Source organism: Juglans microcarpa x Juglans regia, chromosome 1D, assembly GCF_004785595.1.
Source record: "Juglans microcarpa x Juglans regia isolate MS1-56 chromosome 1D, Jm3101_v1.0, whole genome shotgun sequence".
Taxonomy (NCBI): Eukaryota; Viridiplantae; Streptophyta; class Magnoliopsida; order Fagales; family Juglandaceae; genus Juglans; species Juglans microcarpa x Juglans regia.
In genome coordinates this window covers 35,247,079-35,391,257 of record NC_054594.1, presented here as the reverse complement: position 1 = coordinate 35,391,257, position 144,179 = coordinate 35,247,079, and the positions used below count along the sequence as shown (strand labels likewise).

At 36.8% G+C, this 144,179-nt stretch overlaps 5 protein-coding genes and 2 pseudogenes across 13 annotated transcripts in view; 4 read left to right on the top strand and 3 right to left on the bottom strand.

Annotated features, from left to right (window-relative positions):
* Positions 1–9,329: 9,329 nt before the first annotated feature.
* On the top strand, positions 9,330–11,665 carry LOC121251396 (2-oxoglutarate-dependent dioxygenase AOP2-like). Its single transcript, XM_041150685.1, is given in 4 exon segments — positions 9,330–9,624; positions 9,627–9,837; positions 9,953–10,304; positions 11,201–11,665. Coding segments are annotated over 4 exon segments (951 nt in total). The 5' UTR covers positions 9,330–9,470; the 3' UTR covers positions 11,435–11,665.
* Positions 11,666–33,588: 21,923 nt separating this feature from the next.
* Positions 33,589–74,536, bottom strand: LOC121266519 (probable phosphoinositide phosphatase SAC9). Of its 3 annotated transcripts, XM_041170401.1 has the most exons (13): positions 74,253–74,535; positions 71,635–72,233; positions 69,966–70,098; positions 64,022–65,238; positions 57,062–57,169; positions 56,742–56,912; positions 44,823–45,065; positions 42,870–43,304; positions 39,952–40,788; positions 38,188–38,385; positions 35,309–35,758; positions 34,977–35,207; positions 33,589–34,117 (listed from the first exon to the last, which is right to left on the bottom strand). In XM_041170401.1, exons 1-13 carry the CDS (start codon positions 74,263–74,265, stop codon positions 33,836–33,838), a joined length of 4,917 nt encoding a protein of 1,638 aa, XP_041026335.1. In that variant the 5' UTR covers positions 74,266–74,535; the 3' UTR covers positions 33,589–33,835. The 3 variants fall into 3 exon arrangements, with proteins under 3 accessions (XP_041026335.1, XP_041026443.1, XP_041026408.1); XM_041170509.1 differs by lacking the exon at positions 39,952–40,788 and having other exon boundaries at positions 74,253–74,536; XM_041170474.1 differs by lacking the exon at positions 74,253–74,535 and having other exon boundaries at positions 71,618–71,837.
* Positions 74,537–78,369: 3,833 nt separating this feature from the next.
* Positions 78,370–80,841, bottom strand: LOC121247048 (annotated as a pseudogene).
* On the top strand, positions 80,603–94,632 carry LOC121252433 (calcium sensing receptor, chloroplastic). Of its 6 annotated transcripts, none has more exons than XM_041152063.1 (15): positions 80,604–80,759; positions 81,074–81,172; positions 82,156–83,097; positions 83,582–83,682; positions 83,790–83,904; positions 84,279–84,356; positions 84,559–84,651; positions 85,602–85,685; positions 87,214–87,312; positions 88,433–88,495; positions 91,426–91,456; positions 92,254–92,300; positions 93,144–93,202; positions 93,562–93,663; positions 94,189–94,632. In XM_041152063.1, the coding sequence occupies exons 2-15, from the start codon at positions 81,092–81,094 to the stop codon at positions 94,421–94,423; spliced, it is 2,130 nt and encodes a 709-aa protein (XP_041007997.1). In that variant the 5' UTR covers positions 80,604–80,759; positions 81,074–81,091; the 3' UTR covers positions 94,424–94,632. The 6 variants fall into 6 exon arrangements, with proteins under 6 accessions (XP_041008018.1, XP_041008041.1, XP_041007997.1 ...); XM_041152074.1 differs by lacking the exon at positions 80,604–80,759 and adding an exon at positions 80,760–80,902; XM_041152084.1 differs by lacking the exon at positions 88,433–88,495 and having other exon boundaries at positions 80,603–80,759.
* A 14,145-nt stretch (positions 94,633–108,777) lies between these two features.
* Positions 108,778–109,827, top strand: LOC121247036 (annotated as a pseudogene).
* An 18,367-nt stretch (positions 109,828–128,194) lies between these two features.
* Positions 128,195–136,093, bottom strand: LOC121251095 (ion channel CASTOR-like). 2 transcript variants are annotated; one of them, XM_041150425.1, is made up of 12 exons: positions 135,507–136,093; positions 135,339–135,410; positions 134,203–134,784; positions 133,855–134,037; positions 133,290–133,349; positions 132,997–133,200; positions 132,564–132,812; positions 131,169–131,267; positions 130,572–130,766; positions 130,149–130,241; positions 128,674–128,940; positions 128,195–128,495 (listed from the first exon to the last, which is right to left on the bottom strand). In XM_041150425.1, exons 1-12 carry the CDS (start codon positions 135,966–135,968, stop codon positions 128,277–128,279), a joined length of 2,685 nt encoding a protein of 894 aa, XP_041006359.1. In that variant the 5' UTR covers positions 135,969–136,093; the 3' UTR covers positions 128,195–128,276. The 2 variants fall into 2 exon arrangements, with proteins under 2 accessions (XP_041006359.1, XP_041006352.1); XM_041150418.1 differs by lacking the exon at positions 131,169–131,267 and adding an exon at positions 131,016–131,114.
* An 8,085-nt stretch (positions 136,094–144,178) lies between these two features.
* Position 144,179, top strand: part of LOC121247026 (U5 small nuclear ribonucleoprotein 40 kDa protein-like) — a 687-nt gene continuing 686 nt past the window's right edge. The window contains exon 1 of the mRNA XM_041145362.1: position 144,179. This exon is cut by the window's right edge and continues 686 nt beyond it. Within this exon, the coding sequence (XP_041001296.1) occupies position 144,179 (1 nt within the window).

The following is a 144,179-nucleotide window of genomic DNA, read 5'->3' as shown; positions in this document are numbered from 1 at the left end:
GGATATACGAGAGCTTAATCACAGTGACCCATATATAAGGGAACTAGCTGCAGTGGTGGAAAGCCAAGCCTTCATCACTGGAATATCGTGCTACAAATCTATCATAATTCCTGTTTTTTCACTTGCTGTTGAGTGGCTTATCACATGGGAAAATCTGGAAGTAATTTGGTACACACTGAACAATAGCATAACTGATCATAATTTCATAAAGCACTTGAACAGGGAACAGAAGGCAAATAAGAGCAACTTTCAAGATTCTATCAGCTTGGTAGGATTAGAGGAATAAAAAGGGCAACGATGAATATCTTGTGTTAAACTCAACAGCACCTTGAGGACAAGGTGCTTTGAAGAGGGAGGGTTTGTCACATTCCCGTACATGAACAGTGGTGGAGTGAAGTTATTGTGGGCTTTAGTTGTTCCTGTTCGTTGTATTGGCCTATGGCCATTTCTTTTATTTTCAAGATAGTCGGGAGTTGGGCCATGGCCCATTTAATGTTGTTAGCCTTGATTGAGTTGTCTTTATTTTTAGAGTCTTGTTAAGTTGGCCTAGGGCCCACAAGTTAGTAGAGGGGAGTATTTGAAGTGGTTTAGGACGTAATTGTAAGCATGGAGAATCTGAATACAATTGTTTCTATTTTGCTCTCAACTTCTCTTCTATTAGAGGCTAGGTCAACCTCGAATCTGACCATTTTCTTTACATTTTCTCTCTTATTTTCTAGTTAACCAAACACTACTAATCAGGTGTGTTACATTTTCCCCCACCCCCTAACTCATCGTCGCAGCAGGCCACTACCAATTTCTGTTCTTCCGCCCAACATTGTTTTTTTTTTCCACAGGCAAGGGTAAGAAATGAAAGGAAGCATTTTTATTTTTCTTTTCTCATTCTGTCTCTCAATTTCTAGCATATTGTGTGTTTTGTGTTTAATGGATCTGTGAGTTTGTATTTTTTTTAACTGTGTTTTGTGTGGTAGTGTGTTTTGTGGGGTTTTCGGTTGTTGTAGATTTTTCCCAATTTTTGTGGGGTTTTGGTTGATTTGTGATTTGTGATTTGTGTTAATTATATATTTGTGGGGTTTTGTGGGATTTTGTGGGATGTTGTGTTTTGCTTTGTGGGGTTTTTTATTCTGTTTTGTGGGAACACTTGTAATATCTTAATATTGTAAGAACGTGAAGCGTTTAGCTTCTGGCAAATTGAACCCTCCTACTTGTCCTAATAATTAATTAATTAACCTCCTTTTAGAATATGCTTAATGAAATTCAAAATCTCAAATTTGCATGCATATATGACATGCATGGAATAAGTACTAGTTGATTCATGGGTTTAGAAAACAATACTTAGATGTTGCACACCCGTCGTCATGCAACTTGCATGCATGATGAGCTAAGTGGTGAACCAATATAATTCATGTAAGCTATACTAGCCATATATATATAAAAGGTATTCCAATACCTTATATATCCAATAAAAAGAAAAGACATTTTATATCCGATAAAAAAAGGAAAGACAAAATACCTTATATGGAGAAAGTATGTAGATGTTTTAAGGTTTCAATGGGGTAAAGGTTCGACTTGGAGTTGCCAAAGGGCAAATGAAGCTGAAAATGAATATAAAATGACAGAAAGTATAGATGCTAACAAATGCTTGTCAAACATTTTGACAATTGCAAAAAAAAAATCGTCTTCATAAAGCAAAGATTGTTTAAATATAATCAAACTTTTGCATTGCAGTTACGGCATTACCCCAAAAAGGAACACATTTGGCATTCCACTTGTAGCAAGGTTGTCTGATATTATTGCATTCCACTTATTAACTGTGAGATCCATAATTTTCATGGGTTTTAATTCCTTATTATTTATTTAAATATGTTATTTTATTGTGTTATTTTATTTATGTTATTTTATTTTAATTTGGTGTATTTTCGGTTTAGGCTTGTGAATTTTAGTATTTTTATTTTTATGGGCTGTGTGAGTGTATTGTGTGTGTTTTTAATTGGGGTGTGTGTTTTAAAATGGACCCAACCCTTGTGAATGACCCAGCTCGTGTTTTGATCCAGCCTGTTTGAATTTTTGATCCAACCCATGTGCAAACAAAGCCCAGCCCGTGCGTTTAAGTGAACCTAGCCCTTAGCATGTTAAACAACACCGTTTTGTTGAAGGCTAGGGCTCCATCACTTTCTCCTTTGCGCCGTGCACTGTTTTTCTTCCTTTTCCTTCTTTTCTTCCACTTTTCTGGTTTCTTCTTCTTCCTTCTACATTCTACTTCTTCCCTCGAATTCTTTCTTCTTCACAGCTGCTGCCAGCGCCTTGCAGACCTTAGTCACGCATCTCAGCTGCAAGCCACCACCTCCATCTCCCACTTTCTTCTCGGTGTCGTTCGGCTAGGGATTCCGAATGCTCGCTGTCAAGCCGTTGCTCCACACGACCACCACCTCCTTCTTCTGTGAACATCTCTGTGGCGTTGGGCATGGGCTCCGAATGTGCTGTCTATGCCGCCGCGCCACACGTCCGCACCACATCCCTTCATTTCTCCATGACTTGTGTTGCCGTTTTTCTCTTCTTCTACCGTGCGACACGCAGCCTCGCAAACCGTCGTGCTTGGCCTATAAATAGGCCATGGCTTTTGCAAATAAATTCTTACGAGTTCCTCTTCCTTCCTCTCTTGTCTAAATTATTTTCATTTCTAGGTATTTAGTGTTTTGTTCTGTGAATTTATGGGTGAATCCGAGAGGTTGTGAAGTGTTGTCATGCTCTATTTTTGTTCAAAGGTTGTGAACTTCAATCGGTTTTGGTAGTTGTTGTCCCAAAATCTTTAAGCTTTTGCCATGTGCACCGCCACAAACCACCACACACAGTGTCTTACCTTGGTTGTTTGACCATCCCCATGAGCCACTGTGAGTATCATCTTGTAAGAGTTAGCCAACCCGTGAGATAAAAGCCATTTTTGGCACTGTTCCGCCACCTTGAGCAACGCCCATTTCGCACTATCTTCCAGAATTATTCCCATTTTCTTGTATGTAATTTTCCAACGCAACCCATGAGTTTTAAATAGCGTTGTTATAATTGTCATTTATTTGTAATCTGTTGGTTAGTTGGAATTGGGTCTTGGGCTGTTGAAGTGTTGGAATTTTAATTAGAGTTGTTAGAATTGGGCCTTGGGCCGGATTTGGAGGATAAGATTACGCGTGTAGTTGTGAAACTGTATTTTTGTAAATGGTTGAGATTTTATGTAAATGAGATATTTAATATGTCATCTAATAAATTGTTGTCATGCACATTTATCGTCTTAAATAAATTGTGCTATGAAGTCACGTTGTCTGTTTTGAAAATTGAGACTGATTATGTGGGTGCGTGTGTATCACGACCCCAAGTCGAGATGTGGCATTATCTCGGTGGAGCTCCACTGATCACTCGGGAGTGTAACAGATTGACGTGACGTCTCCTGAGTTGTCACAGGGCGACGACGGGAACAGACTAGATGGTAACGCTCTCGTATTGATTCCGTGACCTTTTGGCTGGCGAGGTTAGAGGATGCTTAGCCATGTACACGCTGGGTGCAGAACTGGACATCGCTCGTTGCGAAGTCACATGCACGGATGTTACCCGTGGTGTAACGATGAGAGCCAAAGAGTGCGAACGGTCCATAGGGGAGACCATGGTGCATGCATAATAAAATAATGATTATAATTGGGTCAAAATGAGATTTTTGGTGTGAGTTATTAAAAGTGTATTTTTGAGAAAAAGAATGTGGTCTGTTTTTCTACATATTTGTTCGTATAGGGACGTGTGATTATAATAATGTGTTTTAAATCTCTTGGATGTTGTTTTGATTAATTACTTGCTGAGATGTCATAATCTCATTGTGGTGTTTTATTCTACGGTTTCGTCTTATGGTACCGTAGAGTCTGACGCAGAGCCCAAGTATGAACCCGATGGATCAGCTCTGCCGGAGATTTGAGTTGCTGATATGTTGATCAGCGTTATGGGATTTGTTTCCCTTATGTTATTTCTTATCTTTAAATTACCTGTCAGATGACTGTATAAATCTTGTAATAATATTTTACTGTTTTTGAACAACTCTGGTACTTAATAAAGAAAGATTTTTTTTATTTTTCAGCTGCGAATATTATTTTGTACACGTATTGTATGTTGTACACACTCTGAGCATTGGTCGTTGGGGTGCGTGATCTGTGTGGTCATCATCCCGATGTCACGAACTCCACAAAAATAACACGTGGAGGTTGAATGCGCCACATTAACTGCATTCGTGCATATTACTTTTTCATGCCACAAGATATTATTTCTCCATCATTCCACTTCTAAATATGCACCATCATTTGCTTAGAAGAAACTAGATTAGATTAGATTACTCAAAATGTTTCATGCAAACTTTAGCACTACAAAGTTAATTAATTGACAAGGATCAATTTAAAACTTGAAATGAACTAAAGGTGTCGTATAAACACCCCTCCCCTCTGGCAAACAAGTTACATCTTAGCTAACAGAAATAGGACCATAAGAAAATCCTGCTCTTTTGGAAATTCTCTTCCGTGACAAAGTCAAAATCATATACAGCATAAATGCTTGAGGTAGAAAACTAGAAACAGATGATGATGATAATACTTCCAAACCATCACTAAAGGACTCTAAAATCGTATGAAAAATCATATCAACTCTTAACATGCACTGCAAATCCTTTGTCCAAGTATAACATCCATAAAAGACGTACTACATATAGAAGAATATCAGAACAAAATGCATTCAAAACTCAGCACGATCCGTTTGGTTAAGGAGAGTAGATCGTATCATTTCCAGTCATCAAAATAAAAATGAATCATTGATCAGAAAATTTCATTCCAAAAAGAATTATAATCCACTATCGATCACGATTCAAAGAGTAAAAACATTAAAAAAAAAAATCAGATCTGCAAGCTGAAGAAGCACAACTAAACTGATTAATAACTATATATACCTGCACATACAGATTTGATGATGGAAATCATGTGGATGCAAGTGTCCTGCTATCATCTTGTTGAGTCAAAATCCACTATCTATATTGAGTGAAAGGAATCTGATAATGTTATACTTAATACACAAATAAATATCACCGAGTAATTTAAAACAAGTGATTGAAAGTAATATCTAATGCAAGAAGAATCCCTGAATTTTACATATCCAGAGCACTAAGCCTAGACAATTAACTGGAAAAACTGAAGTAAGCAGCAGGTAGTTGGTGCAGTCTTCTTTTAGGGGGTGACAGTCATGTACATTGGGAATGCTCGAGGCTCCAACTTCACTTGGAGTTCAGTTTTGTTCCACTTTTAATTCCAAAAAAAAGGGGAAAAAAAAACTCAGGTAAGATGTTTTTCTTTTAGTTCCAATAGTAAAATGGTCTTTGATGGAAAAGCAAAAACAGTGGTTCAAATGGCTATATCCCCTCTGGTTTCTTTGCCAAATTGGTTTGCTTCATTCTAAACTAGAGAGACTATAACATACTAGTGTTCTCTTAAGTGTAAAGCAAATAAACAATTTAAGAGAGGTTTAGAGAAAACCCCATCATGACAAAGCTTAAATCATGAAACCACCCACAATTCCTCAAAGCCAAAAAAACAGTAAACGGAAAAAAAAAAAAGGAAGAAGAAAGTCTACCAATCCAATAGACTATCTTGAAGAATTGAAACACAAGTTGAGATGGATAAAACTAACAAAATCCATAGAAAGGGAGAGAGATTGAGACGGAGAGGGGCTCACCTTGGGTTATTGACGTCTACGATGGAGAGATTGGCGGATCTGGGTTTGTCTGCGATGTTTGGAGTTTGCAAGATAACCTCAACCCACTGTTCGGAGTTTGAGAGCGAGAGAGATGGCAGGGGTTTTCACGGGATCCTTACAAAGAGGGTTAAGTGAGATAGACAGATCGAGACTGAAGGGGGTGAGGGAGATGGGGTTTGAGGACGAAAAATAACATCTCTAGGGTTTCAGGGGTGAGGGGCGTTGGGGTGATGGGTGAGGGAAGAGTAAGATCGGGTTGAGGGAGAAGAGATGGGCACTGGGGTGAGGCAAGAAGAAGGCTCGAGTCTGAGGGAGAAGAGGATGGTTGAGGGAAGCTTGGGGGAGTGATGGGTGAGAGGGAAGAACGGTGGCGTGGGGCTATAGACTGAGTTCGTCACATGGGTGTGTGGTGTGCGATAATAGACTGGTGAGTATATTTTTTCTTATACTGAGAGTAGCCACATGGAACACACAAATCAGCAAAGCAGCCTGTGGCTTTATTAGACATTTCACTTCGAATATAATCCTAATTAAAGTGATGTGCCCCTTACATCTTAACCTTTTTACGACCACCATTAATAAACCCATCCACTATCCTATCCTTCTTCATTCTCTCACTTCAATCCAACTTATTCTCTAAGCAAATCGTCTCTCTCTCTCTCTCTCATCCTTTAGCTGCAGCGACACCCATATAATTATTAGAAACAATGTTTTTTTACAGGGCTTGAAGTTGCAATGGATGGGCTGTAAAGGGTACAAATGGAAATGGGTTCAAGCTCTCTGGCTGAGTTGGGAGGCTCATAGTCTGCTTCTCCACCCATCTCGGACTCCATATACGAAGTGAGGTATTTGATTTCATTTTTATTTATTTTTCTTTTATGATCCTTAGTGGATTTCGCTTCCTCTTGCTCGGGCTCTGGAATTTGTTTGGTTGTTAATTATTTGGTGTAATGTTGTGTGCCTGCATATATAGATGGCTATTTGGAGCCATGCTTTGATTTTAAATAACATTTGCTCAGTTTTGCGCAATTTTCCTTTATACTTGGAGATTCTTGTTTGTTCTACATGTTTTCAGTGAGATGAAATTTTGGATTTTTTTGGATTAATCGACTATCCGGTTTTAGCGTCAAGAGTGATGCAGATCAATCAATACTTCGCTTCCAGTATAGTCTGGGTGAGGAATTTGCATGGTCGAGTAGCGAGGAGTCCGTGACAAAAGGATCTACCCCATAAGCGAGGACTCAAGTGTCGTGGTGCACGGTCGTGGGCGAGGGCTCAAGGGCATGGCCGTAGGCGAAGGCTCAAGGGCATGGCCGTAGGCGAGGGGACCACTGGCCGTGGTGCATGGTCGGAGTGAGGTAACCTCTAGCCGTGGTGCCTGGGTGGTCTTCTAGTGGGCGAGGGGAGACCTTGGCCGTGATTTGGCCGAGGAGTCCAATGCACATTTTGTGCACTAGATGCGTGGCCCGTTGCTTGTTGCGTGTCGGGGTGCAATGGTGGCTTTCAGGAGGAACAAACCACGCCGGCGGTCCACATGGTGGCCGCCGCCACCCTTACTGTGCCACGGTGGGACTGAGTCTCGGAGTCTCGGCCATATGTAGACCCGTGTCCATGGCTGGCCCAGAGAGGATCTTCGCCAGAGGGAGCTGGTCGGGGACCACTCCAGGAACATCAGACGACGCCGAAGATCAGATTGGTTGCTGCCGACGAGCCTATGCAGCTCGTGACGTACCGTGCTCCTGCGAGTACTCGGCGTGCCTCTGCGCCACTTTTCAGGATTGTGAGGGACAAAATCGAAATAAAAGTAAAGCAAAAGGAGGGATAGAAAGGTAAACATGCAACAAAACAAAAGGACAACGAAGGAAAAACAAAATTGTCGAGAAGCCACTTTTCAAGATTGTGAGGGATAAAAAAGTAAAAACGGAATAAAAGTAAGAGTGGGCTACAATGCCGCCCTACTCTTACTGCTAGGCGTGCCGTTCAGTAGTTTTGGTTTTTTTTTTATATTTTTTTTAATATATTTAAATATTTTTAAAAAATAAAAAAATACACCAATACATTTAAAATCACTTCGTTAACTATTAAGTAAAAAAAAAAAAAATTTGACCAACGGTCAAATTGAGTGGTCATAATAGGGCGGCATAGTAGATTTTCTCTAAAAGTAAAGCAAAAAGGGAAATCAAACTAAATAGGAGGCCAAAAAAGTAAAACAACGAGCAAATAAAAGAAAATAGAGGGATAAAAAAGGGATATGTGAAAAATGCAGGGACAAAACGGAAAAAAAATGTGAGACAAAAACATACTGTTCCTTTTGAAATAGACGCTTTTATATTTAAGAAGATATAGATATCGATATCTATGCAGGCTAATCTTTTTTGGCATACCTTTATTTAGTTAGAGAAAATTTTCTTGTCAGCCGGTTCCTATTTCTTACGCAACACACCCACGCGGCAAGTCGGGCTCACTCATTAAAAGTAAAATAAAAACACTAACCGGCTGTCCTCTCCTGGTCCCTAAGCTCCCTCTCTCCGTGCCCGAAGGTCCCCTCTTCTCTGTCTTCATCCTCCCCCCTCTTCTTTGTCGTCATCCATTATTGCTGATGTGATTCTATGTTGTATAGGATTGTTTATAATTTGGCCTGGCTTTTATCCAACTTAATTAGTAAAATTTCCTTTCTTTCATTCTCAAAGTGTATATTTGTAGGCCCAGTTTGATAGCTATGTTTTGGAGCTTTTCTATAAAATAATAAATACTTGGGAGAACAAAAGCAACAGTGACGTTATCTCTATTTTGAAATATCTTGCCGATTGCCGAATATCTTGACCCTACAGTACTTGCTAATAATTTATTCACGAAATTGTATGTCTTCCTTGGTAGAAGGTTTATTAAGTTCTTTATCTGAACTTAAAATTTCAAGCAAGAGATGGAGGATTAAGTGTATTTAGAGTATTTCAAAGAAAAAGAAGTGTACAGAAATAATATTTTCAGTTTTAAGACATGTAATTTTATTTAAAAAAAGTAAATAAATTTAAAATTTATATAAAAGAATTATTTTTTTAATGATAGATTCATGTACTTTTTAAAAAAAAATATGTGAAATTTATATACTCTAATACTGTAGCTTACGATATTATGCAAATATTTATTTATTTATTTAGAATCACTGAAATTCGGCACTTTTTCAAAAAGACTGGACACAACACTGTAATGACTAAGATAAGATGAGATGAGATGATATGCTTTTAGATGAAAGTTAAATAAAATATTATTAGAATATTATTTTTTAATGTTATTATTATTTTGAGATTTAAAAAAATTAAATTATTTATTATATTTTGTGTGAAAATTTAAAAAAAAATCTTGCTAGATATAAGTGATTTGACACACAAAAATACATATTAACGATTTTTTTTATTAAAAACAAAATTTGAGAAAAAAATAATTTATTATCATATAAAAATAATTTTCGTCATCAATTCGTAGGATTGACGTGGAATTTGATAAACCACTCCTTTGCTAAGAGATTTTTTTTTTGAAGATTGAGCCTTACATGTCAGCATCTGTATCCAATCGGAGCCTGAATTCTATAAACAACGCATTACTTCCATATCACAACTGCGTTTCACGGTTTTGCCTTGCAGAGAGCCCTCAAATTCCGAGCTTAATCAACGGAAAAGAAAACCCCCCCCCCCCCCCCCCCCATGGCTATCCAGACACAGGCCAAGATTCCGGTTCTCGATTTCTCCAACGAGAACCTCAAGCCTGGTACAGCCTTATGGTCCTCGCTGCGCGAGCAAGTTTGCAGCGCACTCGAAGAGCACGGTTACTTTGTAGCAGAACTCGGCAATAAGTTCCCTTGGAGCTTCACGACACAATGTTTGATGCAGTACGAGAGCTGTTTGATTTCCCCACAGAAACCAAGCAGAAAGCAATATATGAAAAGCCCTATCATGGCTATTCTTCTATTGCTGATCTTCACGAACGCATGATGATTGACAACGCAATCTCTCCGGAAGAAACTCAGAGGGTGACCAGTATCTTCTGGCCCGACGGAAACGATCGTTTCCGGTAATCAGAATCATAATCTAATCTCATCTGTCCATTTCTTTTTCTTTTCATGATTTATGATGCACTCTTGTTGCTTGAGGAAATAACTAAATCCCAGAACTTTTGTTTTGGCTAGTGAGAGTGCTGATTCATACGTGAGGCTGATGGAGGAATTGGATCAAATGGTGACGAGAATGCTGTTCGAAAACTATGGCGTGGAGAAATACTATGACTCTCACATGGATTTAACCACACACAGTCTCGGATTTCTAAAATACAAAGAACGTGATATTGATCATGATCATGATGATCAGAAGACAGGGTGGTCGAGGACCGAAGGCCTTCCAAGCCATGCGGACAAGCACTTCACCTCCATACTTCATCAAAATCGTGTAAAGGGTCTGGAGATAAAAACAAATGATGGCGAATGGATTTGTTTCGATCCATCGCCTACATCCTTTATATTCTTGGCAGCCGAGTCACTCCAGGTGGGTTTACGGCAGATACTAATGGTTTTTATCGAGAATAATATTGCTTACAGTCGTAAAATGCGTAAGTACCGTATAGTCACTTTGCTAGAAAATAGTTATTTTTTTTTTTCATGTAAATCCCGTATCTATTTACTTTTTTCAAAATAATTACATGACGCTTGCACACTTAAGATTGCAACTATCATTTTTCTTTTCTTAATTAACTATGTAACTCTTATGCATATTTCTCTCTCTCTGATAATAATACATGAGTACTCCCAGGAAATATCAAAAGAATTAGGACTTGTTTAGCTACAAATTTTTTCATTATTTTTTTTTAAAACCAAATAAAAAAAATACTATTTTAACTTTTGATTCAATCATTATTTAATTATTAGTATGAAAATTATAACAACTTTTACAAATTCCGAATGTAAAGTTAATGATCTTAATACTTATATTGAAACAACTTTTCAATTTTACTTGTCCACTTTCACAAACGCCATCACAAAAATTATGTTGAAAAATTTATTCAAATTTAATGAAGTATTTGGGCCCTAAAGTGTTTGAAAAAGAAGGTAACTAGCTACTACACACGAAATATATATATATATAGGTGGTGTGATCAATTTAAGGCCTTGTTTATTTTTATAACTTCTCTCAATTCATATCATCTAATGATCATTACGATTTTTTATAATTTTTACACAAAATAAAATAAACAATTTAATTTTTTCAAATCTTAAAATAAAAATAATATTAAAAAAATATTATTCAATTTGCATTTTTACTCATCTGCAAAAACAAACGAGGCATAAGTCTTTTGGACATGGTAATTGCTCTGAAATCGTAATCGATCATTTAAATAAGTGGAATCAATAGTAATTACTTGACCATCAATGCAAGGTACGTAGGTATGGAGCAATGACAGGATTCAAGCTTGCTTCCATCGAGTTATGATGACTGAAAACGAAACGAGGCACTCACTTGGGTTGTTTGCATTTAATGATGGGGTTATCAGTGTGCCGGAAGAATTGGTTGATGAAGAACACCCTTTGCGATACAAACCCTTAAATTTGATTGACTTTTTAAAAGCACAGGCCGTTCATGCTACAGCACTTCCAGTGAAAGCCTTTTGTGGTGTTTGAAGCACTGATCTTTCTGTTCAAAGAAACTCAGCTCAAGTACGTACGTACTGGAGGGTACCTCAATGCTTATGTGCGTGTGTTTTGCACTATGAGATAGATCATGGTTTAAGTCGATTGGTGGTTTTTCCTTTCTGATCATGTATTTACAAGTGTCTCTCTGTGTGTCTTTATTATATATTTCACAGATCTTATGTCTTTTTCAATCGAATGTTATCAATAACTTGATGATCACTCGTATTTATTTACTCATCCAATTGCTAATTTATTTATGATGAATGATATTTATAGTCTTAGGGTGTGCAAGTATTATGCACTTAATTTTAAAAAAAGTTAATAAGAAAAAGAGTAAATTAGCGCATACTATCCAAAGATCTAAAAGTTTCACCTCAGGGACTCCGCACATTGGGAAAACTCTCTAGCGACGGCCACTAGTTACAAAGCTCCATAAAGGTATCGAGAGATCACAGTAAGGTGTGAAGCAATTACCATCTAGAATTTGACATCTACATGAAAAAATTATTTTTTAACGGTGAATTCTATTTTTTTAAATGAGTGTCCATGATTTACAAACCCTAAGGCTGTACATATACAATTATTCTTTATTTATTTTTAGCAACTTTTCTGAACATCCAAATTTTCTTTTAATTTTAGCTTCCAAACCAATATTCTCAAAGTTGGATGCGCGCATGAGAAAAATATGTCCAGACACAAAACATCCTAAAATCAATAAAGAGTCAGCACTCTTTGTGAGATTATATACATCGAAGAGTTAGCACACTCATATCCGGGACATGAGTGTGACGCCAAACTACTGTATTCCCCACACATCGATCGAACTTGTTGGGCAAGTGAATGGGAAGGCTCGTTTCGTTTGCTTTCAACGCGAATCATCTCATCATGTCATGATGTGTTTTAAAGGATCGATATTGGCGATACTGATCTAACATTGATCTACTTTTCAAATTATAAACATATTCGATCTGCCCGTATATATACATCTGATTCATGTTCAAGAAGCCACTTTTGTATTGTCAAAATCAAAATATTATTCCAAATGTTTAGTCTGAATAATAATGTCATTTAATTTAATAGAGGTCCCCCACCTTGGCAGCAATTACGTACCAGCTTCCCAAAAGAAAAAGTAAGCCGAATTTGATAAATTAATGATCAGTTATTGTTGATCTAGAAGGCCAGAGTTCATGATTAATAAATCAGAAAAAGGAGAGAAATTACAAACTAAGACCTAAAACGTACTCATTCAGTTGCAATCTACGCTGGCTTTGGTCTCCAAAACCTTAAAATCGCATTGAATAATCGGCGGCCTCCTCGATTCACCTCCACAAGGCCGGAGCTGAGCACCTACCCCTCTGCATGCCACACTCTTCCCCCTTACATTTGTTTTTCATTATTTTTGTTGTTGTTTTTTAATTACTTATTGTTTTATATTTTTTTTATTTTTCCGTAATAATTTTCCTTTAAGGCAAAGTTTTAGATACAGAATTAAATTAATAATACATAGCACTTGGTTCTTCTACAACTTTCTTTTAAATGAAGGATGGTTATGAATAGTATTATCACATTAGTATTTAATGTGTTAAGGTTGTGTTTCGCACACATTCGGGCCAAATCCCGACAACTCAGGTCTTTGAAAACAGACATTGCACAAGGTAGAAAAGACTATGGCCTAGGAGTTAGGTAATATCCGATGCCAAAGTTAATAAATATTCTTAGAGGGTAGCAAACAAGTAAAAGAGTCTAGAATCAATGAGTCATTCTCGTACCTAGGATTTGCAATTTATACTACAGGCCTGAGGAGCAGATGGTGCCTGCTACCATGAAGTTCGTATCCCTCGTACTATTCCTTGTGTTAGAGTCTTTAAATGCGGTGTGGCTCTTCGATGACGTCATTAATGTGGCGTGTTGTCCAGGTGGTGGAGCTATAATGTGACGTGGTTATCTGACCTCCTTCTCTCAGTCTGTCTCCCTTTTGGTCTGTTCATCCCCTTTTTGTCAGTAGATAAAGGGCTCCCTGTATATCATGTCTGTTGTGCGAAAAGACACTTGAGGACTGGACACTACTCGAGAGGGCCTCGGATTGACGAGTCACATCCTTCGCAGCACCATCCCTCCTGCAAGTTGTGTACATAGGAGCTTTCCCGTGGGTTGGGTTAGAGGCTCGTTTCTCCAAGTCGGTTTTTTTTTTCCTTTTACGTGCCTCTTGGGCTTAGTGGGGAAAACCTCCTTACAGTTATCCAGCTAATTTTCACCGAAGGAATATGGTGGAATTTTCTTCATGATCTGATCCCGCCTTACTACCATGGTCGGGGTCCTTATTATGTTATTCTGAGGTCTGGGAGGCTTCTGCTGATTGGCTTTTCTGGTAGTGTTTCTATCTTCCTTGATGGGTTCACATTTTCATAACATCTTTTCAAGTTCATTAATGAAAGGGTGTCAGGTGGCTTTTCATGCTTGCGTCGCTTCGTAAACCACATTCCTAGAATCCGAAATGGTGAGTACCCTTGTTGCCACGGTGCATGAGAGTCTAACTGTCACCCTCTACTTATAAAACATGGGAAAGGGACTTAGTTTCCGTCCACTACGTTGTGATTGTCCCGCTATTTTAGTTTTCTCGATTTTTCTTATCTCTGACCAATCTTCTTTGCTACCTCGTGCACTGGCAGTGATGGCCTCTGAAAATTTTGTTCAACCCAACGTTTTTGGCGGGGGCTTCGTTGATACTGGGCCATTGTTTTTGGGTAGCAGATGTCGCTCGACTACCACCAAACCAACGCTGGCCTTCTCAGCCCTCACCTACCAAGTATCAGAATCTACTTCCTTCGAAATTCTTGGCCCTGATGAGGGCGCCGTCGACGTAAAGGTTCATTCCACTAGGGTGGCCCTATACCCTTCCATGTTTGCATGTGGCTTGAGATTGTCATTCCCTCTCCCTATTCGTGACCTTCTAGACCGCCTTGGCTTGGCCCCTTCCCAACTGCACCCGAATGCCCAGAGATTGTTGATGTGCTGCAGCATTATCTGGCGGCAGGTTTTGCTGGAATCCTTCCTGGATGACACGGACCTTACCGGTCATGAGTTCCTTCTTACCCATAGGGTGCTATGGCAAAAGTGGAATATATGCAGTTTCAAAGCAGCCCACGCTCTAGTCACCCTGGAGCCGCAGTACCGCAAAGTGGAAGACTGGTCTCCCAAATTCTTCTTCGTGTCTGGCCACGGATGAGAGTTTCTGGTAGGCCAGGTGAACCACCGAGAGTTTTCAATACGGACAGACTAGGGAAAAGTCCTAGAAGATAAGGTTGTGCGTCTAACAACCACCTTTTATGAAGTGCGACGTATTGCAATTTTACGAGAATGGGTGCAGAACAATCTTGTCAACGTTTTATCCAAAATCTCCCTTTCTGATGAGAGTTTGAGGAGCTCTCTGCCTCCCCTGGGACACCTTCACATTGATGATAGGCCGGTTGTCGCACGACCCTAAGTTGCTCCACTTCGAAAGCGTTCTTTGGACCTTCCTCAGTCATACAAGGGGAAGAAAATCTACCGGGAAAGTGTTCAGGCCGAGGATATTGGCCTCTTCCCGGGATCCGAGACCCCTTATCGTGGGGATTAGCTACCTTAGAGGCCAGCCATCCCATTACTGTGGCGATTCCATGCGCCGGTTACAGCGGGCGAACTAGCGAGCATTCTTCCTACGGCGCCTTTATTGGTGGCCGCTATGGAGACGCCTGAGGGCGAGGTCGAGATGGACGTTCTCCTCCAGAGTATTTTCACGTCCAATACTCCTGACAAGGGACAACATTCTTCTTCATGGATCTCTCCTCCTTCCTTGTCTCTTTCAGCCGTCAGGAGTCATTTTCTTGAGACCGCTAATGAGGGGGTGGTGGCTACTTCTAGTAACCGTATGGAGGTAGAGGGTCATGCAATCCTCGGGGGTTCGAAGAGTCTTGCTGATGTTTCTCCTATCCAAGTCGCACCTCCATAGAGGGCTAGTTCCTTTCTGCATATCTCCGCCGATGATAGTCGGAGGAGTCCAGTCTTTGTCCAGGTTGAGTTTCCCGAGGGTCGTGGTTCCAATGGTGATACAGTCAGTGAGGGTCCACACGATGACCCACTCACCCAGGCTGAGTATTCAGCAGGGGGCTCCCTTCCAGATGCCGCAACTGGCCCTCATCCAGGGGGTTTGAGTGGGGATCCGCCTACTCCCCTTGAAGTCTCTACGGGATTGCCTAAATTCGGAGGCCTTGCAGAATCTCTTCCTTATTTGTCCCAGTTGGCCATGGAGGGGGGTCAAGAGAAGGCCATCGGTCGGGTCATTGAGTACTTGTCTGGTTTTTTCCAGGAGGTTTGACCATTTCTTTCTTTCCCACCTTTTCCTCTTCCCTATTTTTTTTAGTTTTTCTTTTTCTCGTCATGGTACTTCCCAGCTTGCAGCTTTTATCATCGATGATCAGGAGGCAGCCGTTCAGAAGAACTTGGATCGTGCTCGCAGTGAAAGAGAGGAAAGGGAACTGCTGAAGTGCTATCTGGAGAGGACGCGACTTGACCTGTCGGACGAGCAGAAAAGAATGAGGAAGCTAGAGCGTCACCGGCGAAAACACAAGCAGAAGTGGAAAGAGGAGAAAACCCAATTGGAGCGGCTCAACCAAAGTCTTCAAGACGACTTATCCAGAGAGCGGGAGGAGAAAAAGCAGTTGGAGCAGTTGAAGCAAAGTCTTCAGGACGTCACCCTTTCCCTAGGCGTGGTGATGTGGGGTCGTTGAAGGGCGTAGATCAATGTGGGCATTCCTTTTAGAGAGTCCAGAGATGTGTTCAAGATCTTTTACCAAGTAGCTTCAGAGGCTTGTGCTTGCCAATATTCCCACCAACAAGACAGCCTTTCTAATCGTGACCTAGGAAGGAAAGAGATGCATGATGCTTTTCCTGGTCCGATTGTTCCTGTGCCAATAGTTGTGGAGCTGGTCAATCCTACTTCTACTGCCGCTAAGATTGGTGTCCCCGACGCCGAAATTTAAAGCTTTCATTGTTTCGTTATACTTTTTTTTCTTTGGCGCACATATGTATCTGCACTTTGTTGCCCAATGACTTGTATAAATATATACTGACTAGTGCACATATCTTGTTCTTTATGTCTTGTCTTTGCCTCTTCTTCTTCTTTTAGGGTGGCCGGCCTGGAGAATCATGGTGAAGAGGTCCGTAGGGCTCCCACCCACCCCACTGGCCGGTCACATTGCACTTGCTTATTCTTTTTGGACTGTCGCTCTCGGAGCTAGGCTATCGCTTTTAATTGTACTGTACTTTGTTATTTGGATGGTCATGCCCGATTGAGTTTTCAAAGATTATTGGCCCACCCCACTGGCATCCGGTTTAGCTTTTTTGACCCCGCTAGCCGCTTAGCCTTTTGTTCGTATCTTTAATACTGGTTTCCTCCTTCCGCATTTCTTACTGCGCTTTGTGTGAGTTTCTAGATTCTGAGAGTGATCGCAGACTGCTAGGCTGATCTGCCCTGTCAACTATTTGGCGCCCCTCCCCGACAGATGTTTCATCCCTTAGGCAGTCATGGGGGCCATCGGGTCAAGTATTGGTTGAGGCCCAGTGGGCTTTAAGCAATGGGCACAAATTCGTTGCAGTTACCCCGCCAATTCTTCCCAGTCAGGTTCGAGAGGAATTCTTCTCATTTCTTTTGACCCCATGTCCTGCCAAGTTCCCAGCAACGCTGAGTGATCGCTCGCATTTCGCATACGTGGCAACACAACGTTAGTTACGCTTCCGCATTGAATGGTACCCCTTCGACTTCTGCATCATGGCTCCTTTTTTCACAGCCATTAATTCTGCACATCGTATAAGTAGATATGCTCTACAACAGTTGCTATAATCAAGGAATTCTAGTCCTTTGGGGGGACATGTGGTGATGCGTGGAATTATGGTGCCTCGGGAGGCCAAACGTCAATCACGTCAATATAAGGATCCTCCTCCACGTTAAGAAACCCATTATACTCACTCTGTCTTTTCTATTTTATTATGTGACTCTTGCTCTGCTGCTTTGAGTTCTCAGTTCCTTTGTTTTCCTTCATTTTTCTTCTAAAGTTCCTTTGCATTTTCTTCTATCTTTCATGGCTCCGACAAAATCTTCACACCATAATGGGCAACGGGTTTTCTAGCGGCACTCAGGCTGCTATTGGCTATGGCAGCCTGGGCACCACAGGGTGGAACCGCCAATCCCCCATTGTTAGGGTCCCAGATCTTTTGTTCTCGTTCTTGCCTTTTTGCTTATTGTGCCTCACTCGTTCTCACCCTTTTACTTATGGGGCTCGACTTCGAAGCCATTCTCCACAGCTTGTTGCTCGCATGTAGCATAATTTGATCGGGCTTGGTTGTAGTGGTGAATGACCTTCGTCCAGTAAGCGATTTTTAGATTATCCCTAGCCGTTCTACGGTTTAGGTCTACGGTTAAGCACTCAAACCTGTTTTGTTGAATATAAGCTTCATGGTGTAACTTGTTCTTTGTAGTCTTACGGCTTTATGCGACTTTATGATGTAACTTGCTCTTTGTAGTCCTGCGGCTTTATGATGTAACTTGCTCTTTGTAGTCTTGCGGTTTTATGATGTAACTTGCTCCTTGTAGTCCTTAATAATCAATAAAATAATTTTTTTCGTTGATTGTACCCAGTTGTATGGTTTCCGCACTCTTATTGCGATATCTCTTTCTTCTTCCTTCTTTTTTTTTTTTAAATTTTATCCGACTGTATGATTTTCGCATTCTTCTTGCTATATTTCTTTTTTCTACATTCTTTTGTTCATATCATCGCACGCTTATTGCCCTCCATGTGTGCCATTGTTGCTCTTGCTTGTATTTTTTGTCCCAATATTTGGGGAGTTTACAACCTCGATCGATTTCTTACTTGCTGATGCTTGTGCGACCTTCTTGCTGGACCTTGCTTCCCTTCTAGAGATTATCCTTACTTAGGGCAGTCGTAAGACTAAAACCCGCACTCCATCGGGGAAAGGTCAGGCTACCTCAAATTAGCCCGCCCCTTTTGGTTCCCTATGGAGGTAACTTATTCGGGAGGCCACTAGGGCAGTCCTCTCTTTCGCTATGATGGGAGTTGAGGTAAATTCTTCAGGCCGCCTCAAAGGTAGGACCTGCTCTCCTCTGCGGGAGGGATAAGGCCGCCTTTAGGCCAGCCTTTCCCTGTTGGGTCCCGCAGGGAGGTATGTAGTTCGGACAGTCTGTTACTGGACCCACCCACTCGTTGACATCATAGGGAAAGATAATATTTTAGGTCAGGCTGGCGTTGGACATACTTTTCGCTTATAGTGGAGGTCAAGGTAAGTATTCGAGTCGCCGCAAGGGTCAAACCTGCTCTCTTACACGGGGGACAAGGTAACCTTTTAGGCCTACCTTTCCCCTTGTATCCTGCGGGGAGGTAAGTTATTCAGAAAGTTTGTTATTGTGTCCACTCCCGCCTGTTGACATTGACGAGGAAGGTATAGTTTCTGATTTCAGGTAACTGAAGACTAACCTGCACTCCGTCGTGGGAGGGACAAGGCAACCTTAAGACCTACATTTCCTTGTGGTATCCCGCGGGGAGGTAAGTTCAGATGGTGAGTTGGTTGATCACTCTTCACTGTGATAAGAGTCGAGGTAAGTTGTTCGGGTTGTCGGGGGAGGGGGGGATGACTTGCTCTTCATCGTGGGAGGGGTGGAACAACTTTTGGCCTGATTCCCCCCTTTGGTCCCATAGGAGGTATGTTGTTCGGACAATTTGAAACTAGATCCACTCCCGCTCGTTGATATCACATGAAAGGTAAGTGTTGAGTCAAGTTGGTGCTGCTTCCACTCTTCGTTGTGGCAGAGGTGGGGGTAATTTATTCAGAGGGGCCGTGAGGCCAATCCCGTTCTCATATACGGGAGGGATAAGGTCACCTTGGGGCCGACCTTTCCCTATAATGTCCCATGGGGAGGTGATTTTGGGCAGTTTGTGACTGGACCTGCACCCTCCTATTGACGGTCTCAAGGAAGGTAAGTTTTCATCTTCGGGCTGCCAAAGGTTAATCCGCACTCCACCACGGGAAGGATAAAGCAACACTTAGGCCTGTCTTTCCATATGGTGCCTCGCGGGGAGGTAATCTGTTGATGACCGATGGGCCTCCTTTAGATCATGGGATCTCAGACTCTTGGTCTGGGCATTTTTACCCTTTCCATTATCCCGCTAATTCTCATTGAACCGGTTCGATGGTAATTTAATATTCCCTCTTCTTTTCTCTTCCCCTTCCCTCTTTTATGCTTTTACCCTACTCAGCCTAATGACTACACTCCTCAAACTTGTCTTGATGCGCCGTTTGCTTTTCCATGTCGCTTCGTATCGTGTGTTTCACTGGATTCGAGCCCTTACACATCCCCCATCTGACACATGGGCGTGGAAGGCCAACCGTCACTTCCCCTTTATATAAGCATGGTTCTGCCCTCTTTTCCCCATTTTACCACATTTTCGTCTCTTCTCTCAATCTCTTTGCTAGATTCCCTTCCTTCTCCATCACTTATCTCAACCTTAATCTCAATGGCTCCTAAGAAGGCCGTTCAACCCAAGATTCACGTAGACCTAGACTAGCCTAACGGAACAATTCTACATCAGTTATAACTAGTGTTCAGACGTCACCCCCAAGTTCTTTTCATTGCTAACTTCCACCTTTCATGTCCCAGAGACGGTGGTTTTTTAGGTTCATGGACCACGCAAAGGGGTTATCAACGATGAGGGTTATGCCTCGAAGGTTGCCCCCTTCCCCAGCATGTTCTCCTACGAGCTGAGGCTACCCTTCCCTCACCCTGTCCGTGACCTTATAAATCATTTCAGATTGGCCCCTTCTCAACTCCACTCAAATGCTTGGAGGATCTTGATGTGTTGTTGTGTCCTCTGGCGATGAGCTTTGTTAGAATCAGAGCTGGAGCATGCTAATCTTACTGGCTGCGAGTTTCTTCTAACCCATAACCTCATAAAATGTGAGGGAAGCATTTGCAGTTTCAGAATGCACACCCTCGTCTCCTTGGAGCAGCGTTACTGCAAGGTCAAAGACTAGACTTCCGAATTTTTCTTCGTGTCCGATCGAGGGTGAGAATTTTCGGTTGGAAAGGTAAATCGCTGTGAGTTCCCTATTCAAGCCGTATGGGGGTAGTTCCCAATGATAAAGCAATACAACCGAAGGCTTTTTTCAAGGAGTTACGTCGTATTGCTCTTGTCAAACAATGGGTAAAGAATCAACTGTTCAATGTCCTCTCGAAGGCTCTTCTTGGGAAGGAAAATATAAGGACATTTTTACCTCCCATCGGTCACACCATTTTTTACCACCATGCCATACCTATGCAGTCCAACGCCCTACTCCCGCAGCTGAAACCTCGCGTGAAGGTTGCTAGGGCCAACAGCAGCCTAATGTTCCCTCCTCGATATCCTTTGGGGCAGTCCTTAGCGCTGATTGAGGTATGAAGCCCACCTCTCTCACTAGGGCCACACGGACTTTCTCCCCTGGCCCTTAACTCCATGGTTGTCACAATTTCAGCAGCAGTTGACCTTGCAACAAGTAATGGAGAGAGGGGAGCAATCGTCTTCTCGACAACGAGGTCATGAACCGCGGCCAACCCTGGCACCATTTCTTCACCTCTAGAAGGTCTCCCGACAATATGTAAACTAAAAGATAAAGCGTGATTAAGTTCTTTACTCATTTTAGCTAAATAGAAAAAATTTAGGAAAATAGTATGTGTTTAATTTTATCGTATTTTCATAAAAAATTAGAAGAAATAACTCATTCTTCAAACACAATTAAAAAAAATAGTTTTGAGTTGGAATCGATCAAATATTCAAATCAGTGAGAATCAATTTAAAATAGCCAATTGAACCATTTTGTGAACGATTAGAAAAATGCATCAAAATTGATTTGATTTTCCGATCGAATCGACTGTATAATCAATAAGAATTAAACATTTTTTTCGAGTAATGTTGCAACTCAAACTCTAGAATGGACAAAGCTGATTTTTCTTTTTAAGGTAGAACAAACTCCATTAATTCATAATGAGATATTACAACTTTGACCTGAGACATACATAATACAAGCCAACTACGGCCTTTTTAGGCTCCCCAATACACAAATTTCTTTGTGACTAACATGGTCTAGTCCATTGTTATAACTTTCTACTGACAAACCATCTAAGAGATAGCATTATATCCTAAGACAGTTTTAACAAACCCCACATTCTGTCCTAAGACAGAATTAAACAACCCACACTCTGTCTAAGACGGAATAGAAGACACACTCTATGGATAAAAATCTAAGACATTATGTGTCTTTTTTAAACCTAAAATAAAGAAAATAATAGAAAACGTAAAATATACATGAAGAAAATAGCGAATTACAACTTGGAAAGCTGTAGATCTGCATTTGGTGGCGCGTGGATGTCATGCGTGCACTTTGGGCCGTGTGTGGCTCACGGGTCTTCTTCGTCCGTCTAAAGGATTGGTGCCTTGGGAATCTTGCGCGTGGTGGTCGCCTAGCTCCGGAGAACAATAGATCTGCATTTCGCCCTACTGTGAATGAAAAAAATAAACAAAACCAGAAGAATAAAAGAAAAACTAGAGAGAAGAGGGAGGAGGGAGGAGGGAGGGAGGAGCCAAAACTCCAACCTCCCTCCTCTGGTCTGAGTTTTTTAGGAGGCGGCTGTATAGAGAGAAAATGAAGAGAGCGAGAATAGGGTTTTTTCTGAGTCACGGACAAAGCTACTTTGCCACGGATATATCATCATATGAGACTTTTGGTTGCCGCAGATCGAGGTTACAACATATCCTATAAATTAGATATGCTCATACAGCAGATAGTGCAAGACAACGTACAAGTTCCAGGACAATGTACGTACATTTAATTTTGTTGACTAAGTTTTACCGGCTGCACCCACTTCTTTGAAGTGCTTACCCATTAATTCATGATCATCAGGTGGCTAATTTGCATCGCTTGAATGCAACCTACTTAAACAGGAAGAGCTTGATCAATCTTCAACATTTACAACCACTGTAAGAAAAAAAACCCACAATTAAGATTGTTCAATTGACAACATGTGACTGTGAGTACTAAAAATCAAATAGTCAAGTGATGACTTGGAATAAGAGGGTAGCTGTTGAGGCAATGGTAGCTGCTGTAGGAAATCAACACAGCAAGGATCAAAACATGAAGGAAGGGCTCACATCTGAGCACAGTCCATTGCACCTAGAAGATTCTGCATTGGCAGTTGCAGCAAAACAGAATTGTGAAATTATCTCTTGTGGTCCCTAAGTCTAGAAAGTCTATATTATATTCTCTTTAGTTCTTCTTAAGACAGTTTTGTATAAGATAAAAGATATTTGTAACCGTGAATTATATAACTACGGTGTAATCGTTTTAAAAAAAGCGAATAAAATATGGGATCTATATAAAAAAAAAATTAATTTTTTAATAATAGACTCTACTCTTTTTAAAGCGACTACGCTGCATTTACGCACTTTATTGTATGTAGAATTACTCTTATAATAAGAACTTTTGTCATACACCTGGTCTTCACTATGTAACTCTAGCAGTGGCTAAAACTTTCATGGAAAAAGTATTGTCCAGTCAAATCACTCATGAGAAAACGAAATGTGTGGCTTTTGATTCATTATCTCATGCAACTAAGGGGGACATTAAAAGCCTCCTTGCCCACTTGCAATTACCAACTTGCAAGTTGTGACCCTTCCAAGTTCCAACACAATTAGTCAATTACACAAAATATACGATACATGGAGAGAGAGAGAGAGAGAGAGAGAGCTCAGGTGGAAATAACAAGTTACCTTTTTTTTTTTCTACAAGGAGTTCAAGTTATTAAAGCTAAGTTGCAGTGCAGCTATTGATTCTTTCAATGCAAAGATCAATATTTTAACGTGGAATTCAAACTCTCCGTGCATGAGCTGAAGCGGAAAATTCCCAAGCCTCTAAAAAAGGGAAAAAAAAAAAGGAGGATGTTGAAGTGTTCTTCTTTATCTTTTCTTCGTATAGACTAGAAGCTTCAAGGAAACTTACAAAACCATCGGCCATGCTGTCTGTCATGCACTAATTACCAATGATTAAGTACATGCGCAATAGGATTAAATATTGACGCAATGAAAGGACAATGAAATGAAGATTTATCATAATCGCCATCGAAAACTGCTTTTGCTAGCATGAGGTCAATATAGCAGTATATGATCAGCGGCATGGAATGACGTTTAAGATTATTATATCTTGAGGATATGGTGAAGTATCGATGGATCGACACCGATTCCCTATATCGAATTCTGACGAATGATAGATTAATTAAACGCATCCCACAGACGTAACCACATCCCACAAACGACGTACATCACTATTTTGGTTTCGTACATACCGGGAGGACTCCTCGGTCAGTTGGGAGGTGGACCAAGGGATGCAAACATACAAATAAAAAAGTGAGCTCGAGGATGGTCAGGGAACCCTCCGATACTTAAGTTAGTTTTTCCTTTTTAGGAAGTGTTTTCTTTGCCATTAAATTCCATGAGTTTGATCATATCTTGAGTGAGCTTTTATACTAGGTAGTTTGTAGACTGTTGCTTCCATTCCCAAGGAGATGTCACATCGTGCCTCATGCTTCGGGCATGTGAATCAGTTAAGGGGCATGATACCCTAAAGAAAATAATTAATGCGGCGTTGAGCTCTGGCTTACATCTCGGCACTCCTTCAGTTAGTTTCGATGAGTCCCCCCCTCTCTCTCTCTTCGCAGTTGACAAGTCGATGTATGTCACCTGTAAGTGATATCCCATTAATCAAGCCACAATTGTGCTGGAGAAGATCACGGCTCATGCATGGTTCCAACGTGATTACAACCCCGCATCTATAGCTTATTGTCATTCCATTATCACTATGTTTCCTTGTTTATTACTTTTCTTGTTTATACATCAATACATGTGTATATATGTAAAGGGTAGCCGATTGTAAAACAGGAAAATAGAATGAAACATTATCACATTAAGTGTTGTTTCTCTTATATGGTATCAGAGCTTCATGTTTTGAATTCTTTTTCCCCTCCTTTTGCTTCCGCAACAATGGCATCTTCCATATCTTCCTCTACCAATAACTTGCAGACCTCCTTTGATAAATAACATTTTCTTATTGCCATCAATACGAATCAATTGCGGCGCCTTGTTCCCTTGAATTTTCCTGCATGGAGTGCCACTTTGCCATCCCTCATTCATGGATATGACCTTATGGGCTTTCTCGACGGCTTTGTCAAGTGCCTGTCATGTCTGGCTGGTGACTCTAGCCCCTCTACCCGTGCTGCTGCTACTCACTGGTTCGCCAGGACCAACTGCTTCTTAATGCCATTTTGGCATCCATTTCCGAAACCATCTCCCCTCTTATTGCCATGGTGCAAACCTCCGCTGAAGCTTGGTCTCAGCTCTCACGACTCTATGCCAACCGTTCGCGTACAAGGGTGATGCAACTTAAGGAGTCACTGACCCTTCTTCAAAGTAGTGACTGGTTTATTGCCAACTACCTCCAAGCTGTCTGTACCACAATCGATGAGCTCGCCATGATTAATGCGCTTCCCTCCGATGATGATGTCACCCTTTATGTTCTCAACTACCTCTGGCCCGACTACAGGGACATCGTCGCTCTTACCCCATCAGAGCAACGCCCTTGACGTTTGAAGAACTTCATGATGTTCTTAACTCTCATGAGGCATACTTGAAGTGCTTGGAGACCTCTCAGGCCCATCTTATTGCTACAACCAACGCTGCCCAGCAACATGAAGGTCCTCCTCCCAATCGGTCTTACAAGAGCAACAATCGTGATGGATCTCAACAATCTGGTTCAGGTCAGTATCGCAATACTTGGCCTCGTAGAAAACCCAAATGCCCGTTTTGTGAAGAAATTGGACACACAGCCCGCTCATGTCCAAAATAGTCTATGTTTGCCAACTGTGCTAGAAAATCATCTGGCAAGAGTGCCAAAGGGCTTATTGACTCTAGTGCTTCCCATAACATCATTTCGGATCTTTCCAACTTATCTATACACTCTGAATATGATGGTACTAATGCTGTGGTCATTGGAGATGGTTCAGGTTTATGTGTCACTCATATTGGTTCTCTTGCTTTACAATCTACTGATCGGATTTTTCAATTACGTGATACTCTTTGTGTTCTGGCTATTCACAAGAATCTTATATATGTGCATCATTTTACTAAAACCAATAATGTGCTCATTGAGTTTCACCCTGATTATTTTCTTGTGAAGGATCAAACCACGGGGGCGACTCTGCTGCAAGGAAGCTGTGAGAATGGCGTGTCTACCCTTATCACTCTACGTCAAATTACTGCTTATACTAGTGAACACACCACCGGCATCTTGTGGCATCGTTATTTGGGCCACCCATCCAAACGAATTGTTTCCCAAGTTGTTAAATTCAATAATTTGTCAGTTTCATTTTCCTCTCTTAATTATGTTTGCAATCCATGTCACATTAATAAGAGCCAACAACTTCCATTTGGCACAAATAGCATAATTAGTACCAAGCCTCTAGAGTATCTTTATTCTAATGTGTGGGGTCCACCTCATGTACCCTCCTACAAAGGTTTTCGGTATTATGTGATTTTTATTGTTCATTATACTCGTTACTGTTGGTTCTTTTTTATGCACTCAAAATCTGAAGTCAGTACTATTTTTCCTCAATTCCATGTTCTCCTTAAGAGACAATTTGGTTTGCCTATTAAAAATCTATACACTGACAATGATGGAGAATGTATTAAGCTCAAATCCTATCTCAGTAAAAATGTCATAAGTCGCCTCACTGCACCTCCTCACACCCCCCCAACACAATGGCTTGTCTAAATGCCATCACCGTCAAATTGTGGAAACTGGTATGACCCTCCTTTCCCAAGCTAATTTCCCCCCTAAATTTTTGTGTCTTGCTTTCCAAACCGTCGTGTACCATATTAATCGACTCCCTACACCTATTCTCCACAAAAAGTTCTCATTTTGCCTGTCTTTTTGGTCATACCCCCAATCATCAAAAATTACGGATTTTTGGGTGTCTCTGTTTTTTGTGGCTCAAGCCTTTTAATCAACATAAATTTGATCCAAAATCCAAGCCCTGCATATTGGTTGGTTACTCCACCTCCCAAATTGCTTATTTGTGCATGGATTTGCAAACCACCCACATTTACATCTCAAGGTATGTGTTGTTTAGTGAGTCTGAATTTCCATACTCACCCACAATCTCCACCACAGCTGAACCAGCCCACTCCAACCCACCCAACCTACGTCTCCATTTAATTCCCAATCTTGTAGCCTCTCGGCCTCCGTGTCCCACTACGCCCACATCTCAAGGTCTTGACTACTGACGTGTTCTCAAATGTGCTTCCAAGTATAGAAGTGTCAAGTTGTATGAAGGATAAGTCTAGGATTGTATTCCACAAGAACAAATGATTTTCAAAATATTTGTGAAGGCTTATTGTAAAAATATGGTAATGTAAAAATGTTATGTAAAATTCTTTTTGAATTTTTATGGTTATGAAAACAGTTTGGAAAGATAAAAATTAATTTGTGCACAATAAAGGATTTGTTGCCAATGGAATGTATGGTGGAGCTTGGAGGATCTCGGGTCTATGACTTTGCTCTAAAATATGGATTAACTCATGCACAATTTGATTTCTAAATTTGGAATGGTTCAAAAGGTGTTAAAATGTAATTTTAGTTTTTATCAAGCCTCAACAGAATTACTAATCAATAGCTAAAATTGACAAGTTCACAGAATCAATTTGACAAACACCTGGGTTACAGTTTTAGAACTTCTTTATTTCCACCATTTACAAGATTTTCTGGGGATTACTCTCCTCTTACTAATCCAATCAAGGGTTAATAAAACAGAATGTGAGAAATATAAGCTCAAAGTAAATATGCCAATGTCTAAAACAAAATATCCTCACTAAGCATCCACCAAAATTACTATAACGCGCAGCTAATGGAATCCTTGATTAATTCAAGGTTCTGATGTGCCTTGTGTCAACAATAGAGTAAGAACAAGAGCAAAAGATTTCATCAAACTTCCCTTTTCAGAATTCAATTTCAGACAGAGTGGGGTATGCAATCGGACCACAAAAAATCCAACAAACAATGGAAAACAATAGAAAGTTTTACTGCAACCCAAGCCTTAAGAACTTAGCCGATCATCTTCCTCTAAACTAGCTAAATACTGGAAATGGAAAAAAACCTAAGAAAAAACCCCAAATTCATCTGAACAAAAGCATGAAAGAAAAATGTAAGAAAAATATAATTACCTGAAACTAACTAACTCCTTCCTTTTATACTTAGAATTTTCTCTCTTCTTCTCTCTCTTTGCCACGAATTTCTTCTCTTCCATCATGCCTAACTGCCGCATCTTCTCCTCTGTTTGTGGTCCCCAAATTTCCAAAGTAATTGCACATGCGTTAGTCTATCGGGTTTGATAGAGATTTGGTTTCTTCTCAAGTTACCTTCTCCTCATGGGCTTTACTTATGCAATGGCCAATGGGCTTTGATTACAAGTTCCAATGGGCTTCACACCTGCAATGGCCAAGATTCAAACATAAGCTTACTTAAATGTTAGTTAGCCAAAAAAAAAAACACAAACCCATCTATATTTAATTAGAGGTAAAATATTATTTCACATGCCAAAACCCAATTAATTCATATTATCTTATTAATACTCTTATTTTAACACCTAAAACTCATTTAACCCAAGATATTAAGAGTATTAATAAAACATAATTGATCATTTATCAACTACACTGAGACATTTTCTCTTGTCATTAAGCCCGCTACTATTCGGATTGTTTTGTCACTGGCTATTTCTCATAATTTGCCTTTCCACTAACTTGATGTAAACAATGTCTTTTTACATGGCACAATTAGTGAAGATGCTCACATGCAACAACCAGCGGGCCTTGTTAATGCTGATCGGCCCACTTATCTCTGCAAATTGAGACAATCTTTATATGGTCTCAAACAGGCTCCATGTGCCTAGTACTAGGCCCTAAGTCGTAGCCTATTTTCTCTGGGTTTTACTCAGTCTCAAGCAGACCCCTCATTTTTCCTTTATCATCACGATGATCAAATTACTTACTGTTTCGTGTACGTGGATGACTTAATTGTCACAGACAACACCCCGGTGTTATTGGACCGAATTATTAAGTCCCTAGGACAACAATTTAGCCTAAAGGACTTGGGCCAATTACACTACTTCCTGGGAGTTGAAGTTGTCCATACCAAGATTGGTCTTTTCTTAAGTCAACATCGCTACATACGTGATATCTTATCACGTTATAAACTTGAGGGTGCAAAACTAGTTCAGACTCCTATCTCCACAACCGAACCACTACGGCTTCATGATGGTTCTACTACTACGGATTCCTCCCTCTACCATAGTGTCATCGGTGCTCTGCAATATCTATCTCTCACTAGGTCGGACATCTCCTTTCCAGTGAATCGTTTGGCTCAATTCATGCACAAGCCAACTCAAAATGACTAGACTGCAGTAAAAAGACTCCTCTGGTACCTTAAAGGGACTTTATACCACGACTTGCATCTTCGTCGTTCTTCGTCTTTGGTGGTTATCGTTTACTCCGATGCGAATTGGGTTGGCAACATGGACAATCAAACTTCCACCACTGCTTATGTCATGTTTCTGGGTGATAATCCTATTTCTTGGAGTACCCGTAAACAGCAAGTCATTGCTCGCTCCTCCACCGAAGCAGAGTACCGTGCATTGGCGGCCACTGCATCTGAGCTTGAATGGTTGTCTTCCTTGTTTCATGATCTTTGTCTGTATCTTCCGCAACCGTCCTGGATACTTTGCGACAATGTCGGGCCACCCAGTTAAGCTTGAACCTCATTCATCACTCCCGAATGAAGCATATTGTAGTAGACTTACATTTTGTTCGAGATTATGTCGCAAAGTGCTTGTTGAATGTCAGTCACGTATCCTCTCATGATCAACTTGCTGACTTGATGACAAAAGCCCATCTTTGTTCTCACTTTGGTTTATTGAGATCCAAGCTCAGCATCGTCGATGGCTAGTCGATCTTGCGGGGGCGTGTAAGTGATATTCCACTAATCAAGCCTTGATCTTGCTGTTGGAGAAGATCACGGCTCACGCATGATTCCAGCGTGATTACAGCCCCGCGTCTACAACTTCTTGTTATTCCATTATCACTTTGTTTCCTTGTTTATTACTTTCCTTGTTTATACATCAATACATGTATATATATGTAAAGGGCGACCAATTGTAAAACAGGAAAATAGAATGAAACATTATCACATTAAGTGTTGTTTCTCTTATATCACCCCTAGCCACCTCTGTTGGCATCTCGTTACTCTTGGGCCGGGCTGAACAGGCCTCTCACTTGGTGGGAAAGGCCGTTATCTTTGCTTTGCCAGACCGATGGGCCTCCTTTAGATTGTGGGATCTCAGACTCTTGCACTGGGCCTTTTTACTCTCTCCAATCTATATATGTATTCCTGGGTCTTTTTTATGTTTTGGTGTTCACTGATTCATAACAAACAAACAAATATATATATAATTAAAAAAAAAAAAAACCCTTCAGTTTTAGCCTTCGGGTGTCTCAAATGATGACTAATGAAATGAAATGAACGTCAACAAATGTGTCCTGCATTAATTCATGAAATCAATATATGTGATAATATTAATCAGAGACTAAAGTTCACGATCACATTTGAATTCCAACTAAAGCCAATTAGAATATTGAATATAGCTACATGCACCCTTTGATCACCTCTTTCTCGCCGGTAAGTGGCCGGTGCAATTTATAAAATGCTAATTTAATAAAATAACTAAAAAAATGAAGTTAATAAAATGAAATCATACATGATCATCATGTACATGAGCTTGTCTTCAATCCTAAGTTCGCCCCAGTACTGTATGTAAATTGAATAGACATAAGACTGAAATAAATCTCAACTTTAGTTTTATGAATACCAAGATCTTGACTATCATGATTTTCACAAACATAAAAAACATACCGGAATTCATAGCAATTTCTTCAATTAAATCTTGATCGGATAAAATGTAGAATTCACCAGGATATAGGTTTCTCTCTCGCAGCCATTTCTCTATAATGAAAAATCACACGCATAATGATGGAAACCGTACGTTTCTTTTTAATGGGTAGAGAGAGGATCTGTTTCCTTTTAGTAACGGTCAATTCTTTAGTAACCTTCACTCCACTTTCCATCAATGTAGGAGTAAATAGGAAACTACCTCTCTCATACATATAGTCAATATTCTAGAGATTGGATTAGACGACCTCATGTTATTAGGAATCTAAAAGTGTCATGTGGGACATTAAATATTACTAACCTAGCTCTATAAATAGCACCTAATATTCCATATCAATGCATGCACTTCAAGGTTTTGCCTGCCTTTGCAGCCTTAGCTAGCTTGAACTTTCTTCCTAGCTAGGCTAACAGAAAATCAACCATGGCCGACGTCCAAACACCGACCAAGATTCCGACCATTGATTTCTCAAACGAGAACCTGAAACCTGGCACTAGTTCATGGCTGTCAGTGCGCTAAGATGTTTGCAGTGCACTCGAGGAGTACGGTTGTTTTGTAGCAGAACTCGGCAATAAGTTTCCCCTGGAACTTCACAACACAATGTTTGCTGCAGCGGAGGAGCTGTTTGATTTCCCCACAGAAACCAAAATGAAACTCACTTCTGAACAAGTTTTCCATGGCTATGTCGCCAATCCTCCTGTCCGCGAACGCATGATGCTTAATAACGCAACCTCCCCTGAAGAAACTCAGAAGTTGACGAATGTCTTCTGGCCCAACGGAAATGATATTGTCCGGTACGTAATGACTCAAGCTCATGCATCTGTTTTCTTTTCAAGATTTATATATATTGCTCGAAATTATAGTACGTACTGATCTTTTGCTTGATTTGTTTTGTTTGATATGATCTGTTGGTAATTAGGGAGGGTGCTAATTCATACGCAAAGAAGATGGCGGAGTTGGATAAAATGGTTACGAGAATGGTATTTGAAAGCTATGGGTTAGAGAAGAACTTTGATGCTCACTTGGAATTAACAACTCGCACTCTCTCACTAATAAAATATAGAGAACATCAGTGGACGGAGACCAATGAAGGGATTAAAAGCCATACAGACAAGCACTTAACCACCATTCTTCATCAAAACCGAGTGAGCGGTCTGGAGATGAAAACACATGATGGTGAATGGATTTGTTTTGATCCCTCTCCTTCATCCTTTCTGTTCTTGGCAAGCGATGCTCTCCAGGTGGGTTGATATATATATATATATATATATATATATATATATAGGTATGTATGTATATATATATATGCATGGTTGATCTTTAAACATCATATATATATGATGATTATGCTTTAAACTGGCCAATCCACATGCAAGCTAGGAGATCATCAATTTAATTGGAGTGATGCATGATTAATGTAATTTTGTACTTGGAAAAATGACTAGGTATGAAGCAACGACAGGATTCAAGCAAGCGTCCATCGAGTAATGTTGGTTGAAAATGAGACGAGATACTCAATCGGGATGTTTGCATTCCATGATGGGACGATACATGTGCCAGAAGAATTGGTTGATGAAGAGCACCCTTTGAAATACAAACCGTTTAATAATCGTGAATATGCCAAAGCACAAGCCACTCTATTTCAGCAAGAAATTTCAGTCAAAGCCTTTTCTGGTATTACAACTTAATTATTATTACTATACGTCAGACATGTGCGGTACTTCATAAAGGTCATCATGTTGGACTAGTATTCGCACGTTTACATGCGGGGGATGAATCTGTCGTTACAGGGCGTGCGTACATGGCGACAAGCACTACTGCTGTTATATATAATATTTATAAACTATAATGTCTTTTTTTTTTTTTTTTTTTTGGGTGTGGATTTTTTTTTTTTTTTTTTTTTTTTTTTTTTTTTTTTTGGGTGTGGACTTATAGGATGTTGATTTGGAAATAAGTCATCTCTGGGATGTCATATAGATTATAGATCATGTTGTTTAGGAAATTGGTTTGTTTTCCTTGTAATCTTAGGTTCACTTGCATGTACGCCTATTTATGGCAAGCTGCCCTTAGGTTCACTTGTACGCCTATTAGAATATTATTTTTATTTTGAAATTTAAAAAAATTGAATTATTTATTTTATTTCGTGTGAAAATTTAAAAAGATTGTAATAATTAGATGAAATAAGATGAGTTGATAGACTTCTTATATCCAAACAATCCCTAAGCCAGCTTGACCGTGCAGTATAGAAATTAACCAGCTCGGTCAATTTCATCTAATCAAAACCATCTCTAAACGTAGCTATTATTTTAGGCTTAGCCGTATAACACCCGCGTCCTTCATTTTGAGTAGACTTGAGCATTGGTAAGAGAAGATGTTTTTATAATAAAATTAAAACAGTTATAATAATAGAGCTCTTGTGAGTAAAGAAGTAACAGAGTGAAAAAGACGCTAGCCAGCATTTCGATCTTTAAACTTAATTTGGAGTTGGTTATTTTGATATTCCCCATTGACGTAAAATCTTAAACTACAAGTCTACTTGCAGATCACACTCAAAATTCTGGGGGAAGTTTTTGTAATTTTACTAAAAAGCACCTTCAAATGTAAGTGCAATTAATAATATTGTTTAACAAGTATTGCTACTTGCAAACCTGGTATTTCAACGTGACTCGGTATTTCAACGTGACTCGGCCACTTGCTGTAAATTCAATTATAATTATCATAAATTTAAAACAGGTTTGGATCCAGAGATGAGTTGAGATAGGTTGAGATAGTTTGTGAATAGTAAAATAAACGTTGAATTATTTATTATATTTTATGTAAAAATTTGAAAAAATTATTTTGAAATTTGAAAAAATTGAATTGTTTATTATATTTTGTGTGAGAATTTAAAAAAATTGTAATGATGAGTTGAGATGAATTGAGGTGGATTTTGAATGCAAACGAGGCCTGAACACTTTTATGTCATTGGAAGGCCCATTTCAATGGAATGTCTGGATGTATTGAAAAATAAGCAAATACCTCCAATCAAATTAACTCATAGATTTTGGATTATATTGTATACAAAGCTAGCCTATGCAAATGACGTATCACTGATTCACTACTACGAGGAATTATAAAATAGAATGGCAAGTCCAATTCACAAAACTGATCTTTTGGCGTCAATGAATATAAATGCTACATATTGATATTACAACAACAAAAAAGAGAGACATTATAACCACAATCAATCCCCAGACCTTTTTTTTGTTTACGTAGACCAATGACATTCAAATTGCCGAAAGACTCGCCCATTTCCCAAGTTCATAAGGATCCCCATAGTAATATAGCTTAATTCTATTGAACAATGACAAACCTGATGCCAGTGGTGGAGCTCTAAAACCAGAATCGTCTTGTTCTGTGGAGTCATCTGCAAAAGCTGCAACATCTCCAAGAAGTTTGAATGAAATTCTGCGGGTTTGTATCGGCTTAGGGAAATCGAAGTACATTGCCGTTCCAACCCTAGCCTCTGGAACTCGAAACTCCCCAATCGTTACCATGCTATAAGGTTCCTGTGATATTATTGTAACATATAAGCCATCGTTGAAAATTATAACCCGCATGCATGCCTTTACTCTTATTGTTATTTTCCCGTAACATTATTTTCTTGTTATCCGTGCACTATCTGAATGGATGTAGACACAAAGCAAAGAGATAAGAAAATACTAATCATGAATAGTTACACCAGGCAGAAGTTTTTCTTTTTTTTTTTTTTTCCAAATTTTTGGTAAATTTACTTGTGCACCCAAGGAGATAATTGGTCATATAAGGATTTGGCACAACTGATTCCTAAAGAAGTTTTAGCAATCCTCCTACTTCAATCTCGCAATTAGACCGATCAAAAAAAATCTTGCAATTAGTTTGAGTAAATCGAACAGAGCACCTGTTCTAATTATTGGATTTCTGATAACTAAATACAACTCATACAATCAAACAGGATTGAACCTGTGAGCAAGGGCTGTAAACAAACCAAATTGTTCATGAACAACTCGAACTCAACTTGTATAAACTCGGCTTGAACTTGGTTCAATTTATAAATGAACTGTTTGTGAATGGCAATTTTGGATGAATATTTTTTTTTTATCGGTAATTTTGGTTGAATATTAAATGAGTTAAAACTCATATAAGCTCAGTTCAACTTGGTTTAAGCTTTTATATAATCAACTCGACTCATTTAAGCTTGTTTAAAGCTAATATATAGGTGTGTGCAAGCTGGCCCGGACACCCACAGTTATAAAAAAAAAAAAAAAAAAAAAAAAAAAAAACTTATATATATATATATATCTAAAATATCTGAGCAATAAAATAGGCTACATGGTATCATTCCAGGGTAATATAACACCAGCAAAAAAAGTAGGTGAAAGTAAATACCTGGAGAAAAGATACTTGAATATACAGCACAGCTGGAGAAATGAGTCTGTCTTCCAAAAGTGTCACTGATGTATCCAGGATATGTGCATCTGAAGAAGGTGAATGGGTAACACGAGGCTTTATTGCAGTGAAAGCATCTAGGCGAAATCCAGCAAGCAAAGGTGAAGCAGGAGGTATAGACTGTTCCAAGACAAGATCATTTTCCATCAGCCTCTCAGCCTCAATTGGAACCTAGAAGAATAAAAGAGGATTGTCAGCAACAGTGGATATGGAACAAAGTTAAAAAACGAACTAAGTTATTGGAGGATAAAGCACAGAAGCATTAGTTGTACCTTGAATCTATTTAATTGTGGAGCTCTATCCAACCAACTTTTCAAATTCATCTGGTCAGGATCACTTTTTCCCAGCTCTTTCTTTACGGGGCATCCAACCACAAGGATCCTTTTGGCATGAAGACAGGGATCACTTTCAACTGAACCTCCAAAAGAGGCACGCCGATTTACTTGCGCAAAGGGATTTTCATCTAAAGATAAAAGATTGAAGTCTTTCTCAAAGTTTACAGAACTTGAACCAGGTCGTTGAAGACTTAGTGTTATCCAAACGATTCGGCACCGAACAGGATTCCTAAAGGCAAATTTTACATGTCTAGGCACTTTATCCTCTCCACCCAACTTTTCTGGTCCAAAGAACTCTGATGAAGACATGATCAGAGATTGAACATCCCACTTTCCCATGCATGCCCTTTCTTCCTTGTGTATTTTATTGCTAGCCCAGATTTGTACCTGTGTGACAATAAGAGGTAAAGAGTCGAAGGAAGTAGAATAGACAATAACCAGTTACTGCACATAAGTTCTGAAAGATAAATAACTACAAGAATCTCACACCTATAAAGCATAGAGGTACAATATGGAACAAAACACGATATAGATACATTAACCAAGCAAAGTTGTGAATGGACCAAGCACTCCGCAGGCTCAACAATAACTGTTAACGCTTCAGCCAAAACTCTTTATGCATGGATGTAAGCTCATGATTGTTCTAGCGATTTTACTTCTTATTTGGATTTTTAGTCCTGTTTTCCTTCACCTACTTAGCAAGGTGCTCTTGTATATACCCCGTGTACTTGGGTAGTGCCCCTTGGTGCATTTTAACAAAAATATCTTATAAAAAAATTGCACATGCAGGTATATATAAGTATGTCATGCATGATAGACTGTTATGGTCAGTATCTTGCAGGCAATTTCAAGTTTGATGACTGCAAATATAGAAAAACCATTCTATCCTGCTATACTACCTAATGAACATATATGAAGTTCAACCCAACTGTGCTTTGAACTTCCAAAATTGAACAAAAAAATAACTCCTGTACTTTGATTCTGTTGCAAACAGCGCTGCACTGGTCTATGTGCACAGCAATTTATTTTTTGGGTCCTGGATGGGGCGGGCGTTTGCTTTTTCAATCAAGCAAAGTGGTAGGGACTTCATAAAACCAGGCATACATGATAGAGATCATGCCATGTGCATGATTTATAAGGATTCAATTGGAGGAAAAAATGTATGAATACTTCAATGAAAATTATTTTCAAAACCAAATATTGAAGCCCATTTATTTTCATGTTTGCCTTTCATAAATTATTTACAATTTTAATCCAATGCAACCAGTGATAGCAAAATGGAAAACACCATATGCAGGGACTTCAAACAAATAAACATAGTTTGTTTGTTTCCAAAACCATCATCGACTACTGCACTAAAAAAAGAACAAAGGCACAAAGCATGATAATTCTTGATTAATCGAGACTTTTCTTTGGTATAGACTGGGGTATATAAATACTGTAAAGAGTTGAGAATTGAAAATATCCCACTAAACCAAGACTTATTGGTAGAAAGTTCCCAGATTAAACACCTAAACTTAGCTAGTCTTTTAGGCAAAAGGGTGGTCAAATTGCCCAGAATCTTGTTATTTATTTAGGTTTAAGCCCCTTCTTAACTAGGTTTCTCCTCTTGTACACAACCCGTGTACTTGGGCTTAGCTTAGTTTATAATTAATATAATTCTTACTTCAAAAAGTAAATTAGATAGGTTTAAGCCCGACAAGAATAACAGTTGACAGCTTCTGACTCCTTTTCTTTCAAATAAGCAACTAGAAGTTCATTCATCTGACTGATTTACTACATATTAGGAATCACTAATCCTTTACTTCGGAAATGGTGAAAAGTCAATCTTTTAGTAGTTCCTCAAGGGGGAAGTTACAATGATTTTGAATCAAAACTCTAGATTTTTCTTTTAATCCCTTGCTAAAATATTACATCCGGGAGCCATTACTAGGTAATCTACTATACAACCATTAACGAAAATGTTTTGGTTAACAAAATTTCCATTGTCATCCAGCCAAATATCTTTCACTTACAAAGCAAAGAAAACAGCAAAATTATTCTCAAGAAAAATTAGCCTATAATTGAGATTATACGCCAAGTTAGGGTACATTTAATATGCAAAATAGACCCATGGAATGGAATGGTTATTACCATAGAATAGCCATTTCATTGCTTGGTTAAAATTTTACTCTTAGGAATAAATTTTCTGTTAGAATACCCATTCCCACATTTCCAGAAATAGTGATGGAATTGAAAGGTGTAAGAAAAAAAAATTATTTTATTGCATTTCAAAAACAATTCAAGAAAAATCAGTTCTTAAATTTTTAGGGTGATCAGCCACCACTCATAGATCCGGGGGTGGTCGCACCACCTCAGTTTCTGTAAGGGGTGGCCAACTACTTCAAGGGGAGGCTTGCGGTAAAAAATAGTTTGTTTGATTCGTGAATTGAACAAAAGTAATTTAGATCTTTTTGGCCTGCCAACCATTCTGTTTCTTTCTAAGTTATTAAAAAGTAAAAGTGGGTTTTTTGGAAAATAATTTTTTTGGGTTTGGGCATTGGAGGAATTTTGATTAAAATCTAGTAGAACATCATAATATTAATACCAAACAAAAGAATAGGAATGGTCATTGCACTGCAGCCTCTTGCATTCCCAGTAATACCTTTTCCTATATTTAAGGTAATGACTATTCTGCAAACCATCTTGCCTTCGGTGTCCTTTTATACTTCTTGTTGAGTACATAGAACAACAGGATTCTATCATATAGACACTTAGTCACTGCATATATGCATTGTGCAAGACAAAAATAAAGTGAACAAAAGAAGCGCACTCACCATGGGAGCATCAGCTGTTGAATAGCCACATGGACTAACAAGCAAGGTTACCCCCTTGACATCGGAAAGGGTACCAAGAACAATAACAAATTCAACGCGGGTTGTATTAGGAGGAGCTTTCCAATATGAATGTGTTGATCCAGAATTTAACGGAGCAAGTAATGACAAAAAGGGTGCTGAATCTGCCGCTGTTTCAACCTACAATCAGATAATATAAAGCTAGGATTCAAGAAATGATAAAAAAAAATGCTAATAATAATGTAGCATGATGTCTTTTTTTATCTATTATCTGTTAGCAATTATATAACATACATACCCCTTACCCAAAATTATTCTTTCAGCCTCCTAATAATCTTTCCCAAGGAATACACTCGGAAAGAAACTCCAACTCCCAAAGCTCATATCAGATACTTTTTTGCATTCAATCCAAGAGACAAGAGAAAATAATAGTGCATTATTTTTCTAGATCGGAATATCCTGTGAGAAAGTTTTTGTGATATATTTATTGCAATGACAGTGTCAGTTTTCTACAAGAATATGGACTGGTGTAATGCTCTCTGGCGCCATGAAGAAAGATGTATCTCTTGGTCTTCTCCACACACCACCTTAGACAGCTTACATGAACAAAAAGGAGGCATACTAGAGGTGCTCTCCTAAAGCAAGTTAACAGAGTAAAGGAGATATTTCTTTCAAAAAAGCAACCAGCAAAAGTTTCAAACCTTGAGTGACTTAGCCAGTAAGTCCATCCCCTGATATGGCACAGCAAGGAAAGTGGCTAGAAAGACAGGAATAATGATAATTAGCCTTCACATGCATTAGTGAGTTCCGAGGTTTGTTCATTAGTATGTTGCTGAAAGGTGTTTCGAAGCTTCATATTATTTAATAGAATGGTATGCTGGGTCAAGCAGGTTTTTTTTCAAATAGCATTGTAGCCTGTTTAGATAAGTTAAGATAAAGAAAGTGATAGACTCTTTCAGGTATGAGACCTAACCTTGTGAGCAGAAACAGAAAACCACTTTTTTCTTTTTCTTTATGATAAGTAACCAACTTGGCCATCTTAACATTGTTACCCATTTTTCTTTTTCTAGAAAAAGCTAGTTATAAGGTGAAGGAAATTAAGGCACCACCAAGGTGGTAGCCCAGTTGGCAAAGGCTAGGGGATCGTTCTTCCCTCCTTTGCCCGAGGTCACAGGTTCAAAACGGCTTTCCTTAGTAAAACTTGTGAACCAAAGTCTTGGAAGCCTTTGAATGCTGGCACCTTGGTGGGGTTGCAGTGACGGGCTGCTCCACCCGGAGTCAGTAGCTATGGCTCAAACCAAACATGCCGGAGTGAGTGGGGGCCCTTATGGTCATGCCCAGAGGGGGAAGCTAGACTACACTGGCCACCCCTCCCCACTCTTTTGCGGGGAATAAAAAGTGAAGGATATTAGGGTGCAATACAACAAGAATGTTTGTTCTAGGCACTTGGATGAGTAGCAGCAAGTGAACTAGGTTAAGTCAAAAGGTGCAAGTGGTTGATTGACCAACTATTACAGTAAGCACAGGCACGAAGTAACATTAAGCCTGGTGATTATTGCTGTCAATTGCCTAGTATAAATGGTGTATTGCCCATCCTAAATAAGTACTAACAGTCTAATGTAAACATGCTATCCATGTGCACAAAGAAGGAAGAAATATGGTGTTTATCCTCCTTAAAATAGGCAATTGGATATTAGCACAAAGCAAATAATACTGATGACATGGTGAATGGAAAAGGGGCAATACCGAGTGTAGAAAGCTGGCAAATGGAAATTCAGCAAGGGATTCGTCTCCATTAAGTAAATATCTTAGTTCTTTTACAGCTTCACCACAATCAGAATACCGATTCCTTTCAGAAAGATAATCCCTCAAGGATGATCCAATCACCTGGTTCAAAGCTTTGTGTGCAGCACTGTCTGCACGGGCACTTCTTCGCAAACTAATCAACACCCTGACATAGTCCAACATCAACGCATCAAGCACGTTGCCATGGCAGCATTGCTTGCAGATAACACTGTCTAGTGTTACTGAACGGTTAGAGGAGCCATCAACTTGGTAGCCGTGGCTTGAGCCACTCAGGCTTGACAAACCATTGTTGGTGGAGACCTCCCTTGAGTTATAGCCCGGAAGAAGAAGAGCCCCTCTTCCAGCAGAACAAACTTTACAAACCTTCCTTTCACATTGAGAACACAAGAAGACAGATTGTGAGCCTCCAGCAGATGAAACCATAGGGGATGTACGTATTGGTGTCTTGGTTTCAGCATGCACTTCACACATGCCACCAGAACAACTCTCCCCAATTCCAGCTATATTCCAGAAATCTATCACATTATCATCAGTAGTGTCCAGACCAATAGCAGCAGTTATTTTGTCTTCAACGGAAGCTTGACCAAGTAGTGCAAGGTGATTTGCAAGTTTGCATAATCTTCCCACGTAGGAGTCATCGAGCAAAAGATTTGGATTTATGGTAACAGGATCAATCCCAACTGATAATAAAGCTCGATCCCTTTCAGCAGCAGAAAGATTCGATCTAAGCCGTTCAATTTCAAGTTTCATAGCTTCTATGAAGTCTAGTTTCCTATCCTGTAAAGTTGCATAGTCATATAGATCAACTTTTTACCATTTCATTTACATTCAAAAATGAAACCTTATTATTAAGCTTTAATAATTCTCAAAACAACATGTGTATGGTGTAAACAAACAATTCAAGTAAAATATATACATAAAAACAAATTCCAAAATTACCAGCCAAAATAATAAGCTAATCTTGTGATAGGGTTTGGTCTCATAAGGGCGATAGGTTCACACAATTATACCAGTAACATAAGGTGCAAATGAGCCTAAAACTGCAACCAATGGTGGCACCAATAACCTGGAATAAGCTAACATTAAATGACGGTGCCATACATACTTTTTATATTTAAAAGAAAGACAAGAAGCTTCTGCCTCCTCACTCAAGAAACTAGATAAAGGTCTTAAAGCCCAGCTTTTGATGCCTGGATGCTCTGAGACTGCCACTAAGAAAAATATGTAATTATCACAGATATATCGAAATTGGGGGCCTCTGAACACTAGAACTCATATTTTCTTTTTTGGTGTTGTACATTTTAAAGGTGTTCAGATTGACAGCACAATAATCAGTGTAAGGATGATACGGTATAAAAGTGATGCTCATGATCCAGCAAAGGATTTGACCTTTGACAGAGCTAAGAGGTGGAAACAATCACCATAGTTAGCCTAACCTAAAGTTCATATTTAAGGCTTATCAAAAAAGATATTATGTTTGTGATCTAGGCCACAAAACAATACATTAAGAACACAACACATATGTACTTTTCTGATTAAGTACAGCAACCACATACACAAACATATCACATAACAATCTAAAGAGGAAATTCAGAAAAAGAAAAAAAAAACAAAGGTGTCAATTTTAACAATTATTTTTCACCTCAACTAGATTGCAGAAGCGTGTATAACAGGCCTAGTCCACAACAAAAATAGGCCAAATGCAACCAAACTTTACAAGTTTCATAGTTTTAATGAAGATTTCAGAAGTCATAACCACAATGTAGAAATGATCTGCTTTACAGGACAAGACATTGTCATTTTATCCTGTCCATCATGCTTAGTATCTTAATTTTAAGATAGCAATCGCCAAGCCCAGAGATTGAGAACATGAAGATATGATTGGGAACAATATTATGCAAATAGAAAAAAATATTATTTATATTTCATGAATATTGACTTCTGATATCTTGGATCTCAATCTTTCATACAGAGATTGCGAATGATTTCATCCATACAATAATATCAAGGCCAATAAGTTGAAAAAGTGCACCAATGGTATCGAATACATATCCTTTAATTTGAAGAAAACTTTTGCAGGACTGCTACAAGAACAGTTATGTTTTATATTTACAGAATGTTGGAATATTAAGAGAGTACGTGGTGGCTAAAATGATAATGTCAAGATGGATGAGTGAAAATAAGGAAAGATCAAACAAAAAATAAAAAACCCATTCCTATTTGAGGTGGCCCTTTGTTTTGGAAAAGATGAAAAAAGGACACCTAAGACAGTCGGGCAAGCAGTCTTCCTTGACCTAGTTTGAAACAATAATATAATTCAAGTAGGAGTGGAAAGCACTGAAGGAAAGCCTAAAGGGCCGTGAAGGATATGCTAGATAGAGAAGCAATGGAAAGTATAACTTAATATTATAGAACTGCAAAAAGAAAAAAAGAGAAAAACAAGGCATAAAGCCAACTCCTATTAGTTGAATACAATTTATGTAGCCAAGCTCGGTTTCGGGCATAGTTTAGTTGAGTTTAGCTTATCTACATAAAGTCATCAATCTCTGTGAAGGAATATAGGACAAGTCAACTTACAATGAACTTGTGAAACTAAACTATCCATGAAACTTGATGGAATTACCAAATTCATTAGGATGAAAAGCACAAGCAATCAATTGTGAAAGAAAAATTGAAACAGATGCACTAATGAGCAGAATGAGTCATGATATGAAAGCATCAAACTGGCCAATAAGAAAAACTGAACAAAAATATTTTTCAAGCGAAGATGTTGAACGCTTTGATATTCACTTGATAATAGGTATTAAACAAGGAATAATATAATGGCTCAAAGCAATATGCAACCGATAATAACATACCATTCTTGGTCCCGCAAGGGATGTCAGACAAGTTATGTACCGCTGGGAGCTACTGTCTGAAGTTTGTATATCTTGTGATGAAGAATGTCTTTGATCATTTTGAGGACCAGAAAATTCAATAGCAGCTTGGTCCAAGAAATCAAGCGAGTCACTTCCCTCGTTTACAACTTTTTCCCTCACTGGTTGAGAGAAGGGTTCAGAAAATGTGTCCTCGCCAGTCAAAAGGTCAACCCAGAGGTTGGTAGAAGTGATTTGTTGCACTGATGGCGGCACATCTTCACTAGATGAAGTGCCCAAAAATGGATTGGAGTCTACGCTAGACAAAGAGGGATTGGTTTCCTTATGACTTCTTTTGGCAAGCTCATTTAATCTTTCACCAGGACCATCATTTGTAAATATCATCCTCCAAGGAAGAGAAACACCAAGGATCTCCATCTGTAATTAAATTTACTAGAAAATATTAACAAACAACAACTACAGAGAACTCCACCCAGGAAAGAAATATTAAACACGAATAAAAAACTTTTCATCTGGATTTTTTTTTTTTTTTTTGGGGGGGGGAGGGGGGGTGAGGCTGACCGTGTCAGACTGCAACTCACAAATATAACCTTATGATTTGCTAGAATCTAGACTCAATATCTATATCAACGCAAGAGTAATGATACCCACACAACACATTTCACAAAAAATTTCACAACACATGTTTTAAAATGGGGGTATTTTTGTAAAATGATGTTACTTTTATAAGGTATTTTACAAAAAAACCCTTCATTTTAAAACATAGTTGTGTAATGTGTGTTTATCATTGTTCTTTTGGATTAGAGCACTCCCAATGGATGTTCTACAATACAATTTTCTTTAAAATATGAAGAAATTTGTTCAAAAGTGACCTACAATAGATGTTGTATTTCATCTTCATTTTCCATTTTGCTACAATGATCCCACTACATCTAGAAGGAACTGCTCATCCATGTAAAATATTTTTAATTCATTTCTATGTCCTTCATCTGATTTTCCCCATCTCTTCAAAATCTTTTATCTTCATTTCAGACCACCCCTCTCTTTCCCACGCTTTCATCTTTGCTTAGCATCAAAGAGTCTGGGTCTCTCAAATAACAACTCTAGGCACTGAATTTTGCTCAAATAATAATTTTTAGTTTCTCGGTTCCTTTCAAATAACAATTCTGTATCTTCAAGTGAACTGACAAAATATCTTCTTTTTATTTTTTAAATTAATTTATATTTAGATTTAGCTTATAAATTTGGATTAATTTAAAATAGAACATAATTATATGATATTGTATATGAGGAATATTGTAAATATCAAAAGATATGAAGATATCATTGGTAGTTAGAGAAAATATTTGAAATGAATAAAAAATATTAAAAAGTATAATATTTAAATAATATAAAGAAAAAATAGATAAGTTGATGTATGGTATATTGTAACAGTCAGTATGTAAAATAGAAAAAGTAGGTTTTGATGATGTATTTTAAAAGATAAGATGAAGAATCCATTGAGAGTGCTCTTAGTAATGAGCAAAAATCAGAATTAGTGTCAAGAGTAATTTACAAGAATAATTATCTTTCATAGATATTATTTTGACAATAATGGTGCACCACATAGAAAACATTTTTGTCTTCCTATCTCAAGACCAATCTACAGCTTCAATATAGTTCTAATAAACCCACCCAAAGGACCTCTTAACAGCATATTCTGGCATATGTTCATATCCAACTAACAATAGATATGCACATTAACACATCAAAAAATTCCATTTATGTCAACCTTACCCTCTTTGTTCCTAAAATTTCAATTTAAATAGCACCGATGCCACCTTAATAAAAATCACATTCAACCTATATTATACTTCTATAAGAACCAAAACAATAAAAAATCTAGGCTAAGATTATGACACATCAACTAAAATATATATTAAAATTTCTCTCTACCTCACCGAGAGTCATAGGGCTGCTTCCAGGATCAGCAGGATAAAATGTCAGTGCAACAACACGAGTAAGGAAGTCCAGTTCCCCCTCCAGTTCTTCAAAATCATACAGTAATGAAATGGTTGGTTTATCTTGTGCATGAAGGCGAGCACCTGCACCAGTAACAGCCATATCTTCTGCAGTAATTGGCCCAGGTAAGGGTATAATGAGGTTTGTCCCATTTACACACTGAGGTATGGAAGCACCCTGTCAACAAAGTCCAATGCAGGATTAGAAATTATAAACATTAATAACAAAGTGACACAAGATTGAATATCAGGAAAACAAATCCATAGGGGCATAAGAGTACATTAGTTACATGAGGCATCAGTATCTACAACAGATACATACATAAAGCTTAAAGTAACCGTGCATTGGAAGTGTCAGGTGTGCCCAAGTTTATCGCTAAGCTAGGTATATCTAAAAAACCATTTCCAATTATTGTATTTTTTCCTCTAAGGGGGGCCTACACCCAAAAAAAAAAATTATGTACACCTTTTCCCATTATCTTCCTTGCTACTTGAAACTATACTTTTAACTTTACAAACACATATCTATTTTTTTTTAAGTAAGAAAGACAATTTTATTAATATGAATGAACTAGGCGAAGCTCATATACACATGAAGTATACAAAAGAAAACACCTATATACATTCTAAGAAGCAGAAAACGACAACAAAAAATCATGAGCAGAAGCTCCATTAATCACTAAAGCAGAAAACCAAAGCAATAAAGAATGCACAAAAAAACTCCGGAGTTCCTCCTTATCATTGAAATACCGCTCATTCCTTTCCATCCAAATACACCACATAAGACACAAAGGAACCATATTCCACACCACATCCACTTGAGAGCAACCATGAAGCCTGTTCCAACACGCAAGAAGATCAACCACTCTCAAAGGCATCACCCAAGCCAAACCAGTTCTACAAAAAATTCCATCCCACAATGCCCTGCCCACCTCACAATGCAAAAGAAAATGATCCACATTTTCCCCATGCTTCTTACACATGAAACACCAATCCATAACAATAAGACCACGCTTCCTTAAATTGCCCCTCATCAAAATTTCCCCAAACACGCAAGTTTTATTTTTCTTACAAGATAAGTTTTATTGATGATCAAAAGGAGAGAGGAAGTATAATCAAAGTACATGAAGGGTGTACAACAAATTTATCCAGTGGGAAAGAGAGAAGAGAGCAAGAAAATCTTGGAAAGTAAAGCTAGAGAGACATTAGGTTGGCGGCCATCCATTGATAGAGTACATCAAAGAAGTATTAAGGTCTTGGGTGGTCCTTGAAATGTCTTGAAAACTTTGGTTATTTCTTTCAGAGTAGATCTTTCCTAAGTCGAGTCAAATCCACACTGCATGTTAATCTCTTGTTTTTTTGGAGCTTTGCTACTAACAAGGGTTCACTGCTCCTATATGCTTCAAGCTTATGGACACTTGAAGTTTATATGCTCGCATCTTGCCTTTAGGGTTTATCAACCTGCATGTTGATAAGCTCTTTCCCTTGGGTTGAGAAGACGACATATGGCCTTAGGTCCACACTGCTTTAGACCCTATGCCTAGAAGTCAGTTCATAAGAGCTCTAGTTTACTTCTTATTTATACTGTCTTTCTGTTTTCCTTCACCTCTTTAAGCGGGTGCTTCACTAGTATACTCCTTGTTACCATTTGCAAAATGACTTCTAAAAGTCACATATACTCCCTATGTACTTTGATGATGCTGGTATATTTTATAAAAAGAATAAGGGGTAAAATTTTCTCTTCGTACAACCAAGAGTCCCATGAGGTCTTTGGGGTTTAACGGTGAGTTTTACGGCTGAGCAGAGAGTTGTAGGTGAGTTAGAGTGATCATGGGATTCCCGAAACAACTAGTTATAGAATCGAAAGTTTTTGTTTTGATGAAGGATGGAGGCTCCTTGCTCATAACAGAGAGGAGCTGGAAGGTAGTGAAGGAGATGAGACTTGGGATGGTATTGGTGCATTGGTTTGTCCGAACACTTGAGGATTGCCCGAGGGGTGGGACGAAGGACTTCTACACTATGTCAAAGGTGGGTGTGTCAGAACCCCTAGGAAAGTGGTCTTGGGCCAAGCCTTGACACTGCTCGTGACAAGCCAAGATAGGCCCACAACCAGCCTACATGAGTGCCATGGCCCATGCCTTGGCACGCATGAGGAGCCCAGTGAGGCTGCTGGTCACGCGTTGCCACGTGCATGCTAGGCAAGGTTAGTGACCGCGCGCAGCCCAGCATGTGCATGCCCATGGGCGCGCCCATGCACGCGCCCCAACAGCAGCAGCCAGCGAGGTTAGTGGCATGCCTCAACAGGCATGCCATCCAGCGCACGGTTCTAGCATGTGCCCTGTAGGCAAGGCCAGTGGCATTGTTAGACCCCCACGTCGAGTTACCTCTAGGGGAGCCGCCCATGCCCTAGTCATGGTGGAGACATGCACCTTGGCTAGCCTACAACCATGCCTTGGCTCGTGGGATGACACGCACGGGGCGCCCAGCATGCATGCATGCCTTGGCCCGCGCGATGGCACCCACGGGGCGCCCAGCATGCAGGCTAGCGAGGCTAGCAGGCGCACGGCAGCATGCGCAGCACAGACCAGCGCGCACATGCGCGCAGCGCAGGCCAGCGCGCGCATGCGCACGGCACCAGGCGCCCCAGCGGGCCGCATGCCCAGACTCTTCGCAGTGCGCAGATCCGCGCGCACACCAGTGGGCCACATGGCCCTGCGAGCACCCAGGCGCCGCACAGGCAAGCCAGCCCGCGCGCGCGCGCACACGCCTAGGTTGACCATGCCGCACACCCGCATGGCCTTAGCAGCTCTTGCCGCACATCAGCTTGACCATGGGCCCTTGCCGCATGCCAGCACGCCCACGCCCACCCTGCAGAGCACCAGCGAGGTTAGTGGCACGCCCCATGGCGTGCCATCCAGCGCACGGCTCCAGCCCGTGCCATGCAGCCAACGTCCAAGCCACCCACTTGGACCATGTCGAACCAACACTTAGCCATGGGCCAACCAACCAACATGCAACCACTTAGCCCACCATGGGCCCGAGCATGTCACACCATGGTTTAGTCCATGGCTCTATTTTATTGTTTTATTTACTTGATCCTTTAATTAATTGTTATTTACTTTGAAGGGACCATTTTAGGGTTTCCAAGTTGTAACCTTAGTCATTTCATGAACATCTTTTGGCAAATTCTCTTGTGGGTAGACTTTTGTTCTTGAGATCACATTTCGGTGCTAGAGCACTTGGACTTTTTGGGTGCAATTCGTGAATCCCAAAGAAAGGATCACACCTTGCAATTCGTGAATAGGTGTGATTCATTTATCTATCTTGTTTGACAACTTGGTGCAATTCGTGAATCATAGTTGAATTGGCTATCTTTGTTCACTTTGTTCTTGATAATTTTATTATTTGTTCTTCGTGTTCATCATTTGTCCATTGGAGATATCCATTCCATTACAATCATTCAATCCAAACCAACACCAATTTCGACCAACACAAGTGTTAGTCAACTTCCCCTAGTTGAGTGATTCCTTGTGTTACCCTAGCCGCATCCTTCCATAATCAATCAAGTCAAATTCGGCAATCACTTGCCTAATTAGACTTGACCTAGCCAACCCTCATACTTCCCATAATTAGAGTTCCTATAATTTAGGAACCCTAATTGACCCTTTCCTACCATATCCGGCCATACCTTTGTTTCCTTCTAAATCCCACAAATTTAGGAAATCTTCCTAAATTCAAATCCCAAACCGTCCAACTCCTCCATCCTTGTCCAAACCCTAGCCGACCAACATTCATTCCCAAACCCTAAACACCAACCCAAAGTGGCGCCAACCCTAGCACCTCCTAGTGCCGTGCGCCCACAACCCTTCCTAGCCATACACAACCTTGAACCATTTCCTTGTTACCATCATCCTTCTAGCCTAAACACTTAACCTCACCATATCATATCAACCTATTGGTCACCTTGACCATCATTGGACGTGGACCATCATTGGACGTGGACCAAGCAAGAGAAGAACTATGACTCGGTCACATTGAGGCAAGTTTTGGATTAGCAAGGCAAGTGTTTGGGGACTTGACCGGGGTCCCTAACAGGCATGCCCACCATGCATGCCATCCAGCACATGACACCAGCCCATGCCTTGCAGCATCAACGCTCAGGCCACCTGCCTGGGCCATGCAGCACCAACACAGGGCACCCTGCCATGTCCAGCAACGGGCCATGCACAACACCATGACGTGCCCACCAACAGGCCCATGCATGGCACCCTGCCATGACCACCAACAGACCATACACAGCACTCTGCTGTGCCCCACCAGCCATGAACCAGACCAGACTAGCCCAACCGTGGGCCATGAACCACTCTAGCCCACCCATGGGCTTATGCATGCAACGGGCCACCATGGCCCTTAACAAGACTATCTTATTGCTTTCTTTTATTTTTATTTTAATATTTTCCAATGGACCTTTTGGGGGTTTCCACTTTGTAATCTCTATAAATAAGACCCTTAGTCATTTCTTTTACATCTTTTGACAATTCCCTCTATGGACGGCTTATTGTTCTTGAAATCATTTTCGGTGCTTTGCACTTGGGCTCTTTGGGGTGCAATTCGTAAATCCCCTAAAAGAGAATCACACCTTGCAATTCGTGAATAGGTGTGATTCATTTTATCAATATATGAGGTTTCCTTTCATCTTTGTGCAATTCGTGAATCAAAGTTGATTGGTTTATCTTTGTATTCATTCAAGTTCTTGAGTGTTCATACTTTTCCATTGTGTTCATATATTTCCTTGCATCCATTCAATCTTCTCATACACCATATTTCTGCCACCATTGTGTTTACCCTAGTCACCATATTCGGCTACATACCATAATTGCCCTTCTCCCAATCCTCCATAAACCCTAGCCAAAACCTCCAAGTCTAATAAGGAAATTCCTATCATTTAGGATTCCTTGACTTCATCCAAATCAAATCTCTTGATTTAAAGAATTGCCATTCATCATCAATTCCTTAAATCCTTCCCTTCCTACATTATCTCAAAGTCAACCAAGACCTTCCATAATAGCCAAAACCAAATCCCTTTATTCCCTAAATGATTCCCACCATTTAGGAATCTTTCCAAACTCATCTCCAATCCGTCCAACCTCATCCAATCACCCAATCACGCCAACCCTAATCCAAACCCTAAACTCACGCAAACCCTAATTCCACTAACCTTTTGCATGTTGCCCTAGCCACCAAACCCTAACCTCACTTCACGCCTCCAGCCCTAGTCCATACCAATTCGGCCTCATTCTCAAGAACAATCAATAGCCGAATCACATTGCATTGCATGCATCAAACACTTAGAACACCCAATTGCATCATCACTTCCATCACTCAAACACTAAACCTTCATCAACCTAGGAACTCTCCATTGCCACGAAAGTTGAAGGCCAAGCAAGTTGGCAAGGCCCACTCGGTCATCACCATCACCAAGGCGAGCTCATGGATCTTAGTGTTTAGGGACTAGACCAAGATCCCTAACAGGGTGTGCTAGAAGTTTCATAGTGCAGAAGTGCTCAAATGCCCACAGTCAATTCATGGCGCTAGTGGAATATGGTGGGATGGAAGACGAAACCTTATCTTCATACCGGAAGAAATGGAGGGAAGGGATGGAGGAGGATGGTAGCTGCACTTAGGGAGGCCATATCGAAGGAGGAAGTCGTGAACCGCAATAGAGGTGGGGTATCACAAAGGTTTTCGGTGGTGGGGATTCGAATGCAAAATCAGTCGTACAAGGAGGCACTGGTGCAGACCACGTCACCGATGCAGTCTAGAGAGCAGTACAGGGGTGGAGCTATTGACGGTGGGACAGCTCAACGTAGAGCCACCGCGAGCCATAATAACAACTAAGAGATCAAAATGGCTCCTCAAACCACTAGTACAGTACGTGCACAGTGGAACGGTGGCTGTGGCAGGTCCTTTGTCAGTCTGGCAGGAGGTGGCGTGCACAATACTCTAAAAGAAATGAAATCACAACTGGCAGCACTACAGGAGAAAGTCGACACATTGATACAGTGCATTGAGGAAGAAGATGATATGGTCCTAGGCTACGCGGTCCATAAGAATATCAAGCCTGATAAGATTGATAGGCCAAAAGAAAGCGGAAAGGACATGCGCTGGTCATTTGGGCTCCAACTCGTGGGACATATTGATTTATTTATTTTATTCCAATATATTCTTTGCTAATTGTTTTATTCTTTTATTGATGATAGTGACGATATTGGGGATAGAGGATAGAGCCGGATGATGAAAAATTATCATGTTCGGTGAAGCACCCAAATAAAGTGTGTTGTTCACGGTACATAAAATATTCAGCCAAAGCAGCTCTTGTGGGCCTTAATCATGTGGATGGGCGGCCGACAGTAAGTGGAAAGGACATGGGCCACTCCTCTAGGCCTCAGCCTGTGGGGCAAAATAAAGGCAAAGCAAAGGTAGGAGCCCAACTCGGGTGGAGAATTAGAAGGGGGGCGAGACTGGGCCTTCCACCGATGAGAGACAGCCAATCTTGCTGGAAAAGATCCCGGTAGCCTTGCTCCCGGCCGAGAAACCTTCAATGGTGGCCTAGCTAGTGAAGACGACAGCGGTAGTGTTGACGCTGGCAGAACCAGAAACGTTTCCCGTTGATGCCACACTGCTGAGTGTTGGATCTCAGGCCCAACAAGGACAAACGAGGCCATCGGGCAGCAGGGGAGAGCCCTCCCTTGAGCTTCAGGTGGCACTTTCTTCAGCAAAGGGTTTTCAGCCTTTGAATGTAGCCCGTGTGTTATTTTCAGAGGTTGGGAGTGACGAGGGAGAGGATCTGGGGCCATCACGGATGTTAGTCCCTACACGCGACCACTCTGAGTGAGATGGTACATGTGCTGAGGAAGAGATTGGGGTGTCGATGAAGCCACAGTGGACACCCAGGGACGAGATCGACATGGTTGGGGAGCCCACACCCCTAAACTATCTGCTGCCAGGTCAATCAAGCGTCTCTGATTGGGTATTACATAAGATAAAGCAAATCCAACATTGTGTGGGAATTGAATGTCAGGGTTTTGAGAAACAATTCAAGGCTTTGCTTACAGCCATTGAAGCTGGACATGTTTAGTAAAAGAAATCAGGTTCTAAAAAATAGAGGGAGCCAAAGAGTTTAACGTGGTCTCTCAACTATGAGGCAGCTAAAACAAAGAAAGATCCAAAGGGAGGGGGCTAGCACCATCTTTATGAAGCCTAAAATCACTTGTTGGAATGTCTGAGGGCTTAACGAGGCCAATAAGCGCTTTCAGATAAAAAATTTGTTTCGTGAGTGGAAGGCGAACATTGTGTGCTTATAGGAAACTAAGCTGAAATTTATTCCAAGGAGAATCGTTCGAAGTTTATGGAGCTGTACATATGTGGATTGGGCTTATCTTGCTTCCGATCGGACTTCAGGAGATGTCTTAATGATGTGAGATAGGAGAGTAATGGAGAAAATGGAAGAATTCATTGTGGAGTATGCAGTGGCATGTTCTTTTAAAAGTGTGCAAGACAATTTTTCGTGGGCTTTTGCTGGTAGTTACGGAACAAATTTGGACAGCAGTAGAAGACTTTTATGGGAAGAAATTGCTGGAGTACATAATTGGTGGGATTTACCATGGTGCATAGGTGGTGACTTTAATGTTATAAGGTTCCCAAGTGAACGTTCAGGAGAAAGTAGGTTACAACCAGCAATGATAGAATTCTCGGAGTGTATCTTCGACTTGGGTTTGGTGGATATCCCTCTCATGGGAGGAGCATATACATGGTCCAATAATCATATCTGGTCTAGATAGGACAAATTTTTAGTTTCATTGGAGTGGGAAATTCATTATCCAGACCTTTGTCAAAAGAGGTTGCCCTCACCTTTGTTCGGATCATTTTCCTCTCTTGTTGGATTGTGGTGGTATTCAAGGAGGGCGTCAGCATTCTAAATTCCAAAATATGTGACTGAAAACTGAAGGTTTTGTGAAAAAAGAGTTAGGCAAATGCGATGGTGGTCTTCATATCAGATTCATGGCACCCCTAGCTTCGTTTTTGTAGGAAAATTCAAAACTTTAAAAAAAGAGTTAAAGTTGTGGAATGTTCAATCCTTTGGTGATATAGGTGACCGTAAGAAGTCCATGTTGGAGGAGTTACAGGAGATAGAGAGGATACAGGAGGGTCGGGTTCTTTCCTTGGAAGAATTATCTCAGAAGTCCAAGTTAGCTTCAGAATTAGAGAGGGTTATTTTATAGGAGGAAATCTCTTAGCGTAAAAAATCAAGAGCATTGTGGTTGAAAGAAGGAGACCGAAGTACAAAGTTATTTCATAGAGTGGTCAACTCTCATAGGAGAATTAATACCATTGAGATACTGAATATAGATGGCGTGGATTGTATGGAGGCTCCTGTGATTCGAAAGCATGTTACTGAATTTTTTGAACACTTGTTTACTGAACAGGTGGGGTAGCGGCCAAAGCTCTCAATGGACTAGACTTTGAGTCCATTGACCTGCAAAATGTTTCTTGGTTGGAAAGACCCTTTGAGGAGACGAAGGTTCACGATGTGGTGAGGAGAATGGTCAAAGACAAAGCACCTGGTCCAAATGGTTTTTCTATGGGATTCTTTCAATCATGTTGGGATGTGGTGAAGAAAGATTTAATGAAGGTGTTCCAGGAATTCTTTTCGGTTGGAAAACTTGAAAAAAGCCTTAATGCCACTTTTATTGCACTTATTCCCAGGATGATTGGGGAATCGGAGGTGAAGGATTATCAGTCCATTAGTATTGTGAATGGGGTGTATAAGATCATCTCCAAGGTGTTTGCAAATCGCCTAGGGGAGGTTTTAGGGAGGATCATTACAAAACCCCAAAATGCATTTGTAAGGGGTAGGCAAATTCTGAACTTAGTTCTCATCGCCAATGAATTCCTAGATAGTAGGCTAAAATCTAGCAATCTGGGGATCCAGTTGGATATGGAGAAGGCCTATGATCATGTCAATTGGGAGTTCCTATTTTACTTGCTTGGAAGGTGTGGATTTGGGGAGAGATGGTGCTCGTGGATCAGATGGTGTATTTCAATGGTGAAGTTTTCAGTCTTGGTGAATGACAGTCCAATTGGTTTCTTTAATAGCTTTCGAGGTCTAAGAGAAAGGGATTCTTTGCCCCCACTCCTTTTTGTCATTGTTATGGAGACGCTTGGCAGAATGATCTTAGCCTTGGTTAATAGTGGCTTTATGGCTAGATTCTCGATTAGTGACCCCAATAGGGGTTCTATTAACATTTCTCACTTGTTGTTTGTAGATAATACACTAATATTTTGTGAGGTAAAACAAAACCAGATTCGGGCATTGAGAGCACTTCTACTTCAACTCTGTTTTGAAGCGGCATCAATATCCGGGCATTGTAATGTTCGCAACATCCGGTTGTAATGTTCAAAACCAAATTCGGGCATTGTAATGTTCGCAACATCCAACAGTTGGCTAATACTCTTGTATGTAAGCTCTCCTCTCTTCCCATGAATTATCCTGGTCTTCCCTTGGGGGCAGCCTCAAGAGCTAAATCGATTCAGGATACAGTGATTGAGAAGATTGAATGGAGATTGGCAGGTTGGAAGAAATTATACTTGTAGAAAGGTAGTAGGATCACCTTAATCAAAAGCACTCTGTCTAATTTACCAACATGTTTCTTATATGTATTCACAATTCCAGCAAGTGTGTCGACCCGTATCGAGAAACTTCATCATGATTTCCCTTGGAGTGGTTTGGGGAATGACTTCAAATTTCATCCAGTCAAGTGGGATAGGGTATGCTCCCCAATCTCTTCTGGTGGGTTAGGAATCAGAAATATGAGGATCTTCAATCGGGCCATACTTTGGAAATGGTTGTGGCGATATAATACGGAACCGGAAGCCTTATGGAAGTCGGTGATTGACTTCAAATATGGAGGTTCGGGGGTGGAGCACTAAGGAGGTACATGAGGTATATGGAGTGGGAATATGGAAGCACATTAGACAAGGGTGGGGGCTTTTGCTCGTCACACTAAACTGGTGTTGGGAGATGGTTCTAGAATAAAATTCTAGAGCAACTTATGGTTTGGAGATAATGCCCTTAAGGACTGCATGTGAGAAAGAAGCTTCAATGGCTGATTGTATAGAGACATATGGTGACCTAGTCCAATAGAATGTGAATTTCACTAGGGCGGCCCAAGATTGGGAAGTTGGCAACTTTGAGGATTTCTTTAGTCTTCTATACTCCATGAAACCAAGAACTCAAGGCACTAACATGTTGTGGCGGGTACCTGCAAGTAAAGGTACATTTTCGTTCTTTCTATAAGTCTCTCACACAACCGCAGAACAATCAATTTCCATGGAGAAGGATTTGATGAAATAAGGCGCCTCCCAAAGCAGCATTTTTTGCTTGGATAGCATCATTGGGTAAGATTTAGACGATGGATAACTTACGAAATCGCAGAGTAATCATAGTGGATTGGTGCTATATGTGCAAGGAAAGTGATGAGACTGTGGATCATCTTCTACTACACCATGAGGTTGCTAGAAAGTTATGGGATGAAGTGTTCAACAGGTTAGAGTTAGCTTGGGTTATGCCCACCACAATGATTGAGATTTTGGCCAGTTGGACAAATTTAAGAGGTATTCCACAAATCACAGCCATGTGGAAAATGGTTCCTATCTGTATCCTGTGTGCCTATGGAAGGAGCGAAATGACTGGACGTTCGAAGACAAGAAGCACTCATTAGAAGAACTCAGATTACTTTTTGCCAGCACTTTATTTCTATTGGCCACAACTCTCCACTTGTGATACCCTCTGTTTGCTCTTTCTCCTCTGTAGATTTTAGTGGCCTTGATTTTCATGAATTTCTTGTTTCCATTTCTTCTTCCTAAATAGGTGTTACCTCTTGTATACTATCTTGTGCACTTGGGCTATGCCTATTCTTATTAATACAATCGTTTACTTATAAAAAAAATAAGGAGTATAATTTAGTAATCTTCTCTAAAGGATTATAATTCTTTCATAAGCAAAAATTTATCGAGAAGTGCAAAAGGTGCAACCCAAGTACACAAGAAGTATAATCTCATTAAAGTCTATAAGAACGATCCACATGTAAAGTGTATCGATAAAAGACCCCCAACATTTACTTTTCTTATTAGGTGAATATGTATACTCGCTATAGGATTAATAACACCCTATCCACCGATGCCAAGGCCATTTCTTTCTCTTCTGTGGTGTATATGATGTGTATTCCCTATGTACTTTTTTATTTATTTATAAGAGTGTACTTCCTATGTACTTCGAAGATGCCCATATATCTTCTTTCTTTTGTCATTAAAAACTTATCTTACTTATCTTTTTTCATAAGTAAAATTTATCTTATTTATCGAGAAAACTATATGTTACCTTTAAATAAAATTACCTTACTTACCAAAAAAACTCTTTAGAAGGTACTATACAGCACTTGCGTTCAATGTCCAGTGTCTATTTTTTTCTTTTTTGATAATTTAATAATATTATGAAAGAAAATCCATAACAGCACTACCCAAATATGATTACTTATCAAATAAGTAGATAAATCCCAACTCCCTATGATTGCTTTCTTGCCCTATGAGTAATTTAGGCAATAGGAGACTTCTTCTATGATGGAGCACCTAAAAACAATGCATGTTTTTACTTGAAAGAGAAACTAGAAGTGGAACAAATACCATATCCTCATCTTACCCATGTAAATAATATTATCTACTCTTATCTCATACAGAAATAGACAGCAAGGGGTATGCAAAGATGTGAAGCTTAAAGAGTAAGATATATACAGACCTCCACGACCAGTTTGAGCCCATCTAGATAGCGTCCTGTCCTAACATCAACTGTTGATGGATAAGTTGAATCATCTGCACCATGAGATATTGTGAGAAGAAGCTGACAAACATGACAAGGCTCCCCAAGATAGATAAAAAGTTCAATCACATCTGCAGCCTGGGGGCAAACCTGAGAAATACAGTGCATATATTTCCATAAGAAAATGACACTGATGAATAATCATTAATTGAAATCATATAGAAATATATGCGTCCAAGATCATTCTTGAGTTGCAAAAAATTGTTCCTTTGTGACAAAAAGATGTGAAGGTTGCATACCCAGACTAGGTCTTTTCTTTTGAAACTCAGAAGATTGGCTCCACCATCAGAAATCGAAAGCATGTTGGCAACTGGCTTAAGAAAGAAACCAGATGGTCGTGAGAGTACCTGCAACATATCATGTAATACACTTTTAAATTTATAAAACAGCCAGATTATGATAATAATAAAAATTAAAAATTTGAAAAAAAAAAAAAAACTGTTCTATAGAAGGTTATCTGTCCTTGGGAAAAAAAATTGATCAGTAAATAAGAATTTTATTGATGAGAACTAGGCACACCCTAGGTACACGGGATCTTTGGGAAAAAATCACAACCACCAAATATCTTCATGTGATAACACCCAAAAAAACCTACACTCCAAAAGGACTAGTCAATGTTACAATTGGAGTCCCTTGAATTCATTATAGAGGCCTTGAACTTCTCCCTCTGTGTGATCCATTCACTACCTTCCTACACACAATCTGGGGTGTTACATTGCATAAGAGCAACCTCATGGTGACTCAAATAATAAACAAGTATTTTAGCTAGAATTTATGAAAATCAAAATGAAAGATAACTAACTTCAAGGCTAGGTTATGAGCAGCCACAAAACAAGTTTAAAAAGTAAATGTCCAAGGCTTAGGTTGGTAAAAGAGACCCAACCTCTGAAGTTTAAGTGCAAGGCAAAATTCAACAAGTTTTGAACATTACACGCACGGATCAACTTCCTCTCTGCTGGATGACAAAAGATTTAAAGTGGCTTCAAGGAATTTAACATGCAACAAGGGACTTTAACCATTACCAGAAAATATATCATAAGAACAACTTAGTGATATAAAAGTATTTTTTGAGCACACTTCCAAGTTTAGGCACTTCTCTTTTCTGGTCCACTTCTCATTTTAAATTTTCCAGATATGGATAGTTGTTACACCTATGCTATATCGGTGAAGTATTGTTGCCCACTTCAGTTTTGTTCGTAGAGAATAACTGAACTGCAACCCAGTATGGACATAAACCCACCCATGAAAGTCTAACCAAAGCGCCAAAACTGCAGGGAAACAAGAAAACTCCACATCTTTTGGACAATCTAGAGGTTACTGCAAATCTCTCACGAGGTAGGCAGTTTGTAGTTACACTCTCCTTGAGACAGGTTGGCAATTAAGGGCCCATTCTCTCTGTCAATGGACAGCTTTGCTGTCCATAATCAATCTTCTTTCCTTCTATTCTTCTTTCCTTATTTCACCTTTACTTAATTTACGTAGGCTTGTACAGTTAGCATATTGACAGAATATATAGTTTCCATATAAGGCTAGACTGCTAGAATCACCCGGCAATTACTTTCTTTGCATGTATAGCTCTCTTGTAAAGTTCATATATAGTATACAGATCGCTCAAAGGCCATTCGATTCGGCCATTCACATAATATTTTGACACTCTCTTCTACATGTGTTGGTCATGCATGGTGAAAACACCAGGCATTCTTTGGAAAACAAAAAAATACTCATGCTCTCTAAAATTCTTCAAATCCGCACTCCTTTCGTCAATTGACCAGCACATGACAACCTACATAACACTATGGATTTGGGCTGTGCAAACCCTCCGCCCATTCCGACTCCGTCCGACCTCCGCTCCGATTCCGACTTCGTCGGTTTTCTAAAAAACATCCAGATACGTCGTTTTACATCTGAATTTAAAAAAAATATATAACTAAACGACGTGGTTCCACTTAATGTGGAACGATGTCGTTTCTTCACACAGGGGTCCAAAACGCAGGATCCCCCTTCTTCCTTCTTCCCCTCACTCTCTTTCCTTTCTTTTGATTCTCTAAATCTTCTATGATCCCTCTCTGAGTCTTTGTTGCTCCATTCCCGTTTGTCGTCGTGATCTTGCCGTCGCCTGCGCTGTTCAGCCTTAACGACATCGTAACTCATAAGTGTAGTCCAAGACTCCGAGCCCTAAATTAATTAATTTTTGCAATTTTTATTTTTTGCCATGATGTTGGGTTGCCTAGAATTATTTGATGTTTTACATTATAACAGTTGTTTTGGGTCTAGTTGTTGGCTATTGGGTTGCTTGTAAATGTAAAATGGAATGGAATACGATGGAGTGGAACACTGTGAAATGGCACCAGTGTATGTAGGGAAGGTGTTTGTGAAAATGAAACTGTGAATTGTGAAATGTTGCCGAGTTATGAGACATGTTTAATTATTCTGCAGTTCATCAGAATTTTGGTGACTATCCTGTGTACTCCAGTTTTATGCTTGATAATTGTTATTTGAAGAAACATTTTTCTAGAGTTTAGGGACTTTGGGTGATAATGAAGGTGCAATTTTTGTTAATGAATCAAAAACAAATCTTAATATATTATTTTCTCAGTTATACTCTCAGTCTCCACTTTCCTCAAAGCCTATTTGTTTATGCAATCTTTCTTTACTTATAATTAAGTCTTAAATCAAATCAAATGATTATTTACATAAGTTTAATGTTTTCATTATTTAATTTATAATTTATATGATTTTGTACACCTAGCTGTATACCCCAAACTAATTGCGGATGACTGAGAGTCTGAGACCGACGCACTGCGGGATGATTACCATCATGCAAAACTCGTCAAAGTTAAACGTGGAAGTGAGTTCATAATATCACTTGGAGTCTTGGCTGATGGTTTAGAAATCTATGGTTAAATAACTAAAGAAAAGATAGTGCATCTAATCAATAAAAGTTAAAACTTCATGCAGGAAAATTGAAAATCACTATTGAGTATCGAGTCAACGACTCGAATGCATGGACTGTCCAAGACTGATGCGGGGCATTGGTCATTGCAGCTATTTCACATTTGAATGAAATTTATGACATCATTCAATATTTTGGTGTTGTAAATTTAAATTTATTGCGATTTGTAGTTTTAAATTTAAATTTATGGTTTGCAATTTGTAGTTTGATTTAGTTATTGTATTTAAATTTTAGTTTTTTAACTTATTTTTTACAGTATTTTAGATTTTTTTAATTATTTTTTTACATTATTAAACAAGGGTTAATATTGGGCCAATCGGAAATTCAGAGTCCATTTTCTCAGTAGGACAACTAGGCCTAAGTAGGGCAACTAGGCTTGGAAAAGCCTAGTTGCTACTCTATATATTTCAAGCAACTTAGATCTACGATCTATCTCCTGATAAGGCTGTTCAAAGTCAAACTCACTTAGAGGTGGCAATATTTGACACGACCCATTAACTTAACACGAACACAACACGATAAAAGCAGGTTTGGATTTAGCCTTAACGGATTCGGGTCAAAACGGATTGACCTGTTAAGACACAATTGCTTAACGGGTCAACCCATTATGACCTATTAAGAATTTACTCAAAATTACATTTATACCCTTACAAACATAAAACCAAAATCCCTACCCCCTCTCTCACGACAGCCTCACTCCTCACTCAGATTCTTCACCTCTCTGCTCCTCACGCCTCCCCTTAACTCACCTCACGTCGTGCCTCTCTCATGTCACGTCCACTCCGCCTCCCATCTCTCAAAGCCTCCTGCCGCCCCCACACCCACCTCTAAGGTATGAACAGTTGCTAAAAAACTGCTTGGATACGCTAAACATATGTTCAATGTACGCACTTTTTAGTTTGTGCTAAACATCTGCTAGTGTTAGGGTGCGATTGGTTGGCTACACTTTGATTTGTGCTAAAACTCTTCGATTAGTTAAGTGGGTTGGGTTTGGATCTGCTTGGATCTTTGTTTCCTCTGTGTTTCTTCTTCCTTTCCAAAACCATATAGAGATTTCATGAGTTTTTTTGTTAAGAATCCCTTTTGTCGAAGTCATGAAATGGAAAACCTAAATATGAGAGCCGAGCCCTTCTCCTTTCACAAAACATAGATTTCATTTTTGTAAAAACCCTTTTGTCAAAGTCATGAAAGAACCTAAATATAATAACATAAATTTCATTTTTTTTGTAAGAAACCCTCATGTCATAGATTTCACAAAATTACTTAGTACATATATAAAACTTTTTTTTTTATGTCGAGGAACTTCTCTAAGGCAAGGCCCTTCGGACCCACCCCTACAGAGTAAACCCTGGTCTCGTACACCGCACCCTCAGAAGTTTTCCTACATGGAATTAGTTAAATCATTGGTTTTTCACCAAAGTGTGTGGCCCCAAAAGATTGTTTGCACCCATGATATGTTGAATCTTGGACCTTGAAGGAAATGATACCCCAAGACCAAAGTCTTCACCACTTGGGCCAACCCCTTGGGGTTAAATAATTTTGATAGGTACTCGGTACATATATAAAACTCCATCTCATGAAGAACATTCTTGAAACTTTTAAGCAGGAATCAATGTTAAATATTGTATCTTTCTTTTCCAATCGTTTAAGCTCAGACTCATTTTGTTTTATTTTATTTTGATTGAAAAGTACAACCGAAGAAGATCATTTAGATGCTAAGCATATGTTTCCTGGAGTACTCAGCTCATAGTAAACACAAGTAACAATAGCTTGTTTTTTGTGTTTACTAGCAGCAGAGTACAAAAAAATTTACAACCTGTTTGTTGAAACTGCTTGTGTTTGTTTTATTATTATTATTATTATTATTATGAGTTGAAACGGGTGCTTGTTGAAAGTATTTGTTTAATTTAGCTGAGTTGAAGCTGCTGGTTGTACTGCTATAGCCTATAGTACAGTTGGGTTGTTAATTGTATAATACAGAAGTATGATTGGCTGATTTTGCTTTTCAATCTCACTACATTTGTTGGAGAGATTAGGTAGATGTAATATAAAATGCAGGTGCCTAGGTGCTGCCCAGCCGAGGTGTTGTATTTGATTTCAATCTCACTACACTGATGAACATTTAGGGTACATTTGGTTATTAAACCCATCTCAACTCATCATTACAACTTTTTCAAATTTCAACATAAAAAATAATAAACAATTCAACTTTTTCAAATCCCAAAATAATAATAATATTAAAAAATAATATTATAACAATATTTTATCATCTCAACTCAACTCAACTCAGTTCAACATCCAAACGCAGCCTTATTCTGTTGTCGCGTGACACATACATAGCAATTCTTTACCACACTTAAGAACATTTAGAACAAATCAGGTTTTATTTTAGGCAAACAATACATAATAAAAGCAGTTGGCTAAAATTATTAATATTTTATTATTATATATATAGTATTTGGATAATTCAATGTGGGAATTCGTTTTGAATGGAATAGCCAAATTCAAGTGGGTATATAAGTTCTTGGGTCTTGGGACTTTCTTGATTATGAAATGATGAACTTGTTACAATTAAGGAAATGATAATCTTCTTTGTCTCTGTTCTTTTATTTGCAGCAGGAAGTGTACCGCAGAGATTGGAGGAAAAGCTGACTCTGGATTCAGAAGGGAGACCATTCACTTCCTCCAAGTTCTAAAATTGTTTAGATTTGTATTTATCGTTATTGGGATTGTAACATTACTATTATTACACTACGTTTATATTTTTATTGTTTGTATTGTAATTTTGGACTTATGAAGTTATACTCTCATATTTGGTATTGCTGGAATTTTAATTTTAGGCTGCATTTGGATGTTGAGCTCAGCTCAGCTAAGTTGAGTTCTTTATGAATAGTAGTGAGTTGAGTAGTGGAGGGAGTTATGTGGGACCCATCTAAACTGAGTTTAAAGTGTGTTTAAATGTTAAAATGAGTTTAGTACTTTTTATGGAAAATTGAAAAAAGTTGTGGTTCTCACGTATAAAGATGTTTTAAGTTAAAAAAGATTGTGGGTCCCACGTGTAAGAAGGTTTTGAGTTGAGATGAGTTTAGTAATTTGAGAATTGAGTGTTTGGATGTTAGACTCAGTTTAAAAATAGATTGAACTCAGCTGAGTTTGGGAATCAAACGCAGCCTTAGTGTTTTTATTATTTGGAATCTTGATTGTAATTTTGGACTTAGTTTTATAATTTTGAAAGATATTGTGATTTTAGTTTTAATGTGAAACAAGTTGAAACGGGTCGAAATGGATTGTGTCATATGATATATCGACCCATTTTCTGATTAATTAATAATAGGTCATATCGTGTCGTTTCGTGTCAAACCGTTATTTTAATGGGTCGTATTAGGGTTTGAAATTTTGACACGTTAAACTTAACGGATCGTGTTCGTGTTGCCCCATATAGTATAATATTCATATCTTGACATGGCACGAACACGACCCGTTAACACGATTTGACAACCCTAGACTCTCTAACCTTGACAAAGTTAGCAATTAAGGATCCATACCATAACCTTGTTATGTGTTGTGCATTATAGAGTTGAACACACACATACACACAGAGTAGAAAGGTCATCATCAGCAAATAGCTCCATTCATATCTGGCTAGTAACGAATTATAATTCCTTCCCAATTTCCACCAACTTTTCATTATCAATGCATCAAAAATAATATCAATTTTCATGCCTAGCAGTTTTGGCGGTTTAAGCATAAGTTGCGCCTTCAAAACCCAAAAAATAGTATGTAATGATTGCAAGAACAAAGTAATGCTATAATAAATTCAGAATGCATAAAATTTTTATTGAGGTTATAAGAGAGAGAGAAAAAAAAGTATAAAACGTTAATGGATGAGTAATTATATAACCCATCAAACTAGAAATAGAAAATGACAAATGATCCATAGGAGTACCATACTTTTAGCAACACAACAACCATACGAAACATCTTAATTGACATCATGATTCAACATTTGATGACTGTTTATCATAAATTTCAACCCATTCAATAAAATCACGAGAGAAAGAGAGACGATAATTGAAGGGAAAGTTGACGAAAAGCTGTAGAAATAAATAAAGAATAACGTAGCAACTATTAAAGCAAAACTATGGCAATTATGAAACAAACTAACCAAGCATATAGAGACTGCAGAAAGATATAAACAAATAAAACACTATTACCGCTAATTCAGAAAAATCCTAGAATAACGTACATTTAGAGGTTGAACAGGAAGTGATGGAAGATGCTTGAAAAGCCTCATCCCAAGAAACATCTCCAACTGCTTTTGACGAGAACTATCTACAACTGCATTTTTATATCTTCTCTGCAAAGTAATTTTCATATTTTGTGCGGCAGAAAACTGTTTAAACTTCCCAGCATCCTCATTAAATATGCTAAGGATTTGGCTATGCATAGCTTTAGAACCAGTATAAAGTGTTGCATGAATATCACCAGCAAGCAGAAAAATATCAGCCAACTGCAATACTGGTGAAAGAATTGTTGATCGCTTGAACTCCTCAAATGTCATATCAAATCTCTTCCAAGGTTTATCTGGGCAGGGATGCATCCATGTTGTGGTCTTAGTATTGTGATCGATATAATATGTTTTCCCTGTCACTGCATCAGAACGTTTCTCCCAACCTGGAGGCAATGGAGCAGTATAACCACCATAATTATTCATTGACTGATAACCTAATGCCAGATCACTATCAAGCGATATTCCCAGCCGCCTACATTGCTCCACAAAAACTTGGAGGGAACCAAAATAACTAGCGGCATTGGTTCTATCCAAAGAATCTGCACAGTTGAAACGTATCACTCCATTTTGATGTGATCTTATGCAGAAGGCACCTTCATAGTCATCATTATATATGATTTCACCTCTGCAGTCCTTGATCCGCTGACGTGAAGGCAAATAATCCCCTTCAGAAATGCCAATAGATACAGTGGGTGCTTTTAGAAGTTTCCACAATCCTTCAATTGTTAGTTGTTCACCTTTTAACTTTATACTGGCATGCCAATCATAGTTTATTAAATGAATTCGAGTATAAGGAAGTTTTCCAGTTGATCTGATATAATTCAAAGATTCCTCAAAATGCTGAACTAAAATAGACTCTGACTTTCCTTCTCCATTCCTAAGCAAGTTGATGCATACAATTGGAACCAGAGCTTTTCTATTCTGACTCCCCCCAACACCAACATCTAAACTTCGAGCATCATACCTTTTACTCAACCTCTGATAATACTGTGAGCTTCCTTTATAAGGATCAACCTCTGAAACATATATTTCTGCTTCTGCTGCAGTGATCTTTAATTCTGCTCCCCACCAGATTGGAATTGTGCCACGTCGCCAAATATATGTGTTAAAAGGAACACTCTGACCAGCCCTTTTGGGGACCCATACAAGTTGCTCACACTCAACTTCATTTCCTATCAAGTACATATTCTTCTTAAGTTCAAAGAAAATTATAGGGAACACAACAAACAGCTGAGATAAGAGCAGGCAATAAAATGTAATGGCAGACGCAGAACTGAAAATATTTGGGAATAAAATATACATATAAACTCGTAGTTACTTCTCCAAGTGGTACAGAATTGTAAAAATGCCTTGTAAGGACTATGATCACAAACAGTTTTACAAGTACCAAAGCTTTATTACATAAAGATAAAACACATCAGTCAACTACTTCTCCAAGCTTTATCACAAACAGTTGTACAAGTACCAAACCTAATTTTGTACAGACTTACGAACATCTACAAGAAAGAGAATCTGTAAAAGCCAAAAAAAAAAAAACAACAACAACAAAAAAAAAAGAGGTGCTGAAAAAACAAAGATCAAGTGAAGCAATTAAGCATCAACAAGGACACCTGCTTTAATTTCACGAGCAGGTGCCTCTTTCCTATCAAGACCACACCTACTCTAGGTCCTAACAATCCCTAAGGAACAAAAGGGAACAGTTTTCCATGCCAGACATCCCCTTTTGACTCCAAGTCTCCCATGCTAACCAATAGATAAATGCAACATATGTCCTGGCAGTACCCAATGCACCCAGACAAGTAAACAGGAAAAAAAACAACGAAGAAAAAAAGAAGTGCAGGGAAACCATCAACCAATTGTCACTTTGTTGTGAACTGGCTAGGGTTTTGCAATATGTGATCTTCCACCTTTTCGAGATTGACTAGGTGGTGCCACAAATGGTGGTGGAATTATTGACCCGAGGATGGTTCTTTTTGTGCATAATGTAGTGCATATGAAAGGAACGTAACATCCACAATTTTGAAGACTATGTGAGAACACTACTAGAGTTAAAACCTCCATGCTTAGATTTCTATATGATTGGACAACTGCCCACAACAATACTTCTTTTTCTTCCTTTGTAGACTTTATGGCTTTTTTATAAGAAAGACTTTACCAAAACAAGTAAATAGGCAAAGCCCAAGTACACAGGAAGTATACGAAAGTAAAAGCCTATTTACAAGTTGAGAACTAGAAAAATGGCCTATTGTTCTCTTTCTTTCCTTTAACTACAAGTGTTCCTTCGTATACTTCTTACATAGTTGGGTTGCGCTCATAGCACACTTCATTAAAATTTGGTATCTTTACTTGTAAAAAAGGGCTGAGAAAACGATTGCTTAACTAAAGGCATTTTTTTTCAAAACCTTTTTACCACGAGATGGCTGCCTATAACTGCTTTCCTAATTCTAGTTTTCTAATTTATTTTTTATAAATATGAATGAAGTTTTATTGAATCAAGTAAATATGCGTAGCCCGTGTATACAATAGTGACTATCACAACAGTGAATTAAGTAAATAGGCATAGCCCATGCAAGAAAATCATGAACGCTAGTCCCATTGAATACGTTAGCCAAAGCCCATAGAAATGAAGTGTGGAAAAAGAAACATCTCAATTCGTCCAAAGAGCGCTCTTGATCTTCGAAGTTTCTGCTGTTCCTTTCAAGCCAAATGCACCACATGAGGCATAAAGGAATAAATTCCATACAGCAGCAGTATGAGAAACACCCCGAACACCTCTCTAACAAACAAAAAGATCCACAACCCTCCTAGGCATACCCATGCCAATATAGACCAATGTTTTAAATTCCGTTTCAGTAATTATTCCGGTTTAAGTAATGAAATGGAATATTTCGGTACTGGTGCATTCCGGTGTACCGTTTTGTTATTAACTATATTATATATAAATATTTATATGTATATATAAACTAACAACTAATAGAATAAATACATATATATATAAGTGTGTATCATGTATATGTAAAAATATATGGAAGAATTGAAGATTTATAAAATGAATATTCGTTGAAAAAATTACAAACTTGAGATGAGACACAAAAACAAAGAAAAAAAATAAAATAATAGAGAAATTATTAAAAGTAATGATATTTAAAAAAATGAGAGAATGAGAGGACATATTTAAAGTTACAAAAACAATTAAAATTATATAAATACATTTTATATTCTAGAATTAACTAAATACCATCTAGATTAAAATTTACAAAAATGTCATCCAATCACAAGAAAATTACAAAAACAGTCCGAAACAGAATAGGGGCCGGAATTTGACCAGAATAGCCAAAACGGACCGGAAAGGGCCTGAATTTGGAGTGAAATGAAACGAGGAAGTATAGCGTACCAGATACTACACCGGAAAGGAAAATTCCGGCCAGAACGGAATAGAATTTAACTATGGTATAGACCTTCTAAAAATTGCATCCCATAATACCCTTGCCACCTTGCAATGAAGTAATGAATGATCCACCAATTACCACATTTTTTACACATATAGAACCAATCCACAACAATAAGCCCACTCTTTCTGTATAATTGGGCTATTGCCTATCCCTATTGATCAATAAAAATTTTGTTTACAGATAAAAAAAAAGGTTGTCAATTGTCAGGATTTTCTCAAGAGAGGTCGTCCAACCAAAGAAAGCAACATTGGAAGGCACTTTACTCCTCCAAATGCACTTCCAAGGAAAAGAACTATGATAGGGTTAATTATAAAATTAGTCCATGGGTTTAAGCCTGTTTGCAAATCACACCCTCAGTTTCAATTTTTTATAATTTACTCCTTGGGTATGCAAATTTTTGCAATTAGATCCTTCCGTGCATCTCCCGTCAATTCATCTAACAACCTTGTTGCCACATGGCAACCAATCAAAATGCGACATGTGGCACCCTTAAGAAATAATAAAATCTTAAAAATCAAAATAAAAATTCTTTAAAAATAAAAAACAAATAAAATAATTAAGAATTTTAAAAGCATAAATAATTAATTTTTTAAAAAAAAAAAACAATTCTAGGGAGAGGATCCCTTCACAGGGCCCCTGCGGGGTGGACAATAAGCCACCCCGCAATGGCTACGAAAACCACTATAGGTGGCCAATTTGGCTGCCTATGGCTAGATCAACCACTGTGGGGCTGGCCACCACCAGACCACCACAGGGTGGCTTCCCAACCACCCCGTTGCAGCCCTGTGGAAGGGATCCCCCTTCCTGCGGGGAGGGCCTCCCCAGAAATCGTCTCTTTTTTTATAAATTTAATTATTTTACATTATTTAAGTTTTTAGTTTTCTCATTTATTTTAAAAAATTTTTTTCCTGATTTTATTATTTTTTAATAAGAGTGCCACATGTCCACACTCTTATTGGTTGCCAAATTGAACAGATCAGAAATAGCACCAATCTTCCAATCCTGCGTAGCTCTAAGAAAATGCACATTCCACAATGGCAATCCATTAGAGATATCCAAGAGATCCGCAACCAAAGCATCCTGATTATGGGTGATCCATTAGAGAGTGGGGAATGAAACCTTAAGGGTTGTACTACCAGACCAAGAGTCATCATGCTAGAAACTAATTTTGGAGCCCTAGCCAATCACGAAACTAACATGACTGGCCAAATCTTCCCAACTACTCCTAATGTATTTCTACAGTCTTGCAACATGTGCGCCTCTCACTTCATTTGAGCACCAACCACCCTAGCACTCCCACTAGACCATCTCAGACTTCCCAAGGTTCACCTTAAGGCCAGAGACAGCCTCAAAGAAAAGCAAGAGAACCCTTAACAATTGAATGTGGCCATGTTCTACCTTGAAAAAAATAAGAGTCCCAACTGCAAAAAGAAGATGAGAAACATTGAAAAAACCATTGTTAGGGCACCTTATTTAAACCTCCCAAGAACACACCACCAATAGCGGCGCCCAACATCAAACTAAGAGCGTCCATGCTATCACAAAAAGAAAGGAAGACACAAATCCCTTTGTCTCAATCCACGAGAAATATTAAAGAAACCAACAGGAGTGTCGTTCACCAAAACTAAGAAACGGGTCGTGGATACACAATACTTGATCCAACTACACCACCTCTCCTCAAAACCACATCTCCCAAATAAACCTTCTTTTAAAAACAAAAAAAGGAAATTCTAATTTAAGTGGTCGAAAGCCTTCTCCGAGCCCAACTTACATAAGATACCTGGCACACCCGACTTTATTATACTCTCCAAGCATTCATGAGCAATTAGCACTAAGTCCAAAATCTGTCTACCTTTGACAAAAGCATTATGAGGCTTAGAGATAATAATCTTCTCCAAAACCATGCTCAAGCAGTTGGCAAAAACTTTGGATATGATTTTGTACATCCTATTAACAAGGCTAATGGGGTGGAAATCCTTCACATCCGAAGATCCTTCCTTCTTTGGCATAAGTGCAATAAAGGTCACTACAATATCCAAATTTGAAAAATAGCCAACATGGTATGATTTTCTTGCTCTTTTTTACTTTTTTTGAGTTAAGTGAATATCTTGTATACTTATATGTACTTAGGTATCACCCTTTTTCCTTTCAACTTCATCTACTTATAAAATGAAAATTAAAAAAAAATTGTCAATGTTGTTAATTAGTCAACTAATTCCAAACTAGAGACAATGTGGTAACTGGATTGGTGAGATGTAAATTATCACTTTGTGGGTTTAAATGAAGTGAACAAATGAGTATTAGAAACCAAAAGTTAACTTTCGGAAGTTTTTTGGTTTCTAATTGGTAAAAGCTTTTGTAGGGAGCTTCTACCAATTGACCAAAATAACTTAGCAAATTCCATAACAATGCAATTCAATTTCAAAAGTTGTTAATGTGTTGCAGACCTGTGCTAAAACACGAATTTAATCCCCTAGCCAAATATCGAGTGCCAGGATGCAGTCTGCTACGACGAGCAGTGAGAGCAACAATCCCTTCTAGCTGACCTGAGCTTCCAAAACTTCGACATTCTGCAAACCCCTACACATTATTGTAACGATCTTAAACATTAAATATAGTTAAACAAATACTCCCAAATGTAGGGCAGGTAAATCGTTATGAAAGTGAATTGGAAGAGGAACAAAGATGACATGAATTTAAAAAAAAAAAAAAAAAAAAAAAATGGAATATGAAAGCACACATGAATAGTGATAAGATTCAAGCAAGAGAAGTCATGGCTTAACCACAAAAATGGACTGTGAAAGAACACATGGATAGTGACAACAGCCAAACAAGAGAAGTCACAACTTAACTATATCCAAGTGATAATGATTTATAGATAACAAAAACATTGTCTAAATAAATTCCAGAGAAACGTATCAAAAATAAATCCCAGAGAAATAAATTTTTAACATCACATAAAAACATTTTCCTGCTTCTACTTAGGTGTTCCTCTTGTATACTTCTTGTGTATCTAGGCTATACCTTTTGCATTTTTCAATAAAACCTTCAATTAGTTGTTAAAAAAAGTCAAACTTTCAGAAATAAATAATTCTAATAGGTAGCGAATTAAGTAATTTCTGATGGCAATTTGGGACACATCAGTAATAATTGATTGTAATAGGCAGACTGATAAGTAATACATGGTGGCAATTTGAACTTGTTCTTTCTAACAAGCACTGCTGACTGAATTAAATTCCTTTATGGGGACACACAAAGACACACCCCCCACAAACATATATGTATATACACGTCTAATGGCTTCTTCCCAAGCATTTAGCAATAAATGCTTAAACATAGGAAGAAACGATTAAAAAATAAAGCAGCAGTAACAAATTCCTGGATACAAAAGCATCAGGAAGCAGAACAACATTGTTTTCCCCCCTTTATTACCAGTTACAGAGAAGGTCACTAGAATATCCAAATTTGAAAATTAGCCAGCAAGGTATGATTAGACAACTTCAACCTGACATATGAGATAGCAGGTTTGAAAAAGAGGACATCAAAAAATGTGGCTTAACTTGACCTCATTCAAATATTTTTGAACCCCTATATGCTAATCATAGTTCAGATTAAGATTGACTTTGCTTGTAGAAAGACATATTATTACATGCATGCTTTACCACCTAGAGCAATGAACTGAGAAATGTCTAACCCTCAATTTTATGTTACCAAAATGCTTTTTATCCATCAGTTGAATGAGTTTTTCATAACTGAGATGGAGTTCGGCTCCTAATATGGAGGGAAATTCATAGCTTGTCACTTAAAATTATTTGTATACGATTTGGGTTGATATGTAACTTTTAGAATGTAATTAGGAGTTCTTATGTATACTTCCTGTGTACAAGGGCTAAGCCTATTTCATTCATATATATAATATCTATCTTTTACTGATCAAAAAAAAAAAAATTATTCGTATAGATATGTATATGCAACTACAAAATACAAAGCATACTACAATGGGCCTATGTTAACTGTAGCAAGAACATATAGAGGAGCTCGCTTAAAAGCTAGACATTTTGAAAGAACAACAATCAGATGAGCATCAATTTGAAGATACCAAGCATGAAGCAAAACCTGCAGCAGAGTGACACAATGCTGTGGCAGCCCAATGGTTTTGAAAGGCATTGAAAACCATCCATTCCAAACAAATTCATCGTCAGGCTTTTGCAAGGGAAGACGACTCGGGAAAGGCCGAGTGATATCTCTTGTCTCACAAAAGTAGTGCTTTCCATCAATATCAAGCTCGGTTAATTCTTGAACATTCTTCACTTCTCCTTTACCTTGGGGTTGAGGATTTTGAAGTGATATTTTGATCCACTGGCTCTCAATCACCGTATATACACACCCTCCACCGGGCAGGTTTGGAATGCTTGCAATTAACTTCGTTGCAACAAGTAGCAAACCAAAGTTTCCCAGGGCGGCATAACCCAAAATCGCCCTGGCATATGTTAAATTCTTATACAGCCATTGTGATCCATTCGTAATGTAATCTAAAGCCTTTTTTTCAGATTCAAAAATATCAACACCCAATTTTGCATCGTAGCGCAAGGCACCAGTTGTTGGATCGACATATATCACCTGAGTATCAGTCCTGGAAGACAAGCTAGCAATGATATATACTTCACCAGTATCCAGTGTAAGAACAATCACAGATGTATCCCTCCCATTCCAGACTGCAACACAGCACCAGGAAAAATGAAAAGCATGCATAATATTAGAATGACACCATGATTGAAGCAAGATTTTTCAAAGTAACAGATATGGTAGTATTCATGTGACAAGAAAATTAAAAGAGTAAGAGCTTTTGCTTTGTGAATAAATAGTAAGAAGAAAGCTAGTTAATAAAAAAACCCAATCTGACATCTGTCAATTTGACCATAACAAAAAATGAACTATGACAACCATATTAACAAAAAAATGACTTTTTGCCTGCCATATTAAGAAGTAAACAACTTTGTGGAAGCAAAAATGAAATAAGAACATAAATGCCTGAGTGTCTACTATATTGCCGACTTCTTTTACTGACAAAGCAGCATGCACAGAAGAGACTTCTAGTCGTCTAGAGGGCACCATATCCACCTTGTGTGGATCTAAGTGTTCATCGTACTATGCATTCGTTTTCTTCACTTTATTTTTGGAGGGAGCAGTAACAACAATCTTTTTTTTTTTCATATTAACAAAAATTAATTTTGCCTCTACAAATGTGTGTGCATACATAATATATAGGTGATAGGGGATTCTGTAAATGTAATATTTGCTTGCATTTTACAACTGAATCCAATTCAGTTTTTCGTTGTCTACAACCTTCTCTCTCTATCTCATGTTCCTAAAGGACTAAACAGACTACTGAGTAAATGGGTATGCAGCTAGCTAACTAACATAATTTGGAATCTGTCTTTTGCACACGAGGTTGTCCTTTTTTTAACATTAGGTTGTCACACCCCAGACAGGTTTTGCAGAGAAAGTCACAGCATCAACAAAAAGGTAAGATGTTTTCCTTCAATTTGTGGTAACTTTCTTCTATCTTTAATTAATGAAAGTTTCTTTACTGACGATTTTTTCAACTTGAGACTCTCACAAACACCTTTTATACCTAGTTCCACTTCAAGCTAAACTTTCTTCTCAACAACATACGCCCTTGATGTATGCCCTCATGAAATCCTGGTTCTATAGTAGAGGTTCTGTCGGTGGAAGACACCCACAAAATCTAAGATAAAAATAATCCTTGCTGAAACTGGTGTTTGTTGGATAAATAGCTTGAGCCAAAACTACACGGCAAATCTCACTGCATATTATACATTAAACCTCTAATAAATTCAAATAAACCATCATACATGTGAGCATTGTGTAAGCTAGTGGTTCCTCAACCAAATGCCCACTCTATTTGGCCGCAGTTTTCTTCATATTTATTTTGATAATCAAGGTTGCTATAAGTACTAGCACCGTTATTGTCATTTAAGAGTCTTAGTCCTTTCATCCATTGAAAATTAGGTTATCCTCATTGCAATCAGAGTAAAAGGTCGTAAATATACATTTTCTTCCGCCAATTTTTTGCATGAGACGGCTTCTATACATGGCATCCTCGTAGAGCCGCATAAATAAAATTCATCCCTAGCACCATGAGTTCCTATGACGTTTAACCATGTTACGCCTAGATCTATATTGACACGAATTTTAAGAGATGCATTTGATTTTAACGTGTCGGATCTCAACAAACCTTTTTTTCTGAAATACCGGCATGGGAACACATGCACCAATGTCAAGTGTAGTGATCATAAAAAACACATCAGGCTTGTTTAAGTAGCAATCAACGGAGATTTGGACAAATGCATTACAGTTGTAGCTACCTCATCATGAAAATGTCGGAGCTTATGGATGCTACGAATGTTAGCAAATAGCACGAACAAGAAGATCTACGGATCCAAGCTATCATGTTAAGGCACGTAAGCAAATATCAAATAAACAAAAAGACTTGCCTTCATGGGCTTCGTTTTTATGTGTGTGTGTGTCGTGTACACGCACACAAATATATTCTTCGATGATTAAGAATTCGAGTTTTCAGACTTAGAAACAGATCAGACACGCTGAGTTGGAAATAATTAGCGCATCAAACTGAGGTTGAGAGTTAAAAACCTAAAATAATTAGGAGATGCATAGAGAAAAAAATGAGGTGCATGGATAGAGAAGCTGACCAGGTGATTCCATGAGCTCGGAATCGAACCGACTAGTAGCAGTCTTGGATAGCACCGTCGAGTTTACGATCCCTGGACACGAAGAGAGGGAAAGCGATTCATAAGGGAATTTGATCGTCGAACGCTCGTATTATAGACAAATGAATTCGCAGAGCCCGAGCGAGAGAGCGCTGGACGCTCCGGTGAATTGCGACAACGGAGAGATGCGAGTATTGGGTACGGTAGACACGACGGATGTTAAAAAGCGGGGAGAGAGAGAGAGAGAGAGAGAGAGAGAAATTTACCAAAATTAAATTCAAGGAATCAAAACAAGACTATTGGTTTACGCTGGTAAGTGAAGTAATTTGGTTATTATTTATAAATTTATTATTATTTATAAATTATTTATTATTTATTATTATTCACAACTTATATCATCTTAAATTTAATGTACAAACGTAGTCTTGGTCCTGCTAATTATCTTTCCGAGAGAGAAAATGGTGTGGCTGTGAAAAATCATCCTTGATTTTATTTAATAAAGCACATTTATCCGTTGTGAGTTTCGATTAATACTTTTTTCTTTTTTCTTTTTTTTTTTTTAAAGTATCAGACCTTCTACCCCTCTCTCTTATCAACTCTCTCTCTCTCTCATCTCTCTCATCACTCTCTCTCTCCTCAACTTTCTCTCTCATCGTCTCTCTCTCATCCCTCATCGTCTCTCTCTCATCACCCCTCTCTCTCTCCTCGACTCTCTCTCTCATCCCTTATCGTCTCTCTCATCTCATCTCTCTCTCCTCAACTCTCTCTCTCATCTTCTCTCTCTCCTCGACTCTCTCTCATCAAATCTTTCTCATCCCTCATCGTCTCTCTCTCCTCAACTATCTCTCTCATCACTTCTCTCTCTCATCCATCAGTTCTCTCTCGAATCTGTCTCACTCTCAACTCACTCAATGAAACAGTACATTTGCTACCCACATTAGGTATGCGCCGGATGTAGCGAAACAGTGGCTACTCCCAAAAATATTTCGTATATTAATACATTAATATTCATATGGATGCAAAGATATTAGTAACTATTGAATCAAATAAATATAAAATCTCATCAAAAAATAAATATAAAATCTAATGACTATTATCCATAATTTCAATCATATATTTTATGAGAAATGCATCAAATGGTTCAAAATTATTTTATAGTTCTTATTTATGTATTAAATATTTGATGTTACATTGAGACATATTGAAATGATTAATATCATTCTTCAATGACTACAAATTTATCACATTAACAAAATTTGACCTAATTTATAGCATTGTTCTTTAATGATACATCTTTCAGACTCTGTCTCTCTAAATTTACTTATCTAATATCACTAAAATAAATTGGCGATTTATCAACAAAAAATAACACAAATGTTTAAATGTAATGGAGCTTTTGGACTCTGGGATAACCCATTTTTAAATCTTTTGAATCATCCCAAATTTGTATGCGTGCAGATTTTTTCTGCGGTACTTTTGAGTTTTGGGAAAACTCAATCAAACTCAAGAATTGGAATAATTAGAGATTTTTATGATACTTAAAGATTAGAAAAGTTATATATATATATATATATATATATATATATATACACATAAGTCGGTTAAATCAAGTGACATAAAATGGATCGTGTCATCAAATTTATCATGACTTGCAGAGCATGGTGTGCCTGTGTGATGCGTGCTTAGAATTCACATCAATATGACTTCAGAAAATATGTCATTTTTTAAGATGTAATGATGAAGACTCATGAGTAGATCTCGTGAATTCACATCAATGGATAGTGTAATGTTAACGCCTAAAAATTACACAATAGGCCGGAATGAGATAAATATTCATTCTCGATCTTGCTAAGGTTATTCAGGCCCAATCAGTATTGTGTGGAGCCTCCGGTGATAGTCCGTTCAGTTGTATATTATCTGTGCGTACATCTATAACAATGAACAATAAATAAATGTAAGAAAAATAAAGAAAATGAGACATACAAATTTATATGATTCAGCATTGGGCCTATATCTACGGGAAGTCCAAGGAGGAGAGGATCCACTATAATAAGCTTGTTTTACAGTCTCTCATAGTTTATCATCCTCACTGTACAATAGATCTCGAATGTTTGTCTTCGGGTTGAGATATCATCGATGAATCTCCTGTCGTGAGGTTGAAAAATCCGCTCAAGAGACGTCTGACCAAAAGTCCCCGAAGTCGTCTGTGTTTGTACCTTTTATCTTCTGCTCTTACTTTACGTTTCTTCACCTCTTCTTTATTTCACATTACTCATTTTTCCTTCGGACACTATGCACTCCCTCAATCCTTTATCTCCTCATTTTCTCTCTCTTTCTTCCCTCTTAATGAGTCTCCCCTTAGACTGGACCTAGAAAACACTATGAGCCTGATATATCTTATCCCTTACACATCACTTAATTGAAATCAACCATTTGCTTAGAGAGAGAGAGAGAGAGAGAAACCAACCGCTAATATCAATGGGATGGAATTAAGAGAGCTTATTAGATGTATTCTCGATATAAAAAATAACTTCTCATCCATCTGACAATATATTAATTATAGAGTTCTACTACATACAATCACTTTTTGTATTCTTTGTGTACTCTACTTATATAATTGGTCAAAATAATTATTTTATATTAAAAAAAGTGACGCAACTAATCACATTAATAGAATACCCAATGAGTATACAAAAGTGAATGCATGTAAAATTTTTGTTAATTATATGACATTATCGAGAATAACAAATATATTTGCTAGTGCTATTCCATTCTAAAACGTATATATGACCTAAACGAGACTATTTTGTGTTTGTGTATAAAAAAGGCAAAAACGAAATAGAGCCATAAATTATCTCATCTTAAATGTTTTTTATAATTTTATTTTCAAACATTATTCAAATACAAACACTTTTCAATTATAGTATTTAACTTTTCATCTAATCATTACAACTTTTCTAACCTTCCAAACAAATTATAAAAATAATTAATTTTTTTAAAATTTTGAAACAAAAATAATATTAAAAAAGGGAAATCCTTAGGACCGGTCGGGCTGCTATTAGTCAAATAGCAGCCTGCCAATCACATACTAACACGTAAGCCTTCCACCACAATTATCCCGAAGCAGCATTACACCAGAAAAGGGCAAGCTCTTCTTCGCGATTGAATCCCCTTAACCCTGCACCCTCTTGAAGCTGATTTCAGCCCATCGATGTTGACTGCAAGTGAAAAACTGGGAGTCTTAGTTGAAACCATAGGTAGAAGGGGCCAAAGGCGACGACGATGGCGACGATGAGGATGAGAACGAAGACGCAAAGGAAGCAGCAACATGCACGACAACAACTTTTGTGCCTCTTCTTTGGTGTGAAATATGGCAAGAGGGCCAGTTTGCGGGGCGGCGGTCTTTCAAAACGATATTGTTAAAAATAGAACAAGCAAACCAATGATGAACAAAGAAAAAGAAAACTTTTCGGCTACAAAAACTGATGAAGTAATTGTAGGGTTCTCAAGATTGATTTGAACTCAAACCTAGAACTTGACCTTTGCATTGAAAAAAAAAAAATCAAATTAAAGTTGATAGAATCTATGACTGGGAAGCCATGAAAATGGACCAAAAAAGTTAATTTACTCTGTTTAATCCGTTTCCAGAGTTATTAAGTCAACTTTTTCGCCGGATCAAGCTTCTCAATGTGGTTCATGGTAAACACGAAAATCCTCTCACTCCCACAGCAACACCATAGCTCGTCTGTAAAATTTAACAACCCCGAGAGCGTAAACATATTATTCCCACCATCGTCACCCAAGCCACACCCTCCACCTCGCATTTCACCCAAGTCAAATTTAGAGAGCAATCTATGTCCTCGATGACAATTATGGACTTGAAGCTTATCTTCATCAATAGCTTCCTCAGCTCCGAGTTGGTATGCACCTTGGTTAGCTCCAAGTTGTATATGTTGTAACCTAGATAATTTGCCATGGCTGTGATCATGCTTGATTTTCTTGTCCCTGGCAGACCATAGAGTAGGTAACCTCTTTTCCATGCTCGCTTATGGTAAAATCCTTGACCGTTCGCGAAGTCTATGAGATCCTCCATAATCTCCTACTTCTTTGTTGGGTTCATGGCTAAGGTCTCAAATGTGCTTGGATGCTTAAACGGTACAGACTCTCACGAGGGTCCCCTTGAGTCCAAGGAACTGCCATGAAAAGGACGCCATGAGAGTAAAGACTCGTTTCTCTTCTGGTAAAGGACCCCATGAGAAGGTTTGAGCTTGCCTTTGCATGATGACGTGTTCCCAAAGAATGGTGACGCCGTTGTAGGTGTTGATGATGCTGTCATTATTGGAAAGGCCGAAGGCGATGGTGCTGGTGCTAGAGTTTAGGGCTCAGGTGAGGTTGAGGTAGCTACCGGTGAAGGAAACGGAGGAGCTGAGGTAAAGTTGGACGGCGTTGTAGAGCTCGTTGGTGTTGACTTCGTCGATCTCAATGATGTCGAAGTAGCAATAGAAGGAGAACTAACAGAAAATCCAGTTGAAGAGCTTGACAGTGGTGAATCACAGTTTGGGTGGGAAGACTACTTGCGTCGGTGTCGGACTGAGGGCGATGTAAAGGGATGCAATGAGGAAGAGAGGGGCATAGAGGGGCGGGCGGTGCAAATGAGAAGGCAAAAGGGATGGGCTACATACGACCGTGATTCTATGTGGTGGAGCGTATTTCTCTTACAATGTATTTTCTTACATGGAGTTAGTTGAATGGATGCTTGCTTTTGTGAGATTTTTAGCTCGATCGTTGGGAAGCGTTTCTGATTAAAAAATTATATTATAACAAGAGTTCTTCTACTCATCATTCTTACATCACACATCTCTTAAAGGAAAAAAAAATAAAAAGATATAAAATAAAAGCAAGTGTATAGTGCAAGAATGATGAGTATAATTTTTCTTCCAATAATATTTTAATTTTATAATATTTGTATTCAATTTTTTATCTATAATTTGTCAGAATCTAATAAAACATTTTAATCCAAATTATTTCATTAGTATTTACAAAAAATTTTACTATTATTTACATATTTATAATCACATCTCATTCTCCAAAGGAGAACTCAATCTAACTATTCCTCGGACATTTCAAAGAAAATATTGTCCATATCTATTAGAGAAGGAATCCAAGCCGTCGATATTCTGTTTTATTTTGCTGGAAAACAATTTTATCATTCCTTAGAATTGGATGTATCGAAGATTCTCTGAGTTTTCACATATACACACGGAAAAAAGGACCAGGCACTGACAAATCCAATAATCCTGTACGATTTCAAGACCTCTTTTATCTTTTATCTTGTTATTTCAACGAAGTCATTGGCACGCGAGGATGGGTTGTTTTTAGAAAAAGATAAGATTAACTGAAGAAAAAAACAAAAAGAAAGAGAGGATACTCACTTAATAACAATAGTTGGCTTGCATGAAAAGTAAAATTAAATAAGATTATGTACCATAATGTCCCCCTTCTATAATTTATTGACTGACTCAATGCTCGATAAAGGGGTAATTTTGAAGGAAACGTTACGCGAGTCATATGCACTATGCAGTAATAGACGTGTCTCGACAAAAAAAGCATATGCCATTCAGCATGCAACAAAGTTATGTAATTTAATCCACTTTCCAATGGACTTCCACGTTAATATTTAGGTCTAGTTTATTATCACAATCACTTTTATCTAATCATTATAATTTTTTTAAATTTACACACAAAATAAAATAAAAATTCAATTTTTTCAAAATTTAAAACAAAAATAATATTAAAAAAATATATTTTAACAATATTTTATTTAACTTTCAATCTTTATCTTAATTCATCTCATATCATCTGTAAAAACAAACGAAGTCTTAGATCCCATTTGAAACTTGGATTGAATTGAGATCATCTCAATTCAGTCTAATTTTAAGCTGAATCTAACATTTAAATACCCAATTCTCAAATCACTAAACTTATCTCAACTTAAAATTTTTTACATGTGAGACCTACAACTTTTTTCAACTCAATACCTTTTTGGACTCACAACTTTTTTCAATTTCTCATAAATATATTTAAACTCATTTTAACATCTAAATATATCTAAATTTATTTTAAGTGAGTTTCATAAAATTACTCTACTATCTCAACTCATTATTGTTAATAAAAAAACTCAACTCCACATTGAAACCCCGGTTAATTTACCACATATCATACGGTTCTGGCCGTGTACCGTACCCGGCCCGGCAGGCGGCGGGCATATCTGTTAAGAATACAAAAAGGGTCATATATGTTAATCCAGAATAAAAAATACAAAATCTGTCCCCACAAATAAACGAGAGGCAAAGAGGAGCCAATGGGGATGGCGCTAACGGCTTTGACAAGCCACACGATTCTCCTCGTCATATCTACTATTATATCTTTTCATTGGACGATTCTCCGTCTAAATAACCTAAACCTTCTTCAGATCACTACAGCTTTCAAGTAAGAACGACTTGCAGACTCTTTTTTCCCCCCACTCTAAAAGCGCTTCCAATTCATCAATTTTTGTCAACTTGACTGTCATTGTAGACTGAATTTGTAGAAACCCTTTTCAAGAATTGAGCTTAACGTCTTAAATTAACACGGTTCGTTTTCCTTCAGTTTAAAATCATCGTGTTTTTCTTTGAATTAGAGTCGCACAAGATTGGTTTTTTGTCTCCTTTGAAATTGACTTTTGGTTGGTGGGTTTTATTCAATTTGGAGTTTCATGTTTTGCAACGCTGAACTTTGTGTTTGTTTTTTCTGGTTTTGGGCAGAGGATGAGAATTTGGTGAATGTTTTTGGATCGATTTTTAGTTGACGTGACAATGTTGCCTGTTTGCTCAGCCACCCCAAGCTGTGCTTCCTATTCTACGGTGAGACTCGACTTACTGAATATGTGTGTATATACTATATATTACATGCTTAAACGACTGAATCTTAACCCATTTTATGAAGTTTTAACTATGTCAGTAGTTGTCTACAGCTCATTTATTCTTTTATCAATAAACAAATAGTCATTTAAATTATCCCATCCAAGTTATTGTAGTTTATTTATTTTATACTCGTAAAATCGGGTGTCTTCAATTTGATGTGACTGTTAAAAGTCATAGTGAGGGATTTTATTCCATGATGAGTATTATTGCAACCTTTGAAGTCAGTCTCCATAAAAATGTAGCTTAGGAGTGTCTACAGATTACAGATACTCTCTTTTCGTCATGCATATCATTGTATGTACGCACATGTGCTTGCTAATGTGTGTCAGCGTACATGTATTAATGTCATAGAGTTTTCAACAGCTAGAAAGCATTCTGTTATGCTGTTTCACAATTAAGTTAAGGACTTAAGATAGATGGTTGCAGTTTGATATGTATACTATTGTATGTATGATGCAGATTAGATGCAAAAATTAAGGTTTGATGGGTTTCAATTGGACGGTTTCATGGAAACCAAATTTAATCCAATAAGTCCGGATAGGATCTCACTGTAGAAAAAAAATAAGTACATTGCAAAGTTGAAGGCTGGCATGAGTTTAATAAATTGACAGTTTAGATCAAGTGAGTGACCACCTACATTTTCCTTGTATTTATGCTGACACATGGTAAGGCTTAAACCATCTTTCATTGTGCTGCGGGCTGATAGAGATAAGATATATGGGTTTTCTTTATCTTTGACCTGCAAAATGAAAGAAATGTATTTAGAGAATGCAACACAAATAGACCCTTTCCAATCAAAGAAGAAAATGATTACAATGTTATTCTCATTGACCTCCAAGCACAAAAAAGTCAATCTTGAATGGAAACATGGCATGCATTTTTGTGCAGCAGTTTTTATTGATTTTACTAAGTGGATCCTGCAGATTTCACTACATGGATTGCGACCTTCTTCCCCATTCCAGAAGGATTTTGAGGTCAGATGTATCAGGGAAGAAAGGGTTTTTTTAGGCTTGCCAAATGGAACTCAGTCCCGAGGAGAATCTTTTCAAACACAAGCTTCAAAGTCTTTGTACTCTACTTTTGTTAAGAGCACTGAACAATCAGTCTCCCCAGGTTTCACTAATAATCAATCCTGCCAAAATGAATCAGATTATTTGGAGTGCAACTTTTCAGATGTTTGGAGTTCTTCAAATGAAATGATAAATGAAACAGTCCCCTTGGGAAGGGCGGAAGTCAAATATGTAGAGGATTCTAGCACAGCTGTTGCAGAAGAAGGATTCACGAACTTGAAAGAGATATCATCTCAACCTGCAGATATTTTCTCTGGACCTATAGAACCTGAAACCATATCAACTACTGACATAATGGCATCTGCATCTGACACTTTAGATGCATATAAGGATCCATTGTTCAATAAAAAAACAAGTATTGAGGATTTTCTGGATGGTGCTAGTAAGTCCTTCAGTACATCAATAAACAAGGGAGAAAGTGCCTTGAAAAGCTCAGTAGATGCCATTAATGCATCAATTTCATCAGTCATTAAAAATGCTACTGATGCAGTAGATAATGCTGTTGGTGGAGTGTTTTCAACTGCTGATCAAAACAGAGAATTGGCCGGTAATAGTTTGACAAGCTTTTCAAGTGACTTGAAGGAAGCCATAAGTAAAGCATCTGTTGTTGCGGCTGATGTATTGAGGCGTACAATTGTCACGGTGGAGGATTCTTTAAAAGATGGGGCTTCCTTTGTTGTTTATTCTTATGGGTCCACCAAAGAACTGCTTCCTCCAGACATCAGGGATGCTCTGAATTTGTCTGAAGAGAGAGCAATAGATGTCTTGAGGCCGGTCAGGGCGATTTTTCAACAGGTATTCTCATTCTTTGTCTTATACACTTCATTTATAGTTTTTTTGGACAAGTCAATGTCATCCCTCTATTATGAGATTCTCTGTTTTGCTGAAAATCAGTTTCAATGGTTTGGATTATCTGGTTGATTGCTAGCTCTTTTGCTGGCCATCAGCCTTGCTTTTCCATCAACAACCTGATAATGCTGTTTGAAAATCATAACAGATATCAATTGCATCCGTATTTTGGATACAGAAAGTATTCATATAGTACTTGCTGAAGGAAAATTATTAGAAACTCTTGGAACACGGATGACGTGGTACTCTCATTTTATCCGAACATGCCATGTAATTAGAATTAAAATTAGTTATGTAAGTATATATATTTATATATATATATATATATATTAATTGACATGGCATTCTATGATACGATGAGAATACCACATGTTTGTACTTTGGTAGTACTTAATAATTACTCCTTGCTGAACGAATCTGCTGTGAATAGGTGTATATTGCTTTAGAGGGGTTGGAGAAAAATCTTGGCTTGGATCCAAATGATCCAATTGTTCCATTTGTGCTTTTCCTTGGAACCTCAACCACTTTATGGTATGAATATTCTTTTGTGCTCAAAGATATTTCTTTATATATTTTCATTAGGAGAATAATTAATCTATTTCATGGGAAATTTCATATTTTTTATCAGATTTGTGCAGGGTGTTTTTTTGGGTGTGGACATATAGTGGTTACTCTGGAGATTTATCTGCTAAATTAACTTTGGAGTTCTTGACTGGGAAGGAGAATAATGTACTCATTGATGTCCGGCCCGAGGCAAGCGACTGTAAATTTTCCTGGCATTTTTTTGGAGCAAAAAATAATAATAAATCTGTTTTTCCTTCAAGAGGTGAAGTCAGCCAAATAACCAAATGCTTTGCTTGCAATATTTTTACAAGTCTTTTGTTCTTTTTCAAAACATGCTGTTCAAATTCTCTTTTATACCCCACTAAATATGCTGTTATGACCTCATGGTTCCCTTTTAGCTTTTCAATAAAGAAAACTTTTCCTCCACCCTATGGTCATCCTTTGTGCTTGGGTGTCTCTCTTTCTAATAAAGTATTTACTTATCCCCAAAAAATATTTTCTTTGAAATTTTCTGAAACTGGATTTCCCACTGATTTTAGTGTCTGGAATTTTCTTGGTTGAAGGTTTTGAGAGAAAGTAATGGTGTTCCTGATCTCCGTCGGGCAGCTCGGTCTCGCTATGCAAATGTAACTCTACCTGAGGTTGGTTCAGAATGCTATTTGAAGAACTCTATTATGGAAATGTAAAGTAGTATTATTAATTGGTAATAAGGAAATGACATATTCCAGTACCTTTGCTTTGCTGCTTCTGATGACATGGGCTAAATAAAATAAATAAATAAGTATTGATTTCAGTAGCTCTTCAGTGCATTCTCTGCTGAAGCTTATTTTTGGTTGATTTCAGGTTGATGGTTCTGTAAGGAAGTTCTTGAAGAGTGGAAGAGACCTTGATGACTCCTTGATTGCTGCTGTCATTCGGAATTTGAAGATTGTTCAGGTATGTAGCTTGATGTTTTTCTTTGGCTTGGCACCATGGATGTAAATACTTATAAAGGGAGGCCTATTGAAGAGTGTATTACAAGTTTTGTCTTGGACCCATAAAAGTTTTTGCTATAACACTAGGTTTGGTCACTCCCTGATAGTCTTACAAATTCTTTGAGCATCTTTGCATAACCAAAACTTTGAGAAAAGTTTTCTAGATGTGTCTCGTGTTTGTGTTTGTCAGTAGGCCCATTGTAAATCTGTATGAGAAGAATTTTTTAAACGTTTCTTTTCTTGTGTGGTGAAAGTGGTGGGGTCCAAGTTTCCAACAATGATTAAATGAAAAATTATTATGGGCTTTAAAACATGGTAGCATTAAAAGTTGAAGGAAGCTGATAAAATTTTTTTGAAAAAGAAATTGAAATTTGTATATATATATATATATATATATTTTTTTTTTTTTGCATTTGTGAAAGTGGTGGGGTCCACTAATGAATAGATTTTTTTTTTTTGGGGGGGGGGTTGGTGAAAAACTGTAATGACGTTGAAATATTTTTTTATTAAAAGTTGAAGAATACTAAAAATTCTGTTCTTACGCAAGCATGATCTCAACTTCCTGAAAACTTCAAAATACCATGTGATGCTCTTTGCTCAAAAAATTCTTAATAAATTTTACCCTTTTTTACATTTAAATGAGCTAAGAATTTTTTTTTTTTTTTTGGATTGGTAAACAAATTTTATTGATCAAAGAATTAGGCAAAGCCCGTTACAATACAAGAACACCTATGAAAGAAAGATGCAAATGACCAAAGTGATAACTGCAGAATGCTTTAAATGGATAGTATTGGGAAAATTAATTTATTATGGCGATGAGCGATTCCTTTATCATGCACCTCTTATGATTTGTTATATTAGGATCTAGATTGAGGAATGATACCTCTGAATATTGTTTTCTACTACCTGTAGGACAGGTCCAAGGTCATAATCATGGATGCTGATGGTACTCGCTCCAAAGGCATTGCAAGATCCTTGAAAAAACTTGGGGTTAAGGCAAGTGTTTCTAAACTTCAAAAGATTCAACTATGAAAAAATAGTTAAGATAAGCATAAGTTTGAAAGGAAAAATGATAGAATTATCTCATCAATAGAATCATGGTCAATAGCTTTTCATATGTTCTGAATTTTTATCTTCAACTCAAAAGTGAATCATATATTATATTACTAAATACCCTGAGGGAGGTGACTTTAATATCTTCTGTAATCACTCTCACTTTTGCTGATTTCACTTTATAGGATTCACATTTGGTTCATTTTCTTCTCAAGTGATGTTATGCGACAGTTTGAACCTAATCAGTGATAAATGACTTATCATGTGATAATTTATATCCGTACCAATGTCTTGCTTTTGAGTAAATGTTCCGCTTACACTCCCGTCTTTTTTTGCTATTTTTTGTTTCTAGAATAACAAACAATTTCTTGTACACTCTACAGGCATAGGAGCAGGGTCCACTATCTATGTTACAATTTTTTGCTTATCATGATTTTTTTTTTTTGGAAAATTTAAAGATAGGAATAATATGGTCATTCTGAAAATCATTCAAAGGACCAATAAAAAAAAAGAAAATCATTCAAAAATAGAATTCTGGTTGTAGCATTTTTTTTTTTTATAAGTAATTCTGGTTGTAGCATTGATGGAGGTAACATCCATTTTTAGCATGTTTTCGGAATTGGACTTTGGGTAATACCATCTACAGGCTAACCCATGCAAATGCACTTAAGGTGTTCTAAGCCTTGACAATGTTGATGTGTTTAATGTTTTTTTTTTAATAAGTAAAAAGATATTTTATTGATATAAAGATAGGCATAGCCTAAGTACATAGGATGTATACATGTGATTAAACCTATTTAGGAACTAGAAATGGTTACAAGCAAATCATGGAAACTGAGACCATTTAAATCTAAAGCAATGGCTCACATACATAAAAGTCTTCCAGAAAAAACTCTTAAACTCTTCCACGGAGCGCTCACGATCCTCGAAATTTCTATCATTTCTTTCTCTCCAGATACACCAAAAAATACAAATGGGAGCCATCTTTCACATAGCTGCAATCTGTGGTGTCCCCATGATCCCTCTCTAGCTAGCTAGCAGTTCAACCACCCTTCCCGGCATAACCCATGCTAATCCCATTTTGCTGAAAAAATAATTCCATATGGTACTTTGATGTGTTTAATGTTAGGCAGCTAAGGGTTCATAATGAATTCATTCCACTCTAGCTCAGATTAGAGAACTCAACTGCCTGGGTGGACAATCGCAGCTGATTTTGCAAATGGGATCGTTATATATCTGGTTAATGAATTAATATTCAAGAATCTCAAAAAAGCAAGACAATGTTTCAAATCATTTGTCCTAAAGTGCTCAAACGGTTCTGTAAAACTGGCAGGAACTATCATAACTGAAATTCTTAGTAACTGAATCATTAAGAAAATTATGGAGTAGTTAATTTACTCAGTGGTCTTGGTCTTTATTTTGCAAAATACATTATATATACTAATGATTTGACTGCTTTTTTACACGACAGCAACCATACTTGGTCCAAGGTGGCTTTGAGTCTTGGGTAAAGCAGGGGCTCCGTATTAAGGCACTCAAACCTGAGACAACACTTACTGTTCTCAACGAAGTATGTTTTTCACTCCTGCTGCCCACACTCTTTAACTTCTAGTTAATGCCTCAAGAGATGTAATATCTTGTTTAATAATTTTGTTTTGCTAAAGTTCAATTCCTAGATATCATTTCCTATGTATTCTGTAAGTGCTACTTCCATTTGATTTGAGTTTTCATATTTTGACTAGTTCATGATCAACCAAGAGTCATATTTAATTGATGTATCTGATACTGAGAAATTTGATAAATCTACTCGTACCTTTGATCAACTTGTCTACAAATTCTGTAGCAAGGATAGAACAAGAAAAATAAATATTAATGACATAATTTGGATAATTTGATTTTAAAGCTCCAAACACTTTGTGAGACACCCCTAAACTACCTCTTCAAATATAGAAGGCATAAATTATCTGTAACTGATACTGAATATTGGGCAAGTATATATGAGGCTGTCAACTAATATGTAAATAAGTTGTGAGGATTAATGAACTCTTAAGACGTCTGAGGTATATCTACAAGTCAGACTACAGTGTTTTTTTTTTCTTGCTTCCAACTTTGAAGCAATTTGAAAATACACTATGTGGTTGGTTCATCCCTCCAAAGTACTGAGTGGTATATGTAGTATCTTAAGAAGTGAGTAATGATTTATTTTGATTATGAGTCATGAAACAGTTTATGCGTTAGTTTGGATCTAGATAAAAAATTATCCGACATCGAAGCTGTTGCAATTAGAGAGATCCGCTAACTGATTTATAGATGGAGGGAATACAACAAAAGAAGCATTGAAGAAGTCATCCTGGTCAGTGTTGAAGCTTCATGGTCTACCAAATATCAAAATGATACAGTAGTACATGTGCCAAAGATGAAACGGAATATTCTATATGATTCCTATCATTTCCAGGAAGCTGAGTTTGAATTTCATCTAGTTTTTGAGAAGTGGTCTTTTGCATGTAGTCAAATTTTAGGAGGGGCAGGTTGTTGCCACTAGACTAGTCTCCAAGCTGACCCTTCAATATGCTGGTTTTGTAGAAGTTCCATACTTCATGTTCTTTTAAAGTGAGCCGAACGTATAGTATTTTCAGTACTTTTAAAAATCTCTTAAAACTTTATATGATTGTAAAATTGGGTCATTTCAGGATGCTGAGGCAATTTTGGAGGAAATCAGTCCTTCTCCAGTTAAAGTTCTTGGGTTTAGTTTGGTAAGTTTCTGGTCATGTTTATAGCAGCTTAGTGATTGGTGAATTGCAATTGAGTTACGTTATTCACAAGCCTGATGTATAAACATGCCATTTACTGTGAGACGGTGAGGCACATTATATTTAGAAAAAATGGTGGGCTTCCATATCAGCGGTGTGTTTTTTGTATCAATAAATAGGCTTGTAAATTGCAATTTTTATTTTTTGATAAGTAAAAATATATTAATATCAATAGGTGTAACCAAGTACACTGAGTGTATACAAGAGAGAACACCTAGCCCGTAATAGAGAGCCCCTAAATGAACATTGCCCAAAGAGGGAGAAATTAGAAACCTATCCAATGTATATACCAAGCCCTATTGGGACAAAACACGCCTTCCCAAAGCAAAGCAAGTCACTGTAACTACCCCAAACCCTTTGTCTCCCACACATTTAATACTCCACCCGAATTATCCTACGAGGACCGAGGAAGGCTTTTAAGCCTTCCCCCTAGTCCTCCCTCGACTTATACTACCTCCCTTTGTGACATAGTTCATTGCCCAAGTAAGACACTTTAACTCCCTGCTCTTCTTAAATCTTGATTTTGTTTCAAGCGAGTGACCCGCCTCAATTGCAGTGAGTAGTGCTGTGAATTGGTCGTCAAATCCTCCACAAGTAATCCTCACACGCTGCTATATCTCATTAACCTTTTGCAAAACCCAATCCAATGATAATCCAGCTATATTGTTTAATGGAGGAAGAGATAACAAGGGGACAACATCTTTCCCAAACACAATTCCCAGCTGAACAGCAGGTCCTAAACATTCATCCTCGCAAGGCACCAATGACAAACCAGTATTCAAATCTCGTACCTCCTCAACAACTCCATTGGTTCTCTCCAATGGTAAGGTCATGGTCACCATTGGAGATTCTAGGTTGGCAGCAAGTTCCTTCACTTCTGGTGACCCTTTATGTGCAACTTCGATGGACCTTACATCTCTTTCAGACCTTGGCGTTACACCATTTTCCTTCAACTTCGACGTGGGAGCCATAGTTTTTTTGGGGAGAACACTGACCAAGGGTGTAACACCGACTATCGGTCTTTCCTATGTCACTTCTAGCGAAGGGCATTCCATTATGGATGTCTCTACGTCGATACCCGACGTAGAACCCACTTCAAATAACCTGGTTTTCCTTTTGACTTGCCACACTCTCCTGGATCTGGTTATAGGGGCAGGGCCTAGTATGATCTTTTTGTTTTCCTTTATCTGAGTTTAAAGGATTCAAGCCTATCTTAGGCTTGTTTCTTACGACCCTATTGCCTGCAGCTGAGAGCAAGTCTATTTTCATAGACAAGAAAGTGATCGTTGCCTTCAACTCGACAAGTTGGGTTTCCATCTCCTTTAATGAATTATGCATCACGACAAGCTGGCCACTTTCACAGTTCTTCTCACTCTGAGTCACCGAAGCATGACCCGTCTTCAGAGCTGCCGCATATGATCGCCTCGCCACCATGGTTGTGCTTGGATCTTTTTGTTTCAACTCCAAGTTGATGTTCTCATAATCAGATGTCCTCTTCTGGCTTTCCTTCCTTGACCCATCAGCATGAAAGGAAAAAAACATATCCGCGGCTCTGCATAATTCAACAGCAAACTTCTCCCAACCCAAACCTTCATACCCTTCAAGAATAACTACAACACTCTGCCGGTCTCCTCCACCATATTCGGTGACAGTTAGATACCTACCATGCACGTTGGAGCATCGTTGAGCCACAAATGTTTTGTTTCCTTCGCGTAAATGTTTTGTGAATTTCAAATTTCTTCCCGCCTGTAATACTGCTTCCACCGTAGCCACTAGCCATCCTATCCCACTACGACCCATAGCTACAAACCTCCAAACCTTTTTGCTCCTTTCCACAATTTTTAATGAGGACCTCCATACTTCTGGTAAAAACTCAAAAGCCTTTGATTCCACCCAAAAACGCACCAACTGACCCATATTAAGTTCAAATCTCCAATTTCAGATGCAAGGGCTTCCCAAGCTGAAGGGTTTACCAAGCTTCATTCCTGTCGAAAGTTTATGCAAAGATTCGAGCACAAGCTTTGGTGCAGATCTGAGGCAGATCTAAAGAGAGATATGCAACCGGGACACAACTGAAAAACTAACGAAGCCCAGCTGCGGATAGGGCTCATGGTACAGACAGATCTTGAAGCCGGAGTACTCCTAGTAGACTCACAGGAAGTCAGCGACTCTTTCTGTGTCGATGGCACGACCAACAGAGTCGTTGGTAGTAAGCACCACTACACACGGGCTCACTCTGAGAGACAACAGAGAGAGAACCTTGCAAAAGTCCATGTCATCAGAGGGAGGACCGATGCCGGACGACTGTCAGCGAGAGGGATGGATTGAATGTGATCAAATACGAAAACATGCAATTATGTGCCATTTTTGCTGTCTTATTCTACCAATAAAAGCTACCAAATCTAGAGGGATGGATTGAATGTGATAATTACCATATATTTTCATGTGGCGTGACCTGACATGCACAAAGATGAGTTGGAACCCATATTTAACAAGGTCTACCCACTGGTTTGGGGCACGAGACAAAACACAAAATTCTCATCTCATATTTACATCTTTTTCAAATCTCCATACAAAATATAATAAACAATTCAATTTTTTCAAATCCCAATTCAATTTTCTCAAATCTCAAAACAATTATAATATTAAAACATAATATTTTAAACTTTCAAATAAAACACAAAATTCTCATCTCACCCCCCAAACCTTGATGATAAAAGTTAATGATAAAAGTTAATTTAGTGTATTGACTTAATTTAGTGGATTGACATCGTTAAAGACTTTCATGTTGATTTCATTTTGAAAATGATTTTATGAATCCCATGCAATTTCGAGATCATTATTCATAATCAATGCAACTACTTTGTGGACAGGGTTTCCTTGCGGCCCTTTATGCCCTACTAGGTATGTAATTTTTTCATTGTGACCTACAATTTAGTTGACAAGTGATGTGTAATATGCTATCATAATATATCCTAAGTCTTGATTTGTTTGTAAGTAGTAATATTTGGCATGTTTCTTTTGACATTTCTTAAGTTGGCGATGTATTTTTTTTTTTTGTGTCCATCATCTTAAAATTTTTTTTTGTCTTTTTAATATTTTTGCTTTTTGATATTAAGCTGTGGTTCTATTATATAATTTTGAGGCATGCCTTTAAGACTTTCGAAAGGTCGAAACAATGGGTGTCCTTAATACAAAAAATATAGAGGTTCTCATTCATTTGTCTGTTTTGGCCTACATCATTAAGTAGAATGAGATAGGCTGAACTAATCAAGTTATTATTGATGGTTCTTGTTTTCTTTTTTTCCCCTCTAAATTATCTTTCAAATTGCAGCGTACTCCTAACAATGTCACACTTTTGTGAAACTCGTTAAACTTGGTTGTGATTGGAAATTGTTACATTTGTTGCTTTATTGCTTGTTTCTTTGGATGCTTGTTTGTATCTTTCTTCTTTTACTTCACCTTGTTGTAAGAGGAATGGCTTCTATAAAGATAATAATCTAGCTTCAGATAGCATTTATATCTTGAGTGTTTGTTACCTAGAACAAGAAAAAGAAAAAGAAAAAGAAAATTAAAAAAACGCTTAATTGATTGTTGATTAGAGGTGCATAGGTGCAAGCTGCAGCCTCTAGTCTTGCTTTAATATGATCTTTTGGTTTTACCTTTCTTTTGCAACTAACCATAATTAGTTTTTGTCTCAGAGTGGGAGAAGACATTACAAATTATTGGCATTGTTGGCCTCGGACAGGTGCTCATGCTTTTCCCCTGATATGCTCACAGTAATTTCTATTCCAAATAAAGATGGAAAAATTGCCGAAAAATTGAAAGTTTTGATCAAATGTTTTTATTTGTATATTTTCGTATTTGCATGTTTCTACTTTCTATGTGTGACTGTGAGAACACGCCCATATCAATGATCTAAATTTGTGCCTTTTACAATTGAAAGGACATGATTTTTTTATTGTTTACATCGTAACATCAAATGTTAGTTTTTTTTTTTAAAAATCAGTTAGCTGGGCTGTGAGGAATCTTCTAGTTATATTGCCCATGTTTGCTTATACTAGAAGGTTGCTACCCACATTAGCATTTCATAAAGATAGAATTGTAGACTGATCTTTTATCCTCAACATGGATATGGAGCGCATGGGGTCCCCATATGAAGCTCTATTTTGGAATACCATCCTCATTTTTTCCTGCTTGATGGAACAAGGGAAGATGGCACCTTGACCTGTAAATGCATTTTTATTTTCCGCTGTCGATAGCGAGTAGGACCAAATCTAAAAGTTAATTTCATTATAGGAACCAACACATAAGAATTTGGAATGACCTGAAATCTTGGTAATCCAAGCCAGTTTTACTTGAAAAAAGATAGTCCGAGCCAATGTTCTGACGGATCTGGCTTCAACTTGCCTGTTCTAAACTTCCATTGTTAGTGGTTTAGAACCCTTGTCCTTGGTCAGGATCTGCATTTATTTGTCTAGTTTTTTCCTGTATATGCATGTATATATATTTATTCTTTTATATGTTTCGTAAACTTTGTGCATTGCCGATCTGCCATTCGTCATTGCCGGGTTTATGCTAACTCAACCAGACGATCTTCCGGCGGGTTGCTTCCTATGAGAGCTCTGAAGATTTTAAGCAGGATGTGAGGTAATCTTACTTCATTATATAATCATGTCATCATTATAGTAGAGAGCTCTTTAAGTAATTGCTTTTAACCCGATACCCCTGTTTATACAAATATATAGATGTAGTCATAACTATTTGGAGAATCTACCGAAGCATTTGTTGTCTAGTGATGAAAATCTTAAGTACAGATACCTTAGTCCTTCTTGGTCTATTTTCGTTCTGGAGAGGTGCTACTTCTTAATCCCACGTATAGGAAACTATTTTATTTCATATTCAGATAATTGTGTCATTAATCAGACATTCACCTTGGGATATGTTGATCTTTAATGTGTATTATTTAGTGCTACCTGTTGTGTTGACTTGATGTCATTTACATATAGACACGAGTCAGGGTTTGATGCATGCCAGAAGTTTCTGGCACACAAACTGAGAGAAGGATTCACCACATGTCTAGTTATCCATGAACTGAATTCCGAGCTAATGTGAGAATTGTGATTTATTTCTCCACTTTCTATTTTCAGGATTCGTAACATTTGAGGTTAAAGTCAAAGTTTCATAAATGTAATGAACTCCATAACATTGCAAAATCTCTCTTTGTTGTCATTTAATGCTTGAGAATTTTTAAATACGGTGAATTGCTGATAGAAAGAAACATTGATACGATATTCCTGCAAGTACAGTATTTTATATGTTATTAAAGATTGTTCGATTCTGCATGGGTGACCATTAGAATCAGACAAATCTTGGTTTTAAAACTTTCAACGAGTAGAAGACAGAAAATAAAGGTAAAAAAGATTTAAAGTTTTTATTCATTTTGCCTAGCGACTGTTAAAGTTTGTTTATGCAAAATGAGTTTATTTAGTAAATAAAAAAGGCATGTCAGAAGTTAATTAGAGAACTGAAGCTCTGAAAATGCCGACTTCCCTACTATTTGTTTCCTTTCTTTTGAGAAGAATCATCTAGCAGAACACTTATCTAACGTTAACATCTTCTTACGTTCCTTGAAGCCTGCTGCTTGCTCCCATTAGAGTTGGAACTGAAGCATTTTCATGGGCTGCGGGAAAATGGGAAACCAATCGCATTGGACTGCCAACATCCCCTTCATCCTCAGATGTTCAAAATCGGGTCTTGCAGGCTGCTGCAAAGCATGAATCTCAACCACCTGATTCCGAAGGTATCCAAGACCCATCTCCTGAGCCAACAATTCAAGTAAACAAGAATGTAGATCTCTCAGAAGCATAAGGTTGGGATTCTTGTTGTTGTACAGTACTTAAATTCGAGCATCACATCCTTACATTAGAATGGAGCTGAGTTTTATCACGCAAGTTTACTTGGACGAGTGAATGATAAAAAAGATTATTGTAGATTGATGTTGTTGAGAAACTAAAGTGTGACTTTTTCTACATTTCATCAAGTCGGTGAAGCAAAATTTCAATGTTCCATTAAATCAATGGTCTTTGTTGTTGACGACATGTATGCTACTGAAAACATGTAGAGATTTGTCAAGCAGGCAAGTAATACTACCAAAAACCCAAGCTAGAAGAGTTAGCCGAGCTTTGTACGGTACGTTTGAGTGGGTTTGTGGGTTGCATTGACAGTGTTTTGAGTTGTTTGAATTTTCGAAATATGTTGAGTTGTTGATTTTTGAATAAGAATGTGAAAAATGTGTGGATACTGTCAATGATAAAATTTATTAATAATTATGGTGAAATGATGATTTTATTTATACATTATTTAAATAAATATAATTATTATGATAAACTAGTGCCAGCATCTTTTAAAAATAGTTTTGCACAATTTTTTAAAAACATTTTATTTAAATTGAAATTAAGCTAAAAATCAATTTTTAGCTATATTTCTTTTTTTAAACACGCAGATACGTTTTGGCATTTTTTGGGCACTCCAAAACTAAAAAAATAAAAACCAATTAGCTTAAGTACATCCCTCCATTTGCATGCGTAGCACATAACAGAATTCTAATATTCTATGATATAACAGTAAATATTAAAAAAAGCTTATCAATTATGTCCACATGACTTGTCTCAAAAATCCATCTGGTACTAATCTTATATATTAAAACAGACAGTTATCAAATTATCCAAATACTTCTCTGAATTGTCCTTAGCACAGATAATAAAACATTAGCAAATTATGCAAATCATTTTGAGTAAGAAATGAAATGAACCCAATCAATAAAACATTATTCATAGATGCAGCAAATGCAGATGTCAATAAAATATTAAACAACCATCTCAAATTTGATTGTCTGAAATAGTATGCAACAACAAACAAACAACAGTCCTAGCAAAAATAAAACAACCATAACTAATAAAAAAAGACAACTCCGAAGCCAATCCTCATACGTGACAAAACGGCAACCACAAGATCCAATCACGTCTGTGCTCCGGGGCGATGCATAAGAACATGTCCAGCATATTTTCTTGAAGAAAATACATTGATGCTTTGTTATATTGTTCTGTAGGCAGCCGCGGGGTCAACTCCTCCAACAACTTCATACATTGAGCCATCTTGCTAAATGACTCGTCCGATCCACTTGAGCCTTTGCCTTTGCTACGCTTTCTACTAGATTTGCCAAACATCTTTTGCTCCAACCCAGTCCTAGCAACAATGCTGGCGACCATCACTTCAAGAGTTTTACTCAATTCTGGGGAAATGCTACCCCGAACAGGCTCCCTTGCTCTATGATGAGTGATCCTTGAAGAACTCTCCCGTCTCACACCTAGCGCACTCATGTCTGGGCTGTCTATATCAATGGACACATCTGTAACAGTTCCCAGTACAGGACCCCGTGCCCTTGCCTCCTCCTCAAGGTGGTCCTCATCCGACGAGGGGGGTTCTTGCGTGGACGCATAATGGAGGACCCCTGTGGCAATAGACTATCTGAAAATGGTGCGTAGGAGATCGTAGTCTGGACAACCATGAGTCTTGAATTTCCTCCACTGGCCACGCACCTAACCGTAGGACACGGTTATGTTAGTACAATAATTATGCACAACAATACAGAAAGCAAAGAAATGTTCTACTAAGTAATAAATGATTAAATGATGTTAAATCAGTTAAGTTCAATCAATTGATTACCGATATTGCCCTAGCCCAATGTTTCTCTGTGGCAACTACAGTCTTCGTCTGCTGATTCCAACCCATTCCAATCTGGCTCAGCAAATCAGTGAACAGTCGTAGCCTTTGTCTCAGCCGACTGATTTTCTCCCGAATTTGGTTAGGATCAACTGACTTCCTCCCAACTTGTGCCATCTTTTTTGCAAGTCTGATGTGGTCTCGGTTGGTGATTTTTGACAATCAATTTCCCCTCAAGGGTCTCTTGGTAGAGAATATCTACCAACATCTCCACCATCCCATCAGTCCACAGTTTGCTGGTATTCCTCCCTTCAGGATCCTCCATCAAGTGCTGCTCAATGCAAACATAAGAATCCGAAATCCAATTTCCCTTAGCTACTAATTAGCGTTGGTACTGCTAAAGTGTCCTAGATTAGCCACTCCTTGTGTAATAATAACTCACATATTAGCTTTAACAAGTAATCATGAGCTGATTAAAAATGAAGGCATAAGCAGTCATATTCTAATATGATAATGTAGTGAATGTGATAAAAAAAAAATAGCAAAATGGTCTGGTGAAGCAACAGCCATACCTCCCTCGGTGCACAAGTGGAAGATCTCAACCAATAGCGCTGTAATATAGATAAAAGAAAAAAATCAGCAATTAGTTTGATTAGTAAAAAAGTTGGGGATAAAAATTGAAACTGAGTAAAAAAGAGCAGCAAGAAAGCTTTCAATGTCAATTGATTCTCTTGGTCTGGGAAGATTGAAGACAGTAACCATACTTGGTCAACCAATTTCCTATGGCTAAAATCGATTGGTCCAAGTATATGTTTCGGACCCAACAAACAAAGTATTAGTTTCTTGGCACTTTGTGGCCTTTTGTTCGAACCTATGGGAGATAATTTGTCCTCTTTTCATTGGGGGAATTTTTTTATTTAATTTCTCAACTTTTCTGCTGATGAAACCACAAACCCAATAATCAGAAAATTTTGATTTACATTGGAAGCTTGGAATCCATGATTTAAAGTCAACCCTAATTACATATGGTTTGGTGCTTGCACTCAACTGTTCCTATCCAAAAAGGAACCCACCCCCAAAAAAAAATGCAAAAAAAGAAAAAAAAATGTTATCTCCATAGCCAAACACAAACCTTAGCTGGTTGATTCCCCATCAACAACGTTAAAGAAATGAATCTCAAAAAGTGATCAGAGTTTAATATACTATCCCTCCTAATCCCATAGTTGATGTCTTGTATTTGAACACTTTATAGTCCTAATATTTAGCAGATCACCATAACCATTGGTTTCAGCAGCACTGATTCTACACCTATAATCTCACATAATATTAACCAATCTTGACATGCCATAAGCAATGATAATATAACTGGACCTAGCTTACACTACTGTGAAAAGTGAAAGTAACATCAAGTATAACATACAAATCTCCTTAATGAGAACTAGTTAAATAGATAAGAAAGAACAGTGGGAGTTTTTGCTTTTTTTTTTTTTTTCGCAAAATGAGTTGGTTAAGTACCAATCCACAGTTCTAAAATAATGCAATGTCATGAGGGTTGGGATAGGCCAACCAGGTAGACAAACCTTGATCCAACTACTCCTATTTATATTTTTTTTAAACCCAGCAAGGCGACTTAACTACCTCCACCTAAGTAGGTGGTCTCAGTCTGTCTGGATGCTATCTTCTTGTGTCCCCCAAAATTTAAGGAAAAACTTGGACAAAATGAGAGTACAATGATGTGCTCTAAAGGATGAAGAAATTACATTTGCAAAGTTGATCAAGCACTAAACAAAGAAGACATGAATCTCTGAGTCAGGATGCAAATAATAACATAGTGATGTCTCCTCATGTACGTGTTTCCACATTCATTGATGAATGTTTAAAACCCAAAAGCCATTGCAAAGACCCCCCCCCCCCCCCCCCCCCCCCCCCCCCCCCCCCCCCCCTTACTAAGAAAGCTATGACTGGGAATTTAGTTCTTGCGTGGATGATGGATGTCTCTACTTTGATAAAAAAAGTGATGATGAACATTGTGGGACTGGGCTGGCAATCGCATGCAGAAGCCAACAACAGATCTCCTTAATTAATGTTTCACGACAAAATGGCTCTAATAATCTACTCTTGCATGGCCTTGTGAACTATTTAAGTACTCCATTTGCTTGACAATGCCCTGGATTTATGCTTTCAAACTTTATTTGAAGGCATATGCTTTTAGTGTAGTGGGGTGTGATAAGGCATTATATATATGGTCTAAAAATGAAGGGCATGTGAGTTAATGAATCTTTGTGTTCATCTCCTCAAGATTATGATCAGTTCGACAGTTACTAACAAGCCCGAATAACCTTCTCTTTCAACTCCTATTCCCAGACTAAAAAAAACTAGTAGAGGCATCAACCTTCCCTTCATGTACCGCTCTAATAACACTTACCTTCCACAGAGAAAGATGAGTATATGACTAAAAAGCAGTTGCCACAAAGCCCTAGCACAAGCCACAGAGTATATATCCCAGAGAGCTTCGTTAAGAGCCTAGCCTCCACACAATTGAAATAATGCCATAACCTATAACTAACACCATCTCTCACTTCAGATCTAGTATTTTCAGATAACTTCTCCCACCCTTTTCTTATAATGTCTACTACTTTCTATCCTTGCATGTAACCTTATGTGCACAGATGCTTAATTTGACATCTAACCCTATATTATTTCCTTCTTATTTTTTTGTTGCTAAGCAAGAAAGAAGGCAGTTTTCCTAATTTGATGAAACATCTATTTAATTTGAATTTTCTTTCTTAGAAAGTTGCCTACTTTCAACTTTCAGTTGCCTAATTTCAACTGAAATCTTCTGTAACAACAACTCAGCTCAACATCTACTTCTTTTCAAAACAAGTTCATTAACAAGTACAAATAAAAAAGCAAATCATGCTACCTACACATGGCAAACTAATATTAGTTTGATTTGAATAACTAATATTTCTGCTAATGTTCACAGTGCAACAGATACATGGCCAACAAAAGATAGAGTAATCATGGGCAGTGAAACTTGTAATGAGATCTCTTACATTATCTTATCTCAAACAAAATAGACTTTAATGTTTGGCCTCCCAACAGTTATAAAAATATATGCAAGCATTTCTAAAGTGTTGTTTAACAATATACGCTCTACAAATACATGCAAGCAGTTCCCACTCCTATTCTGTAAATATCAGTAATAGGTAGTTTGCTACCAAATTAAACAGCGTAGTAGGTAAAATCAGACTTGTTGATGAAGGTTCTGCTCAATACTCTTAGGGGTTGTTGCAATCGATGGGTAATGCAAGAAGAGCAGCTGCGTATTGTGCCTTTGGCCATGGCTGCCTTATAAACAAATTTGGGAAAAACCTAGCTCACGGTTTCACTGTAGGGCTGCGCTCGTCCATTGGTAGTGGAATCTCCCGTAGCTGACAATTTTGGCACAGATAGGACGCAAGCCTCAGGAGGGGTTGACGGGGACACAGTGCCGACATCGAGAGAGAAGGAGAGACGGTTTCTTCATATCTATGCAGAGAGATAGAGAGAGGGGTTCAAAAGAGAGGTACGATTGCTGGATATAGGGGTTCAGGTTTCACTGTCAATGGACTCCGTCGATTGCACACTGGATTCTTGACTGCTTGGACTGTCATGGGGGAAAGGAAGAAAGAGAAAAAGGGGGGAAGGCTTGTTTCGTGGGGAGGCTTGTCGATAGAAAGGGAGATAGAGAGGGGGGGGGGGGGGGGGGGGGGGGGGGGGGGGGGTTGGGTTCAGCAGGCACAGAGGTACGAAAGCTGGAGGGTTCAGCTTCCACCGTGGGGGGATTAGGCAGAGGTTTCGAAGGAGGCTTGTTGAGAGGAAAGGAGAGAGAGAGAGAAAGGGTTGGTGGGAGAAATTATGGTCACTTTCACGCAAACCGTGTTGAGTTGCACATGGAGTAGAACAAAAGTTTGTATAAAAGATACTTCATTGTGTTTGGCAGTTCGACTACTTCCATCCGTACAAAAATTCTTGAAAAGTGTTGAATATCTTTGTTACACAAGCGTGGCAGTATCAAGACAAAGAGAAATTGCACTTTAGAAATAAGTACCAATTCCTGCATTTATGGGAACTACTTGGGGCTGTTATGCATTTGTGTATATATAACTAATAAGTTTCACTTGACAAGCAAGAGATCTGGCATCTTAAGAATACTTCTGATATTTCATCTTTGAAGGATATCCAAAAATTGACTTCATTTTAGATGTCTAATTTCTTTTTATTTACTTTTTTTCTTTGTTACATTCTTTTCTGTTTCATGGAAAACTAGATAAGTCGTTTGAGACTACTTTTGAGGCATTTCAGAAACTCAGAGATGATGTTTTCGAGAAGTCACTTGATAAACTCCCGGCTTCTTCAGCACTGAACTTCCTCCTTAGTGACTTTGTTCAAATCCTCATCGAGACAACTTGATAAAACAGAAAATTAAGCAAAGATCATATAAAAAAGTGCATGACGTTTAGATACATCGAGTACATTACAGCATTATTTTCGACATTAATGAACAATCAAAACAGCCCCAGATATATGCAACCGAGGATGGAAGACCCTAGGCAACGAAAATTCAAGAACCCATTACCAAGTCACATGGTTTGGAGTGGAACGAGTCTAACATGCACAGATCTAATACTCTCAGGATCATGCAAATTTGCCATCCAAGAGCCTGACCAATACTCCCAACGATTTGATATGCAGTAGATCCAATTGAGTAGCGTTTACATTTCTAAAGATACTAGATGACGTATCACTACTGGTACTCACTCCATTCCTAAAGCTCTATGATGCTAGTGAGGGGTTTCTTTCCCACTCATTAGCTGCAGGGATTTCCCCTCCTCCGCTAATCTTTTAAGAAGATTCATAACAGTGGGAACGAACTTGGAAGACAAGGAGAAAAGATCAGGTAGCTGTTGAGTCACACAGTTTGTATTAGAAACTTTTGCAAAATCAAAAAAATGAATTGTGAAAGACACTCGACTTTGTTGTGACAATTCAAAAGACCCGGTCCTTGCTTTCTGCGTTGCTCTTGTATACACCGTATACCAGGGTGCATACAGTATTTAGCAGTCCAATATCAACTAAAAAAATTTTTGATGAATATAATTCTTCTTGGGTGCAAACAGTATTTGTCTGTTAAAATCTCAATAAAATCATTCAGAGAGGTTTACTTACCAGCAGGGATCAACTTACAAAAACAAGTTCCATAAATTATTTTTCTAAGCAGTGATCTCCAAACTCCAAAGTAACAAATAAAAAAATGAGAAAAGGAAAAAATATAGCAGCAACTACAAGGCTGCTCTTTATGGTACTGGCATACGCAACAGAATTTCAATTATGTGATTTGTGCCTATCAGATTTCAAGTTTAATTCAAGAGCCTACTGGCATACGCAAAAGAAAGTAGTTGAATAGAATTTGAGTCTCGAGTTCAAATTTCCAAGTGCACTTTCAAACAATAAACTGGCTGTAGAGCTTCCTAAAAACCAATATTCCTGAAAGACCAGCCATCAATTACGAAAAATTAATCATAGGGTTCAAAGAGGTCATAGATTGAAATGGGAGGACATTTGTGCTTACCCCGAAGGAGCGCGTCTTCGGACCCATCGTGGCTGAGGTAGGACTGCTACGGCGTTTATGGTCAGAGTTGGGGAGGGAGGTGCGAAGCTTGCAGAGACTGGGTTTCCTCATTTTGGGAACGTTAAATTTGTAGTCGATTTGGTCCACAACAGACAAACCGAGGTCCCCTGTGGAGATTGCAAAAATCTCCACAAAGCTCACTCAAGCTAGTTGGCCTTCTACACGGCCAAATATGCTTTGCAGGTGAAGGCAAAATTCCCAAGTGAAACGGGCAAAATGGTGCAGCGGGGTTGTCGGTGATGGAACGGGGGGCTTGGCTTTATGGGGAACCGAGATGGAGCAAGGTGGTGCTCTGGCATAGCACGCGGGCTGGGCTGTAAATTTCACAGCGATTAGAAGCGCTTCTCGCTGTTTACGGTGCCGGCCAGCGACCAAAAGTTGATGGAAATGCAGGAAGGCAGACCGGAAGAAGGGAAGAAATCAAGTTGGTGGGTTCCCTCTGGACGGCGTTGGCGTGTCGGTTGTGGAGGAAGGCAAAGCGAAAGAAATTTCGGTATGACAACACCGACGGGATGGATTTCTGTCTTCGCCAGGGGCTCAGCGCAGCTTTTATGTCGCTCCATGTCAGTGATAGAAATGTGTAGTCTCGTCAATGAACAGATATGGAGAGAACAACTGGGTGCGAAGAAAAAATGTGGATTGAGTACTGCTACATCGAGAGATGTAGCCGAGAACCACCGATAAGGTAAAAGCAGTTTTTTTATTTTTTTAAAAATTTTTTTTCTTGTATTTTTTTAATATTTATAAACATTTAAAAAAAATAAAAAATTTATAATATTAATAAAAAATATTTTCTTAATTATTAAGTAAAAAAAAAAAAAATCTCATTTTGGACACAAATTCGAGTCCTAAAGCATTTCTCATGTGGATTTAAATAAAGAGTTTAAATGAGATGAGATGAGATGTTTTGTTGAAAGTTAAATAAAATATTATTAAATATAATTTTTTATAATTATTTTTATTTTGTAATTTGAAAAAATTGAATTGTTTATTATATATTTATATAAGAATTTGGAAAAGTGGCTATGATGAGATGAGATGAGATGAGTTTGTGTATCCAAACTCACCCTTATCAGCCACTATTTGGCAGTATCCATTGCACACCTTACGTGTCTGTAGGATTTTTTTTCCCCTCTCTCAGTTCACAACAGATAATCCAGACGAGGTTGCCCAGATGTGTATGCATTTTTGTCTCTTTCGTCCTATTTATAGTGACTTTTGCTGCCATTAGCCTTAATGATCTCAAAATCCTGAACGATTGCAGAAAGGAAAAATCTTGGAAACAACCACTGTTTGGGGAGCAACCGGATCACACCCAACGTGGCTAAAGTGAAATGACAAAAAACTCCCTATAACAAAATCACGTTTTGCACATTCACTCTCTCATATTTCACTAAATCCATGTTTGATTTCTCCTCCATCCCAGCCCACGTTCCTGTCTGCTCTCCCCCCCACCCCTGCACATTTGATTTCCTCCTCCCCTATCCCCTCCCCACTGAATCACACCCCCTCCCATGTTCCCACTGAATCGCCGCCCCCTTCCTCGCGCATCTCATCAGGCGGTGGCAGAAAAGGGGCCATTTGGGACGAAAACTCCACCATTCGTGGTGGACTTGAAGGGAGACGCGAAGTCTGAGTTAGCCTACGCGGGGATCCCGTAAACGTCGTCGTTGTAGCCGTAGTGGTGGCCGGCGGTGAAGTCATTGTTAGAAATAGTGATCAAGATCCAACTAATTCCGAGATTACTGCTGTTTTGAATTCAAATATCTCTGTTGAAGATCATATCTAGATTAGCTAATATTTTGTTGTACTTATCTATAGTCTATACTTATCTGTAGTTTACACTTATCTGTAATTCAAACACTTGTACATTATCTATATATTTACTGAATGGAATATGACTGGAATCATCTCATTCCAGCCTTCTCAATTTATTTTCTAACTTAGTATCAGAGCTTTCGAACTCACGCTGCTTTCTCGCTCCATAATGGCCTCATCATCTGCATATGTTGTGCCTCCCTTTGTCATTCCAAACATCACCCCTTTGGTATTTGTCAAACTTGATGGAACCAATTATCTCAATTGGACTACTCAATTTGTTCCAGTTCTAAGAAGTCATGACCTCTTAAGCATTGTTGATGGCTCTGAGGCTTGTCCTTCTCACTACCTGTTTGACTTAACTGGTAAATCCACTTCTGATATCAATCTAGCATACTTGGTTTGGCAGAAGAAGGATCAGTTCATTTTGGCATGGTTGAACGCCACACTAAGTGAGAAAGTTTTATCCACTATGTATGGACTCAGTACCTCTAAGCAAGTTTGGAATGCACTGGCCAGCAGGTTTGCTCCTCAATCACGATCTCGAATTTCTCATCTAAAACGTCAACTGCAAACTATGCAGCAAGTATCCAAATCCTGCTTTGACTATTTACTTACAGCTAAGAGTTGCTCTGATCAATTCTCAGCTGTTGGTAAACCTATTGATGAAGAAGATTTAATCTCATATGTTGTTGGAGGACTTAATCCAATCTATAATCCCTTTATTACATCACTCAGTTTTGCAACCCGTGATAACCCCATTTCTTTTGATGACTTTCAAGCTGAATTGCTAATTATGAGCAACTCCTTGAAGTCCAAAACAAATCTCTCACTTCTGAAGGTACTTAATTGGCCTTCTTCACACATAAACATAAACCCCATCATGACAAGAAACCAAAATTCCCAAACCAGAAAAACCCACTTCTCTAGACCTCCCACCAAGTCCAACTCCTCTTCTCATACCTGTAAATCTCAGTCCTCCAACCCACCTTTCTTCTCAAACAGATTTCCACCTTGTCAAATATGTGGCAAGACCAGTCATCGAGCACTTGATTGTTACCATCGTATGGATTTTTCTTATCAAGGCTGGCATCCTCCATCACAATTGGCAACCATGACAACTCATACTCATGCTGAGCAAGAAAATGAACAGCCTTGGTATCTGGACAGTGGAGCCAATAATCACATCACTGCTGATCTTGAGAACTTAACCTTGCAGCAACAACCCTATCATGGAAGTGACAAAGTGACAGTAGGCAATGGGGGAGGTTTGCTCATCACCAATACTGGTTCCTCTTTGTTCTCTAACTCCAAAACAAATTTTCATTTAAACAGTATCTTACATTGCCCTCATGCTTCCTCTAATCTCTTATCTATCCAACATTTTTGTAATGATAATAATTGTTATTTCATTCTCACTGCAAATTACTTTCTTGTGAAGGATCTGTAAATCAAGGAAATCCTCCTCCAAGGGCCGAGTAAAGCTGGTTTGTACCTTATGTACCTAAAACAACTCAAATTCAATAAATCACCTCCTAAAGCTGATCTACTATCCACCTTTACTGCACTACTAGGTGTCAAAGCTCCTATTCAAGTCTAGCACTCAAGACTGGGTCACCCTTCAGAGTATTGTTTCAAAACTAGTCAAGAGTTCTATGTTGCCCATTTCTGGTTCAGCCAAGTTCAAACAGTTATGTGAGTCATGTCAAGTAGCCAAGAGTCATAAATTTCCATTTGTCGAGTCCAATAACAGGTCCACCTCTCCTCTTGAGTTAATACACTCAGATGTGTGGACCTCCCCTGTAACTTCGATTAGTGGTTGTAAATTTTATATTTTGTTTATTGATATTTTTCCAGATTGACATGGTTGTTTCCATTAAAATTCAAATATGAAGCATTTATTTGCTTTCTTCAATTCAAATGCCTTGTTGAAAATCAATTTTCCAGCAACATTAAACAACTGCTAACAGATAATAGTGGTGAATATTTATCTACTGTTTTCCAAGATTACCTCTCCAAACATGGCATTTTGCATAAACTCACATGTCCCTACACCTCTGAGCAAAATGGCATTTCAGAAAGGAAGCATAGACACATCACAGAAACTGGTCTCTCCCTTCTAGCTCAATCCCATCTTCCAAACTCCTATTGGGTTAATACTTTTCTCACAGCCACTTATCTTATAAACAGACTTCCCACACCTGTCCTATCCAATCAATCCCCATACTTTACTCTCTTCCACAAGGAACCAGATTACTCTTTCCTTAAAACCTTTGGATGTTTATGTTTTCCATTTCTCAAGTCCTATAATCCACATAAACTAGCCTTTAGAAGTAAGAAATGTGTGTTCCTTGGTTATAGTGCCAATCAAAAAGGCTATCAATGTCTTGATCCTCAATCCAAACGAGTCTATATTTCTAGACATGTAATCTTTGATGAATTGAATTTTCCTGCTCAGACTACACAAGCTACAACTGCTATTTCTCCACCCTTGCAGGATCATTTCCTTGGTTCAATGACTCCTCCACAACCAAGTTCTTTCTATCCTTTATCCTCTATTTCTGTTCCATCTTTTTGGCAATGCACCCACATTGGGTCCTGCAGACATTGTTTCACCTCTTTCACTCACCTTTAACAACTCCCCTGCCTCAGGGTTTATTGTTGCCCCTTCCAATATTGACTTCCCTTCCAATGACAATCCAAACAGTATGCTTGAATCTGAAACCAACAACCCTTAGTCAATTCCTGAACCTCCATCCATCCCTTCATCCAAAATCATCACTTGATCTTAGAACAACTCCTTAAAACCTAAGCAATTCCCAGATTATAAACTCTATTACTCCACTAAGCATCCTCTCAAAGCCTTTTTCACCCTTTCCTTGCCCTCTGAACCTAGAACTTTCAAACAGGCAGTGAGGGACCAGCATTGGATGACTACAATGCAAGCTGAATACAATGTTATATTGGCTAATAAAATTTGGACACTTTGACCAAGGCCTAGTCATAAAAAGGTAGTGAGGAACAATTGGGTATTTAAAGTAAAACAAAAATCTGATGGTACTCTTGACAGGTATAAAGCAAGATTGGTAGCTAAGAGTTTTGATCAAATTGATGGAGTTGATTTTAATGAGACTTTCAACCTTGTTATAAAGCCTGCTACAATCAAGTTGGTTCTAGCCTTGACAGTTCATCATGACTGGTTTATTAGACAACTTGATATTTTCAATGCCTTCCTCCATGGCTATCTTGAAGAGGAGGTTTACATGGAGCAACCTCAAGGTTTTGAAGATCCCCACCTACCTAATCATGTTTGTCTTATTCACAAATCCATATATGATCTTGCGGCTGTCTCAAGTTTTATTGGAACTAGGGTTCATTGGTTCTACAGTGGATACATCTTTATTTACCTTTCATCATGACAACATCTATATCTTTGTACTTATATATGTAGATGACATCATTGTCACCAGCAACACATCATCTTCTATTGATGCACTTATCTCTAATCTCAGTTGTGAGTTTGCTGTTAAAGATCTTGGTCCATTATCATATTTCTTAGGCATTCAAGTCACCAATACAACTAATGGTCTACATCTTCATCAAGGTAAGTATGTTGTTGACTTACTGCATCGTATGAAGATGGCTAGTGCTAAACCAACATCCACACCATGCACCACATGTGGCAAGTTATCCAAGCTATCAGGTGATCCACTTGATGATCCTACATAATATAGAATAATGGTGTGAGCCCTTCAGTATTTGACTCTCACTAGGCCAGATTTATCCTATAGTGTCAATCGGTTATGTCAGTTTCTACACTGTCCAAGAACCACTCATCTTACAGCTGCCAAGAGAGTCCTACGATACCTAAAAGGTACACTTCAGTTTGGTCTTCAGTTCAGCAAAGGATCTCTCCCACTCAATGGCTTCTGTGACTCAGACTGGGCAGGAAGCCCAAATGATTGAAAGTCCACTTCAGGTTACTGCATCTACCTTGGCCCATACTTAATTTCTTGGGCTGCTAAGAAGCAACCAGTTGTGGCCAAATCTAGTACTGAAGCAGAATACAGATCAATGACACTTACAGTAGCTGAAATGTATTGGTTGAGAATGTTGTTTAAAGAACTTTACATACCCCTAACCACAGTTCCTTGTCTTTGGGTTGACAATATTAGCGCTTTAGCACTATCTTCCAATCCAGTATTTCATGCTCGAACTAAGCATATTGAGGTAGATTATCACTTTATTCGTGAGAAAATCTTCAACAAGGACATCCAAGATAAATATATTTCAACTGCTACACAACCTTTTGATATTTTCACCAAAGGTCTTTCTTCATCTCGGTTTCAATTGCTTTGTGACAAGTTGATGGCTTGTGACTTTTCCATCACCTTGAAGGGGGCTATTAGAGATAGTGATCAAAATCCAACTAAGTCCGAGATTACTACTGTTTTGAATTCAAATAACTCTGTTGAAGATTATATCTAGATTAGTTAATATTTTGTTGTACTTATCTGTAATTCAAACACTTGTACATTGTTTATATATTTACTGAATGAAATATGACTGGAATCATCTTGTTCTAGCCTTTTTAATTTATTTTCTAACTATCATCTGATGGAGCAATTGGTGATGGGCTGGGGCGTGGCTGCCTGAATCTCGGCATGAGTTGGTGCTCTAGGAGGCAGCAGATCATCAGAGAGTGGGATGCGCGGTGACACGAGTTGGAGCAGGTTGGATCGGCGAGTGACGCGAGTTGGAGGGAGACTTGGAGGAGTAGTGGCTCTGCGAGGACGAAGATGAGGATGAAGGGGAAGAAGAGGAGCGGAAAAGGATGATTTTGGGGTGGGAGAAAGTGGGGTCGTCTTCGGAAACCTCAATGATACGTGAGGGAAAAAAGTGCAACCACGTAGAGTGTGCATTGTGTGCACTACTACAATGGCTATTCTATAGCAAATCTCTTTCAGAAAATGTTTGGAAAATCCAGAGCTTCTCAAGTGGCCTACCAATGGGCAAGATAACCCATGCAACCCTCATTCCTGGCCTCACGTCTTATGTTCTGGGGATAGGGTGTCACAGATTCAGGTTGCCAACCTTGGTCTCAGGGGACCTCTACCAAAGAACTTTAGCCAGCTCTCAAGGCTCTTTAATCTGGGCCTTCAAAGAAACAAGTTCAATGGGACATAAAATTGGGAAAAATTTTTTAGAGAGGGGGAGGGGGATCTGTGGTGGGGGGTGGAGACACTCTACACTCTAGTGGCAAGGGGATCACTGGTGCTGGCGACGTCTACCAACGCTAACGTGATTGCACGTCAGATACTGGAGAAGATACCAGGAAACATTGACATCCATGTGTCATACTCTCAGGACCGCTACATCTTCCACCGCACCGATGGCCTAACAGTCCTCTGTATGGCCGACGAGAACGCCTGAAGAAGACTACCATTTGCGTTTCTCGAAGACATTCATTAGAGATTTGTGAGGACTTACGACCGTGCAGTTCTTTCGGCCCATGCTTATGCTATGAATGATGAATTCTCAAGGCTTTTGAGCCAGCAAATGGGATACTACTCGAACAACCCGAACGCTGATAGGATAAATTGACTAAAAGGTGAAATGAGTCAGGTGCAAAATGTCATGATAGAGAATATTGACAAAGTTCTAGATAGAGGCGATTGTCTGGAATTGCTGGTTGACAAAACTACAAACATGAAAGGAAACACCTTTCACTTTAGGAAACAAGCTCGTCGTTTCAGAAGCACGATGTGATGGAGAAACGTCAAACTCACTGTTGCACTGATACTCCTGCTGCTAGTGATTATTTATGTTGTGCCGGCTATTGTATGCCACGATCTCACCTTACCTTCCTGCATTAAGTGGAGAATTGATCTCAGAGTGAGATTTGGATGTGCACTCTTTTTTCAACCCTTTCTTATATGGTGTGATATATTGGATTTTTTGTTTTTCAAATTTCATCTTCCACTGTTGTAAGTAGCCTTGGACTTTAATTTATGCGCTTCCAAACACTTAACTGTCAATATGAGTGCTTATTTTCGTATTTACTCAAATCAAGTGGAAGTGGTTCAGGATGTGTATACGGGAAGACCGTTTTATTTTATCTTGTAGAACATGTGGCTTTTCCTTAAAAAATAATTAAAAAAAAAGTTCAACGGGACATTGCCCACCTTTAGAGCTTTATCGGAGTTGTAATTTGCTTACATAGACTACAATTAATTCGACTCGATCCCACCTTATTTCGTTGACAGACTTACTAGCAACCTCCATGACTATTGTGGTAATTTTTGAATGGCAGGCTGCCTTGGTTTGCCTACAGTGCTCGCTAGAGTTCTGTTACTTTTTTGGATGAGAATCTTGAAGAAGAAGAGGATAGGATGAAGAGTAGGATGGTTGGCTTTGGTACTTGCGAGTTTGATGGAGAGAGGAATTTGGATCAGAGAGAGAGAGAGAGAGAGAGAGAGTATATGTTGGTGGAGATGGTGCAGGAGGAGCAGTTGCAAATGAAGGAATGCAAAACGCACGTTTTGCTTTTAAAAATAAAAAATAAATAAACAAATACACGGAAGGTGTGCTACAGATCAACCATGATCTGTAGAAAAACTCGGGTGGAAAAAAAAGTGTTAACCGGGGTGAACGAACCACCGATTCGGTCCAATATGGATTTTATTTTTTATTTTTTTTTCAAATGGTTGAAATCTCTAATTTTAATTTTCCTTTTCTGTATATCGGAATGAACAGGTTCGGACCGATTCATATATATATATATTAATTTTTTATATGATTTTTTATATTATATATGATTTTTATATATAATTATGTGTAAATAATTTTATATTATATGTTAAATTTCTAATTAATATAAAATTAAATTTTAAGATTTTATTATTCATGTACTAGTAGTGGGGCGACGTCAAAGGGACGTTTGCCTAGTGAAATCGAAATATATATGTTAATTATATATATATATATATATATATATATATATATATGAAATGTACATAGATGAGAAAAAATTAAATATACAAATCAATCAATCATATCTTATTATTATATTCATCCAATCTAGTAATATACATACTAATATATCAACTAAACATCTGACAAAAAAGTAATATATGCATCAATCATAATAATATACATCATAAAGAAATTTGATACAAGTTTACAAAATGTAATTTGATAGAAGTTCGAAAATGAAGTTAACTTTACAAAATCATATTGTATTACAGGTTGATCAGCATGTTTCATATTTTTTTACAGAATCAATCGAGAGGATATATATTAAATTTATTGTGGCGTTGTTGTTTCAGTTGGTTTATATCTACGCCAAGTTTGATTATCCACTCTTTTTGCTAGGTTCGTTTGGCCATATTTTCCAAGAATGGCAGATGGTCCTGGATGATATGAATTCATAAATTATGCTTTGATTTATGATTCTATGACATTTAAATTAAAATAGTTTAAAAAATGTAATATTATATTACCTAATATGATTCATAAAATCAATTGTTGAATAATTTAGTGCTTCTTCTTCAATTGCACCAAATATCACTGCTGCTAATTGTCTTATACTATCATCGATTTTAACATATGCTCGATAACTATTAGAAACAAAAATATAGTTATGTGTTAGGATGCATAGAAATGATATGTTAAGTTTTTTAACTAACTGATGTAAATTAAAAGTTTCGGTAAAAAGTAGATACCGTGGTTGCACAATGCTTGTATGTTTACAATGATAACATAAAAATGTCTCATTGTATTCATAACTTGTTCTTTTGTTTCATTCAATGCAAAACATATAAAAGAAGATTTGCTGGAGGTTGATCACATTTATCTTTCCTTTTATCCAAAATTTTAGTCTCCACATGTTATTTCTAACAAATATTAAAATTATATTGTTGTAATATTCCATAGTTAACAAATTATTGTTAAGAATATAATTTTTCCGTCATGGGTTGTGAAGTTTTCAGTAGTTCTGTAACATCAAAAATGTTTGTTAATGAACGGAAATTATGAGTAGAGGCAAATGCATGTGTTGGATCCAAGCATTTGATAATCATATCTTCAAGTAAAGAATCATTGCTCATTTGGGTTCAGAGATAAGTTGAGATGAGTAGAGATAGTTTTAGATGAATTGAATAAAATATTGTTAGAATATTATTTTTAATATTATTATTATTTTGAGATTTGAAAAAATTGAATTGTTTATTATATTTTGTGTGGAAATTTGAAAAATTGTAATGATAAGATGAGTTGAGGTGAGTTTCAAATCCAAACGAGACGTTTTCAGTAGTTCTGCAACATCAAAAATATTTGTTAATGAACGAACACCATGAGTAGAGGCAGATGCATGTGTTGGATCTAAGCATTTGATAATCATGTCTTCAAGTAAAGAATCATTGAGTGTTGCCCTAAATTTTTTTTTAAAAATATTAAAAACAGAGATAAAAATTTTAAAAATGTAATAGTTATATTTTGAAGTAATGAATTAATAAATACTTGTGTTAAAATTAAAGAAAAAAAGCAATTGACATATTACCATTGTTGTAATAATGTTGCAAACACACTTGTTGGTCGAGATGACAAAGAAAGTCCTATGTTAAAAAGATATGTTAAATATGGTGCATGTATATTATATAAAATCAAAATATAAATTGCTATTTTTTAATAATACTATTGTAAGAAGTGACTTTTAAACGTGTAGCAAGAATGATTGGTTTAACTTCAATAATTTTTTAAATTTGTTCACATTCAACATCAACAAATCGATAATAAAAGATATAGGGTTCATGCTACAAAATTGGAACAAGAGCAAACAGTAGTTGAATGTCAATAGATGGAATCAGAAATAAATTAGCATTGAAAATGCAATAAGATAAATAGATAATTTAAAAAATATGTTTACCTTTGATCAATCACATATATTTCTTGCAATGTTGTGTGACCATTTATTGTGTTTACTTCTCTAGCTGGTTTAATGTATAATGCAAGTATCAATAAATATAATAAATCATGTTTAAACTTTTTAGTTTGTTAATAAACATAGTTATCAAAGAATTTGAAATTTTCAAATAGACATTTACTTATTTCTGCAATTGAATATTTATAACTATCGAGTTCACTGAATGAAATGATATTATAATTTGGTGGCTGCAATGCATCTTCATCGTCTGAAAGTTCTTCAATAATTGTCATTGAGTTTAAGATCCATTGATATTGATGGGATTCAGTCTAGGATCTAATGACTTTACATAAGCATTATTGATGTAGTATGATTGGAATATATGCAAAATGTCATCACACGAATCAATATCTCTATCAAACATGGTAGCTTGCAGTCAATTGTCCTGTAAAATATTAAAATAATATATTTTCAGTAGAGACTAATATATGATTATTATTACTACGATAATGTTTTAGATTATGAAGCATAAAGTTACAATTTTTTATAAATATAAAAAAACAAGTACCATACCTCAGAATCAATCAAGTTTAAGTTTTGATATTTTAATAGTGAATATTGTGTTGTACATTTTGGAGATTTCTCTGCTACGACTATTTTGATTTTTCAATTTCTTGTGCTCGGTATGATATTTTTAATGGATGTATAAAGCTCCCGCATCTTGGACACTGATCATGTAAAAAAGAAAAAGATGAATTAGTATTTAAACTTGAACTTTTATAAAATAATGACAATAGAAATATAGACTATTCAATCAACTTACTTCTATAATGTTAAGATGAAAATGTCAAGCTTAATAATTCTCTATACATAATATTTTTTGTGTAATTTTTTTGAGATGTATCAGTCGATGTTGGCTTGATTAAAACTTTTACTGAAACAACAATCTTAACTCTTGATAATGTTACATACAATTGTTCATGAGAGAACACAAGTTGTGACAAATATATCCTTACAAAATCCAATATTTGGCCTTCTACTTTGTTAATTGTCATTATAAAACTTAATCTAATAGGAAATTAAGTTCTCTTTAATAAGAACCCATTATTTTCATCAGGATTTGGTAAGAAATGAATTTTTGGTATAAAAATTATTTTACCACTATAATGACCAATTGCAATTTTTGCATCAATGACGTTCCGTTCAAAGTTGCGACATATCATATGAGTTTCATTGTATAAGCCTTCTGAAGGATTAATGTATCTAAGTAATATAATTGGACAATTTTTGTTAAGTAGCAAGTTATGAGGAGGAATCTCATTTGGTGTCTAAGTATTTAAAAAGTGCTTCATAATGCCTTGTTCAGATGTATCAATTACTTTATCGAAACTATAATATTGTTTGAGTTTATCAAGAAACATCTGTATAAGTATGACATTTATTTTATTAACAGAATTGTTCTGTGACATCTGTATAAGTATGACATTTATTTTATTAACAGAATTGTTCTTTGGAACCAATATAATTCGATTTAACATTTCAGATAAATTCTCTGAGTAATCATGAATGTTACAGAAAATAACTTCTATTAATTATTGCAAATAAACAATACAATTTTCATAAAAGATAAGCATATTATTAAGAATTCTTGTCTTTTATTCAATTATTAATTCGCAATACTCCGTTACCTAACTGAAGTAATTAATGCAAAAAATTTAGATCTAATGTTGCTCTCATGTTTTGAGTTAAACAAATCTTGGTCAAATAATACTGTAAGTAATAAGAGAGTAAAATTGCATCAATTAGTTCTTGTCTTGTACCTTTTTGAAAAATAAGTAAAATTTGTTGAAAATCTCCACCAATCACAACAACATTATCAGCAAATAATAATTTTGAATTATTGATGCCTTGAAGCATTATGTCTAATGCATATATAGATTATTTTTTTGATATAGGAGCTTCATCCCATATGATTAATTAATTTTGCAGCACGTAAAAATATTGCAAGTTCATTTTGTTTACTAAATTGTAAGTGTTGCTTTTGTAAAAATTTAATAGAATTTTATATTGTGAATTTGTTGTTTGGCCTCTAAGTAAAATAGATGCAACAACACTAAATAGTGCAGTTGCAAGTGCTATTAGATTTTTAGATCTTAATGTAATAAGAAACGCTCTGTATAGATATGCTTTCTCTATTCCATCTGGACAATCAATAAAGAATGAACTTGTTTTATTTGAGAGAATGAACTTGTTTGGTTTGAGAAAACATTTTGTAAAATTAAATCATAAGCATGTTGTTATTCATCATTGAGAATTGTTAATGCTACAAAATCTTCTTTTCGAGTTATGATAGTCAATTCATCATTGATATTTGTAGATTTAAGTTGGTCTTCATCAAAACAAATATCATCATCTAAAAGATGAAACATGTTGATGTCTTTTTCCATTAACTCAAGTATGGAATTTCGTACAGTGATGCTTCATGTAAACAATATTCCAAGCTATTATCTGTTTCTAACAAGCCATGCAACGTAGCTGTTTCTTGAAATGTTGGAGTGACAACACCATTAATTGTTTTGAAGTGGTTAAAAGATAGAGAACCCCTTATATAATTTAATAATATCTGCAAATAATACATTTCACCTCAAAGTGGATTTGCAACAACAATTCTGCCAATAATTGTTTGTTTCTTTCAAGGAGTTTATGTTTTATGTTGATTGTTCCAAACAAAAAGCTTAGGAAATTTTTTATAAAATAATTTTTGAAAGATTTTATTTACACGATTTGTTGAAAAAAATTCTGTTAATTTTGATTTTGCGTAAAAATTAGAATTCACAAGATTTTTCAAGTTTTGTTTTGCAGGAAAAGTTACTAGATGTTGATCTTCAAGATTGTTCAAGTTTTCGACGCAATTCTTCTTTTTGTTCTTCTGGTAAGAGATTATATGGTATTTTTTTTGTCAATTGTCATAACTTTTTAAAGTCATCTTATCACTATTCATTTTGTTTCTCAAGAAAAGAGGTATGTCAATGATTGCAACGATTTGGAAAAATCAAATCGAAGTGAAGAAATGATCAGCACAATTAATTTGGAATTAATATCCAAAAGGAAGCACAATTGTCACTAATAGATAATGTTTAAGTGTATGTACTGAGAAGTAAAATTGATGTAAAAAAAAATTATAGATAACAAAGACAATTGTAGTAAAAAAATATAAAGATGAAAAGCATATTTAAGAAACAAAACAATACAACAAATAGATACAAAATCAAAGAATTGAATAGATAAAGAATAGGAGCTTCAAAGAAGAATAATAACTAAAGTTAATGTTCACAATATTGAAATAATAAAAGCAGAACAAAATATAACCTTCAATCAACAAACAAAATATACAAACCAACAAATAAAATGAAAACATATAAAGAAATCTTAGTAAATGCTCAAAGTAGTTGCAGCTGAATTGAATATAATGGTAAGCACAATTATGAAATACAACAATATAAAAAATAAGTACAAAATCATATATTGAACAAATAAATATTAAATAGTTATGCTCAACGAATATTGACAATTTCAAAACAAAATAATATCAGGAATAAATCAGCACATTATTCAAATATTATAACTACAATATATTATCATTCTAAAAATATAAAAATTTATTAAAATCAAAATGCAAAATGCAAAGCATACCATGAAGCAAATGATAGTTGGAAAAGCTGACAGAAGAAATCTAACAAGTTAATAAATCAATTAACCTAACAAAAGTTAATAATAAAAAGTTAAAATTCATATTTTGCTTAAATTTTGTATAACAAATTACAACAACAAAACTAAGAACATCACTGTGGATGTTAATATTCAACTTGAATAATAGATGAATTTAATTAAAAAATACACAAAGAAAGCTTCATTTATGTTTTTATAAGTTTGTTTTCTTTTTGTTCGAATATCTCTTAAAAAGAACAAATGTTTAGTTCGGACAATAAATGTAACAATAACAAAAATGAATTTCGAAACAAAAGTATCCAACTACATAAAGTTTGTTTTCTTTTTTTGATGACTTTGCATGTTATTTTTCACTAAAAAGAATAAATTCTATAATTTGAAATATTGATTTTATTTTCTACAAAAAAAAAAAACAATACATATTGTTACAAAAAAATATATATCCAGGATGTTTCTTTTATTTCTAAAAAGAAAGAAATATATAAAAAAATTTAAAAAACAGGAATGTCTAAAATATTAAAATAATTTAAACTTTCATCGTTTAATATTTTATTAAAATATTTTTTAGTTATTTCATTTTCTTTAGAAACAAGAGAAACTTCTTGGATATATTTTGTTTTATTTTTTGGACTCAAGTAAAAATCGAAAATATAAGAACAAGAAATAAATATAAAATGATACAAGTACGGATATATTTATATACACATTGAGAAAGTTCAGAAATACCAACTTGAAATAAAAAAAGTCCAAACCGAAGAAATCTTGCATCATCACAAAATAGGCAAAATTATAAAGCCATAAACTGAAAAACCTTATATATAGTATAATTCAGACTCTAAATTTGCTTTAAATATGTGTATGTATTGTACCATTAAAATATCTAAACATACAAAATAATTGTTGATCTCAAACATGAAGAAATCAATGAGGAGGCTTTTCATCAGATGATGGAGAAAAGCTGTAATAATAACTTTCTTTTATTTAAACTTCAATACAACAAAACTTGTGCTAAAAAGCTCCATCTTATAAAAAGCTCCGTCATCTAAATTGTCTTTTTTTTTTTTTTTATAACAATACTAAGCTGTTGTAAAAACAGAAAACACCGATCATCTAACATTGTGTAAAATAAAAAATAAAAAACTTAAGAAATTTACATATAATACAACTCAAACAATAAATTTATAGAATCAAAGTAAAAAATTATAAGCAAAAGCATTAAAGATTCATACAGAATTCGCATAGACCACAAATACAAACCTCCAACCAAACAGCCCAAACTTTAAAAAAAAAAAAAAAAAAAAAACAATTTATTGGATGAATAATCCAAAGCCACTACAAAATCATGAGTAAAAAAAAAAGAAGAAGGTAAATATCTATACAAAACACAAATATAAAATGATATACGCTACTACATATTTATACACAGTGAGAGAGTTCAGAAATACGAACTTGAAATGAAAAAGCCAAAACACAAAAAATTCTTGCGCCATAAGAGTATGGAGCAATAATATAAAATCAGAAATTCAACAAATTCATATACAACACAGTTCAAACTATAAACTTGAAACTCTCAAATATACATTTTTCAGCAAATTTGGGCTTTGATCCCATTCTTTTGGTTTGAAAAATCAAATCAAAGAGTAGGAACGAAGTCCAAATTCATTGGAAAGACTAAATCAAAGCCCAAATTAAGAAATTTAAGAGATACCAACCTGAAACCGAAAAGCCCAAACCACTTAATCATCATAATATCAAAAGACGACAATAAAACAACAATTTACAAGTCTTATCTTTTATACTAAAACAAAAATAAACAAAATATATTATAAAAAACTAATATTTTATGTTTATTCAATATATATTATATTACATATCAAATCTTGAAATATACAAAAAAAATATATACAAATGAAAAAAAAAAACACATAAGGTAACCAATATAATAATAATGTATAACTTGAATCTTTTACACCAAAACAAAGTACATAAACTATATTATAAAAGAAGTTAATATTTATATTCACATAATATCATATTATATTATAATGTTTACATTATTCTGCATGTTCTAAATAAATATGATATTAATTTAAGCATTAAAACATCTATAACATACAAAATCAATCTTATTCTCAAAAGAAAGAAAATGAATGAGGATTTTCAGTAGACAATGAACGAAAGCTATAATAATAACTTGTTTTTATCTAAACACTATCATAGTAGATTCTGTTACGAATCATCAACTAATGAAAACCCTCATCATCTAAATTCTCTTTTTTAAGAAGAAGTAAAATAATAAATGTTATTTTTTATTTTATTCTTATGATAGATCATATAACAATCACAAATGGAAAAAAATTTACAGCAAATAGAAAATCATCAAAAAATACAAGATGAAACAAGGAATTTACTTTTTAAAATTATATACGTTAATAAATCAATAAGCAGAAATCTTGATATATAAATAACCAGATATTTCTAAAATGAATTATAAAATTATAAGTAAAAATTACCAAATATTTATACAGTTAAAAATATAAAATTATAACAAACAATACTAAAGATTTATACAGAAATGACAAAATTCAAAAACACAAACCTCAAACTAAATAGCCCAAACCTAAAAATATTGTGCTCTAACAGAATGAATCAAAATAATTAAAATGTCAGCAACTCAAGAAATTTATATGTAGTATAGTTGAAACAGTCCAAATTTACTTCAAATTTGTCATCAATCTAAAGTAATGAAATGCAAACCAAAAATATTAAATTGATATATATTTTCTAGCAAATTTAAACTTTGATCTCACTCTTTCAATTTGACGAAACAAACCGAAACAGTGAGATCACAACCCAAATTCCTTCAAAAAAACTAATCAATCAAGTGTATAAATTCAAAGAGAAAGAAAAACCAACGTGATAACATAAAAAAAGTGTAAACAATTAAATAAAAATAAATAAAAGAAGCAGAACCCAAAAATGAAGAAATTAAAAAATGCATGAAAGAAAAAACTAAACGCATAAATTCACATCATGCAAACCCACAACATACGCAACCCAAATTTCTTCAAAAAACCAAACAACCAAGTGCATAAATTCAAAGAGAAAAAAAAAACCAACGTAATAACATTAAAAAAAAATGTGAACAACTGAATAAAAAAATAAATAAAGTAGAACTCAAAAATAAAGAAGTTAAAAAATGCATGAAAGAAAAAACTAAACACATAACTCACAACATGCAAACCCATAACATATAAACAAATAGCTTACAAAATAAAAAATTGAAAAAACTACACATCAAAGAATGAAAAAATATATATTCTTTCACAAATATGCAAACAAGCAAAACAAAAACAAGAAATGACAAAGATTTATACAATTAAAATGAAAAATAAAATTATAAGCAAAAATTACCAAAGATTTATACAGTTAAAAATTACCAACAAATAAGGGAAAAAATTTGTATTTTGTCACAAATCTGTAATCACATAACCAAAATAAGCTAAAAAAAAAGATAACAAAAAATCGAGAAGTTCAAAACGAAAAGATAAGAGAAAAGGCCAAAAAAATAAGAAAATTGCTAATTAACGAAAACAAAAGATAGAGAACTCGCAACATTCAAACCCATAAGATAAAAGTAAATAACATATAAAAGAGAAATTATATTTTCTCAAAAATCTAAGCTGAAAAAAAAACGAAAAAAAATTAACTTTTTCAGAGATATGTAAATAACAAGAGCAAAAAATAGAATAAGAAAAAAATGAGCACATTTTCAAAACTTGCCACTAGCTAACACCAAATTGAATTAGTTATTTCTTGTTGTAAGTATGAAATGAAGTAAGAGATGAACAAACTTCACCTTCACAATAAGCCTTTATTTATATAAATAATTTTTTTCTTCCTCTTCCAAAATAAAAAGAAAAAGAAAAAAAATCCCAAAATGATAAAGAAAAAAAAAACTACAGAAAACCCTAGATCAGTAAACGATAGAATAATAATAATAATACAAAAAAAAAAAAACTCATGCAAAATATTAAACCAGATTTAATAGCATGAAAAAAACCCCAATGCCAAAAAGCTAAAATCCATAAATAAATATTTCTTTTTTCACAAAAAATACAAAAAACTCACAACACATAAATGCAGTTTCAAATATTGCTTCTAGCTAGTAGAAAACAGAACAAAAAAAATGTCATCCAACACAATTTCAAAACTTGCTTCTAGCTATCAAACACAAACAAAAAAAAAGCCATGACTTAGTTGATAAAAAAAAGGAAATGACAAAAATAAAAAAAAAAACTACAAAGAAACTCATATCAACAAACCACAAAACACAAAAAACTCATACAAATGTTAAAACCAGATTTAACGCCACAAAAAAAAATCCAACGAAAAAGCCAAAGCCAACAAGTCTGTAACTAATCTACTTTTTCATGCAAAAAATCAAGAACATGCAAACCTACAACATACAAACAAACATTTAACGGCATAAAATAAAAGAACTAACGCCAAAAAGCTAAATCTAAGTTGATAAAAAAAATTAAATGAAAAATAACAATTTTTTCAAAAATATGTAAATAACAAAAGCAAAAAACAGAATAAAAAAAATATATTATCCATCATAGTTTCAAAACTTGGTTCTAGCTAGCATATAGTCAAGAAAAGGTATGACTCAATTGATTAAAAAAAAAAAAAAAAAGAAAGAAAGAAAGAAATGACAACAAAAAAACCTATAGAAAAACTCATATCAGCAAATCACAAAACACAAAAAATGATATAAAATATTAAAACCAGAATTAATGCAATGAAAAAAAAGACTCAACGCGAAAAAACTAAAACCCATGAAAAAATATATTTTTTCACAAAAAAATAAAAAATTCATAACATTCAAACTCAGTACATACAAAGGAACAATATTTGCAAATCCAAGGAGAATGCGAACAAACTCATGTAAAAAGTAAAAAAAAAAAAAAAAGCTATGACTCACTTGATTAAAAAAAAATGACAACGAATAAAAAAACTACAGAAAAACTCATATAAGCAAACCACAAAACAAAAAAAAAAAAAAAATTCAAAATGTTAAAACCAGATTTAATGTAGTGAAAAAAAAGACCCAAGGTGAAAAAGCTAAAACTCATAAAAAAAAGAACAACATATCTGCAAATCCAAAGAGAGAATGCAAAGAAGCCCATTAATTTTTTTTTTCACGAAAAAATATAAAAAATCGAAAAACATACAAATCCAAAACATAAAAATGAACATTTAACGACATAAAAAATAAACCTAACGCCAAAAAGCTAAAACCTACGAAAAAAATATTTTTTTTACAAAAAATACAAAAAACCCACAACATGCAAACCCAGAACATACAAAGGAAAGATGTTTGTGCAAATCCGAAGAGAAAAAGCTAACAACCCCACGAGAAAAGTTTATTTTTTTTGAAAAAAATATAAAAAACCCACAATATGCACACCTAGAACATACAAACAAACAACATATTTTCAAATCCTAAGAGAGAAAGCCAACAAATCCATGTAAAATTCCCAAACCAACGGCACAAAAAAAAGAAAAAGAAAAAAAACAAATGCTACATAACAAATCTGAAGAGATACCTAGAGAACACAAAACATTAAGAGAAGAGAGAAGACGAAGAGAGAAAACACTTTACTTTCGGAGAGAGGAGATGCATAGAAGATGACGGGGAGAAGATAAAAGGTAGAGAGAAAACGAAAAGAAAATAAAAAGACTTGGAAGGGAAAAAAACCTAAAGCCTCTGACACAGCTACACTCAAAGACCAAAACACCCTCACTTAAATGGACATAAATCACCAAAACAAAAGGACAGAAAAGATAAACACACAAAACACGGACCACATACACAAGGGACGACAAAAACACTGTTCATGCTATCCCCACTTATTATATATAGTATAGATATCAAGGAATAGTATGGATTCCAAAGCATCTGATCTCCAAAGAGGAATTGGTCGAACCTTTGTTATTTTAGAATAAGTAGTGCTGGTGTGCCGCCTAGCTTTGACCGCTGACATGCCCACTAGTACAAATCTCACTTTTTATTTTTTTTACATTTTTTAACATATTTAAATATTTTTAAAAAATAAGAAAATACATCAATACATTAAGGAAAATAATAGGGAGCCCGATTTGGGCTCCCGTTTGCTTTTCCCGTCTGACGTGGGAAGGCTTTTTTTTTTTTTTTTTTCTTTTTCCCTCCTTCACCCAGATCTCTCTCACGCCGCGTCTCCCCTATGCATAGTGAAACTCATTCTCCGTCTCCCATCTCCCCCACGTCTCTGTCCTCGTCTCCATCTTCCCTCCCTTGCGTCTCCATCTCCATCTCCCCTACCTAGTGAACCCGTCTCCCCTGCTCGCCGATCACTGCCCAGTTCTTCTCAAGGTAAGATGCCGATGCCTTTTTTTTTTTTTTTTTAGTTTTATTTTCTGGCTTTGGTTGTTTTAGAATTTTTTTGACTCAGTTTTGAGTTTTATTGTACCATTTGAGACTTATTGTGAATTTTTTTTTTTACTCAGTTTTTGAGTTCTGATTCCTTTTTTTTTTTTGGACTCAAGTTTCTGGCTTTGTTGATTTGTGGCTTTGTTTCGGTTAAGGCAAGAAGAGTGAGGCTCTTTTGGATAGTTGAAAGATTAAATGAGGTGAATTAGGGAAGTTGGTCTTTTGAGTGTTGGTGGGTTCGGCTATGACAGTTGGTCACACTGGTTGGTGATTTTCTGAGTACCAAGTGCTCAACAAAATGCTACAAAGAACTACAAAATGAAATGAAGTTGTTTCTTGGTACTAAATTTAGGTTGCAACAACAACTGGAATATAAAGTCGTTCTTTCCTTTTAGAGTACTGAATTTTGCCTTCCTGTTTAGTGTAACCTTTTCTACTAGTTTATTATTTCCCTTACAGATATCATCATTACTACTTGTAATTTTCTTTATTTTTTTATTCTTTTTATGGTATTACTTGGGATAGAATTGTTTTTACAATTGTAAGGGCATATATCTTTTGTTGGAGACTGATATATCTGCATACATTATTTCCACCACCTCTTTGTTTTAATGTCTCAAACTAGTTGAAGAAAATATGCTAAATTCCATCGTAGACTTTTTGGGAGAATTAAGCAGTTAGGATATAATGTACATTCGTATGAGGGCAGTATAAATGTCAATACACAAAACGGATATATGATCCATCCATTTTATTAATGAGAGAAAACGACATTTCAGGTCATTCATTTTAGAGGTAGTGACATAATAATTATAAATCTTGGCACAATGTCTAAAGCACGTAGTAACATTAGCAATATCTCACGCTCAAAGAACTTTTGGCAAAATGAATATCTAATATGTTTTTGTGGTATTAAAGCATGTCGATGAGCTGCACATACAGAGGATAATGATAGACGTCTATTTTTCAGTTGCCAAAACTTTGAGGTATGTTATTTCACTCTTGTTTGCTAAGAAGTGAATAGTAATTCTTGGTTGCTAATGTGTTGGTTGTTTTTGCAGTCTGGACATTCTTGCAGATATTTTTATTGGTATGACCCAGAAATACCACCATATGGTGAGAAAAGAATCAACCGTTTTTAAATCGACATTCAAAAGATACAACTAGTAATAGATGTACAAACAACTCGACATTAACTAGAAATAGAGATTGAGAGGCGCAAGATAAATGTTGAGAGAGTCATTATAGTTTTAGTAATTTCAGTGTCATGAGTACTTTATTTAGGCATATTTTTTAGAAAAATAGAAGCCAATATATAATCTATGAAGTGAATTTAATGTAATCTTGTTATTTCGTAGTACAGGGTACCTTAATAGCATTTCACAATTCAGTATTTTTATTGTAATCCAAATTGCATGATTGCAATTATTATATTGCATCAACAAAGAGTTACAAAAACCATGAGTGCTTACATCAATTGAGGAAAACTACGAGTGCTTACATTAACAAAGAGTTACAAAAATAGGTTCAATAAAATTTCAATATTTCAAAATTATAAAACAAGTAATAACTGCCACGAATTTCTCTCATGGCCTCTACCAATCAAAACGCATTGAAGTCCTGATGAAAAGGCTCTAGAGTTGACTCCTATAGGGGCCTAAAAAAATATTAAAAGTGGCAACGCAATTCACTAAAAAGATTACCAAAATAAGTTAGTTTTACGTTACCTATGAGTGATGAGCAGTTGAAGGAGTTGAAAAAAAATCTAGCGCATATGTCTAAACTTGACTTTGCTGATCCTAGTGTTAAAAATATAATTTTAAAATAATTGAAATAAAAAACCGCAAAACAATAAATAAAAAATATGTTGAATCATAAATGAAGTAATAAAAAGGAACTTCAGTTTCGTTGTTGTGTAATCGCCTTTTCATACTAGATTTCTTATAACTCTTCTCAAAGGGGTGCATTTTTCTCTTAGACAGTAGGCTTCCCTTACTACGAACTACCAACAGACTAAAAACTCTACATGCCGTGCCTTCCATGGAAGTAGTTGTATTAACTGTGTTGCTAGTATCATGATCAGCAATACCAGGTTACTGTTTCTTCAACTGTTCTATCTGACTAATCAATTTAACACAACTATTCTCAGCCTTTGAAGCATTGGAACACAATTCATAAAAGCAATTTTGGATCCTATCGTACCTTTGCGCATCGTTGATGCTACTAGTATCATAACTACTTTTCACGAAGGTGTATTTTCGCTTAACATCATTCCTCCACCGATTCAAGATGTATTTTGATGGTATTATATATTGACCAATCTGAGTTAAGATACAGATAGCGTGCCTGCACAAAATACTCCTAAACTCAAATAACTTACAACTGCATTTCACATCAAAGGGATCTTGAACAACTTTGACATTAAAGGTTACACGTTTTAAAAAGTCATCACCAACTTGAACCTCATCCACAACAACAAAACGTATATATACCATCCTCACACCCCATCTCCTTAGTAGTCAAATATAAAAATCCTCGTAATTTCACTTGTACTTCTTTGAACTTAGCAAGAGTATATGCACTTTGAAATTGCTTTTCAAGAGGATGGCAACTGATGCAAGGAATGTCCGTGTTAAAAGATTTGAAGTTAGCAGTTGCTTCATTATCTACCTTCCTCGTAAGGGCCAAATCATACTGGTCAACAAGTTGCTTCAAAGTAGTTCTGGAGTGAACATTGTTGTCAAAAAATGCATCCATTTCTTCAATCTGTTGTGTAGTTGACATTCCTGTCTAGAATGTATCTCTAACATAGGCTGAGACCTAAAAATGACGATCATTATACAGTGATACCAACCATGCATTCTCATGCAAATCATATATATCGAACATACATCACCAATGTTCCTCAAACCCATGTTGACTGAAAGAGTCATAAATGCACATATGTATAGTATTATTGATTTCCCCATATCAACAATGTGATCTAAACTTCTTAGGAAACTTTTTTATTATATACCACAAGCAGAATCAATGTCTAGAAGTTGGAAACACTCTTGAGATTGTAATTTTTATGGCCTTGTCTTAATCTGTGATGATTGCATTTGACAGTTGATTATTCATACACTGCAACCATGACTCAGATAACCACTCGAATGTATCTGCGTCCTCACTGGATATCAATCCGCATCCGAGTAGAATTGATTGTCCATGGTGGTTCACACCCACAAATGGTGCAAAAGATATTTTATACGTATTAGTTAGATATGTTGTATCAAATGTAATCACATCTATGAATGATTCATACACAGCTCTACTTCGGGCGTTTGCCCAAAACACATTCGTTAACCACATCTCATTGTCAACGTCTATCTTATAATAAAATTCTGGATTTCTTTTTTGCATATATTCGAAATAGTTACAGAGTACACTGCCTCCAACCCCAAGACAAAATCGTCGTGCATTGTCAATGCAGTTTCGACACTCCTCCCCGAATGTTATATTCTCGTAACCGCCCGCCTCAACAATCACATACTTGAAATTTTTGGACAACATTATTCCTACCTCGTCATTTATTTCAAATCTCTTAGTAACACAAGCATCAACCTTTTTAAAGCATCTGAAATGTCTTGACTTTCCCAGACTACAGCTCTGTGTGATTCAATATCACCTTAGATATATTATATCTACTTTCATCATTGAATACCTCATTAATCCTAACCTTACACCTCATCTTTATTGTTTGTCTTGGTTTCATAACATTGACAGCCCTACTCTTTGATGTGCGTCCTCACGCACATGCCAAGCAAAACCATTTTTACCGTCCCATCGTCATCCTTACTAGAATTCCTTTTGGATATTGCAAATTCCTTCCTCTTACTAGACTTCATATAGTAAGCATGCACTTCCTCTACGGATGAAAATTGCATTCCAACTGTTGATTCTCCAATAGTTTTATCACCTCCAATCTCCTTATCAATTCCTACATCATCACACTCATTATTTGAATATTCTATGTCGGCATTTATTGTAACGTTGTAATTGTCTACAAAGATACATGTGAAAAGATATTAAAAAAAAACTTTTTATGTTGTAATATATTAGTAGTCAAACATGAAGCAATGGTGTTTAAAAAAACAAAAAACAAAAAGCAATGGTGCTTAAAAGAAAAAAAAAACTCCTATTGTAATAAACAATTACATTATATATTATACTTCTAAATCGGATCATTTTTTGTCTTTAATATACAAAGACCAAACTTTTTGTCAAAGTGCTCAGAAAATCACTACAATGACCAACTACATTTCAAAAAATCACTCTGTTATCTTTTTTGTGACATTTTATCGAGCATTTGGTGCTTAGAAAATCAGCAACCACTGTGACCAACTGCCATAGCCGAACCCACCAACACTCAAAGACCAACTTCCCTAATTCACCTCATTTAATCCTTCAACTATCCAAAAGAGCCTCACTCTTCTTACCTTAATCGAAACAAAGCCACAAATCAACAAAGCCATAAACTTTAGTAAAAAAAAAATTCCAAAACTCAACAAAACTAAAAAACTGAGTAAAAAAAAAAAAAAACCAACAATGAGTCTCAAATTGATACAACAAAACTCAAAACTGAGTCTAAAAAAAATTCCAAAACAACCAAAGGCAGAAAACATAACTAAAAATAAAAAAGGACATCAGCATCTTACCTTAAGAAGAATTGGGCAGTGATTGGCAAGCAGGGGAGACAGAGACGCGAGGGAGGGGAGATGGAGACGGAGATGCGGGGGGAGATGGGAGACGGAGAATGAGTTTAACTGGGCACAGGGGAGACGCGGCGTAAGAGAGATCTGGGTGAGGGAAAGAAAAAAAAAGGACGGAAATGCCAACTGGCATTCCCATGTTAGACAGAAAAAGCAAACGGGAGTCCAAATCAGGCTCTCTAGCATTTTCCATACATTAATAGTGACTTCCTTAATCAGTAAGTGAAAGAAAAAAATTAAATGCATAAGCGGTCAAAATGAATAAGCAAAATGAGGCGACATAGTAGCATATTTTTTTCAAAATTTTTATCCAGATTATCTTTTAAAAGGATGAAATGTGAACTCAAAATAACTCCTTTTGCTTCAAGCTATTGACTCGGTCTAAGCTGTTCAACCCATTCACAATCATAAAGGCTACCGTACATATGTGGGATTCAAAAACCCTTAACCCATTTGCAGGCAGTATTTGGGGGGGGGGGGGGGGATAAGTCATTGTTTTCAACTTCATTTACATCGATGGCATAGAGATGGATGCTATCACTATGATTAGAATCTCAATTGCTAAGATCTTTAATCCTTTCCTGATTATGAACAAATTTCATTCTTACCAATGAAACCTGGTTTGTGACTCAATCCTTCTCGGCAATTACCACAAAAACATCCTTCATTGACCACCTTCGTCTCTCCCCTTTAGCAGGAGGATTGATGACAGCTCTCTCAGAATTAGCTAATCGGTAACCAATCACAATCTCCCTCCTCTGCCGAGCTCGTAAGAGTATCTCATAGAAACTCAATTCCTCCCCATCACGAAGATAGAGATCTGCTTGCCTTATATGCATCTCATTTCCCTGATAAAAGCCAAAGCATATATGACTGATCAAATAAGCAAGTGCTTAGGTGTGAGGTTTTTTGTGAATTATTGCCATATATGTAACGTGGGAACAAAATGAATGTTTTCTGTGCTTTCGTCAAATGCTTGCTACATGCTGTATGTGTGTTTCTCATTATCATTGAAAGGAAGACTACCTCCTCTGCAAAGAGCTCTTCTAATACATCATTTATTTGTCGATCCTCTGCAACCATGGCGAGTGCCATGCTGACAAGTTCATTTGATAAAACATAGTCACTGATCTTCGACATGGATAATAGGTTTTTCGTTCTTGGGTCCAGAATTTCACTGATTATAACTGATTCATTAGAAGCTTGCTGCATTTCTCCTATCCAAGAGCCTTGTGAGGAGCTTCCTCTATGAACTTGGGTTACCATGGCATCTCTGTATGGGAGACGTTTTGCCTGCAAAAACCCAAGAAACAAAAAGGTTGTCAGAATCAATGAAAGGGGTGAATATATGAATGATAACTCAATCTCAAAGCCAAGCACTTTTATATACTCTCCACCAATGCTCTTATGAACCAATCTCAATTGGGCAAGTGAGAAACTTCTATTCAAATCTTAGCATATTCTCAGGCCTCGTTTGGTTATACAGATGAGATGAGACGAAGGTTGAAAGTTAAATAAAATATTCTTATAATATAATTTTTTAATATTATTTTTGTTTTGAAATTTGAAAAAGTTGAATTGTTTATTATATTTTATGTGGGAGTTTAGGAAAGTTGTAATGCTTTGATGAAATGAGATAGTTTGTGTAACCAAACGAGGCTAAAATCTCAAATATGGCCAAAAGAATGCTAGGTAAATTTATCCAAAAAACTCAGCATGCAGAAAGCTTTTTAGATGTGTTGGGTTGCATGTGGAGACTGATCTGTGAGCAGAAAATCGAGGAACAGTGAGTTCGCTCGACATGCGCTCGACAGTGGGCTCGAGCGAAACTCAACCCGTGAGTTCGCTCAAAGTGCGCTTGACAGTGGGCTCAAGCGAGACACAAACCCTAGTGTTCGCTTAAGCCACGCTTGACACCCTGTTCGAGCCAATGTTCATTGGATGTTCCTCGAGGCGCGCTTGACATGCTGCTTGAGCGAACAAGGAAGTTTTTGCCAAATTAGGATTTTCAGTGCCGTTTACTATAAATATGTTATATTTGTCTTGTTTTGTATGACTTTCAACATATTTTTTAGTAAGAACAATTGTCAAGTAAGTGCATATTGTGTGAGGAAGCAAAAAATCCTAAAGAGTGTGAGTTGAGATTGAGTAATTGTAATCTCTTCTGGTTAATAAGATTTCTGCAGCTCTGTGGACGTAGGCAATTTGTTAAACCGCATATATTGTGTGTCATGAAATTGATCATGCTTGCATTTACTTTAGTTTGCCATCGTTGGTGTGTGTGTGTGTTTTGCACAACAAGATGGGGGATAATAGTATCAAAATATGAAGAGCCAAGTCTAAAGTGCAACCAGGTAAAAGTAGACTCGATCAACAGAATCAGAACAACTGATAAACACCATAAAAGGAATATTAAAATTAAGAGAAACAATATTAAAGAGTTGATAGTTTTGATAGTTTCACTAAGGTCCACTTAAAAGAGTGAATTTTAAGCCAACTACCTGAATGTCACGAATTAACAGTAACGTGGCAAGAGATCTGGAATCAGCTTGAATTGCTGAATCTTCCACAGATTCATCGGCCAGAATTAATATCTGCACAGATCAGGAACTACATCAAAATATTGTCAAGCATGTGACTAGGGCACGTTCATACATAAGTATCTTCACACATCACTTACAAATACCCTTTACAAGACTCACTTATGGTAGCATATATATCCAACCATAAATATGTAACCTAGTTTATGATTCTCACTAACTGATATACTACAGTTCACAGAGTAAAATTATGGCACATTTCTGGGAAGGCAACTCAGATGGTCAAACTCATCCACCAGATTCTTTCCCACAGGAGATCTATCTGGCGGTGCCCTGAGGACACCGCATAGCAAATTCTTAAAACTAAAATTTCATGCTACTTACTGAATCAAAAGATTGAAGGGGGAGGCTTTCCAAGTGACGCCGTATTACAGCATTTCCCTCTCGATTAACCAAGGATATATTAATCAACCGGTTGATGTCAAGACCACCATCAATAAGCTTCTTTTCCCTCTCCTTCTCAAGAACATCATTGAACATCCAAAGCTCTGAACCAGGAGCTAGAAATGCATCCAATACCTAAATAATATAGATGAATAAATGACAATCTTCCAGTGAGTATTTCTATTTTATACTGTAGCATGAAAAAGGATATAGCAGTCCAAGGTAGTGGAAGCTGGTAGAAGCTAATTATAAGTGCGTGCGCAATAAAATTTAGTTATGTAGACACAAAAAAATGTTTTTGACATGGCTACCACCATTTTGTTTACACCAGGAAATGCACCCAACAACATTGGGATCATGGCAGCAGATTTCTCGTAACATTACCAGAATCATATCCTCCATATCTCGCCGCCAACCACAAAAAAGTATCCTTTCTGTAGTTTTTGGAACGACAAAGTCTTTTGGAAGACTACCTCTCCAAACCTGCAGCATTCAGGCAAAAAGGAGGGATTAGGGGCTTCAGTAGAAAGGACTTACCACAATCATATCATCAACGTCCCTTCTCCATCCACAAAGTAGAATCTTCTGTGGCTTTCTTGTTGGTCGTGAAATGTGTATGAGTGATGCTTCTTTGACCTGAATGATCAAATTGATTATACTTTGTAAGTTTTATCTTGGTTTAATATTATTATTTTACTAGAACTTTTTAGTCCAACTGACCTAACTGTGACTTCTCCTTTATTTAACAGGTAAATATAACTCATGCACTTGTCTTGGACCAAGCCTATAACTTCTTCCTACATTGCTCATTATGGGAGAGATGTCATTTGGTCTAATAGCCATGGTAACTTATTCTCTTTTCTGCTTTATTTGATTTGTTAAATCACATCAACGTGCATAATCAAATTCTTCTAATGAATTTTAGTTCCCCCTAATTAGTAGCATGAAGGTGACTACCTCTGTTATATGACAATGTACACCACTGTCAGAGTACAGTGATGTCTCCGATTCTCTATTATACCATACACAGTGCACCAGGTCCCACAGCATTGTGCACCAAAGCCTAGGAGATAAAGCAGGGACAACCCACGCAATTTTACGATTTAAATGGTAAGGCAGATGGATTTGTCAAAACCTTTTTCTGATAATTAATAAGAATTTTATTATCACGCGATTTGTCTAAACCTATTCTTCAAATGCATTCAAAAGTTCTTTAGTTCTTGTGGAGCAATCTAATTTGTTTAGATTTTGATCTGGCTCCTCAATTTGATGGTCCAGAACAACAAACACTCGCAACATATCCATGGTAAAACCTTTTGGTGAAGATATATTTATACTAATGCATATAATTATCTTCCCCCCCATACATGCTAAATATCTGTGTGATCTTAAAAACCCTTTTAAGAGGAAAAGATCAGCTACTAACCAAAGATTCCATTTTATGAAAGAGGAATGAAATTGATAGGATTTGAACCTAGACCTAGCCAGTAGCCAACCCCAAAGAACACTATATTCAGTAGGAAGTACAATTACCACAGCTGTTTCAGTGCAGTTAAATGGACAATTTCACTTGATACTATGAAGCAAACAGATAAATGTAATATGAAATTATCAAGGCATACTGGAGCATATATGGTATTTTCCAAGAGATGTTGATGCTTGCCCTGATGGAATGATGACTACTAAGTCAAGTACAGACTACATATCCTAGCCAAGTCACGAGAAAGTTTTCCTAATTCACATGTTCACTTTTTTCTTCTGCCTTTTTATTCCTTCGTCCCCCTTTCCAATTGGAGGGCCTGAATGTCACCTGCCGCGGACAAGGAGAAGGGAAGTCTCTAACGATGAAATTTACACATAAATGCCATCAAACGAAAAATAAAAACATGCAACTTATTTAGAATCTATATGGTCCGAGGAGAATGAAAGTACCGTAGGCAATGTTGCTGGAGAATAGGTGTCATCATCCTCAGCTATAACAAGAATTTCATCACCTTCTTGTAGAACATACGAATCATCAGGATTCAGAATAATTTTACCACCACGTGATGCAACCTTGATTCCACAAGGAATGGCATCAGGAAAACTGATTAAGATATCCTCAAATTGCATGCCATCCAACTGAGGCCATCTTTTGATGTAGAACTCACAATTTTCAAACCCAAGTATGTCTTCCCAGATCTGTCAAAAAACCAGCCCAACAGGTTAAGGATAGCACACATATACCACACAATAATTAGATGAATCTAATTATGGATCTTATTTGCATAACATGATAATTCATGGCAGGAAATGATATCCAATACAAGAAAAATCTAGAAGATACACTTAAAAGATGTTGAAGTTGAAAGTAATGGAAATTGACCTGTGCAAGTCCTGGCTGCCGAGCACATTGAATCATCAAGCGACCTATTACATCATGAGCCACAACAGTTTCTACAAGATCTCCACCAACAAGTTTAACGAGGACCTCGTTGTCAAGATCACTAAGTTCAACAACTATATGTCCTCTAAGTCCTTCTTTAACTCCAGTTAGACTTAACACTGTTCTAAGTGCACGAGCATCACTCTATATCAAATCAAATGTTAATTAATTGCAATTTAATTTTGTATCAATCATACAGAATGTCAATGCCTTCACTCAAGTATTAAGTATACCTGATCAGCATTTCCATCTTCAGCAAGGACAATGATTGCACGGGCCTTGGAGACGGATACCTATGAAATAAAAGGTGTCAGCGAAATAAATACTGAATACAAAGTCTAGAAAGGGTGTAAGCATCATTTAGTTCTAATCCAACAAAGAATAGCACGTTCCATGACTGTGAGGCTGCATCGCATTGTATATCTGAAACGAAAACAAAAGCCAGGTACAAGAACTGCTCAAGAGACACGACCCTGGAGGCAGGGTAGCTAAAAACAGATATTACATTGAAAACTCATAAGCATTATATGTAAGGATCCATTCAAAACCAAAATTTATGTAAGGAGGGCTCTATATGCTTTTGCCAAGAATACATTTTGGATTAATGGGAGAAGAACAAACACTTCAGGCAGAACTCAGTACGTTGTATTCCAACCAATACGAACTCTTTACTGATTCAACTCTGTCCTTGAGATCAATCAGCAAGTTTTTTCAGGAAGGGGTAGAACATAACCAGATATTACATTGAAAACTCATAAGCATTATATGTAAACAAAACAATGGAGGAAGCAGGCAGACCTTTTTCAGGTCAGCTAGAATCAGAGGGCTCCCACTTCTACATATAACTGATGTTCCTTTGAAATTGAATTCCATTTTACCAATGTCAAGTTCCATTTCCTCTTTGTCTCGCTCAGCCATCACTACAACAATTCCTCCGCCCAAACTCTCATTGGCTATAGCAAGTTGATTAAGTAGTGATCCCTGGGTCCACAATGGCATTTATGGTGACGGTAAGACACACAAATAACAAAAGAAGTAGAATACATTTCCATAAAGCATGGAATAATATTAAATAGTTCATTTTTATCAACAAAATGAAGACATTCAGATGCCTTCATATAATGAACTGTGAAATCAGAACCTTACCAATTTATCACTCCACCCAAGAATCAAAGTGTGATTTTGTTCTACAACCTCACTTCTTCCTTTCCTCAGTGAGTCAAGCTTTTCGGAAATTGAATCAGAAACAAGTCCAAGCATCATTGCAAAAATAAGCATCCCACCAAAGCTAATGGAAACTGAAACTAGCCTCCAACCAATACCTTCAGAGTCAGTGTGGTTTCCTGAATCAGCTACATACGTCCATGATAACCAAAGGCATTCCGCTAAGCTACCATCAGTCACTCCAAAAAGTGACAATCCCCCAAGGCATATAAGTAATAGAGTTGCAACTAGCAAGGCCAATGGCTTAGCATATGGATGGACTGATAAAAACGCATCCACCCGATAGGCTAGTTGTTTGCTAAGAGAAACTTCTTCCAAAACATTGTCCAGTGATCTTGATTTAGAGACATAGTCAATGTACTTGAAAATAAGAAGAGGGGTGGATAAAATTGTGACAGAGAGCACGAGTGATAAAATTTTCAAGTTTTTGCTTAGATGATGATCACTCTCCTGTTTAATGGAATTGGTAGCATCAAAAGAGATATTGCATTTGGAGATCTGGTCCTGCAAGCAGAAACTAAATTCCAATTATTTTTTTTTATAAGAGAAACTAAGTCCCAATTATTAAGGTCTTAATTATACAAATCGATCTCAAACAAGTTTCAGACCTGATTGCTTTGAGATCACTTCAATATAAAAGGAAAAGATGGGGGGGGGGGGGGGGGGGGGGGGGGGGGGGGGGGGGGGGGGGGGGTTAAGTCTCCTGTTATGGCAAAGGACTTTATTTTTTAAGCTTGTTGAGATCACAAATTTACACATGTAGAAGTTAGCATGTTGAAATCACAAGCTTAGACCCAAGTGTTGTTTGAAGACTATTATCAATATTCCTCTCGGCTGTAATGAGGGAAACATGGAATATATATGGTTTACCAAAAAGAACCAAATAATAATAAATAGCAGGATGTTCTAGTACTCATAAACTTCTGCTGCATTGAATTCCTGGAGAGTGTTTTGAACACAGTAACAATTATGACAGAAAGCAACGAAAACGAAAATAAAACACAAACCAACTTTTAGCAGATAAATTTTAAAAAATGAAGCTTTGAAGTGTTATATACCTGCAGCTCATTGACTTGGTTCTGTAATGAGAAGTTTCTGTGCAAAAGAGAGGAGAATACTGTAATCAAAATCTACATATAAACAGACACAATTGTCAGCCATAGAACTAACCATTGATGTGCGAGAGAGAGAGAGAGAGAGAGAGAGAGAGAGGGAGGGAGCACTACGGCTGCTAAGATGGCCGTTTTCCACCGAATTTTCAACCCTCGACAAGAAGACACGATAAAATTCTTGGAAGTAGACTCTTTCTCCGCCGAAATGCAGCTTGAGGCCAGCTTAGTCCCCGAAACGCCCGTAACTTCGGACTTCCGTCCAGAAGCGGCGCCGTTTTCGTTCGGTTTCGAACGAATCTCCCTCCTTCGAGCGAGGTCCACTCTCCGGCGAATCCCGGCATAGTTTAAGTCCTTTTCCGGCGTCGAGTCGGAGGCGGGAACCTCTCGAAAAGGCGAAATCCTTGGAGGCCTCGGGTCGGGAGGGTAGGGGCGTGAGATTCTTGAGCTTGTGGTGAATTTCCGGGGATTTTTCTGGGGTTTCACAGGGGAGTGGATGTAGGCCGGTGATGGGAAGAACCAGTCCCTACTGCTGCCGGTGGTCGTGAATGGAGGAGGAGGGTCTGTCTCGAGCGGCATGGCGGGTATTACAGAAAATAGATTAGGGGCTTTTTTGGGAAGATGGTTAAATTTGAGTCTCTAATCTCACTTTGTGTCTAACAACGATAGCTTTTAAGTTTTAACAATGGCGATGATTGCAATGAGTTTGGTGCCTGAAAGCTTAGGTCTCGTTTGTTTTTAAGAAATATTTCAACTCAATTCATCTCATTTGATTATTATAATTTTTTTAAATTTCTACATAAAATAAAATAAATAATTTAATTTTTTCAAATCTCAAAACAAAAATAATATTAACAAATATATTTTAATAATATTTTATTCAATTTTTTAACTTTAATCTCAACTTTTCTCATCTCATCTCTAAAAATAAATAATTCTCAAATCAAAATACTAATCAATCGAAATCGGAAATAAATAATTTTTTAAAATTTGCTTTAATTATTCATACTTATAATTTTACTTAAATAATCTTTATATCAACTATTAAGATTGTAAAAACTTTAAAATTTAAATTAATTTCTTTTGATAAACTAGAGTGAATATACAATGTATAATTTGTGCGTAAAATTATATACATAACTGAAGCGAACATCAAAATAATTTTAAAAAAACTCATACAATGTATAATTTGTGCGTAAAATTTAGGCATAGTTTGTTTTTAAGAAACATCTCATTTCATCTCACATCATCATTACAACTTTCTGAAATCTCCATATAAAATAAAATAAATAATTCAATTTTTTCAAATTCTAAAATAAAAATAATATTAAAAAATATATTCTAATAATATTTTATTCAACTTTTTAATTTTAATCTCAACTCAACTCATCTCATCTTTGAAAACAAACAAGTTAAGTCTCGTTTGTTTTCTCAAAACTTCTCAACTCATTTCATATCATCTCATCTCACATCATCTCATCTTATCTAATCATTATAACTTTTTTAAATTTTCACACAAAATAAAATAAACAATTCAATATTTTTAAATTTTAAAATAAAAATAATATTAAAAAAATATATTCTAATAATATTTAATTTAATTTTTAATTTTTATCTCAATTTATTTTATTTACGAAAACAAACGTGGCAAGTCTAATCATCCATTGACCCACATGTCTTGATCTGATGGGAATGATCTAACAAGCCATGTCATCCTCCTTGAATATGGTTATTCAATAATCAATCATATTTAAGGTTATGTTTAGATTGAGAGGTGGGTTGAGATTATCTTAATTTATCTTATTATTATTTAAAAATTTTAACTCATAAATTTTATTACTATTTACAAATCATTTCAACTATTCACCAATTATTTTTAATCTCTCTCTCATAAAAGTTTGAGTATTGAGTCTTCACATATATAATTATTTAAAAACTCTATTTAATTTTCTACACGCCACTGTGGTTTTCTTTTATACACAACTCTTTCGACCAAATCAAAGGCCACCTCATATTTTATAAAATATTATTGGATAATTGTTTTAGAGAGTCAAGATTAACTGAGGGTCATTTTACTTTATTATGTCTAGAATTTACATACGTCTCGTTTGGATAGTAAAATAATACCAAATAATTTTATATAAAATAAATAAAATATTATTTTTTAATCATAATATTATTTTAAAATTTAAAAAAATTGATTTACTTATTATATTTTATGTAAAAATTTAAAAAAATTATAATGATAATATAAAATAAGATGAGATGAGATGAAATAATTTCTATATCCAAACGAGTTAAAAATATCTTAAATTCAACTTCTTGAAAATGACCACTTGTCTCCTCTTCTCCTCTGGCCTCTCCTTTTGTTTTATTTTTTTAATTTTATTTTAAGAAATTACAAATGGGTGCCTAAACTTGTCGGAGAATTTGAATGATTATAAAGATAAAATTAATACGTGTAACAATATTTTATAACAATAATATATTTAATATTTCATGCTTATTTATTTGATTTGTAATATTTATATTATATTTATTATTTCATGCTATTTATTTGATTTGTAATATTTATATTTTTAATTTTTTTTTTTTATAAATCACATATGATCATAGTAGCGATTATAAAAAAGTGTCTTTCTCGTGCGCATGCAAATAAAATTTTTCTATAACTAAACAAAGTGAAAATGCAGTGCAAAATAATGAAACGACGACGTCGTCTTGTTAAATCATAGCTAAAATCTGTATCATTTGTCTCCCTCACCAACGAAGGAAGAAAAACCCTACGCTGAGTCCGCTCGGTTAAAAAGAACAAGAAGGAGGGTGGGTTTATCGCAAATCTACGCCAGGTAAACTCATTTCCTATAATTATCTGTATCCTAGCGTCGTACGATATTGTAATCATTTTCTAGTTTGCTTCCGTAAAATCAGAGCTTCGCGTGAATTTTTTCTATCTCTGAACTTAATTGTTTTCGCTGCTGGTTTCCAATGGACGAACTTGATTCAGCTTACCATTCCGTTCCTTTCAGGAAATTGGGTTCGGACACTTTGCGTGTTTTTATTATTTGTGAATTTGAATTAACTTTCGTAGGTGCATTAGAATTCCTTTCTTGGGATGTTTTAATGTCTTAGTGGTCCATTTGGTTACCAAGTTAAGTGTTAGCTTATGGAAATAAAAAGAAAAATCGTTGGATTTTCGGATTTCTTTGAGTAAATTATGGGTTATCTTGAACACGGGGAAGAGAAGAAACTAAAGTAGGAATTCTGATTATAGGTATAATTCATATTTAGTACATCAGCAGCCTTTTTTTTCCCCCTTTTTCTCTACAATTTATTGAAACCTGATTACACACGCACAGAAGAAAATAAAAGGAAAGGAAAAAGCAACGCTCATACACATTCATAAAAAGTATTCATTTATATCAATTACGAGTTTACAAATGTATTGTGGTTATTCACTTATCATCATTCATTCTTTATACGAGTTTATACAAGTATTTCTTTATTCACTTAAAGAATGAGTCAGGAGCTGTCACAGTTATTAAACAAAGGATTCCCTAATAATGAATTGTTATGTTCAAACATCCGTTAGGAGATATTTTAATTTCATACTTCTTTTTCAGACTAATAATTCCAATAATCTTGAAATAAATCCTAAAACCAAGTATTTGCTCAAATATTGAATAAATTCATATATCAATAGTGTCCCAAGTAGTTTTATTCGAACATAAAATCACTTCAAACTTTGCCTAACCTAAGCGAAGCTTAATTAAGACTATGGTTAAAATAGATCTTAGGTTCAAATCGTACTCAGTATAAAGAATTAGTAAGATTTGAATCCAACCTCTAACCTAATCTCCATTTCATCTCTTTATCACATTCCACTTATACTTAATCGTGGTAGGTTTTACTTCTCTTGGTCCTTGTCTCAAGGATTATAAAGAAATATGTAACTCATGAATTATTCCTCCCTCTTCCCCATCTCTTTAATCCCCAAATGGGTAGGCTGGTTTTTTTTTTTTAAGAGGATGAGACCCCAATTTTATTGATGCCCTCGCTTATGGTGGATTTTTATTGCCTCCCCCCCCCCCCCCCCCCCCCCCCCTTTTTCCTCCGCTCCTGTAAAAGAGGTGGTGGAAAGGAGAGGATATGACATGAAATGTACATATGTGCATAGCACAGAGATGTATCAGTTATGAAGTCAAATTTTGCAGCCAATTTCATGAAACGAGTTTCCCATGGGCTCTTGCCTAGTACATACTATTCAGCACAAGATGAGATAGCATACCTATTCTTAGGAGTGTAAATATTGGGGCCAAGTTTGTTTAGATTTGATTGCATGCACCAATCAAACTCAAACATGGTCTTTTTTTGCCATGATAACTTTGAGGCATACCTATACACAGAAGAATAAACATTGGTGACAATTTGATGAATCTGAATGCTTTCTGATTCCTTTAGTTGTTAACTATATCGTCATTAATATGCATGGATTTAATGCCTATATTAATGGAATTATCATAAAAATGATTTTGTTGTCATCTTGGTGTGATGTTAAACAGTAGCAGTGATAGTTGATTCTGTCTCAAAAAAACAAAGTGTAGATCAGAGTAGTTTATTTGTATGTAAATGGGGTTGGTCAAATGAGGATTTTTTTTTTTTTTTGGGTTGGAAGGGGGAGTCTTCTTTTAGTTTTCAAATATTCTTCGTTTTCAAATATTCTTCTGTAAATTGATGTGGAGTTCGGGAATTCAATATTCAAGCTTATATAGGTTGTAGTCATGATAATCAGTTATTCCGTTGCGGAAGGTAAGTTAGCTTGAGCCTTGAATCCAAAGCTTTAATTTTTTTTTTTTTTTTTGAGTTATGGAGATTGGAGGAAGGTTGGGATTAAATGGAGGAGTTGGAGGATATGATTGTGTCTTTGTGAACTGTGTGCTATGGAGATTTGATTGTGCATGTGTTTTGAATCTTTGATGTTGTGATTTTGTGTTTTGGATTGGAACCCTAAATTAGTTCAGGGTTCCAATCCGAAAACCAAAATTAATTTAGGGGTTTCAATCTTATCCTTTAGGGTTTCGGATTGGACCATATTCTTAAAGAATAATATGTATATATAATAAGATATGAATTAATTTATTTCCTTAATATGTTATCATGAAAAAATATTATTAAAATGTTGAGAAGTATATAAATATGTGAAATAAGGAAGATAGAGAGCATGTTCTTTGAATATATAATGGCTTTTTGTGAGACTTATCCAAAAACTTTGTTCATTCCATGTTCTCAGTATTTACTATTTAGAAACAATCTGGACCTATTTTGACTCATTTTTTTAAAGAAATTAATTAAATCACCAACAATAGCAACTTATAATTATATACTGTTTTTCTTAATTACCACCTTGTGCATCGTTTAATCGCTGGAAATTAAGAAACTAAAGGAAAATTAAGATGCATGTAATTGAATTTCCATTGCATTTTGAAATAGGAGAAAATATAGATGTTATTTCAAAATTCAAACATTTCCGTTATTGATTTTTATACATTGCATTTTGTGGATTTGTGATGTTGATGTGAATTTGTGGTGTTTATGTGAATCCTTGATATCGGTTTACTACTTTTATGAAATTTACTAAAATTTCATTCCAAAAAGTTTTTACAATTGATCATATATGTGCATTGAATTGATCATACACGTGCATTCAATTGCTTTTTTTTTTTAATGTGAATCCTTTGTGTTTATGTTTTCATTTCAGATTTTTTGCTTGTTTTGGGGAATGTCTACTCTGTTAGATTTTAGTGATAGCTCTCTTACCCCTACCTCACCACCTAACCCTACACTTGGCACTAACCCTGTGGACCCCAGTCACTATACCAAGTATGATCCCGATGAGTGTAGAAGAAAGTTAGTTCATATGATTATTATGGATGAGTTACCTTTTCAGTTTGTGGAGGAGAGAGGGTTCCAAGAATATTCTTATTGCTTGGAACCTAGATTTAATCTTCCTTCTCGCCACACAGTGGCAAAGGATATTAAAAAACATTACAAGAAAGAGAAGGATTTGTTGAGAGGTCAATTGGCGGGTCAAGTAGTTTGCCTCACTATCGATACTTGGACATCCGTCCAAAATTATAATTACATGTCTTTGACTGTGCATTTCATTGATTATGATTGGACACTACACAAAAAGATTGTGAAGTTTTATCAAATTTTCGATAACAAAGGTGAGACAGTTGGGAAGGCCTTGGAGGCCGCAATAAAGGAGTGGGGATTGACACGGGTTTTGACGGTTACAGTTGATAATGCCTCGTCTAACGATGTTGCTTTGGAATATCTTAAGACTTATCTTAGAGAGGATAATAAGACAATCTTTGGTGGTGATTGTTTGCATGTTAAATGTGTTGCACATATTTTGAATTTAATTGTGACTGATGGCTTGAAAAATGTTGATGACTCGGTTGCACGAGTCAGAATGGCTGTGAGATTTGTGAGATCTTCTCTTGCTAGATTGGAGAAATTCAAGGTTGCTGTGAGGAATGCTGGCATAACATCCAAGAAGAGCCTTTGTATTGATGTTCCCACAAAATGGAATTTAACCTTTTTTATGTTGGAGGCAGCCCTAGAATATAAGGCAGCTTTTGAATTATTGGATGATGAAGACATTCAACATGTCAAATATCTTGATGAGCACGGGGGATTAGGAAAGCCTATTGATGATGATTGAGAGGTGGTTGCTATTTTTGTAGATTTTTTGAGGCTTTTATAAGAGGTCACATTGAGACTATCTAGTTCTTTGTACCCTACATCCAATGATTTCTGTCAACAAATATGTAAGGTGAAAGAAGAATTGGATGAAATGTGTAGGGGTGACCATATTAGGATGCGGGAGATGGCATTGATGATGAAGGTCGAATATGACAAGTATTGGGGGGATTTGAGTAGGCTAAATATTTTGTTATATGTGGCTGTTGCTCTTGACCCCCAGATCAAGATTGATGGCATGATATATTGTTTGAGACTTGTGCATGGAGCTGCATGTGCTGAGCTTATTGGGACAATGGTTAGAGAAATCCTTGGTAAATTGTTTGATGAGTTTACCGTGATCAAGGGTAGTAATGCACCTACACCTACACCTACCCCACCACTTATTCCAGAAGCCGGGGCAAGGAAAAAGCGTAGGTTGACGTGGATTGAGAGCTTCTCATAGAACCCCCTACTAGTCCGTCAATCTACAGTGGTGAAGTCAGAGGTAGACCGATATTTGGCAGAGGGTCTTCTCCCATATACGGCAGAATTTGATATATTAGCATGGTGGAAGACCAATGCCATGAAATATCCCGTCCTTGGAGAGATAGCCCGCAATATTTTGGCCATCCCTATTAGCACCGTTCCCTCAGAGTCGGTTTTTAGTACTAGAGGGCACATATTGAATCCATTCCGGAGTTCTTTGTCTGCTACTACTGTGGAGGCATTGATTTGCACGCAAAATTGGATCAAAGGGACGGAAATTCATGTTCCGGATGTTCTTGACTTCAAGGATGCCGACAATGAGGAAGGTGGTGATCAGTCTGGATCTGGTAATCGTTGATTTCATTTTATTATTTTGATTTATTATATTTATATTCATTCTATCGGTATTAATTTTAAATTTAATTGTTGTAGCAATACATGAGACGACGTCTACCTCCGCTGCAGTATAACTTCACCATATTGGACCCTGACTCACCATTGCCATTTGCCATAGGTTTGTACAATTTGTATTGTCCCTTAATTATTTTTTGTATTTATATAATTTTTGGTATCTAATTGTTTTTATAATCTTACTGTCATATGCGCAACTCAAGCCCCAATCCTAATCCCAAGCCCAATGACCAAAATTCAAATGATATATTCTCAATGTCTCATCTTGATCCCCATCTCATTTTGGTTAGTCAGATTTTAGTTTGTAATTTTTTCATTTTTAATGGTTCTTTGTTATTTTAATTTTTGTTTCTTATTTATAATTCTAATTTATCTTCCTATTAAATTGTTAATGTTTCAGATTTTATGATCTCACGACTCACAGTAAGCAGTACTAAATTCTAATTACATCTTTCCACCCTTGGCCACCTGCCCCAAATGTCGAACAACTCACTTAGTAGTTACTAGTTAGTTTAGTTGTATTTAGTGATTTAGTTATTTGTAATGTTGATACAATGTCCATTTTATGTTTGTAATTTTGTAATTGTTTTCTCTTAATTTGTATTATTGTAATAGGTTAGTTATTATTATTAATTTATTAGGTAGGAGTAGTACTTCATAGTTCATTTTCTCTTAATTTGTATGTTATTTTATTATTGTAAATTCATTTTTGTTTGCTATTTATATTTTTTGTTTGTTAAATTTCTAGGCCATTTTGGGCCCATAAACAGCTTCTGAGCCAATGGCCCATTTGGGGGGGCAGACGGATGGGGTGTCCGCCCCCGCACACTGGGGGTGGGTGTTGGGGGTGAAAACCCCACCCTCGGCCCATGCGGGGCGGGGAGGGGATTATCCTGCATCGTATGGTGCATGTAGCACCCCTAGTCTACCGTCCTTTATAGTGGTCCTCAAGCACCTTGGCCAAATGGAAAACAACGGAACTTAAGGTGTCGTTTGGATTCGAAGATGAGTTGAGATGAGTTATGAATAGTAGTGAGATGGATTGTGAATAGTAGTGAAATTTGTGAGTTAAAGTTGATGAATAGTAATGAATAGTAGTGAGATGAGTTGCGAATACAAACCAGGCCACTTTGGAATCGCCAATCA

What these genes read in the sequence shown, in the direction of transcription:
- LOC121266519 (XM_041170401.1), bottom strand. An exon ending in GCCCTATGACTCTCGGTGAG is followed by an intron (nt 43,305 to 44,822) that starts GTAGAGAGAAAT and finishes ATTTAATTACAG; the next exon opens with ATGGAGATCCTTGGTGTTTC. An exon ending in CAACAGCTGATGCTCCCATG is followed by an intron (nt 35,759 to 38,187) that starts GTGAGTGCGCTT and finishes ATTGTCACACAG; the next exon opens with GTACAAATCTGGGCTAGCAA.
- LOC121252433 (XM_041152063.1), top strand. Translation starts at nt 81,092, where the DNA reads ATGTTTTTGGATCGATTTTTAGTTGACGTGACAATGTTGCCTGTTTGC. An exon ending in GCTGTGCTTCCTATTCTACG is followed by an intron (nt 81,173 to 82,155) that starts GTGAGACTCGAC and finishes TGGATCCTGCAG; the next exon opens with ATTTCACTACATGGATTGCG. An exon ending in CACTTACTGTTCTCAACGAA is followed by an intron (nt 87,313 to 88,432) that starts GTATGTTTTTCA and finishes GGGTCATTTCAG; the next exon opens with GATGCTGAGGCAATTTTGGA.
- LOC121251095 (XM_041150425.1), bottom strand. Translation starts at nt 135,968, where the DNA reads ATGCCGCTCGAGACAGACCCTCCTCCTCCATTCACGACCACCGGCAGC. An exon ending in ACCAAGTCAATGAGCTGCAG is followed by an intron (nt 134,785 to 135,338) that starts GTATATAACACT and finishes TTCTGCTTGCAG; the next exon opens with GACCAGATCTCCAAATGCAA. An exon ending in AAGATGGAAATGCTGATCAG is followed by an intron (nt 133,201 to 133,289) that starts GTATACTTAATA and finishes GATTTGATATAG; the next exon opens with AGTGATGCTCGTGCACTTAG.